We start from the raw sequence: 135,050 nt of genomic DNA, 5'->3' as shown, positions 1-135,050 counted from the left end.
GATTCCCAAACATATTTATAAATTGATGAGGATTTGAAATTGTTATATGTACAGGGATCAATCCATCGATTTACAATGAGGGGTAGTAGTTAATCTTTGAGTTATCAGGTCTTGGTCTACTGTTTTTCCCCAGGTTGTCCAACCTACACATAACCAATATGGGCAGAAGTTGAAGTCCCTATTTGGACAATCAGGGTCAGTGGTTCTTCTACAAGAGCATAGGTATTTATCATTAAACCCATATATTCACTCCCACTTAAGGTTACCACATCTATTCCACGGTTTTCCACTACCAGAGATTGCTTTGCATGCATCGAATAATAGAATGCCTAGGGATGTAGTAGTGCTTAATAGTGTCTTATTTATTAAAGTAATAAGACCCTAGCTAAATAATATATATAAATATATATATGCCAGAGTCCAGCCAAACAATAATCTTCAGAAACTTTAATCTAGCTGTACAAAATTTAGACAGAGCTCAGCTTTTTCTACTACGTCCAGCATCCGCATTCTAATTGAACAACATTTAAGCTCAACTAGTCCAGATACCGGAATTCAATCCAGACCTGAACTTTGAAAACCAGAACCCTATTATAAACATCCCATATTCTAAACTATTCTATACAGCCCCTATTCTAAACAGCCCCTAGTCTAAACAGGATCTAGCCGAACTGGATTTTACACCACATTTCTGATAGATCAAATTTTAGAAATTAGGATCTAATTGAACAGGATTTTTACACAATGTCCAGCTAGTCGTATGTTTCCAAACCAACCCCTAGTCTAACCCTATTCTAAATTATTCTATACAGCCCCTATTCTAATCTAACTAAATTAGATTTCATAGCAAATTCAATTAGTCATATGTTTCCAAAACCAGAACAGACCCTACAGCCAAAACGGTCTAGCTACAGAGCGTTTAGCTCTGCCCCTTCTTCTTTCCAGTGGGAAAGGCCAGAACAGAACAGATTTTACCCCTGGTGGGTGTATCTTTAGTTCCTGGACCCGGGATCGGAATTCATCGACGGGACACCCTGATACCCACTGCCCAAAAGCTGATGGTCTCCTGGACAAAGAAGGCCAGTGGCACCAAGACGAAAGGAGGTCCACACAGTATCTGTCCAGGGGTGTTGCCGTAGAGAGGTGGGTGAAATATCACCATCTCCGCGGTCTCTGTGATTATTTCCCGGCCAAAGCACCAGAAATGTAATAGCAGAACTCTGAAGCAGCCACGGACAGAGAGTCCGGACGCAGGTCAGTTCAGGAAGCAAGGATCTTTATTTTCACCGATCGGTTCTCAGCTGAACTCATGTCCAAAATGTCTGAGCACTGAGCACATGGAGTACAGTCATCTTATAGACTATATATCCCCCATCTGTACCCTTACACAAATCAGCAAACAGGATACACAGGATTACCTTATATGGACAGGCAGTATGGAACTTAGGAGAGAATAAAATGTGGTTTCAGTTCTTGCACATGCTCAGTACATTGATGACAGTTTCCTGACTATGTGTAACTAACAGATACCTGTGCTTGTATAAGCCCTGTGGAGATTTTAGGCCTATTCAATTTTGGGCCTAGCTGAGATCCCTTCACAATTTTAGTTATGGCTACCAGTGTTATGTTATGTTCTTTCAAGTCAGGTGAAACTCAAGTGGATTTTATTTTGTATTGTATTTGGCGCACTACAAGCAACATTATTATTATTATTATTATTATTATTTATAGCATTAACAGATTCCGCAGTGCTTTATGATTATCGAAGACCGGTATCTGAAAAGGTCAAACCTGAGTCGAAAAGTATACCAAGGCAATGAGCTTGAGGAGTTGTTGTAAAAGGTGTACTATTGATGTGCAGATAGATTGATGGAGGAGAGAGATTTGAGGGGGTAAAGAATCAGGAGTTCAGTTTTAGAAACAGGAAGACGTCAGGGTATAGATAGAAGAGAAGCAGTTTGTGATGCACTCCAGGAGCACACGAGAGAGGTCGTGGGTGGAGATATATATCTTAGGTTTACCATCATGTAGATGGTACTGAGAGCCAAAAGAGTTAATAAGATTACCAAGAGAGGCAATGTAAATCGAAAAAATAGTACTAAGAACAGAAATTTGGAGAACAGCAAGTGAGAAAGGCAATGGGGAGGTGATAGCACCAGAGAAGGTGACACTAAATAAGCATTCAGAAAGTTAGAATAAAAATCTCGCAAAAGGAACAGTTGTAGAAAATTAAGAGAGAGTAATGACTTTTAGATTTAGCAGCGATTAAGTCATTAATCACTTTGGTATGGGACAGTTCAGTAGTATAGATAGAGTAGAAGTCAGACTTGAAACGCTTAGAAGTAAGTAGTGATATGGGACAGTAGAATTAGACGGTAGAGATTGACATGTTTGCCTGTTTGGGGGACAAGGGGAAGATGCCACAGACTTAGAGATTGAATATATGTGTTAGGGTGGGACCAGACAAGGGAAAGGGATTGGATTACATAAAAGGGTATGGTGGAAAAGGTGGTGTGGAGAAAGGATAGAAGATGTTTACAGATTTTTTATTAGAGACAGAGTAAAGTAATTAAAAGCGGAAAAAATATTAGAATAGAAGCTGTGTATTGGGGGGGGGGGAGGGCGGGAGGATGAGGACAGAATGATGGGAAATTGCATTCCTAATTAGTTTAGAGGGACACTGTGATGGGAGCTCCCGTGCCATGGACTTTTGAAGAGGCTTTAACCCGTTAAGGACCAAACTTCTGGAATAAAAAGGAATCATGACATGTCACACATGTCATGTGTCCTTAAGGGGTTAAAGCCAGCCTCCTGCCCACAGACTGTGGTCCTGGGCTATTGTTACTGTGGAGAGGGGTATCAGTGCCCCTAGATACTTCATGTGCTTCGCAACTGGACTTGAGTTCCACTGGGGACTGCCTGGACTCATTTTACAATTCCAGGTGAAGATATCCTGAAACACTCTGAAACTGTTACTTGGCTTTGGACTGAGCTGAGGTCTGGTTCTGTAAGCAGGTATCGCTTGGTACCCTGACCTCCAAATTGAGCACTATTTGGAGGGAAGGTCCAGGAGGCAAAGAGGCATCGGAGAGTACCTGGGGCTTGAAAGAACTCCCCTCCACAGAGGTCTTGGAACACCTTTTTGGAGACCCGTAACAAGACTCCTTGTTGGGTTGGAGAATAGCCGCGACCCGATAAAACCTTAACATGCTTTAACTTGAGCACAGATTCTCTGATCAGGGCGATTGGTGACTAGCTTTCCAGTGATATATATTGTGTGGGGTTAAGGGCCAGGGAAAGGAGATTCTGGTGGTCATCTTGTGTGCTGTGCCTGTAGAACTTCCATTAATAAAACTGTTTTTGGATGGAGTAAGTTTTGCTGGCATGATTCCCCCAATATAAAAGAAAATAAAGATCACCAAACCCCAAAGCCGGCGTGTGGCTGACATGAATGACATCTGTTTTTTCTTTGCAAAGGCACAGAAGCCAACTATAAATAATGCCATTTGTTTACTGGTTCGGTTTGTCAGCTGAGGCCTCTTTGTCACTAAATACACATCAACAATATGGAGCTCCTAGAAAAGAGGGACATTAGGCTAGAAATAGAGGGACAGAAGTATTTGCGAGTCATGACAACAGTGTGTCCAGCGCGCAGATATCCATGGCATTACTGCAGTATTGTGGTGGAATCTCGGTAAAAATAAATTTAGTAGGCCGAGATTACCACGTGGCATGTGTACGTGCATATGCTGACGTATCGATCAGTTGGTTGCACGAGGCAAGATACGATCAGTAGTGTACGGAGCATGTGCAAGAATACAGGATATAGTATTCCCCCTCCTCCATTGTGCTGGACAAGCCATGCGGTCAAACAGGAAGTTAATTCTTATTTGTGTTGATTGGTTAAGAGAATGTGCGGGTGGAGCTTAATATGGGAGGAGTTAGATGCCTATATAAGGAGCCTGCACTATTGTCCGGGGCTCAGAACTTGTGGTATTTTGGTGACGCTAGTCCCTCTGAGTCCCGATCGGTGATCCAATAAAGAATCTCTTCCTTCCTGAAGAAACCTGTGTCCATCTCTCTGTGCTTGGCTTCCGTCAGTTTCTCCGGTATCATTTGGTGCATTGGCCGGGAAGCTCATCGTTCAACGGTAGCTGAGAGGCAGAGGCGTGAGACGGTCTATCTTTGCCCACGTTCTCTACGGCTGCACCCCTGAACTTCTGCGTGGACCTCCCTTCGTCTCGGCGCCACTGGGCCGTTGTCCAGGAGATCATCGGCCTCTACGTGAGAAGTGCTGGGGTGTCCCCGTCGATGAGTGTGAACTCAGGTTCAGGAACGAGGAGGTAAGACAACTGCTGTTTTAGACGGCAGGACCCACTAGGGGTATACCGATTGTGCGGTAGGCCCAAAGGGGTTTTTGAATCTGTGTATCTGCCCCCTCTGTCGGAGGGAAGGAGCGAAGGCGCACCGCTCGATCGAACGCTCTTTAGTCAGACCGTTTGATTTGGTTAGTCAGGCGGGGTCCTGGTGTAAATAGCCCTAGCCGGACACCGGTGTCTTGTCTAGACTAGCGTTCTAGGGTGTACATTTTGTTCGCTAGGTCGGAGAGACCGGGAGACTAAGCGGCGCCTGTGTAAATTCGGTTCGCTAGTTCTCATCCTATCTGGGCTAAGTGGGAAGGCGTGTAAATTTGGAACCCACTAGACTTTTGATAGTGCGACTAAGAGGCGCCTGTGTAAATTCGGTTCTCTAGCTCGCTATATATGTGGTGATTGGGCAGTGTGGCTAACCAAAACGGGTGTATATAGTTTTAGGTAGTCCATTCAAGGTACTGGCCAATAGTTTAGTTGGGAATTGTAAATGTGTTAACGATTGTTTTAGTAAAGTGTATATCTTGTTAGATAGCGCGAGCTCAGCCGTCTAGCGAGAGTGTTAATAGTGTGTTGCTGTATTATAGTGCACGGTACCATAACCCTGTATATTTACTGACACTGTATATAAGTACTAATCATTGTTGTCCATTGCATGTTTAACACCATAACCACTAATAATTGTATTGTGACCTTAACTTGTGCTTTGACCTATGCTAACCGTACTGTAACCGCTATTTGTAAAAGACGATGTTACTGGAGTGTGTTATAGACGGGTAATTCGTATATAGAGAATTATAGCGTGGGTGACTGTATAGTTACGCCAAAGGGCATAATATTGATTATCTAGTGACTGGTGTAACAGCTGTGTGTGTACGGGAATTCCCTGAGTGTTTATTGTTATTGTGTACGTTTCACTTGGTAACCGTACCACGTGGTGCTGTTGCCAGAGGAAACGGGTGTGACTGTTGAATAGTACGCGTGTATAGTATTCGTTGTCGACGACGTTCCATTGTTAAGTATGGGTGCGTCGCAGTCAACGATTCCGGATCCCTTAGGTTGTATGGTGAAGAATTTTAAAAAGGGATTCAAAACTTGTGATTTTGGGGTTAAGATGTCTCCTGTACGTTTGGTTACTTTGTGCACTAGGGAGTGGCCTACTTTGGTTGCGGCATGGCCGCCACGTGGCAGTTTGGATCCAACTCTGGTACAGCGCTTACACGTGGCTGTATCGGGTAGGCCTGAACTTTACGGCCAGTTTCCTTATATTGACTGTTGGAGACAGGCCGTAAATGACTCGCCAAAATGGCTCCAGACATGCCACGAGGAGCAGTGTCGCCTCATGGTAGCTAGGACTTGTTCGTCCACTAGGACTGGTGTTAGGCCCATTTTGGACACGCCCCCTGAGTCCGAGATCCCTTTGCCGCCCCCTTACTTTCCGTTAAGAAGAAGTGACGCAAACGCAGGAAGTCCTGCAGCCCTCCCCTCATTACCCCCATCCACTTCCGCTTCCTCCTCCAGTACAGGATCCACCCCCCCTGGTACTAAATCTCCCCTTCCGGAACCAGAACCCACCCCCATTAGAAACGAATATCCTGATTTGGCGCCACTTCAGACTTCCGGTCAAGCTTCATCTAGCTCGACTCGAAGTGTTTTATTTACAAACTTTTCCCAAAGCCAACCTCCCACATCCCCATACCCTATCTCTCCCCGACCGGAACCCATGACTGACGCCTCTCTACGTAGCCCCATCCAAACCCGACAGTTGACTGGTGCCCAACAATTAAAGCACTATCAGATGCCTCTTCGTCTGAATCCCGGGTCAGCTTATATCGATGCCGCAGGTCAAATGGCACACGCTGACCCAGTCTTCGTATATGTCCCATTTACCACAACCGATCTTTTAAACTGGAAGACCCATAATTCCTCGTATACTGAGAAACCACAAGCTATGACTGATCTGTTCACCTCAATAGTACAGACGCATAATCCGACATGGGCTGATTGCCAGCAGTTACTAATGACTTTATTTAACAATGAGGAAAGGACAAGAATAAATCAAGCAGCCATTAAAGCATTAGAAGATAGAGCCCGTGCTTTGAACCAAGCTAATCCAGCAGCATGGGCCGCAACACATTATCCCAACACTGATCCCGATTGGAACGTAAATGGTGCTGATATGGTTCAACTCAGAGCCTATAGAGACGCTATAATTGCTGGCATGAAAGCAGGAGGAAAGAAAGCCATTAACATGTCGAAGACAGTTGAGGTGATCCAGAAAAGCGATGAAGCGCCCAGTGTCTTTTATGACCGATTATTGGAGGCATACCGCTTGTATACCCCCTTTAATCCGGAAGACGCAGACAATTCCCGAATGGTTAACTCCGCCTTTGTCAGCCAAGCATATGGAGATATTAAGCGCAAGCTACAAAAGTTAGAAGGGTTTGCAGGTATGTCCATCACCCAACTAATGGAGGTAGCAAATAAGGTCTATATGAACAGGGATACAGAAAGTAAGAAAGAGGAAGAGCGCAAGATGCGTAAAAAGGCTGATATGCTAGCGGTAGCGATCGCAGGCGTAGATAAACGGGGCCCAGATAGAGGCAATAATAGATGGAGTAGGGAGCCTTTGAGTAGGGATCAATGCGCGTATTGCAAGGAAGAAGGGCATTGGAGGAACGAATGTCCGCAAAGAGAGCAGTACGAGAGAGACCAACCCAGGGCAGGCTACGGAAACTTTAGAGGCAGAGCGAGAGGTAGAGGAGGCCCCGGAGGGAGTAATGGTTATAGAGGGAGTAATGGGAACAGAGGAAGTGTTAGGGAAGACAGGTATATTCCAGCAGCGCAAAGGTCCCGCGATAGAGAAGGTAGGGACTTTGTAGGATTGGCTGACACGGTCATGGAGGACTATTGATACCGACCGGGCTCCATCCCCCTTGGTCGAGCGGAGCCTATGGTCGATGTATCAATAGGGGGAAAAAGGAGTGCGTTCATGATCGACACTGGTGCTGAACATTCAGTGGTGACTAATCTAGTTGCTCCTCCATCTGGAAGGACTATTACTGTGATAGGAGCAACTGGAAGAAGTGCTGAAAAACCGGTTCTTAAAAGTCGACTCTGTACATTGGGAGGCCACATAGTAAAACACCAATTCCTTTATATGCCTGAATGTCCAGTCCAATTGCTGGGACGTGATATGCTATCAAAATTACAAGCGCAGATTACGTTCCTACCAAATGGAACAACATCTTTAAAGTTTAATGGACCTTCAGGTATTATGACTTTATCCGTACCAAAGGAAGAAGAGTGGCGACTTTATACAGTGTTGACTAGCCAAAACCCTAGGAGTGATGAGACATTATTCAACATACCAGGAGTTTGGGCAGAGAACAACCCACCAGGACTGGCCCGCAATATTCCACCTATAAAAATTGAACTAAAACTTGGGGTTTATCCAGTAAGCCTAAGACAATACCACATCCCGCAGAAGGCTAAGAAGAACATTCAATCCTATCTGGATAAGTTCATACGGTATGGTATCCTAAAATTCTGTACTTCCCCCTGGAACACCCCATTGCTGCCTGTTCAAAAGCCCGGTACAGATGAGTATCGACCTGTGCAGGACTTGAGAGCAGTCAATGATGCGGTTGTTAGTATACATCCAGTTGTACCCAATCCATATAACCTGCTTGCTTTAATTCCGGGCGGGGCTACTTACTTCACAGTCTTAGACCTCAAAGATGCCTTCTTTTGCCTCCGAATTGCCACAGAAAGTCAATGTATTTTCGCTTTCCAATGGGAGAACGCTGTAACGGGCTCAAAACGCCAAATGACTTGGACAAGACTGCCCCAAGGGTTTAAAAATTCACCTACCCTATTTGGTTCAGCTCTAAGTCAAGATCTACTGGATTTCGAGTCTATCCCAGGAGAATGTGTATTGTTACAATATGTAGATGACTTGTTGATAGCAGCAGTTACAAAAGAAAAATGTCAGCAAGCAACGCACGATCTACTACATATTCTCTGGAAGGCAGGATACAAGGTGTCTAGAAAGAAGGCTCAGTTGTGTTTGCCAACTGTCAAGTATCTGGGATTCCATATCTCTGAAGGACAAAGGATTATGGGGCCAGAGAGAAAAGAAGCTGTCTGCCAAATACCAATACCCAAGAATAGAAGACAAGTGCGAGAATTCTTGGGGGCAGCAGGCTTCTGTAGGATATGGATTCCCAGCTATGCGATACTGGCAAAACCTCTGTACGCAGCCATCAAAGGTACAGAGCACGACCCCTTCTTATGGACTCAAGAACAGCAAACGGCATTTGAAGATGTGAAGAAGGCTTTGATGAGTGCCCCAGCATTAGGTCTACCTGATCACACACGACCATTCTACCTGTACGTACATGAGCAAAGAAGAATGGCTGTGGGAGTATTGACACAGTACTTGGGATCATGGCAAAGACCTGTTGCCTACATGTCTAAGCAACTGGATGCAGTGGCCAGCGGACTGCCACCTTGTCTAAGAGCCGTAGCTGCACCCGCCCTGCTAGTAGCTGAAGCCGATAAACTCACTCTGGGTCAAGAACTTTATGTACGAGTCCCACATGCAGTACAGACGTTGTTGGATTACAAAGGAAATCATTGGTTTAGTAACAGCCGTATGACCAAGTATCAAGCAATGTTGTGTGAAAACCCAAGAGTGCATTTAGAGACTGTAAACACCTTAAATCCAGCTACCCTTTTGCCGCAACCTACTGAAAGTCAACATGATTGTTTGGAAGTAATGGATGAAGTATTTTCAAGTAGACCAGATCTTCGTGATTTTCCCATCCAGAACCCCGATGTTCAATATTACACCGACGGCAGTAGTTATGTGAAAGAAGGGATCCGCTATGCAGGATATGCAGTAACAACAATAGACAAGGTGATAGAAGCTCGGCCACTGGCAAAAGGAACATCAGCACAAAAGGCAGAATTGATAGCACTAACACGAGCGTTACAATTGGCTGAAGGTTTAAGAGTAAATATCTATACGGACTCTAAGTATGCGTTTTTAACCACTCATGCCCACGGAGCTTTGTATAAAGAAAGAGGACTACTGAATTCAGAAGGCAAAGAAATCAAATACGCAGCCGAAATCCTACAACTATTGGAAGCAGTGTGGGAGCCGAAAGAAGTCGGTATTATACATTGTCGAGCGCATCTGAGAGGGGATGGTGATGTAACCAAAGGAAATCGGATGGCAGATAGTGCAGCTAAGCGTGCTGCTGAATCAGGAAGACAGGAGTATGTGGGGCATATAGCTGCTCTAATACCAACCCCACTGTCTCAATGGACTCCAGTTTATACAACTCAAGAAGAGGAGTGGTTAAAGACTGAACCGGGAAAGTATTTGGAGAACAAGTGGTATCAGCTAGAAGATGGAAGAATAGTTATACCAGCATCACTAGCAGTAGAAATTGTCCAGAACTATCATAACGGGACACATTCTGGGAGAGACAGTACAGAAGAATCTCTCAGGAAACATTTCTACATACCAAGATTGTCCAACTTGACTCAGGCCATTGTACGCAGATGTGTAACGTGTGCTAAGAATAATGCAAGACAAGGACCAGTAAAGCCACCAGGAGTCCAGTTTATGGGGGGACTCCCCATGTCCGATCTACAAATAGACTTTACAGTGATGCCTAAATCGGGTGGACATCGTTACCTGTTGGTAATTGTGTGCACCTATTCAGGCTGGGTAGAAGCATGTCCTACTCGTACAGAGAAAGCAGGAGAAGTTGTGAGATTCCTGCTACGAGAAATAATACCCCGATATGGACTACCCTGTTCTATAGGATCGGACAATGGTCCAGCTTTTGTTCATCAGTGCCTACAACAACTGACTCATATGCTTGGTATAAAGTGGAGGCTTCATACCGCATATAGACCCCAGAGTTCTGGTAAGGTAGAGAGAATGAATAGAACTATTAAGAACCAGTTGGCTAAAATGTGTCAGGAAACCCAACTTAAGTGGAACGTTCTCTTACCTATAGCTCTATTGCGAATCCGCAGTACCCCTACCAGAAGGATGGGCCTCTCTCCTTTTGAAATTATGTATGGGCGACCACCTCCCGTGCTTGGTAACTTAAGGGGGGATTTGAGTCAGTTGGGAGAAGGAATTACCCGGCAGCAGGTTGTAGAGTTGGGTAAGACTATGGAGGAGGTACAGAAATGGGTACAAGATAGATTACCTGTGAATATTTATCCCCCTGTTCATAGTTATCATCCAGGAGACCAAGTGTGGATTAAAGAGTGGAATAATGTACCGTTAGGGCCCAAGTGGAGAGGTCCTTATGTTGTTCTTTTGTCTACCCCTACAGCGATAAAAGTAGCCGAAGTGACTCCGTGGATACATCACTCCAGGGTTAAACCAGCAGCAGTCGATTCTTGGCAAGTTACAGCAGATCCAGAGAATCCCTGCAAGATCCGGTTGAAACGCACTACTCAGTCGGAGTAACGAGGAATTATTGTGGATTACAAATTTTATTGTTACAGGTGTGAGTGAGAAGGCCATAATAAAGCCTGTCCGCTTACCAACACATAGTGTATAAGCCAGGAAAGTCTCGAAGGGACACCTGTGAAGACGAGCAGAACTCCATTCCCTGCAGCCCTCACATCCTGGAAGCTGAGGAAGGTAGAGGTACCGACACTCCTAGCTGTGAGGTATGCATTAAGACTACGAGAACAGGTAACCATATTTCCCAAACCCTAATTTGGCATTCACAATACGAATGTAAAGGAGAGGTATCAAGATGTAGATACCTAAATATAGACTATAGTGTGTGCCATTTAGGAGTAGGAGAACCTAAGTGCTTCAGTCCAGAGTATCAACCTCGTACAATTTGGTTGACTCTCAGGAATGGAGATCCTCAGGGGACCCTAATTAATAAGACGGTGTTAGAATCCGTATATTCTTCGGGTGTTCTGCTATTTGATGCATGTAAGGCGATATCAAGTGGTAGAAAGCCGTGGAATGTATGTGGAGATCTTAGATGGGAGAGGACGTATGGATCTAACGATAAATATATTTGTCCCAGTAGTAAAAATAAATATGTGAGTTCTAGATGCCCAAATAAAGACTATAACTTTTGCCCATATTGGTCTTGTGTGGGGTGGGCGACTTGGGGACAGACAGTAGATAAAGACATGATAGTGACTAAGTTGCCGACTAGCCCTTATTGTAAGTCTATGGAATGCAACCCAGTCCATATACTTATTAATAACCCCGACAAGTTCTTAGATAAGTATGGAAATTTATTTGGGTTTCAGATATACGGGACGGGTTTAGATCCTGGGACATTATTGTTTATAGGAATAGAGACTGATACGGTATCCTCCCAGACTCATCAAGTATACCATTCCTTTTATGAAGAGATGAGCATAGATAATAAGATCCCCCATAACGCTAAAAACCTGTTCATAGATTTAGCCGAAAGTATTGCCGGTAGTCTTAATGTTACCAACTGCTATGTGTGTGGAGGTACTAACATGGGAGACCAATGGCCTTGGGAAGCAAAGGAGGTAATGTCCGGTTCTGAGGCAGTTGACCAACTAATATCTACACAAGCCGATTATCATTTGAGTGTTAGAGGTAAATCTGAGTGGAGATTAAAGACCTCCATCATAGGTTATGTTTGCATAGCAAGGAAAGGAATAATGTATAATACTTCTGTAGGAGAATTAACTTGTCTAGGGCAAAAAGCTTATGATGATGATACTAAAAATACAACTTGGTGGTCGGCTTAAAATGTCTCAGAACCATCTAACCCGTTTGCTAGATATGCCAGTTTAAAGGATGTGTGGTTTGATCTATCTATCACATCTACCTGGAGAGCCCCAGCAAATTTGTACTGGATCTGTGGTAAGAAAGCCTATTCGGAGCTGCCACAGGACTGGGAAGGGGCATGTGTGTTGGGTATGCTCAAACCATCCTTCTTCTTGTTACCGATTGAAACAGGTGAGACTTTAGGTGTTAAAGTGTATGATGTGAATCATAGGAAGAAAAGGGGACCCTTAGAGATAGGCACCTGGGAAGATAATGAATGGCCTCCCCAGCGTATCATAGATTATTATGGGCCAGCCACGTGGGCAGAAGATGGTACCTTTGGTTATAGAACCCCTATTTATATGCTCAACCGCATTATAAGATTACAGGCGGTGGTTGAGATTATCACTAATGAAACATCACAAGCGCTCAATCTCCTAGTGAAACATAATACCAGGATGAGGACAGCAGTATACCAGAATAGATTAGCCTTGGATTACCTTTTGGCAGTAGAGGGAGGTGTATGTGGGAAGTTTAACCTAAGCAATTGCTGTCTTCAAATAGATGACGAAGGGCAAGCAATAGCTGAGCTTACTAGCCATATGGTTAAACTAGCGCATGTGCCTACTCAGGTATGGAAAGGGTATAATCCAAGTAGTTGGTTTGGTAGCTGGTATGAGTGGTTTGGAGGGCTTAAGGCAGTGGTAGGTGGAGTCCTACTGATTTTACTGTTGTGTCTACTCCTACCGTGTCTTATACCCTTAGTAGTTAGGTCTGTGCAAAGCCTGATAGGAAGTATAGCAGAGAGGAAGGCTGCTGCCCAGATAATGGCGATATATAAGTATAAGGCTCTAGATCAAGGAGAACCAATGCAGGAAGATGAATGTTGAAGATTCACATCATAAGATAAGTCTGGTCTGGTTCAAGGTAACTTGCGGTGTAAGCAAAACTAAGGTTATGTGATGCCTCAAGTAATTGTAAAATATCAAGAGGCATCAAAGGGGGGAATGTGGTGGAATCTCGGTAAAAATAAATTTAGTAGGCCGAGATTACCACGTGGCATGTGTACGTGCATATGCTGACGTATCGATCAGTTGGTTGCACGAGGCAAGATACGATCAGTAGTGTACGGAGCATGTGCAAGAATACAGGATATAGTATTCCCCCTCCTCCATTGTGCTGGACAAGCCATGCGGTCAAACAGGAAGTTAATTCTTATTTGTGTTGATTGGTTAAGAGAATGTGCGGGTGGAGCTTAATATGGGAGGAGTTAGATGCCTATATAAGGAGCCTGCACTATTGTCCGGGGCTCAGAACTTGTGGTATTTTGGTGACGCTAGTCCCTCTGAGTCCCGATCGGTGATCCAATAAAGAATCTCTTCCTTCCTGAAGAAACCTGTGTCCATCTCTCTGTGCTTGGCTTCCGTCAGTTTCTCCGGTATCAGTATTAGTGAATTTGCCCTGCAGGTGTAAGATCCTAAAAACTTTGCCATATGGCAATTTGGTGTTTATTCATGAAAGTGTGAATTTTAAATTTCAGGTCAAAATATCCAAACTATTTTGCCAAAATATATGATTTTTTTTTTTTTTACTTTGAATCTTCTCCCAACACCCAGAAACTTTATACATGCAAACTTTATTCAAATAGTATTAAACATATGTAAACAGGGCACAGCATAGTGTAATACTGGCAAGTATGTACCATTTCATTTATTTGTTTATTCTTAAAAATGTTTTGTTAAAATAGGGCACTAATAAACTATTAGCATTCTCCTCCCAGTGAAATTAACGGTTTGCTTGCCACGTGTTCCCCAGGATACTTGGGCAACCATGTCGCAGGGTAAGTATCGTAAGAATAGTAAACGTGTTACACTACAACGGGCAAGCCGTTATTAAAAGCCCTCATCTCATTATTACATAGACTGGGCAGCGGTTTCTTTTTTGCCCATAACAAGCATGGCGTACACGGTCGCTGCCGTTATCCTATCAACGGGCACCACGCTCTCTGTGGTCCCCCACTCGTAATCCGTGCGTCATCACAGAAGCCTCGCCCACTTTAACGGCCAGGCATTGCGAATGCTGTGATTGGATGTGATGCGCTAGAGTAACGTGATTGACGTTGATGTGGCCAATAGAAGTGATGTGGCCAAGAGAAGTGATGAGTGGGCGGGAGTAGGATTAGTGAGCTCCTTGCGTCATGGAAGGCGGAAGTGCAGTGTTGTACAGGTGATGGGGGTATGGAGGGGTACTTTTTGTCAATACTGGGTTTAGTTAATGTGTATTGGTGGGGGTCCTCTGTCCTATTTAATCTATTATAGTGGCAGTATTTCTAGTCAAATACATGGGTAACAGGAGGTATTGGTTTTTGGGATAAGTTTAGCTATTAAAAAGTGACTTGTAGCTTTGGGGAACATCTGTAACAGCAGGAATTCATGGCAGCTGTTATGAAATTACTGGTCTGATGTTATATGTTCAGTAATGAGGCATCTTGTAACAGAATTCTTCTTAGAATGCTATATTTCCTGACTGATAACAGTAAAATGTAGCATATTGCAGTGTTATCAAGATAAATGTATTGGGAAATATATTACACTTCAGAAAATAACCATATGTATTTTTATTTTTTTTTGTCTGGTGAGTAATCCTGCGCTTTTTTTTTTTTTTCAGGTTTGGAGAAACACAGGAGAAAATGACAGTGCAACTGGTTCTTGGAGTTGGATGATTGAAACATCAATGGCTTTAACAGAGTTCCAATGGACCACTTTGGGGGTTCGTTTTGGTCTGCATATGGCACTGTTGGTGTTTTCTGGCTCACTCTTGGTTCTCCTACTTCCGATCGGTAGTCTGGAAGATCAGTATCGGGCTGCTTTAAAAGTGTTGCTGCAGTTTAATTTGTGGGGTGGTGATGGACGTGCCTACTCCTACACAGGACAGACCACAGGTCTTGCTGTAGCTTCAACGGCGTTTGATCTCCTGGTTTTGAAGCCGAAACCCACATCAGGTAATTTTATTAATGTTATTGATTTACAGTACTTGCATTTCTATAGCATAAAATACACCACAGCCTACATCAGAAAATCTTGCTTAAAACCCTTTTTATTCCATCGTAACTTTCTTAAATTATATTGAACTGTTTAAAGTGATCAGAAGCCAAAGGACACACCAACACTTAGCTGATGTTTTATTAGTTGCTGTAAAAATGGCTTGCCCTGTAATCAGAGGCGGCTCTAGACTTTATGAGGCCTTAGGCGAAATGCAAACATGAGGCCCCACTAACAAAAAAGTGTCACATATACACATTGATGCACTGTCTACCTGTGTATGTGCCTGAGAGCGTGTCTGACAGAGAGTATCCTTGTGTGTGTGAATGTATGTCTCTGTGAGCATGTTTGCGTTTTTGTCTGAGACCCTATGTGTATGGGGTAGCTGCTTGAAGTGTGTTGTGTGTGTGTGTGTGTGTGTGTGTGTGTGTGTATAGGGGGGGTGATGGTGAGAGGGAGAGATGGGTGATGGTGAGAGCGGGGTGATGGTGTGAGGGTAATGGTGAGAGGGAGAGGGGGTGCGATGGTGAGAGGGAGCAGGGGAGAGGGGGTGTGATGGTGAGAGGGGTTGCGATGGTGAGAGGGAGCGGGGGGTGATGGTCAGAGGGAGCGGGGGGTGATGGTCAGAGGGAGCGGGGGGGGGTGATGGTCAGAGGGAGCGGGGGGGTGATGGTCAGAGGGAGCGGGGGGGTGATGGTCAGAGGGAGCGGGGGGGTGATGGTCAGAGGGAGCGGGGGGGGGTGATGGTCAGAGGGAGCGGGGGGGGTGATGGTCAGAGGGAGCGGGGGGGGTGATGGTCAGAGGGAGCGGGGGGGGTGATGGTCAGAGGGAGCGGGGGGGGTGATGGTCAGAGGGAGCGGGGGGGGTGATGGTGAGGGGGGGGGGGGTGATGGTGAGGGGGGGGGTGATGGTGAGGGGGGGGGGGTGATGGTGAGGGGGGGGGGTGATGGTGAGGGGGGGGGGGGTGATGGGGGTGAGGGTGGTGGGGGGTGAGGGTGGTGGGGGATGATGGGGAGGGAGAGCCTACCTTTCCCTGGTGGTCCAGTGGGCTCCCTGGTGGTCCGGTGGCCACTGCTCCCGGTCTGCAGCTCCGCAGAGCTGCAGACCGCGTAGTCTCGCGAGATTTCAGAGCGTTGCCGTGGTAACCCGCAGCAACGCTCTGATTGGCCAATTCTCGCGAGTCACATGGTCTGCAGCTCTGCACACTGCGGAGCTGCAGACCAGTGTCTGCGATGGTGGCCGGGCAGCCAGGAGGGGCCTCACACCCGGCGGCATACCGGGCAAGCCGCCGGGCCCCCTCCTGGTTGGCACAATAATTTTGAACTGTATTTTAAATAATGTGGATCAGATTCCACAAGTGGTCTGAAGATTGTTAAGAGTATCACACTTGTTCCCTTTTCATGCAATTTAAATTTTACTGCTTTTGCAGTATGTGTCCTTGGTAATTGATTTGGTACTGTGAAAATCTTATCACAATCACTCTAGGCTTATAGCAGGAATAAAGATTAACCAACACGTCTGAATCATTTCTGCAAAAGTATTAATATCTTTTACTATTTTAGATGCCAGATTTGAAGCCAGAGCTGCCCTCAACCAGGCACTAGAAATGAAACGCCAAGGGAAGAAAGACAAAGCACATAAACTTCTCCTTCATGCTCTGAATATGGATCCAGATCATGTGGATGCTTTGAATGAACTTGGTATCCTTCTAGAAGAAGACAAAGACATTATCCAGGCAGACTATTTGTACTCCAAGGCTCTTGCAATCTCTCCTCACAATAAAAAGGCTTTGATAAACCGTGATCGGACACTGCCCCTAGTCGAAGAGATAGATCAGAGATATTTCAGTATCATTGACAGCAAGGTTAAAAAAGTGATGGCCATTCCTAAAGGTAATTCAGCTTTGCGTAGGGTCATGGAAGAGTCTTATTATCACCACATCTATCACACAGTAGCTATCGAAGGAAACACCCTGTCATTGTCTGAAATCCGTCACATCATTGAAACACGCTATGCAGTTCCAGGCAAAAGTCTCGAAGAGCAGAATGAGGTTATTGGAATGCACGCTGCCATGACATATGTGAATACAACTCTGGTGTCTAGGGTAGGATCAATATCTATTGATGATCTTCTCGAGATACACAGGAGAGTACTGGGTTATGTGGATCCTGTTGAAGCTGGACGATTTAGGACTAACCAAGTTTTTGTAGGTCATCATATCCCACCTCATCCTAGAGACGTTGAGAAGCACATGCAAGAGTTTGTACAATGGCTAAACTCTGATGATGCAATGGGCTTACACCCTGTAGAGTTTGCTGCTCTAGCACATTATAAACTGGTTTATATCCACCCATTTGTGGACGGTAATGGAAGGACTTCTCGCTTGCTCATGAGTGTTATTTTGATGCAGGCAGGGTACCCTCCTGTCACAATTAGGAAGGAGCAGAGGTCGGAATATTATCACGTTTTGGAACTAGCAAATGAAGGTGATGTCAGACCTTTCATCAGATTTATTGCCAAATGTACAGAGACCACCTTGGATCTTCTGTTGATAGCTACAGCAGAACATCCAGTGGGTCTTCCAGAGCCCAATCCCAACTTCTCTGGGTGCAAGCAAACTATTCCAGTGAAGACTTGAACGTAAGAACTTGTACACTAATGCCTTAAATGTTCACATCTCCAGGGATGTATTACTCAGAAAATTAATTTCTAACATCCCCTTAATTTATTTCCTTTATGTAGTGTGGGTTTTAAACAGTGCTTCACCTTACCTGATAGGCTGCGTATAAAGTAATGTGTCACTGCTGTCAGAGGCCTTTCTACAAGTTATGTATGGAACAAACATATACATGATTTTCCAAGCCTCATAACCATTTATGCACCTTACATAGTAAAAGGTCCCTGTTTCTGACTCCATTCATGATATTTATTATAACATGCACTTTAGATAAATCTCTGCACACATACACTCTGTGAGAAGATAGAGAGAGAATCAGTGCTTCCAACTATCCCGCCAAATTTTGTGTGGCTTGTGCATGCATAGTGCACAAATGCCTTCCTTGCAAGTTTATAGCACGAAAAATATGAATAATGCTACTCTGCAATTTAAAGGATCAATATAGGGTCAGGAACACAAACATGTATTCCTGACTCTATAGTGTTAAAACCACCATCTAGCCCCCCTGAACCTCTCATGCCTCCATAAATATAGCAAAATCTTACTGTATTCAAGCCTGAAGCTGTAACTCTGTGTGCTGTTTGACTCAGAAAAACAAGCAGTCTGCTGACCTCATCAGAAGTGGTAGCCTGATCCAATCACAGTGCTTCCCCATAGGATTGGCTCAGACTGACAAGGAGGCAGATCAGGGGCAGAGCCAGCATGATTCAAACACAGCCCTGGCCAATCAGCATCTCCTCGTAGAGATGAATTGAATCAATAAATCTCTATGAGGAAAGTTCAGTGTCTGCATGCAGTGCAGTGTCTGCACTGAATGTTTGGATGCATTTTAGACAGCCATGACCCAGAAAATCAGCCAGGACTTATTTAATTTTCACAGCACTCCAGTTGAAAATCTAGTGACCAGGACTGCGAGAGCACTTTCTGGTCTGCAGATCCAGGGCATATGCAGAAAAAAAGTACAATTAAGAGATCACCATCTTTTATATATGTAGTGGTTTGTGAGGGGGGGTCACATCCAGACTAGGGAACCAGGGATTAAACATTGTATTTTCCTCTCCTGCAAAGTATTGCTTTATTCTGCAGCTTATCAGCTCTTCATCAAACCCTATATTCCTGAACTAACTGTAAATGTTAAGTCAAAAGAAAAACAACTAAAGGTATTATATTTCAAACCCTTTCAGAGCCATTAAATATTTATTTTCTTGTTAACCATGATGTTTAGCTCCTTCAAGACCGGTATTGAAACAGATTTTGGCTAACCCTGGTTGTGATGGGATTAATTACTTTTTTTAAATTACTTTTTCCACTTCTTCAAGGCAAATATTAGAACTTCCTGTATAGTAATTGCCTATAATTTTCCCAGCAGCAGTTTTGATAGATTATTTTATTGGTTACAGTCATTGGCACTGTCCTGCATGGCCCTCTTTAGCTCTGTATAGCTAACTGTATTCTCCTAAAGGAGAACAGCAGATGCATGGTATTCAGCAAAGACCATGCTGTAGGACCGAAGTCTGGTGTCAAACCATATTAAAATTATTTAAATACTTTGGGACACTGTCAGGATACTTATGGCATCATGCCCAATACATACCAATTGCTTTGAGAGCTTGAACTGAAAACTGTAAAATCAAAACCACAGTCAATGTTATTTGATAAATGTGAAAAATTAACAAGAGAAATGCAAATTGTAGACCAAAGCAGTCAGATTGCCATAATAACCATTTTTTTGGAGCAGTTGGTTTGTCCTAAATTTAAAAATCACCTAGTTTGTTCTCCGTTTACTGAACTCTGGAAGTCTTTTATTACAAACAAGTATATTGATCAAGAAAGTTGTTTAGTTATTTTTTTGCCCTTTTTCAAGGGACAGTCTAAGTGTCAAACTATTTTCAAGCTATTTGAAAAAGAAATTCTGAGCCTTCGCTAATATTAAAGTGAAAGGGAACAATAACAACCCCATAAGAATAAAACTGTTATGGCCCCAGGTTTACCTATTTAGGGATGAATCCAGTGCTGGCTAGATCTGCCCTTCTACTTCCATTTTTGTCTGAGGTTGGAAGCCAATTCTAGCTCCCTATTCACAAAATCAGCTTGAGAAACATATGTGCTAATCTCCGGCAGTTTTGTGAATGGGAAGCTACTGATTTGCTGAGAGCATCAGCTAACACTAAGTCGAGCAGGGGCACTACTGTCTTGGACAGAAAATAAAGGATAGAGGCAGAGCTAACTGGAGCTGGATTCAACACTTTAGCTTAAACCATACATCTAAAGGCAAGCTAAGCTAGCGCTAGGGACCTTCTGGCACCACACCAACTTAATTTCATGAAATATGCATTAGCCTCCACTTCCCAAATCATTTAACCCCAATAAAAACATGCATGCATTTAATTATGCATATTGTTCATTGGGAGTATATCTTGGAAAAGTTGCCAATCTCTTGTCTGAAGACTTTCCAAGCCCTCCCCTTCTAACCCAGCCCCAGCTTTTCTGTGCCTGTCCAATTACAGACATGCCAAAGCAGCTCAATGAGAGGTGCTCTGAGAAATTGCTTGCCTCTTGAGTTTTAGCTCCACTGAGCCAAACAATCAGGATGTAACAGGACCGGTTGTTGGAATGACAGCCAAGCTGAAATCTGCATGTTATAGTAAAATGAAAAAGAGGACACAGAGCACTTCAGCAAGCTAAAATGCTCTAAAATTCTGGAGTGTCCATTTAAGAAACAGTTTTGGGATGCAAATGGTTTGCTACCTCATGTTTTCTAAAATCTCTCAAACTCTTTGGTATTAATCCAAGTAACAAAACAATCCCTGGGTACACATAGATCCAATTGCAGACTTTCATGAAAATTATCAATATACACATATGTAGTGGAGATACAGCTGTGGATCTACAGAAAAGAGTTAATATAGTATAACACAATTTAAAATATATGGATTGTGCTAAATGAAATGTATTTATAAGATGGAATATTCCACGAGAGGTGTTCCTAGGCACTAATGTAAATACTGCCTATTCTCTGAAAAGGCAGTGTTTACATTAAAAAGCCTGCAGGGACATGCTATAGCCATCAGACACCTTAAGATCCATTGATTAAATACGGTTCTTCTCAACACCAGTTTACATCACATTGATGATCTTATTTTTGCTCTACATTTTTAAAGGGGGACATTCCCTTCTCAAAAACTTTGCATTTGTCTATTGTTGCCTACATTTCCCATCATGTTGTATATACCATGATGTAGTTATGTTGTCAAGAGCACCCTGTCATCTCCCCATTGTAAGTCAAATCACTTAAGATTATGTTGCCTTCCTACCTGGGGTCTGCCAGGCTCTGCTCCCCCAGCCTCCACTACTTCCCACATAGAGAGAAAGCTCCTGCTGAGCAGCTTCCTTTAGCTTTCTCGAGCTAAGCCCAGCAGTACTGGGCTCAAGCCGGTAATGGCTGGAGTGGAGGAAGAGCAGGGCCTGGTCCCCAGATAAGAAGCCAAACTGTTCTAAAACCATACTGGTTATGGTGCGGAGTATTCCTTTAAAACCTCCTAAGTTGAAAGATTTTCTTTTCGACCATAAGACAAATTTAAATGAAACTCTAGACCATTTGTGCATGAGTGTGTATGATAGAGAATCATGCAAAGACAATCCAAGTTTGTAATTGTGTACCAAAATACATATATAGAAGTGCTGCCTTAAAGGCATTCTATAGTGCCAGAAAAACAAAGCTGTTTTCCTGGTACTATAGAGTCCTACAGTGCCGCCCGCCTCCCTCCTCATGATCAGTAAATCTTTATCAGAAAGCTATTGCAAGACAAAGATTGCCAGAGAGATCCAGCCTTCTTTTCCTCTTAATTTCCTGCATTAAAATAGACAGTAAATCCACCCTGTAATGCTGCTTTAAAATATGAAATGTCTTACAACCAAATTTACCTTTGCTGGCTGTTGCAAAATGTAATATTGTATATGGCAATGGTCTGTTGAAATGTAAGTTGAAAGCTGTTCAAAAAATGTTGCAGCCTCACTTCCAAGGAAGGACGGAGGAAGATTGTTCAACTAGCCTAGTTTTCCCAGTGAGTTTACTAATTACACATAAATATTTAAAAAATAAATAAATAAAAGTGATTTATTCACTTAATGTGTTGTGAATTGAAAATCAAATGTATGAAAGACAGAAAAGCATTTTCATATATCTAATATCCGTGGATATAAACTTCCACAGGGATTTCCTTGCTTTTCATGAAAAATGCATTGTGATCGTAATTTGTTACAGTATGCATTGTGCACTTTACTTGTGTCTGGCATATTTCAATAGTGTGGGAAATTAAATTATTATGGTATTGAAGAATTATGGATTTGCGTCTCTTTTCCAGTGCAAAAATACACCAACATTGTACATTTCAACATGACATTTATATAAAATGGTTTTAATTTGACTACGGGAGAAAACCATGCTAGAGGAGGTTTGCATTTTCAAATGGTTTAACACTGAATGAGGTATGGACAGCATATAATCTCCACCTTATGCCTCCAGTTGTGACATACTGTGGGTAGCTGGAGACCCTGGTTAAGCGTTAAACCACTGTGTAGTAATTGGACAGTAAGAAAGGAGTTCTGTAAGCCTGCGGTGTCAGGAGTCCCAGCAGTCTGTTTATGGATATTGCTAAAGTGGAAGTTTCCTTTCCGCATTAGCTATATTAAATTTATCCAGCTTTGGAAGAGTTTATAAGGTGTGTGAAAGTTGTCTGTCAAGAAAAGTTACCAATTAGCCTGATGGCCACCTCAACTGTAATCTAGTGCAACATGTATTCAGTAATACAGGTTAATTAGACTTCATTAGTTATAGGAAGATTTATTGCACTGTTATAATTACCATTTTAGTGGGGTCTTCTGAATATCACATGCAACATTTTGGTACCCACTTAACATCTTCAGATGAAGATGTTAAGAAACTTTGGCATAAGGACCGATTAGAGCATAGAAGGAGATAATCAAAAATAATGATTTTGCCTTCAGGGTTGATTTAAAAAAAAAAAGTTAAAGAAATAAAAGATTTTGTGCTATTGAAACATCAACTATGCAAAACTATTAAGGTTGTGTATAAAGAACAATTCTTCCAACATTCCAATGTTAGACATGGCTCCACTTTCAGAACTTTGGCACCATAACCACTACATCCCACTGGAGTGGTTATGGTGTCAGGGCATCCTGGCACCTTTTCAGGGTAAGAAGACAAACGATTTCAGAACAATTTGATAGCTTATCTGGATCCCACTGAGATCCTGTCACTGCCTCCACTGGTGTTGGACACAGCTAAGTTTTCAAACTGTTCTTAATTGGTTTGAATCCTTACTTTTGGAGGACACTAAAGCCACTACAGTGGGCTGTAGTAGTTATGGTGCCAAACTGCTAAAATTGGCTGACTGAATTAGCATGGAGTGTCGACAGAATTGTCCTTTATAGATAACTTCCATAGTTTTGCATAGAGGGGCTATGGTGAGCATACACTACTGCAGGGATAGGCAACCTTCGGCACTCCAGATGTTTTGAAATACAACCCCCATAATGCTCTTACACCAGTAATGCTGGCAATGCATCATGTGAGGTATAGTCCAAAACATCTGGAGTGCAAAAGGTTGCCTATGCATGAACCTGAGGGCTCCCCATAGACCTTAAGAAATTGTACAAGAAAGGCCAAAATCTATCAAATACATTTCAGTTTCATAGATGCTCAGAGAGCAGGGCTTGGGTCACTGTAGGCATCAAAACCAGTTTAGATTAATGATGCAGTTTTGATGTAGATCAGGGCTGCCCAACAGGTAGATCTCCAGATGTTGTAGAACTACAACTCCCATGATGCTTTGCATGCCGTTAGAATGACAAAGCATCATGGGAGTAGTAGTTCTACAACATCTGGGGATCGACCTGTTGGGCAGCCCTGGTGTAGATCATGCCCCTGAAGCCTCAATACTCAATTCACGCTGACAGACTATGCAGCCCAGATGCTGCATAAGTCACATGCTGGTAGTGTAACCTGTTATGACAGGTTTACCTTAATGGCAACGGCTAAGTGGATATGAATACATCATTTTTCAAAGAAGATAGATATAGAAATTAATTGGCCAGTCATTCATCTCTCCAGCGTGCCATCATGACAAGATATTTGTGTGTTAACCAATAATGCAACACCCACAGGTCCCACCAAGCTCTTTGGCACTGTTAAGTCCACTTCAAGGGACATTATATCTGCTTCATCTCATTAAACTGGTTATAGTCTCTGGAGTAAATCTGGTGTAGTCATTTCATTCAGCATTAAACAGTTTTTAATGTGTTAATGCTAAATGAAAGTTACCAACAGCCAATCCTCTCTGTGTTGGCTACTGAGGATGTACTAGCCTGAGTAGCTGTGATTGGCCGAGTGTCAGTTGACTGCTTTTAGCCCATCAGACTTTCCACTGCTGGTATCACTAAGAGGAAGTGTGTAATCTCTGCCTTAGCTACACCTCCAGTACGGGCTGGACTGTGGGTGGCCAGGAACCCTTATTTAATGTTAAATTGCTTGAAAATGGTTAAACTATAAATGTTGTTGGACAGTGCAAGGGGACTCCAGGCACTATATCCAATTCAAATAGATGAAATTGTGATTACAGTGTCCCTTTAAGAACACTTCCCCAAGCGAAACAATACTTTCCTATGATACAGACAAAGCTTCATTGCCAACACATGAGCATTGGAATGGAGTGACATCTGTCAATTACTATACTAACCCAATACTTGCTTGCTATATGAATATCAATGTATGCACTACAGTTGCTGTTAAAGCAAATATGACTGTCAGGTGAGGGGTATATTTTGCAGTAGATCTTTCTTAAAAATGTGTACATTTGCTAGCAATATATAGATGAAATTTGTACTATAATTATAGCTTAACTTATGTGTACAATGACAAATACATTTTAAACTAAAATATTTTCCTGACATTTTGCTAGGTGATTGTACAATGGGTTACATGTTACACACATGAAATGCTTACTACATGATAAACAACCTCATAGCACATTAGATAATTGCATTTTAATAAAACAAGTGGAAACAAAACATTTCTTTAACAAGATCTGGTATACAAAGAACCAAAAAGTTACAGAAAACATGTCAATAGCTAAACACAATGAACTTTCCACCCTTCAGTGATAGCAAGGCCAGCATTGCATCGTTCTGCAGTCCATTTTTAACATTGAAGGTTAAATAATATGTCCCAGGATTTAATAAACTTTATTTTTTCCTACAAAGCAACAGGAATTGTTTTTTCACTTGAAATCAATAGATAATATTTAAGTAAAAATAATACATCAACTCAAAATAATGTATTCTATAGTTCCCGTAATTTACTATTTTCAGTCAAATTATTTTAATATCACAGTATTTCACCATTTAAAAAAAAAAAAAAAAAAAATGCACCATAAATGCCTTAACTACCTGCAAGTGCAGTGGGCATACCTTGAAATTAAGGCTGATACCCTTTAAGGAGCGGTGTAGCATGTCTGCACGGCAATATCCTATTCTTTGCATTGTTGGAAGCTCTCTACCTGCATTAGAGGTACTTGCTGGAGGCAGTGTTACAGCTGCTACACACGCTCAGTTGATGGCATAGGTGAAATCTGTGCACAGTCACATTCTGTGAACGGAGACGTAAAAAAAATAGATTTAAAAAAAAAAAACTAAGTAAATCTGGTAAATGGTGCTGCGGTTGAAGAGCTAAACTACATATCCCATGAGCTCTTGCTGGACAGTGGTTAATGGGATAAGATTACTCCTAATACACCAAAAACACTCAAAGACTCCTGATTGGTATCTTTCTGGTCTGGGAGGTAATCTCTGCAGATGCTTGATATGGATTTGCAGCTCTCTTTATTTTTTTTGCATTTTTATTTAAACGCATTATCTTCACAATGCATACAAATGCATATCACATCTAGCATGGAGGCTGAAAGCGTTAATGCTTGTTTTGGATTTTAAAGTAATGTTACCTATTTTACCGTACTTGCGGTAGGTCCTGGAAGTGCAGAGTGGAGAACGCCTATAATAAACTGATTTTCATGTACACTACTATATTCAGTTGAAGTAAAATTGGATTAATGTACACGCCGGTGTCTAAAGTGTGAATATTCAGTGAACAAGGATACTGCACATTCAACAATATGGAAAGGCTTGGTTTGTAATGACCGTAAGGGATAGAGTTTATTTTATCCAGTTTATTTCCAACATATACCGTTGTTTGTGTATTTTACAAATCTTGTGACAGTAAGGTATCTGAGCTAAAATCTACTGAACGGTTTCTCCACTGTATCCTTTGCTACCAAGTGTGATCAAAACACCAGTAACTGCTTTATTCCATAAACAAAGTGTAAAAAGATGCCAAAAACAGACCATTAACAACTGCCCCTACATTACCTTGCCTGCCTCAATATGAGGGAAATGTGGAAGCTTACAGTCTGTGCTACTAAAACAAAAACAAAAACAAACAAAAAACAGGACAGTGAACTGGAAATTTTAAACCAAAATATATACTAGATCCCTAGGGGAAGATTCTGCATTCCTGGAGTTACAAGGAGCTGTGGCCATCCTCTCTGATGTATAAGGACACAAAGGGCATTGTTCTTTCACATTTTAACATAGTATGGAATCCCTCTTCCTGGTCACTTTTGCAACAGCATCCGTGCAAAATCTGCATTAGACATCTTTTTTGGTTCCCCTTCAGCTCCAGTGGAGGATGCCGACTGTGTTTGTGGGGTACCATTTTCTGTTTTTGTGGTGTTTGGTGCATTCTGACGATGCAGTGAGCGTGGTAGCAGTGCCACCTGGGTTCTTCCTTTACCTCTCCTTTAAAAGAAACAAATGTTGATGTGAAGGATATGGGTGCAACTTGGGTGACATGCCATTTAAGATGCCTAGATACTAGAATCTCACACATTTTTATGAGAGAGAGAGACACACACACACACACACACACACACTGGACAATAACGCCAAACAAGCCATAACATTTGCTTTTCCCACAGAAAGCTCACATTTGCAGTGCTGTTAAAGGACCACTATAGTCACCCAGACCACTTCAGCTCAATGAAGTGGTCTGGGTGCCAGGTCCCCCAGGTTATAACCCTGCAGCTGTAAACATAGCAGTTTCAGAGAAACTGCTATGTTTACATTGCAGGGTTAATCCAGCCTCTTTCCGACAGCCGCTAGAGACGCTTCCCCGACCCTCAGTGCGTAAAATCTCTTTGAGCATGCAGAATGTCCATAGGAAAGCGGCAGCTGACGTCGGAGGAGGAGGAGGAGGAGAAGAAGTCACCAGTGCCGAGGGTGCCTCCCGCTGGGTAAAGGTAAGTGGCTGAAGGGGTTTTAACCCCTTCAGCCCCTCGGGTGGGGGGCCCTAAGGATTATATAGTGCCAGGAAAACTAGTTTGTTTTCATGACACTATAGTGGTCCTTTAACACCTTTTGCCTCATAAAGTACACTTAATACAATAGGAAGCCAGTAACCAACCTTGTGCTGATGCGCTGCATTAACAACTAAAAGGCTGTCTTTGAGTGATTATCTGGCTTTGCATCTCTTCCTGAGTGGTGTTTAAAAATTGTTGTGTACAGCAGATATATATACTCCAAGGAATCCATGTATGAAATGGAATTTATGAGGCAAAAAGGTGGCTCATTGTTTAACTAATTTGCATATGCCCACCCAGAATCCCTTGCAGCAGTAACAGTACTGTAAATGTACTTTTCTTACAGAAATCTCACAGTTTCAATTTACATGCATAGAACAGTTTAAATGGACCTGAGCAAAAATGTCAATTAAGGTGGGTTGCCTTTGTCTACAAGTTTTTAATATTGCTTGTAATTCCACACATGCTTCTTGACATTTGTTTTACCCAGGTCTATAGGAACATGATATGAAGTAAATAGAACACATGAGAGTGACAATATATATCTTTAGCTATCTCTTTAACTAGGAAATTTGGCTGACATCTCCCAGGGTTTAAAGTTGCCAGCATGTTCCAATGGCAGATAGTACTATGGTGTTTATTCACTAAATACAGAATTGTAGTAATTTGAACATCAAATCACAGAAAATGTGAAAAACAATGCAGAATTTAGGTTGATATAGCGAAGCTGTGATTAAAAATGTGTTTTTTATGATTGAGTGCAATCCTCTTTTCTTTTTTTTATAAAATGTGTTGGAGAGTTTTTCTAAAATGAATATTGTCCAAATATGACAGTTTGGTTTGTGAATTCACTAGAATGTTGTGTTTAATGATTAAACTCATGTAATATTGTTGTTGTTTTTTTGACAAGGGTAACAGCAAATATCCCCTCTCTTAAACATATATAAAAAACTGGTAGAACCAACACACTGTGACAAACCATATTTAACAACTTACGCTCCATAGGCTTGACGTGGAACCATGGGTGTTCCTGGTCGTGTAGTTTCAGGAAATTCGGTTTGTTTCCTACGTGGGGGATTGCTAATTGCCACCTTGATTTCATGTTCCTTTATTTTCGTTCCATCCAACTTGAGCACTGCTTGAGATGCCTGTGCTTCATTTTCATACTCAACATATGCTAGTCCCTGTAGGAAAGGTGCAACAAACATCAGACATTCAATAAAAAAACAATTCACACGATTACACACTTACTGGGAAACATTGCAATTCCTCACCGTCAATTAAATGTTGCTTTTTATATGCAGTTTGTCAAGCATACTGCGCAACAGGACAATATAAGATAAACCACTTGCAAATGCTTTGGAGTGTGGCATACATTGCAAGGAATAGAAAAAAAACTAAATTAGAATGGCACAAAAGATTATTAAAATAGGTGTGACCATACAATCTAAACGCAACAATGCAAGTGCAGCAACCTACAAGGAGCTCTGATAACGTAGATCACCAGAACAAACAAAACACATAGGTGCGCAGACAATTGTAAAGTGAAATAAAGTGACAATGCAAACAAGATTCCCAAATATCCCAAAGATATAGAAATCTAAATGTGGGATTACAATATTAGTGAGAACACATTTGTGAAAAATACCACGCTTATTAGTAACACAGCAGGATACAATACTTGCACTCTATTGGATTGTTAAACGTAAAGGATAGAATGAAGCTGCTAGATAGAGTAGCTGGACAGTGAATGAAGGGGTTAACCCATAGAACTGTATGAAAAAACAAAGAACTGGACTGCCCAGTGACCTGGGAGAGATAAAATATAACTTTTAATTAATTCTCGATGTATTAGTAAAATTAATAAACTTTTAATGTGTAGATAAAATGAGAGCTGAAAAGATATCAGACTCTAGACGGACATAACATAAAGAGGAAGAAAAAACGTTGATAAACGTATATATGTCCCTACTAGAATAGTAAGTTTAACAGCCTGCAAGTGCAGACTAATACTAAGTGTTAATACTGAGAGATAATAGTTCGTCTCTATGTTAGTAGGGGTAAGGTGGAAATGATGTGTACAATGGTATATACACAGATAAATAGTCAGACATATACAGCCAGAGATATATATTATGTCTTAGTCCCAAACAATGGGAAATTTTTGGATATTTTGATAGATATCAGGTCTGGACCTGATAGATAGCACAGAGCAGGTAAATCATGCCACTACTCTGGATTGGCTGATGCTGACTTATAATGGTGTAGCTTAGGTCGGCTAAAGGTCCCTGCCTTTGCCAGACAACATGTGGTAATGTGGACAAGTGATGTATAAAGCATAGATATCCCCAAAATAGAAGTATAGGTGAGGAGAGCTGAACGAGGTGTCTGTCTGAGAGAATCAGATATTATAATACTGTATTTTCTGATTCCTGCTAAATTGGCTAGTCTGCAATACCTGAGGGTCTAGAGAGTCACTGGTGTATACTGCGTTAATTCACAGGGGTTTCAACAGATATACTCAATTTAAGAGTCAAGTAATAAGTTTGGCATCCCAGCAGGTCACTAGGGTTTTGGTCGGCCAGTGGACTTAGTTATTCTACACGGCTTGTCAGTGTATGATCATAGACAACCGCTGGGAAGATGCACAGCCTAGGTTAAATGATTCTTATGGGTAGACGTCGGTGGACCCTCTAGTGTGGATTGCAGAGATAACTGGAAATCACTTTAGACTGTTGGAGCTTTCAAAAGAAGAGCTCACTTTATCTGGCTTCTGGTCCAGTACGACTGCAAAGAGCAAAACTCATTTACTTAATAATCTAGTCTTGTTTAGTCAAAGTGTGAGCGGCTTGCTGACACCTGACCATAAGAGACCGCTAGTCGGGTTGCTAATACTGACTAGATAACGTATCGTCAATTAGTCGGAGTCCGAAGACCCCCTGGTAAATGCTGCAGAGATTTGCTAAGAGTCTGTTTAACCTGGTTCGTCAGATAACAATTCAAAGATAGCTAAAGATAACTTTCGATTGCCAGCATAGAACAAAAACTCATTTACTTAATAGGAAGGTCTTGTATGGTTAAAGTGTGAGCGGCTTAATGGCACCTGACTGTGAGAGACCACTAGTCGAGTTGCTGATACTGGCTGGATAACGTCTCGTCAATTCGTCGGAGTCCGAAGACCCCCTAGTAAATACTGCAGAGATTGCTAGGAGTCTGTATAGCCAGGTTCGTTAGATAACACTTTAAAGATAGCTTAAAGATAACTCTCGATTACCAAAAATTGCCTAAGATACCAAGGTTCACTCAAATTCAGCCCTAATGATCTAGTTCTAGATATAGAGTATAAACAGCTTGTCCAAGTTAGCTACACGGAGAGGAACAAAAGCCCCGACGCGCGTTTCGCCTGTGAGCGGCTTTTCAAGGGGTAAGTGAAAATCTCGTGTGTCCGATTTTAAATAGGGCGCCATGCGTCCTGATTGGTTGGTGGGAGGGGCTATGAAAATAGGTCTAGTTAACTCCTGCCCTGCTGGATAAGATGAAAATCAAAACAGTATATAGCATTCATGTTCTGGAATCAACTGAATGCTAGGGACTTGGTGAGAGTTTTGGTAGATTACTGTTTGATCGCTGCTTGCAGGGTATACAGGATTGCCGGGCTGTAAACTGGATCCTATGAAAAAGGAAAAACATAGTTGCAAAATTATAGTTTGCAACATAATAACATTTACAGAATGGTGCGTGCAGGAGTACAGTATTATAACTTGTCACGAGCCTGCTGAGTAGTGCTAGGCTGTTGCTGTGTTTGTGTACAAGGTAGAGTGGCACCCCCATTTTTTCGGTTTCCAGATTCATAGTTAATGCTTACCATGAGGATTATATTCCAACATGGTGCAAACTGGCTGAAATATGGTTCTACCAGAGATACAAATAATTGCCATGTTGTTCAATCATTGAGGGGTACTGTACAAAATATCGTGCCAGCGCCCAGTATGGTAGATAGGGGAGAGTATGAGGATCCCACCAAGGATTGCTAAAAAATTATAATAGTTGAAGTACAAAGAGAAATAGTGGGTGAAATACCCTGTGATTACACGGTCAAATATGGAGTTTAAAGGTAATGAGGGATAAACCATGTATAGAGAAGTGCCATCAGTGAATGGACTGACATTATTTGTGAATGAAGGGAGTATAGTTGTATTCTTCATTCAAGCCACAAGGAGTTAGTGTTTTGAATTTAAAGATCCATTGTGACTCCTTTTGTAATAAAAGTTGATTTAGATTCCCTTTTCTTGGGTGAGGAAGAAGCTTTTCTATTGCCTGAAATTTCAAGCAATCTGTATTGCCGTGGTGGAAATTCTGGATGTGTCTGGCAATTGGGGTAGGGGTGATATTGTTTTTGACGGAACCGATGTGTTGCAGGATTCTACGTCTAAACTGCTGGTAAGTTTTGCCGATGTACTGTAGCCCACAGTCACAAGTTATCAAATAAATGATATTAGTGGTGCTACAGTTAACAAGGGCATTGGTATATACTGTGATTTTAGAGCAGTTAGACTAACTGCTCTAAAATCACAGTATATACCAATGCCCTTGTTAACTGTAGCACCACTAATATCATTTATTTGATAACTTGTGACTGTGGGCTACAGTACATCGGCAAAACTTACCAGCAGTTTAGACGTAGAATCCTGCAACACATCGGTTCCGTCAAAAACAATATCACCCCTACCCCAATTGCCAGACACATCCAGAATTTCCACCACGGCAATACAGATTGCTTGAAATTTCAGGCAATAGAAAAGCTTCTTCCTCACCCAAGAAAAGGGAATCTAAATCAACTTTTATTACAAAAGGAGTCACAATGGATCTTTAAATTCAAAACACTAACTCCTTGTGGCTTGAATGAAGAATACAACTATACTCCCTTCATTCACAAATAATGTCAGTCCATTCACTGATGGCACTTCTCTATACATGGTTTATCCCTCATTACCTTTAAACTCCATATTTGACCGTGTAATCACAGGGTATTTCACCCACTATTTCTCTTTGTACTTCAACTATTATAATTTTTTAGCAATCCTTGGTGGGATCCTCATACTCTCCCCTATCTACCATACTGGGCGCTGGCACGATATTTTGTACAGTACCCCTCAATGATTGAACAACATGGCAATTATTTGTATCTCTGGTAGAACCATATTTCAGCCAGTTTGCACCATGTTGGAATATAATCCTCATGGTAAGCATTAACTATGAATCTGGAAACCGAAAAAATGGGGGTGCCACTCTACCTTGTACACAAACACAGCAACAGCCTAGCACTACTCAGCAGGCTCGTGACAAGTTATAATACTGTACTCCTGCACGCACCATTCTGTAAATGTTATTATGTTGCAAACTATAATTTTGCAACTATGTTTTTCCTTTTTCATAGGATCCAGTTTACAGCCCGGCAATCCTGTATACCCTGCAAGCAGCGATCAAACAGTAATCTACCAAAACTCTCACCAAGTCCCTAGCATTCAGTTGATTCCAGAACATGAATGCTATATACTGTTTTGATTTTCATCTTATCCAGCAGGGCAGGAGTTAACTAGACCTATTTTCATAGCCCCTCCCACCAACCAATCAGGACGCATGGCGCCCTATTTAAAATCGGACACACGAGATTTTCACTTACCCCTTGAAAAGCCGCTCACAGGCGAAACGCGCGTCGGGGCTTTTGTTCCTCTCCGTGTAGCTAACTTGGACAAGCTGTTTATACTCTATATCTAGAACTAGATCATTAGGGCTGAATTTGAGTGAACCTTGGTATCTTAGGCAATTTTTGGTAATCGAGAGTTATCTTTAAGCTATCTTTAAAGTGTTATCTAACGAACCTGGCTATACAGACTCCTAGCAATCTCTGCAGTATTTACTAGGGGGTCTTCGGACTCCGACGAATTGACGAGACGTTATCCAGCCAGTATCAGCAACTCGACTAGTGGTCTCTCACAGTCAGGTGCCATTAAGCCGCTCACACTTTAACCATACAAGACCTTCCTATTAAGTAAATGAGTTTTTGTTCTATGCTGGCAATCGAAAGTTATCTTTAGCTATCTTTGAATTGTTATCTGACGAACCAGGTTAAACAGACTCTTAGCAAATCTCTGCAGCATTTACCAGGGGGTCTTCGGACTCCGACTAATTGACGATACGTTATCTAGTCAGTATTAGCAACCCGACTAGCGGTCTCTTATGGTCAGGTGTCAGCAAGCCGCTCACACTTTGACTAAACAAGACTAGATTATTAAGTAAATGAGTTTTGCTCTTTGCAGTCGTACTGGACCAGAAGCCAGATAAAGTGAGCTCTTCTTTTGAAAGCTCCAACAGTCTAAAGTGATTTCCAGTTATCTCTGCAATCCACACTAGAGGGTCCACCGACGTCTACCCATAAGAATCATTTAACCTAGGCTGTGCATCTTCCCAGCGGTTGTCTATGATCATACACTGACAAGCCGTGTAGAATAACTAAGTCCACTGGCCGACCAAAACCCTAGTGACCTGCTGGGATGCCAAACTTATTACTTGACTCTTAAATTGAGTATATCTGTTGAAACCCCTGTGAATTAACGCAGTATACACCAGTGACTCTCTAGACCCTCAGGTATTGCAGACTAGCCAATTTAGCAGGAATCAGAAAATACAGTATTATAATATCTGATTCTCTCAGACAGACACCTCGTTCAGCTCTCCTCACCTATACTTCTATTTTGGGGATATCTATGCTTTATACATCACTTGTCCACATTACCACATGTTGTCTGGCAAAGGCAGGGACCTTTAGCCGACCTAAGCTACACCATTATAAGTCAGCATCAGCCAATCCAGAGTAGTGGCATGATTTACCTGCTCTGTGCTATCTATCAGGTCCAGACCTGATATCTATCAAAATATCCAAAAATTTCCCATTGTTTGGGACTAAGACATAATATATATCTCTGGCTGTATATGTCTGACTATTTATCTGTGTATATACCATTGTACACATCATTTCCACCTTACCCCTACTAACATAGAGACGAACTATTATCTCTCAGTATTAACACTTAGTATTAGTCTGCACTTGCAGGCTGTTAAACTTACTATTCTAGTAGGGACATATATACGTTTATCAACGTTTTTTCTTCCTCTTTATGTTATGTCCGTCTAGAGTCTGATATCTTTTCAGCTCTCATTTTATCTACACATTAAAAGTTTATTAATTTTACTAATACATCGAGAATTAATTAAAAGTTATATTTTATCTCTCCCAGGTCACTGGGCAGTCCAGTTCTTTGTTTTTTCTATTGGATTGTTATGTCACAGAAACCTAAAATATATAAGCACAAAAAAAGGATCTAGTGCAATACAGTCTGAATTCAATAAATACTGTGCAAATGTACAAGAAGTACACTCACAATTGTGGAGTGGTTATAGTACCACTCCAGACTATCGGGCACAGGGAGGATCAGACCCGTGTGTGCGTTGGATCCTAATGTGGGTTATGTGGATTCATCACCAGCCGGATGTTAAAGTTGAAAAAAACTTTACCAATTAAATCAATAAATAAAAAAATTAAACCAAAGTGAAAGCTCACTTTATCAGGAGCAGATCAAGAGTCCTGGATATTATGAGGTTTACAGTTCGAGCGTCCTCTCAGTATCACCCAACCAGTCTCAGTCTCTCCAATTGCAGACACTTCCGGGTTACGGTGAGATCCGATGCTACGCGTTACGCACCACCTCTCTCGGCTTTTTCAAGCATAAACAGAGTCTCCCACAGTGTTTTTTATATATTTCGAGAATGGCTAAGTGCCCATACTCTGATCCTCCCTGTGCCCGATAGTCTGGAGTGGTACTATAACCACTCCACAATTGTTAGTGTACTAGGTCCTAGATCCTTTTTTGTGCTTATATATTTTAGGTTTCTGTGACATAACAATCCAAGAGAGTACAAGTATTGTATCCTGCTGTGCTACTAATAAGTGTGGTATTTTTCACAAATGTGTTCTCACTAATATTGTTATCCCACATTTAGATTTCTATATCTTTGGGATATTTGGGAATCTTGTTTGCATTGTCACTTCATACATTGCAAGTAAGGCTGCTAGACACAATCATATTCCTTGCACAGCCAGTGTACATTGTTGGAGACGCCTCTTAACTGCATTGCTCAAATGCAGTTGAGAAAACAAAGAAAAAAATAAATGTTATTGCAGATAAGGTTGTATATATCCATGCAGTGACCTTCTGGCTGTTATCTATACATGGGCTGAACCTTTAATTTCTTTAAGTGTGGCAAAATATGCATATGTTCTCCAATTTGAACAAGACAAGAGCATGACGATAACTATGCCAAAAATAGTCTCTCAGTAAACAAATAAAAACACACACATGGAAAATCAGCTACAATGTAGATCTGTTACCTCTGGTCACTAAATATCTTGTGAATATACAATCTTAAAGCAGCTGTGTGAACCATAAGGGACAAATTTTATCTGAACCAAACAGTCTAATGGATTACAATCGGATCAGACAAACAGACGCAGGCGCCAGGAGATGAAAAGGATCCCCAGGAAGGAGATGGCAGCAGTCGCTAGGGACATCTTCAGGCAAGTAAAACAACCCACCGGCCATCACACATCAACCAGCTATGTCACCAAGAGGGGTCTCTGCAAAATGTGCAAAGACCCTAGAAGATGACAGTGCTGGTTTAATGAAATTTCATGTTGACTAAATTGGAAATTCCATTGCAATTAAAAGAAAAAGGAAGATAAAGTAGGAATACTTTTGTTTTATTAGCAATGCAGATGCTGACAAAAGGTATAGATTCCGCAGTCAGATATGGTCAAATGCAAAAGACATCACTAGTGACAGATGCTGGAAAACTGACATCTTTTCAATTATTGCACAAGTAAGTCTCAATGGATTGTCAATAAACCAATGACATGGGCTTCTGGAGGATCAAGTGCCAGTAACTGAATAAAGAAGAAGGCGGCACCCGTGAGGGAGAACTTCAGGTAAACAGATCTATCTTGAGCTTCACTGAACCACCTGCCACACAAAAAGAGGAGATGTCACATTTAGGAGTCTTTTAAAATATGCAAAGACCCACAAAAGTGACAGAGCCTCTTTGATTCACCTCTGCTGAGCACGAGACACCGACGACATGTAATGTGTGCAACAAACATTTTTTTTGTGTGAATGTATTTCTGAATCTCTACATGGAGATACGCTAGCAATACTTCATATTGTGAAAATGCACACTCACTTTTGGCTTTCCAGAGCGGTTGGTTACTACTCGTATCTCTTTTATAGTGCCGTGTTCTTTAAAAATCTCTTCTAGTTCCTCCTTTGTGCTGGAGTATGGTAATCCAGATATAAACAGTTTGTGTTTCTCCAGTGCAGTACTATATTTAAAAACCTGGGAAATCAAATTCACATTGACAAGTTTTTAAACACAAGCACAGTTCATGGTCTAGTTCATATTAATTACAAATAAAATTATTTAAAATCTGCTTAATTAAATTGCAACAATATAACCAATTGTAAAGGATTTATACACTAAACTCCAAATATTGTCAAGATGGACAGATTCTGGCGAGAATGGACCTTTTTAGATTTACTAAAGCCAAATCTGATCATTCTGACCAAATCTACCAGAGGCATTTTCATATCCCAATCATGTATATATATATAAAAAAAAAGATCATTACATTTACACACACTGTAAAGAAATTTAGGACTAAACGCATATGGTAGGATGCCCATTTAGTCATTGTAATTCACTCTTGGAAAATTAACAATATAATACAGACTATTTGTCTGATGGTTACTAGCAGGCAAAATGCTAAAATAAAATATAAAATAATAATAAAAAAATAATAATACCTTGACAGTATGAGGATTAACCAACATGTGGTAAATGAACCCACCACCGAATACTCTTTGGTGGGATGACAATGACATGGATAAATGACATGTGAATTTTAAAAAAAGGTCACAATAGAATTACTTTGAAACGGCTATTCGTTCTTTGCAATTTCCTGCTTAAAGGAGCACTATAGTGCCAGGAAAACAAACTCCCCCTCCCCACCCTTCATTTGGTCGTTTTTTTTTTCTTTTTTCTTCAGAGTCTGAGAATAGTTCCATTTTGACTATTTTGCAGTTCCCTTGCCATTTATACGTTATTTCCAATATAATGAATTCTCTCAAACAACTTACTGATCCACTTTAAGTTATTTGAAACCTACCTTGAAATCTGGGTTCTTGTTTTTGTCCACGCAAGGAGAAACAAACATGGGTCTTCCTCTGATTTGTTGCCTGTCCAATTTCAGTGCATCTAATGCACTCTTCTCTTCCACAAACTCCACATAGCAATATCCTCTGAAAGTCCCATTACTGCTGTAGACAACTCGGACCTGGGATATCTCTCCACAGTCAGAGAAAACTTTTCGCAGCTCCTTCTCTGGGTCGGACACGCTGAAGGGAAGGTTGCTTACAAAAACGGTCAAGTTTTCCTTGTTTGCATCATGAAGCACTCTGGGCTGCTCTTTCACAATGGAAGCTTTAGCTTTGGCAGGGGCCTGAGCCTTTTTTGGAGCACTCCTACCAAACAGACCTGTCTCCATTTCCATTTCTTCGGTTTCATTTTCTTCAGCCTTTTCATCTTCACCCTTGTGCTTCTTTTTCGGCTGCTCTGCTGTAATGTACATACCGGTTATTTTAGCACCTTAACTTTGCACTAGACACCGGGCATGAACACTCCCCTCTAGTAAGCAAATACGAGGAAATATCATAGCAATTAGAAACAATAAGGTAAAGAGTGAAGGGGAGAAAATGAGGGGAATTTCCAGGGACTGTAAAATTGACAAATTATAGGAAGTGATGGGGACATAGCAAAGGTGGCATGGATCAGAAGAGGAATCAAATTGGGAGGAGGTGACATGGATGAAAATAAGATGGGGAGAGGTGACAAAGATAAGGAGAGGAAGAGACAAGGATGAATACAGGAAGGGAGGAGTCTTTTCAGGAAATACTCACAGTTTCATACATGCATAAATACGCCATGGCATTCATACACACATATAGATGCATGGATACGTGAATAGATAATGAGCTGTAACTCCTGGATCCACATACATGTATACATACAATCTTGAATCCTCACAAAATTACCTTCATAGAGGCATTCACATTGAGGTTAGTTATATAAAAATAATAGGCTTTTGGGTTTTCACCTGTCCTCTTTCTATTTAGGGGCAAAAAAAGAATGATGGTGCTGCTTGGAATAGACCTGGTGCACTACCAGGAGTTAAAGGATGTGGCCACCATAGGCATAGGAAAAGGTTAACTGCAAAGTACACCTCCCTCTACACTAGTTAATGAGTGACCAATAGTGAATCAATGTAGTTACAGAAATGTCAGATGCTTGGAGAAATTGTAAGAGAAGTGTGTCTTAAAGAGTTAGGGGTGCAAGATATGATGATGGTGATGCACAGAAATCCACACCCGCAGAAGTGAGGGCCAGAGATCTATGTGGACAGATGGGAGGCAGTACAGGTCAGAGTCTATGTGGAGAGTAGTAATGTGAATAAATTTGAAGTAGGCTGAATGGATGGAAAGGGGTGCATAGTTTGAGCAATTATCACTTTGCCCAAATCAAAGATTAATCCCATCTGCTAACTGTAAGATCAGCTGTCTCTCACTACGGATAAAGGTTGTTTATAACCCTCCCAGCACTACAGGAAACATGGTTTGTGTAAAGATAGTCAAGACAGATTAGCTAAATAATCCATGTAAATTTCTGCAAATTGAGAAGATTAACAAACTCCTAAAAAACTTTTAGCTGTCCCATTATTACCCGAGGACATCCGCCCATTAGATAAAATAAACAAGGCTTTACTTTGTGGGAATCAGTGACAGTTATGATTGTTGTGATACGTACTTGCTTCTTCCCCCCATTCTTCATCTTCTTCATCCTCATCCTCTGCTTTGCGTTTATCTCCAGGTTTTGCCCTTTTCCCCTTTTTTGCAACTTTCTTTTCTGCACGGGACTTCTTTCTCTGCTCAGCCTTTTCTTCTTCTTGCCTGGCATGTACCGCTTGCTTCTCGGCAGCCTACAAGAGTTGTGAAACAAGAGTTGGAAGACATTTTTACAATGTTAAAGGCTGGATATAAGTTGTTGGTTAATCTTGTTTATGCCAGCGATTCTCAAAGGGACACTATAGTAATTAAAACAACTTTAGCTTAATGAAGCAGTTTTGGTGTATAAATCATGCATCAGAAGTTCCACTGCCATTTAGGAGTTAAATCACTTTTGTTTCTGTCCATGCAGTAACCTCCTCTGCATGTGACTGACCAGGCTTTAAATTAGATGTAACTTGCTTTTAAAGTTGTTTTTTTAATCTCCTGCTTATTAAATTGAACTTTAATTACATACAGGAGGCACCTGTAGGGTCTAGCAAGCTATTAACAGAGCAGGAGATAAAACAATTTCTAGGTTTAAACAGAAATTGCAATAAAGGAAGTCTAAACATTAGTTGACTCTTTATAGGAAGTGTTTAGAAAGGCTGTGCAAATTACATGCAGGCAGGTGTGCCTAGGGCTGAATAAACAAAGTGAGAATTGAGCAGCGTGACTGCAGGGACATGATCTATACATCAAAACTGCTTCATTGAGTTAAAGTTGTTTTGGTGACTATCGTGTCCCTTTAATCTAATTTCTATATTTCATACACCGAAATAGTTTTATTTACCTAATTCTTTAATGTGTATATAATAATTACTAAAATCAAAACACCTTCATTGGACCGTTCCCCATTTTGAAAGAGGGCTCTATTTCACCAGTTAAGGCCTTAATATTATAATAAACAACTTACTATGAGAATTTGCTAGAGGCCTGGGTGAATAAATGCGTTATTTCCAATAAAACGGGAACCACTAATATAGCATGGGTACCAATCCAGTTAAAGACAATTGTTTATTACATATAATAATCCTTCTGTGCAAACCAGAGGAACTGTCTGACTAAAGACATGTATATTTCTCAATAACCCTGTCATATGCTAGAGGTAGGGATAAGTTTCCCTTTTATTACCATTTTCATGTGACAGATGTCCTTTAAGAACCACTGGTTTAGACAAAATGGGGCTAAGAAGCTATATTTCTTGGTTGGCTGAGAAATTAGAAATAGTGAACATAGGGACACAATATATGTTGTATTAAAGTAAGAAATGAAAATCAGCACCTAAATTAATTTCATTACATTCTGTCAGTACAAAATAAGAAACTTTTCTTTAAATGGTTATAAATCTCTGTTTGGAAACAAAATATTTCTGTCAGATTAACATAAAATCTTTAAACGCTAATTAAGGCTTTCTTTCCTGCCACTATGTTAGCTTATAGAAATGCAGATATCAAACCTTTGCCCTCTGCTCATTAACCCGTGATAATCGGTTTTCAGTTTTCAGCACAGCTGTATCCCATTCTTCCAAAGAACCTAAGAGGAGGAGAAAAAACAAAACAAAACAAAACAAAAAAAAAACATTAGAAAGCCTTAAAGTAACCAAGACATATAATTAGGAGTGAGAGACTTTCTGGGTTTGAAATTTGGACAAAGTCATAGTGTCAAGGCCTTAATGAAAATATTTCAAATGAACTCCTCCCCCGCCGACATCAACCTAATGCTCGCAAAATCTGACGCTGGAGGTCCTCATGCAGAGCGTGAGGACGTCCAGCGTCAAATAACGAACCAAAGGTCCATTTTAATTCCGGAAGTCCCTCTAGGGCAGTGATGGCTAACCTTGACACCATAAATGGTTTCTGGACTACATTTACCATGATGCCACGCATACGCATTTGGTCTCCCCTGCTGCCTGATGTCGTCGGGGGTGGAGAATAGGCCGACCTGAGCCAGTGTCAAGGGACACTGACGTTGGTCTCAGATAAGTGATAGAAGGATTTTTTTTTTTTTTTTTTTTTTAAACTCCTTCTGCACCACAGGGTGAGGGAGGGGGAAGCTATAGTGCCAGGAAAATTAGTTTCTATTTCTGTATATAGTTTTCCTTTAATCACATTATCGTGTTGATAAAGAAAGTGTTCCTCCTCTGCAAATTTTACAAACAGAATTATTTCCCATAGTGGTTAATCAATGAAATAGTTGAAGGAATACTGTAGTCACCCAATTCTTATTCATCTCAGTGAAATGATCTGGGTGCAGTGCACCTGTAATTGTAATCCTGCAATGTGAAACAATGCAGTCTTTTAGAAACTGCAATGGTTACATTGCAGGATTTAATCCACTCTTGTGCCCTCTAGAGGTACATCCACTGCACCGACAGAGTAAAAATCAGTCACATGATGTAGAAGCACATAGGAAAGCACTGAATGCAATGCTTTCCTATGGGGAAGTTATAATGAGCGAGTGATGCTTGGTTTGGACAATAGCAATGCCTACTTCATGATGTAACAGGTGGCAGAAAGCAGACAAGCGTCGAGGGAGTCTCGGCACTGGAAAAAGGTAACTATATATATTTTTGTGTTATATAATTCTTTATTTTTGTTGTGCATATGATATCAACTGGTCGTACATTGCCACAACAGCATAATGAAGCATATGAGGAACAGATATAATGATACATTGACATGGCAGTCGTAGAAATGGGGCACACATTTGTTTTTGTTTCTTTAGAACATAAGAATTCAAGCTAGACATGTACGGAACTGTACTGTTATTGCAACTAACGTCAGGCTAGTGAAAAATAAGACATGTAGGGATAAGTAGCTAACATTTATTGAATTAGGTTGCTCTTATTGCATGATCACTGGATTTATAAATACACAAGGCTCAAAATTTGCACTCACCTACTAGCCACTGGCAAATTAAAATTCTTCCCTAACAAGTAAAAATTCACATGGCTTGCAGTGGCAATAACTATTAGGCCTGGCTAGCAGTATAGGACTTGCAATTTTTAGCCCTGATATACCTATAAATGTTATATGTCATTTTGTGTTGGCTTACACCTGTAACATACCTTCTAGTCTCTCAAAGGTCAGCAGAACATCACAAACATGCTCCGGATAATCTGTAGTGCATTGGACAGCTCTGTGCAAAGCCTTCCTACAGTGCTGGATATCACCATGAGCCCTGAAGAGAGTTGTTTTCATTGGTAAGGGGAAATTGCTCACCATAAAAAGACAGCATTTAGAACAGGTCTACAAAGTTCACAACACAGAATTATACAGTTGGTTTCCTGAAGTAATTAACATACAATGTTATGCTTAACCCCTTAAGGACCAAACTTCTGGAATAAAAGGGAATCATGACGTGTCACACATGTCATGTGTCCTTAAGGGGTTAAGGAAAGGGTAGCACCAGATTTAGCAATCCTACATGATATACAAAACAATTTTCTTACAAAACGTAACGCCTTTCAGTTACCTTTAGCTTACCAAGAAGAGGCTTGGCTTTTTGGTACATTATCCAGTATAGACCTGTTCTGGATATAGCGTCTTTTATATGAAAGTGAGGTGCCATATAATGCCAGGTAGGAAGGTTATATAATTAAAGAATACATACTATATATATATATATATATATATATATATATATATATATATATACCATAATATCAACCAAATATGACATTTAGGGGCCTTTTGCTTATAAACAGCAAGCATTATATTTTAGAGGTTACCGTTTTACTGTAAATAGATTTTTTTGTATGATAATGGTACAACTCAATTGATGTAGAAAGATTTTTTACATTTTTTATTTTTAAGATTTTTTCCATCTCCTGAATTTGTCATTTTGACTCCACTGGTGTTTACATTTACAATGCACATTAAGTCTAAATGTTGTCATGGTATCATAATGGTTTCTTACTAGGAAAATTTTAATTTTCAGCAATTCCAATATGGGCAATATTGAAGAAAATACACACGATGGGTTATTATGTGACACCAGTGAATCTTAGCTTTTCCAGTTCCATTATTTTGATGTCTAGTAAGCACAGAGGTGTACAGTAAAGTTATTTTTCAATTCTCGATTTAATTGTGGTATTACATATATGATGCAGTGTTAGGCAGGTATTTGTCATGAGAAAGGACCGGATGGGGTCCAAAATGTTGACATGGCTGTATTTTGTAAATGTGTGTGACGAGACCAACCTCGCCACATTGCATTGGAGAAGCCTGGTTGCCTCTGGACTATGGCCCCACGTTAAAAAGCTTAATTTTCAGGGGGGGGGCCTGACAGCCAACATGGCCGGACGTGTTTCCTGAGAGCTCCTGCATCAACGGGTGACTAACGGCGAACACTGCGAAACCTACCCATGATAGCGATACAAAAAGCCCCACAAAAGGAGCAGGACTGCACAAGGAGCATACTGATACCCGTCATGTCCCACGGCAAACAATGGGCGCACGGACCGGCCATGCGGCCTACAAACGAGCGGAGATTGAGGCCTGGGGGAGGCGGCCAACAACCGAGCGATGACTACAGCCCTGCTACCCCCCCCCCTCTGGACCGGCGGGGGATATCCCGGTCCTCGCTGGGGACGGTTACCCCCAAAAAGCGGTCTACTCAAGCAAATATGATTGCACCCCACAGAATCAATGGAAGCGCAATCAAAATGGCGGCAAGGGCGCGCCCGACGCCACGAGGCACCCTCATTCAGCCACCCAAGCACACCCAGGAGTTTTATGCCCGGCTATGCCACAGCCTATGGAAAAAGCTCCACAACAAGGGCCAGTCCCTCTACCTAGCCATGAAAGCAGCAGCGGCATGGATTTGGCCATCCACACGGCGGCGCCTGTGCAGCAACGCAACACGGGCCTCCGGGCCGACCTCCAGCCAGAAACGGAGCAGGGAGACAAAACGGTGGGAAACGAAGAAAAAGCCATCCTACCCTGTTACAGTCTCGCACGCAACACAGCGGGACCACCAAGTCCAATTACCGCTCCGCAGCGACCGAAACCGTTCACCGGCGAGAGGTACCCCCACAGACTGAGATCCGAGCGCTCCAGATTCAAGCCAGCGACAGACATCTGCGGAAAGCCTCCCCGAAACGAAGGGAGGACAGAGCCCTACAGCAGCAACTATCCCACCGTTGTCCTCAGGGCAACCGCCAAGCCCCCTTCGCAGACCGACCGGAACGGGTCACGCAGAGACTAAACGCAGGAATCGGCTGAGTTCTGATAAGGGGCCATCAAGCTGCATCTACCTGAGCATGGGACACAGAGATTAGCGGCTGCTAACTCTATATTACGAGACTCTTGTAAGCCAGCCGGATGAAGCACTTAAAATAGTTATTATACTCATATGTTTTATCCGTAGCCCATAGACTGCATGTTGAGTCTACATATGCTTAGACTAGTCCAGCTTTCAGCGAGTGCTACACTCTCATGTTCCTTGTTATTTTCACTTGTATTTTTTTCTTAAATTTTCCTTACGTTAATGTACTCTTATTAATATGTCGCTTAACAGTTAGGATCCACGAGCTATGTCTAATTTTTTTAGTCAATCAGATTTGACAGATATTCCTTTTTTCTTTTTAAAAATGTGCGCTTATCCAAATAGCCCCATGTACAATCAGCACATGTGCTTAGCCTACTTATGCTTTGGGAATGCTTAATAGATTGTGGTCTGCTAGGCGGACACAGTAAATGTTGACGGGACCCACCGGTGTAAAACGTACACAATTATAACTTTTACTTTAAAAATGGTAACCTAGCCTATGCCACGCTTACCTAACTTACTTATGCATAGCGACTAATTTAGGCCTACGCCACACAAACTGAATACTCACCGAGCTTCAGTTCACCTATCAGATGTGTATATTGTACCAGCATAATTTAGTCCACTTAAAGCTAAGTGAATGTTCCTACCATATATGTACTCTGACACTGCCAACCTGTCAAGCATCATTCATTTTATTTTATTTAAAACTACTATGCTACGAGCGGCTTACAACTTGTATCCTGGTATATGTCTCCTGTTAACAGCCCAAACTAAACAAGCATAACCCAATCTAATACAAGAGAAAACTGCTAAGAATTAAACGGTATTAATCACTCAAAGAGTTTAAATGTTCTATAACATTGTCAGACTTACTTTTATGTACCTCTAGCTTACTCAATTGACAATTTGCACGTCGTAACCGCTTTATTGTTTATATACTGCCTTAAAACGAATAAGCTTGTGTCTTTTAAAAAAAAATAAAATTGTGCACCGTTTCGATGCCATAACTATACGATAAATATGATATGTTTAGACTTACAAACGCTGTTGTGGCGTGGTAAGCGGTCTTGTATCTTTCATGCACGCAAAAATAAAGAATTCTCAAAAAAAAAAAAAAAAAGCTTAATTTTCCCCTGCAAAGACATGAAAGCCGGGTCCTTCGGTACTTGCCCTATTTGAATAGTGATACCCCAGATAGCTATGCCATGGAGCCCATTCGTATAATGAAAGACTATGTGAAAGACTTTGGCTCCATGGCAATTGAACTGTATGTATGAGATCTGAGCGCCATTCAGTAATAATGTACGCTCAGATTTAAGCAATCTGGGGATATATTGAATGTACCTGTTTTATGCAATGGCTGCAGTTATATATTTTTATGTATTTTATTGTCTTTTGCTGCCATGTGTTCAATGGAGTTTTGCCTCTGTGCTTCCCAATTATCTCCAGGATAGAATACTCTGTGGAACTGGTTTTGGGCAGAAAAGCCATGCTTCATTTGGTCACAAAGGACTACGATCTATCTTTTGAACCACTGGACCAATTCGTATGATTTTGACGTATGTTTGTATTTGGAGTATGCGGATTCTGAAAATGTTTTTTATGTGAATGTGATGCATACTTCTAAAGTTATGAATAATGTGGAAAAACTGTATTTCTCTGTCTGTGATAATTACATTACCCATTGTGTAAGGTAATTGTATCACAGGCAGAGGGGAGGATTTTGTGTGGGAGTGTCTGAGTGTATTGTACGTGTTTATTGGTTGTTTTCCAAAACCCTGTGGGTGGTACTAATGTGTATATAAGAACAATAAACCCACAGCTCTGTCTGTTCCTGCTTGACCCTCAAAACGGAGCCTTGTCTCGTTCTTGGGGGGGATTTATTGTATGCTGTTCCAGTTTGACTGCTAGGAGTGTAAACCTATTCGTGTGGTTTTTCCTATTCGGCTGTTTACAGCATTCAAATGCTTGAGAGCATTCAAATACTTCTCCGGTTCGGTGGATTGGTGTCTACAGTAGCTGTGCCTGTGTCTCTAAAGGGATCAACTAAACAGCTTTATGCCTGGAGGTGATCCGTTACAATATGGAACTGCTCTTTTGCACAAAGCCCGTAAATGTCCATATGCTGCCTATTTTGAAGCACCCTGGCACGAGACATTAATATATGATAAAAATGAGCGAAAGCCATCGTATCAGTATGACTGCATTTTGCATTTTAAACTAATGATGATATAGGGTAATGTGTTTCTCAGGACAAAGGAACCCCTTAGTAGTTTGACATTTTTTTTGCTTCTTACCGCTCCAGATTGTAGTACTCCAGCCACATATTGGCAAATTTTGAATTCCCTTTGGTCATTATACTGTCCCAAAGTTCTCGAGCTTTCTGTATATTGTTGCAATGGGAGGCCTGTTGGATCGAAACAGATCGGGAATTGGTTCAATATGGAAACAAAATACCAGAAAACAAGAGGTTATTAGAATCAGTAATAATTAAATACCACTGTGAACAGCCTGGACTAAATGTCTCCCAATGTAGAGCAAATGTTTCCAATGAATGCATCACATAACGACTCAGGCTATTGTAACAGATACCTCCATTACTTGGACTCATGGAGGGGCTTACATGCCAGCTTCTTCCCAACACTGGCAGAAAATATCCTCAAGTACCCAAAAAGAGTATTCCTACATCCCTAAGGCCTACCCGAGCACCCAAGATGGGGGCCACCTGGTTGCAGTATCACGCCGGGAGAGACCAAGGTAAAGCGTGGAAATTCAAACTGGATGCATACATTGGTTCGAAACTTTAAAAAAACGGTATGCGATTGGACACTGTACAAGGTATCCGGACACTCTTTTGACACTAAGTAGCTATGGGGATAAGCTATCTGGGGAAAATAGGAGTTGTGGGGTTCTGTGTGTCGAGGAAGGGGGTCTTAAGGCTCTGATTTCCTGGCACTACCTGTCTGGAGAGAGCCCAGCGGGTGGAAGAGTGCATTATCGCCAGGCCTAATTATCTTAACTCTTTCTAGCCCTCTTTCAAACCCTGCAGGTTCAACACACATTCAAGCTATACAAATATATGAGGTACGTGTGCAATAAAGTATACAGAATCTTACCCTTCATCAAGCATCAGCTGATGTTTGGGTGAGATGGTATAATCATTCTAAATATCCTGCGGGAAAAAAGGGGAGGTTGGAGGTACTTAGGCTGAGTACCAAGTTCCATTACAGCTATGGTTTTAAAAAGGCCAATACCTAAAGAAAACCAATACTGATTAAGCAGGATAATTCTCCTCCACAGGAAAACTGTACTCAACTCAGAAATATCCTCGTTAAATTTCTTAAGCAGGTTACCTACTAGCCTTACTTCTGACCCCAAAGTTGTCTGACCACAGTGCCGGATGTAGTGCAAATTATAGAGATTACAAAAGAATCTCCTTTGCAACAGCTTTATGAACTCAGCTCTAATGCACTCTAAAACATATTTGTTAAGGCAAATTAATTATCAAGAAATTATTGAATGTAAGTTTTTAATATGGTACAATCCACAATAACATCACAGACACCAATTAAAGGTTTTTGCAGATTGTGCCACATGAGAGATGAAATTGTCAAAGACTCCACATAGCGTGGCATATTACACACTTACCCATATACTGCACTGGGTAGATTGGAAGCTTTCCCGCTCCTCCTGACTGTTAAAGGGATACTACTGGTTCCAAAGCATCTTTAGCTTAATAAAGCAGTTTTGGTGTATAGATGATGCCCTTGCAGTTTCACTGCTTAATTATCTGCCATAAATGAAATGTTAACAATAGATCTCACATTACAGAAAGTGTAACGGAAGGATGCAGGGAGGTGTGACTAAGGCTGTATAAACAAAGTGATTTAACTCCTAAATGGCAGAGAACGGAGCTGTGACCCTGCAGGAGCATGATCTGTACACCAAAACAGCTTCATTTAGCTAAAGTTGTTTTGGTGCCTATCGTATACCATCCCTTTAAATAGGTAATGTCCTAGCATGCATACTTTCATTGTTATTATCTCCTTCTGGAAACAGTCTGGCGACAGAGAATAGGTAAATAACTTGTGCTTGAACAGTAAGTTGTGTTCTGCATGCAGCAAATAAGCAGATAATATCTCACCTCTATTCGGGCCCAGTTTTGTATTATGGTGCAGGTAGGATCTCCACTTTCACTAAACCCTGCATGAAAAAGCACAACAGGCAGTCATAATTGGGATACCAATACCAATGCAGTCCACCACTGGAACAAAGAAACTTTACCCTCCATTTCTTTAAAAGGGACACTATAGGCACCAAGACCACTTCAGCTCATTGAAGTGATGTGGGTGTAGCTCATTGTCAGTTTAACCCTACAATTGTAATTACAGATGCTCCTCACTTACTGACCGGGTACCGTTCTTACAACCCGGATGTAAAACAAATTGGTTGGAAAGTGAGGCGCATGCGCACCAGTGCAGGTCTATGTTCAGGGAAAATTCCCTGAACAAAGACCAGCTCTCTAACGTGGGGAATCGCTTGAATCCCAACACTAGAGAACTGGTCGTAAGTGTGAGCCGTCGCAAAACAGGTAGGTCGCAATGTGAGGACCACCTGTATTGCAGTTATTGATAAACTAAAATAATTACATTGCAGGGTTAACTCCACCTCTAGTGGTGGTCTACCAGACTGCCATTAGACGACTTTTGGCCACTGCTGGACATGCTCACAACACAATACATGAGGACATCCAGCGTCAGCTAAAACCCCATAGCAAAGCATTGCCGCTCATGCATATTAGGTCCCCAACGTCTACCGAAATCAGGGGAAGGGGAGTAGAGGTGGAGCCTAACCCAGCACCGAGGGATATCGGCGCTGGATTCAGGTAAGTGACAGAAGGGTTTTGAACTAGATGAAAACAAGTGTATGTAACAAGAAATGCTGTAGGAATTTGTTTCACAGATGGTGGAAAACAGGAGAGTAGCATTTTCCTATAATGGTGTATGAAAAAAGATGCTGCATAACCTATTAATTTTGGGGGGGTTGATCAAATCAGTTTACACCTCTCACATATTAAACCAATGGAAGGGTTACCAAGCTGTTATACAATGTCCTAGCATCTCAACACTTACGTTCTTCAACCTCCTGTTTCAGGTAATCAAGGGCACGCACAAATGCAGCCCTCAGCTCTTCAAGTTCCTTACTGGATTCTGGTAAAAAGAAAATGACAAATCTTTTATCAAGGTGCTATTTTAGGGTGACCATTTTATTTCAAAATAAAAACCCAGTTTCGACGTAAACAATAGCTTCTGAAATGAAACACGCAAGCACCTTAACCAATGCAGCATGTTGTAGTGGTTATGATGCGAGGAGTGCCCTGCACCCTTCCTAATGTAAGCATACTTGAGGTCCACCAGGTGCCCAGCACATCATCCATAAACAGCCAGAAGCTCCTGCACAGAATTACCATTAACTCTCATGACCTAATCATCTTTAGCTGATCACTTTCAACCAATGAGTTAAGCCCTGCAGCACTGAGCTGGCTCAAAACAGAGAACTTCCAGTTCTTAACGGAGGAAGCACCCGGCGGACCCCAGGTAATTTGTCAAAATCAAGATACACAATCACACAAAAATAAATTCAGCGCGGATGCAAAGTGATAATAGTCCAAAAGCAGTTTGAACACCAATATGGAGTCTCTCTTTTCCGATCAGAAAACTGGATACAAACAGGGGGGTAGGTGCAGCGCTTCAGTAATCCTTGACAAGGTATATGTGAAGAGAACCAGAGAAGAAATAATAGTGTAGTATTTAAAACTGTAGTGGTACCAAAAAGATGTGCACTCACACATCTCCAAGAAAGTGTGAGTGCACATCTTTTATTTTACTTGTCACCACTACAGTTTTAAATACTACACTATTATTTCTTCTCTGGTTCTCTTCACATATACCTTGTCAAGGATTACTGAAGCACTGCGCACCTACCCCACTGTTTTTATCCAATTTGTCAAAATCGTTCACATGGTTTTTACTTCTTACACCAGGGGTCCTCAAACTCCGGCCCCCCAGATGTTGCTGAACTACAACTCCCATGATTCTCTGGCTATCTATGTAATTCAAAGAATCATGGGAGTTGTAGTTCAGCAACATCTGGAGGGCCACAGTTTAAGAAACCCTGTCTTACACTGAGGAACTTGAAAGTAAAAAATTATTATTATTTTTTTTTTTTTTTTAAATATACACAGAACTGAAATAGCGTCTCCTTTAAAGGACCACTATAGGCACCCAGACCACTTCAGCTTAATGAAGTGGTCTGGGTGCCTGGTCCCTCTAGGATTAACCCTTTTTTCTATAAACATAGCAGTTTCAGAGAAACTGTTATGTTTATATTAGAGTTAATCCAGCCTCTGGTGGCTGTCTCATTGACAGCCGCTAGAGGGCTTGCGTGCTTCTCACTGTGAAAATCACAGTGAGAAGACGCCAGCGTCCATAGGAAAGCATTGTAAATGCTTTCCTATGAGACTGGCTGAATGCACGCGCGGCTCTTGCCGCGCATGCGCATTCAGTCGAAGAGGAGGCGGAGAGGAGGAGAGCTCCCCGCCCGGCGCTGGAGAAAGAGGTAAGTTTAACCCCTTCCTCTCCATCCAGCCCGGCGGGAGGGGGACCCTGATGGCACTATATTGCCAGGAAAACGAGTATGTTTTCCTGGCACTATAGTGATCCCTTAATGCTATTACACATATTTCATCACAATCTTTTTTCTGCCTTTTTAACTTGCTTTTTCTGTCATAAGTTCTTCCAGAAGCATTTATGTATGCATTTCAGTTAATTTAACCAGATGTTTCTAAAATAAGTAGAAATAATTTCTCTGATGGGCCTCTTACCTTTAGTAAAGTCAACTCGCCTCCGCAAGTAGTCCAAGTAGGCTTGCCAGATATCTACATAATCTGTAGCCTGGATAAATCCTGCATTCAATGCCTTCTCAAAATTTTCTGCAAGACACAACCATGGTGAAATCTATGAAAATACTTTTTGGGAATATTTTATCAGAATCTCTTTACTTAGAGAAGACTTTACAGGTTTTGGTCTGAAAAATAACTACATCCATTTTTTTTTTTTTATGGACAGATTTCTTCAACTTTCCTATTCCCTCACCATAGGTACACCCCTCTTAGTTTATACTTTCATAAAATAAAATAAAAGTCCTGCGAGTCTAACAGGATCTGGTAGCTAGATACTTTCTAAAACAAATCTATAACATTTTAAACAGTGAGTAAAGGCTGTTTTTAGGTGCGGAGAAATCAGTATGAGGCACCAGTGTCACTGCACATTTTCTTAGATTAATTAAATAGTATGTAATTGAATGTTAGACCGGGGATTGGCTGAGAACATACACAGTTCCTAGTTAAAGTGAGCATCACTGGAGGATGATGTGCACCCAGTGATTTAAACCAAATTACTAGCATTTCTAGAAAAATAATATGTACATTGACAATTTCATCTAGATTTCCACATTGTGAACCTGTAGCAATCATATATATATATATATATATATATATTTTTTTTTAAATAAAACATTTAAAAAAAATAAATAAAACACATTCAAATTGTGGTAGCCATTTTGTTACACATGTATAGTAGAAAAGTTATATAACTATATTAAAGTGATTTTTTTTTTTTGAATTCTTTATTTTTCTTGTGCAGGTATAGACAGTTAACATTTTCTTACAGTGCCACAACAGCATTGGAAAGTTGATTAGAGACAATTGGTTTGACATGGCATGCGATATGACAGCACATTTTTTATGATTTTAGGCTAAATCCAGAAAAGTTGTGTCACAAGATGCGATACAATTTTAAACTAGGAAAAATATCAGCATTAATAGTGAGTATGATTGGTACGTGAGGTACAGTCCCGTTTTCAATGCAACATAATTAAATGAAAAGTAAACTATTAAGCTTAGGTTAGAACGCAGAAGGTTGGGGCTGGTTAGGGGCTGTTCCCTGTGTGTAGTGTTACCTAAAGGGTCTGATGCTAGGTGTCCTCCGGACCCCTTCCTTGCGTTTAGTCAGAGTGTCAGGTCAGGTGTCCGTTCATGCAGGTCTGTGTGCTTGGGTAGATAATTGTGTCTCCGCGGTGAGCGGGCGGCTTAGGCAGGTAAGAGCTCTAGATTAAGCTTTCGTTTAAGTGAGTTCGCCTGCGCTATTATGGGTGCCTCTCTGCCTGTGTCAGCGCTGGTCGCCCTGTTAGTGCGGGTGAAGCATCCGTCAGATTAAATCTTTCTTTAAAAAAATAAATAAATAAAAAAGGGAAAAAGATAAACACCCTAAGTGAGCTTGCTCTCCATCTTGTCGGGTGCAGCGTGTGTCCTATGTGCGTTGCTGACTCAAGGCTCTTTAGCTATAAAGGTTCTGAGGTGAGGGGGCTCAACGGCTGGGCCTAAGGATGGTCATGATATTGTGAGGGCTATACTTGCTATTAGTCTTCTAGTGCCCAGTTTAAGATGTCGTAAGAGATCCGACCAAACAAGGAACATAAAATGCAAAACAGTACCGAACACAAAATGTGAAACAGTAACAGGAGGCAATCAGGAAAGCGTCCCAATCATGATCAGTCCCCATCAGGGAGCCTTACAGGGCTTCATGTGGTTGCTGTAGCATACGGTTCCGCTGTGGGTCTTCGTGGGGTGAACGGAGTGACCCTGCTTGGGTCCCAGTTGTGCGAGGGTCTGTTAGTGGGTTGCGGCTGCATTAGGTAGTCCTAGGTCCCTTAAGAGTGTGGCTGCATTTCTCGTGTCACTTGGAGCGTGCGGGGTGAGCGCCAGCGGTATCTAATGTTGCGCTGTTGGAGCAATAAGGTGAGGGGCCTAAGTGACCGCCGCCAGGCCATTGTGCTGCCCGATAGGTCACTGTAGAATTCTATGGCCACATTTTCGAAGCTGTAGTTTGGCTTACCCCTGAGTGCCTTTAGGACTGGCGTCTTATCTGCTCCATTCCGGAATTGAATGATCAGGTCACTCGTTGCAGTTGTCGGGGCTTTGGCCGGTTTAGGGATACGAAAAAGACCGTCCAGGGAAGTTGCTTTGGCCTGTTTTGGCGGCAGCAAGTCTCCCATCATTCTCCTGATTAAGTGCGGCAACTCTGTTTCGGGGACCGCGTCGGGTAAACCCCTGATTTTCAAGTTGTTCCTTCGGCGTAGGTCTTCTTGGGCCGCAAAGCGGCGTTCATGGGCCTGATTCTGCCGTTTGAGGTCCTGTACCGCCTGCTCCAGCGCCTGTATCCGCTGGGAGTCCTGGTGAGCAGTTATATCTATGTTCCCGATGCGGTCTGTCAGGCCCTGCAGACCCCCTCTTATCGTGGCAATGTCAGCTTGTAGGGTGGTCTGTAGTTCCGCAAGGAGCCCCTTCAGGACCGAGATTGTGACCGGGGATGTGTCCGGTTCTGTCTGTTTTGGTAGGGGTTTCACCAGTGTGTGCAAGAAAGTCTCGTCCTCCTCCTCTGAGGCCAGGTCGTCCGAGAGATCGGAACAGTCGCCTGATAACGCGGCCATCTTGGGCCCGCTCACGCCATGTGCCTGGCGCCATAATTCGCGATGTTCATCCCTAGGTTGGGACGGTCTGGTTTGGATCTTTTTGTCTTGCGTCCCATGGTGGTTAAATATACGGGTGCACTGTTTGGGGGCTCGGTATTGCCCGTGAAAAATGCTTTTTCCCCCCGCTTTGTATCCGGAGCTGCAGTGGCTTGCGACCGTTCGCTTTGGTAGCTAGGCTCCGCCCCCCCCCCCCACTTTCTTGATTTCTGGACACCTGTTTGCAGAAGCGCTGACTCAAAGTCACTCTGTGACATCCAAAAACTCACACACAAATGCCAATCAACTACAGGATGCTGATCATTTATGAACAGGAACCTTCAGAGAAGCTTCTCTACGTGGTGGAAATAAATTCCAGGTACACATTTTTCTGACCCATTTTAATTTTGCTAGTACAGTGTATAGATTTGAGCTATATTTAACAAAATACGAATGTGTCATCCCTACAATTAGAGAAGGAGAGGTTCTCATTAAGACATGTTTAGAACATAAAAACCCCCACAGAAAAGCCAAACAAACGGTTTTAGTGACACAGTTAGAGAACTAGTTTCTGCCATTTGTGATTATGGTTAAACAGTAAGTACAGGTGGAAGTGAGGATGGATCAATTGACGATTTACATCTTACCAGTCACTATATTATGATCCACACAGTGTCGCTCCATGGCCAGGATATAACTCTTCCACAGGCCCACTGTCCAGGGGCAATTTCTAGCAGCCCGATCATGTGCGGAAAGTACAAGATCTTTCACTTTCAGCTGTCTATCCTGGAGAATATATGTACTTAGTGACACAAGAATGTTTATCATTTGCTTTTAATTTGTATAAATTGTATTATGTAGAAATGTCATCATCATCATCATAGTATTATCTTCATAGAAATTCAATAAAAGGAAAAGGTTCTTCCAAATAAACCTCTCCGTTACATGTCATGCGCTGAACACACAGTGGGAGCAAAACAGATTTGTTTATGTACTTCTAAGAATCATCATGTTTATCCCTTCTTTCCCACACTTTCAATACTCTGGTGACATTGTTTTATCTAGATTACATACTTTTTAAATAAACACTTAAAAAAGTACTATGCTAAATTACATAGATATCAGTATTGAAACTGTAATTTACAGACAGATCTCAATCATCTACCCATTAAAAAAAAAATTCATAGCAGGATATTCTTCTATCTAACTTCGTACGGTCAGGCATCAGTCAACGTATTATGGTTGTAGGGTCATGTAATTTCACAAGGAAAAATCTCCCCCAAGGTCACCGGAACGGATTTGACAATATCTACCAAGGGTAAATTTGTGAAAAACATAACTCTCAAATCACAACAAGGAGACAGCAACATATGACAGAATTACCAAAAAAAGATTAATACTTTCTATTTAATAAAAGGGAATTATAGACAATAGACATGCTAAACAGCTAAATAACAGCCAGTCAATAAAGAGTGCTTGCTGAACTGATATAGCATGCATTTGCAGAGAACCCAATACTCACCAGATACTTTGTGTATCGTGCCCAGAGATCTGGCACCAAGCAGTTTTCAGCCAAGGCACGTTCAAAGATGAGCTGTATACGAGCTGGGTCTCCCTCTTTCAACTCAAAATCAATGTATGCTTGATACTCCACGAGTTTGGGGGTTTCTGCAGCCAGCTTATGATAAACACAAAATGATTTACTGACACATTAAGTGGAAACGTATTTCATATAGGGGTAGAAGTGAGCAATGAGGAAAAAAAAAAAAAAAAAATTAATGACAAAAATCAAGGTGGCACAAAATCTAGCAATCAAACGGCAGATTGTGAACAGCTGTCAAATTTACAGGGGACAAAAAAAACCTCCACAAAACATGGATTCAGCTATTTCGGCATAATACTTTAAATACATTTTGAATTCTTTACAAAAACACACTTTTGCTTAATTTCCTCCCTTCCAATACGAATAATGTATCCTTCTACAACCATGTCACTGACTGGAGAGCGTAGGAGACGTTGCCATTTATAGTGGTTGGCGGGGAGGAGACTGGGGAACTGCATTTTGTTATTCTGAGTTTATTTTTACATTTTCAGTGTTACATATCCTATCCTGCACGAGAAAAAGATGTCATCATGGAAATTTTCATCTAAATAGGCTATAGGAGGTTTAACAGCAGTTACGAATTCCGATTTTTCTTTAAGGAGGTTGCTCCTGTGAATGTCAACTTAAAGGGACACTATATGCATGTCCCTTTGGTTTAAACCTTGCAATGTAAAACAGAATGGCAATGTTTACATTGCATGGTTTAACCCTTTCCCGACATTAGGGCATGCTATGTTGTCCTACATAAGTAGCATGCCCCAATGATTGGGCCCTTCCTCCAGCTGAAATAATTACCCTCCACAGCAACCGTGGGAAACTGACAATCCCCAAACATATCATTAATAAAAACAAGCTAATTATATAAAAGAGACATTGCTGAACACAAATATGAGTGTTTTATTGCAGTATAAGCAAACAGCATTATGACACACAGTTAAAATGCCATGCAGAACTTGGAAAACAAAGTTTCTTAATTACTCACACGATTTCATGTTATTTATACTGAATTATGTTCCGTATATAAAGATTTGATATTAAATGAAAGCCCTATTTCTCCTGAACAAAATGATATACAATAAGTGTGGGTAAATATAATATGAAAGAGGTCATTTATGGTTGAACAAACATATAGCTCAAATTCTAGTTCTGGTTCAGAACTTCCTCCATCCTTAAGGGGTTAAATGCCTCTACTGGCTGTAACTGACACCCACTAGAGGCCCGCCTGTGGGAATAGTCAAAACTTGGAATAGTCAAAACTTGTAGAAGGGAAGGTAAATTATTGTAAATCTTTAAATCCCTTAACCCTTGCAGGGGGGGGGGGGGGGAGGGATAACTAGGACACTATAGCATTAGGAATACACATTAGCTACAGTGTTTTGTTTTTTTAAAGTTGTTACAAAAGGTATTGCACACAGTGACAACAGACTCATGGATCTATAGAAATCTTCTTACCAGAGCCTCTTCATAAGGTTTGTACTTTTCCACTTGTTTTAATGTTTTCTTGTAATTCTGAACGACAGTTTCTGGGATGGGTTCCTCTGACCACTCTTCATACTCTGCATAAGTAGAATCCATGTCTACAACATAAAAGTGTTACTGCTTCACAGAAAATGTTTAAAGGGACAACTGATTTACATGTTTATGGTGCTTTGAGTCCATGTACCCTGCATCGCTGCTAAACGGCTAACTTATCGTCTAGCAGAGATCCTCGGTCCCCAGCAGCCAGGCCTTCAATGAGAGTATGGTGGAGGCGGAGCTATGCTCCACTTCAAACCACACCAAGGGTTGCAGGTAGAGATAGGCTGAGAACGTCAGCTGAGAGTTCTCAGCCAATAACCGCCACAATCCCTGGTATGAATTGGTATGACATGAAATAGAAGCCTTGCTCCACCTCTGCCACATCATAATTGGAGGCCGGGCTCCAGGGGACCAAGCAACTCTGCTTAACGGTCAGCAAAGCACTTAAGCAATGATGCCCAGCACTAAAACCACTTTAACCGGTTACACTGATTAGGGTGCCTAAAGTTTATTATTCTCTAGACAAAATATAATAAACACAGTTAAAAATTACTTCTGTTGGTTTTGTTATAGTACAATAGATTCCTTGTAATTTATTATTCTTAAAGAAAATAAAAAGCCACATTTTAATGCAAACAAATGAAATCCTAAAATTTCTATTGAATTCCAAGCTTTAGTACCCAATGAATCAAGATATGATGTGCGTGCAATTAGGTAACCGTCATGCTTTCTTAGAGCACTAAATCCAGCAGGCACTTATGTTGTAACATGACATCCAGTTTAACAGGGTACTATGTAATATGGTTAAAGCCAATGTCAAAAAACACTTTTTATATTATATATAAAAAAATAAAAACATTACAAATTACACACAAGAAAACACTAAAATGCACTAAAGTGAAAATTGAAGGGAAGTCATAGTGGATTTCCAACTAAAAGCAAAAATAACCAAACGAAAAGCATAGCTGACTTGTCAGATATTTCCAGTTTAACCACTTTGGGCTTAAATGTGAAATTCACTTTCAAATTTCACTAGTTATTAACTATAGACAATTTACAAGTGACTAACCCTAACATTTTTAGCACTGCAATTTAGGTACACTTTGTATTAAACCAATTGTGCCTGTATTACTAGATTATGTAAGAAGGTTTTTCAGGGGCTGTTGCAGACTTACCTAGAAGAGGAACACCTAACTGACGTTTGAAAAGAGCATGAATCTTCCCGAGTTGGGCATTCAACATCTGCTGCTGTTCTGCTGAAGGGACGCTGCCAGGCGATGGCTAAACATGGTTAGATGAAGTTAGCACATTTAGTGACATGACAGGACTCCTGTTTTATTTTGTTATACACTACTTGTTTTCTGATGTTTTAAATTTCCATTGGAACTTAAAGAGTCTAGGCACACAGCTTACTTCGCAATGCAGACTTAAGTGGAACCAGCACTGCATCATGTTTCGGATGATAAAAACAGCCTTAAGTCCATTAAGGTCTGCAATGTCAGGTAACCTGTGTGCTCTTTGAATTACTAAAGTACTCCTGGAGACTGGCCATCCCCTGAGCACCAGTACACAATTATTACTATTATTCCCTATTTGATGTTTCGCGATGTGTGGAGTCCCTGTTTGATATTTTTAATTTCCTATGTTATCATAATACAGCTCCAAACTTGCAGGAGCCACAGTACAAAATTGCATTCAGAATCCAGCTTAACAGTGTTTTTAATGTATAAATGGTCGCAACATTTGAAAACCACTGACCCAGCGAATAACAAGAACACAAACTAAATGCTTAGTTGTAAATAAACAGAAAGTACATGTCTTAAAATATTCGATTACACACAATGCAAAAGAGATACACTAACAAGATTCTGTGATATAACAAGGTAAACAAGGCACAGATCACACAACGATAAAACAATCACTAGTTTGTATTAGCATAGTGGGTAAATATAAGAGATGACCAATGATTAGATAAGGTCTAAGTTAGGAGATTAAGAGAACCCTCATGTTGGATAAAAAAAAAAAAAAAAAAAGCTAAAACATGTGATCCTACCATGCTGCATTTACTACAGTGCTATCTACATAATTAAACATTCTAAAACATTCCTGACATGCAAGGTTCAAATAAATGTATAACTGTTCCCAAAACAGCAAATCCATAACTTATTGTATATTTAATTGCTTCGACAGCAGTTATAGACTCATTTACCTGCGTTCTCTTAGCTCAATGCTGCTATTCAAGGAGGGTCCGTGGGTGTTGCATTACCCACATCCTCCTCACCTCTCTGAAAAATACTGGTCCCACTCAGGTGCACCACCCCAAGCATAGCAATCCACCTTGATGACACAGACAGGTTGGCTTTACTGCCAGCATACCAGGATCAGAACAGAGTGTCTCCAGTCACTCCATTCCATTATTCCTCTTTAGTTTAATTTTAAGTTGGTACACATAATGTATGAACAACTGCAGCTAAACATCTAGTAAGAATAAGTCACCTGTAATGTTCCCAGTATTGCATTTTCAAATTCCCTGTAGGCGTCCCACACAGTTGATCCTTTGGTCATATGGAGCCCAACAGCAGTCAGTGCACTCTCAAACACAGAGCGGACTTTAGCAATGCCCCCTTCTTCACCCATTCCACCAATGGAATATTGGGCATATTCAAGCCAGATTTCTGGACCTTAAAGGAAAGTAGGTCAGATTAGATTAGGGCAAAATTAATATTTTCACTTACATTAAAAGGGTCATTAAAGGGACACTATAGGCACCAATAAAACTTTATCTTAAAGTGTTTTTTTTTGTGTATAGAACGAGTTAAATCACTTGTGAATTGCCCAGCCTTATAAAAAAACTTCCTGTAAAGAGTCATCTAATGTTTAAACTTCCTTTATTGCACATTCTAGAATTTCTTACCTCCTGCTCTGTCAATTGCCGTCTAGACCCAGGGTCAAACAAACCTTTGGACACAATTTTCACAAAGTTTTAAAATGTTTTTAGAATTAACATCACCTGCAGTACTGTTCATCAAATGGGTATATATGGCCTAGCAGCTACCAAGAAATGCCTATGATTAAGAAGCAGAACATCAAGTACTACATAGGGCAGTGCAGGTGAATCCCATAATAATGTGATATGACATATTGTGGTCATTGAGATGTTAAAGCGACACTCCAAGCACTACAACAACATCATTTTGTTGCTTGTTATTACAGTAATTGCAAAGATTTGCCGATATGACTCCACATGGAAAAACTTAAATAAAACACCTTGAAAACAAAAAATTTCAAATCAGTTTTTGTTAAAATTCTAAAGGGACTAAGCAAGTCCCTATAACAACTATATATTTGTTAATAGAGCTAAAAACTAGGTGAATGGCTTGGAGTAAAAATCATAAAAGGATGTATGTTATCAACATGTCTTTCTAAAAACCTTTGCTATGAAATCAATGTGAATATAGACTTACAGATATAGTCTTTAACAGCTCGCTGAAACAACTCATAAACCTTTTCACGATTGGAATCTTCTTCTGCAATCTTCATCTCGTCCTTCAGCCAGTCCAACCAGATCTCTAAAAACATTCATGCAATGTCCTTTTTTACAAAGGGGTATTCCAATTTCACTTGTTTTAACAGCAACGATCACATAGGTCAATATGTCCACTGAAACAGATTTCTGCTGATCAGCACTTTTTCTAATTCCTGTATTAGCCAATATGCAGCAGATGGGCTCAGCTTTAGGTGCTAAAGCCTGTTTATTTGTCAAACCACTAGAAAATACTTTGACAATGCCCACAAGCTCTTTGCACCAGAATTACAACGAACTTTAGAGTTTATAATGACCCTTTAAAGGAGAGCAACCCCTTTCCCTTCAAGGTGCAGAAAGTATTGAGTACTTCTTTTTATTTGCATGAGAGAGAGAGAGAGAGAGAGAGAGAGAGAGAGAGAGAGAGAGAGAGAGAGAGAGAGAGAGAGAGAGAGAGAGAGAGAGAGAGAGAGAGAGAGAGAGAGAGAGAGAGAGAGAGAGAGAGAGAGAGAGAGAGAGAGAGAGAGAGAGAGAGAGAGAGAGAGAGAGAGAGAGAGAGAGAGAGAGAGAGAATCTCAAAAAAGTGATTACACCCCTCACATTTTTGTAAATATTTTATTATATCCTTTCATGTGACAACACTGAAGAAATGACACTCTGCTACAATGTAAAGTAGTAAGTGTACAGCCTGTATAACAGTGTAAATTTGCTGCCCCCCCAAAATAACTCAACACACAGCTATAAATGTCTAAACCGTTGGCAACAAAAGTGAGTACATCCCTAAGTGATGTGACATTAACGAGTCACATGACACTAGGGAGGGAAAATGGCTAATTGGGCCCAATTTGGACATTTCCACTTAGAGGTGTACTCAGTTTTGTTGCGAACGGTTTAGACATTAATGGCTGTGTGTGGAGTTATTTGGGGGGGCAGCAAATTTACACTGTTATACAGGCTGTACACTTACTACTTTACATTGTAGCAGAGTGTCATTTCTTCAGTGTTGTCACATGAAAGGATATAATAAAATATTTACAAAAATGTGAGGGGTGTACTCACTGTTGTGAGATACTGTAAATCTACCAGGGTGTTGCATGCAGCTGTGAAATTCGGTGGCAGTTTTTTTTGTTTTATGTTCATAGTCTACTCACTCTGTAACTAATCAAGTTGCTCCAGATCTGCTGACCTCTTATTAAAACAAAACCCATTCACTAAAAATTGCAGGCCACTCACCTTCCTCATTCACTACCCTCTCCTAATTTTGAACGCTCTTTATTCTCCCTAGCTCTTCTTGGGAACAATGTACCTTTTGTTATGATAAACTAATTTCTTGAACTTTACTTCTTTCTCTTTCGGTCTAGATACCATAGGAGTTTAATGATTGACTGACTGGTCTATGGTACCGAACTTGTAGGCCATCTCCGAGGTCACCAGTTGCTCATAAAACATTAAGTTTTAACCCACACCTACTCCGGGGAACGAGGGCTCACACCACTTTTGAGACCTATTGCAACACGCATAGCCTCCAGACCAAACACTTGTCTATCTTTTATAAACTCTTTAGCACTACGAGCCACACCCCACTACCCACGTTCACATCAGCATGGGAAGATGAGCTAGGTGTCACAATCCCTCAGGAAACATGGCATAGGATATTCACACACCCATACCTCATCTTTTAGCACAGCAGTAAGGGAAAGCACATACAAAAGAATATCCAGATGGCATTACTCGCCAACTAAGATCCATACACTCTTCCCGACAGTACCTGATATATGTTGGAGATGCGGGCAACCTAAAGGTTCCACAGCTCACATCTGGTGGCTATGCCCACCTATTCAAACTTACTGGCAGAGAGTGAGAAGCTTAATAGCGTCCATCACTGGCCACCGGGTATCACACTCGCCCGAAACCTTTTTATTCCTCATGCACACTACCCACATGCCAAGTCACCAGCGCAAGCTCGTAAACCATATGCTGATAGCAGCTAACATGTTAATACCACTAAAATGGAAAAGCACTAAGGTCCCATCAGTACGCGAATGGATACAGAAGGTGGAATTCATACGGACCATGGAAGAACTAGATGCCTCATACTTAAATAAATATACCATATACACCCTAACATGGCAGCCATGGTTGACCTACCTAGGCCATTAGGGCTATTCAAATGCCGTCCTCATGCGCCCCCTCACCACCTACCTGACCCTTACCCCACCCCTTATTCCCTGTTATGCAACACCAATTGTACAACTATAAGAATTGAATCTATACCTTCCGACCAATTCTGTATTATGTCTGTTAACTGGATTCACTAGAATTCTATTTTGTTACATTATTTTGTTACAAATGTGAACATGGAAAAAACAAAGAAAAAATGCGCAGACCACGATGCCTGTATCTCTTGAATTGTTGTTTGATACGCTGATGTGGCGTCTGTCTTACATGTTTTGTAACATTGTATGCGCAATAAAATAAAAACTTAAAAAAAACATTAAGTTTTACTTACTTGGTGTGGATACCACAGTAAACTTACACCTTCTATGCACACCTGTCTAAGAAATAGGTATTATTTCCTTTTCTGTTTGCTTTTTTCATGAAATGGATTAATTTCATACATGACTTATGCATATCTAATTTGTGATGGTTCTTCTGACATACAACTCGCGAATTTCTAAACTGCATAGATTTTCTCTCATTAAAGGGACACTATAGGCACCCAGACCATTTCATCTCATTGAAGTGGTCTGGGTGCAGTATCCCTGTCCCCCTAACCCTGCAATATATAACACTGCAGTTTTAGAAAAACTGCTAAGTTTTCATTGCAGGTTTAAAAGACTGCCTCTAGTGGCTTTTTACCAGTCAGCTACTAGAGGCACTTCTTGCTGTTTCAAGGAGTTTAACTGCATAAAACGATGCTGGACATCCAAACGTTTTGCATGAGGACATCCAGCATCTTCAAATCCTCCGTAGTACAGTTGTTTCAATGCTCTCCTATAGGGTGGGCTTAATGCACGTGTGGGGCTCACCGCGCATGCGCATTAGCCTCCAGGATCACAGAGATGTCGCAGAAAGATATCAAATAGCCAATTATTTTAAGCTTGTAATAACTCGCCATTGTCCTCTGTTGGTTAAATCGAAAAATGCATTGTTGGCATATAAGCAATATGTAAATTAGGATATTGTAAAAACTGACATGTTGCATTGATATATTTCTATTTTCCAATAGTTTGGAAAGTTGTAATTATGTTATACATTTGAGACAGTATTTTGTTGCTTGTTCTTCACATTATGTATGTTGTTTATATTTTTATGGTTGTCAACACATATTTAGGGACTAGTCCCCAAAGGCTAGTCGAGTTAAAAGTATTGTATGTTTGTTACTTTGGGAACGGTGTGTCCTGTGTGAATTTGTTCAGGGATCCTAGTAACAGAGTATTCAGACCTGTTGGTTGGCTGCATGATCTCTCTAGCCCGGGACAAATAAAAAAGAAAGCTAGGCCTGAGAGCCGCTATTGCCTTTGCAATTGCCTTTATTCAAAGTGTAAGCAGGGGTGTTGATAACTGCAAGGGAAGGAGAGCTGCAGAGGAATAGGCAGAGAGGAATATTACCTGTCTGAAAGGAAAAAGCTCCAGAGAGACACCAGTCAAGCTTCGGCGACTGGGGCTAAAGAGTTACAGGGTCCCGGCAATTGGCTAGGATACAGATTGTGCGGAGGTACTCAGTCGTACAGGAGTTCCGCCACATAACTGTATGCATTTTACATGGGCAATATTGTTTTTTTTATATTGACTTGTTTTGAACTATTAAAGGTAGAGGACAAAGAAGAGAAAACGTATGCCAAATTTTGCATTGTTCTGGAAATATATTTCAGAGACGAAGATGTTTAATGGAGCACTCTAGGCTCCATAACATTTTCCTCAAAATTAAGTTGTTATAGTGCCAGGAGGTCCCTTGTCCTTTACGCATAGGGGATAAGCGATTCACAAACCATTTAAAATTGGTGATCAGGTTTCATTCTACGCTGTCCCCATCAACATTTGGTTTCTGAAATTCAGCTAGTGGAAGCATGGACTGCTGCAGAGTAGGGGCACTGCTAACTGGCTTAGAGCAGTCACTTGACGTTCTAAGCCAATTAGTTTAGCCCTAACTTTGGGGTAAGCCGTTTGTGAATGTTTAACTACTATGGATAAGCAAGCCCCAAGGACCTCCTGGCAACATAAGTTAATTTTGATTGTTATCGTGCCCTTTGCATTCCTTTAAGGAATTTTGTGCAATACCATATAGCCATATTAGAATGTGCAAAATTCTTTAAAATAACTTGCAAATTATAAAAACCCATCCACCGATTGATTGCTCTTGAACCAGTGTGAATTCAAGTCACAGCATAACCTCACACATATTTAGAATATGCAGTTCTGGGGAAGATGTTTCAAATATTTAGCAAAAATTGATTGCTGAAACCAAGATAGCTGCCAGACCAAGTAACCGATGATCTTTATTTTGCTATATTGCACCATAGTTATCCATCATCCTGCCATGTTTAATGCATTTTTGCACCAGTGGTTTTTATAAGCATTTGAAAAAAAAAAGTGTCAGAATAATAAAAATTATAATAATACTGAAAACAAAGGACCATAAACTATCCAGCATAGGCCACCTAATTACATGCTTAGCTATTACAGATAGCATAAAGCTACAAGCAATATTAAAAAGATAAAATCTTCATATACCTTCAGTTAAAGGGAATAGCTCACTCATCTTCTGCCTGGCACGTCTCAATCTTTCCAGTTCCCCTTCTTGTCTGAGAAGTTTGATGAGGTCCACATGACAGTTGTAGTCAAAAGCGTTTATAGATAGCTGAAAAGGGTAGAGCAAGTTTAACTCAATACATGAAGAACCACAAAAGGTGGCCATTAATAATCATAGATCTAACAAAAGTGAGAACGTGAATTTTTTGAAAAGTTATATCTTCGTATTACCACAAAAATGTATTACAGGTCCTAACAACCCCCAGGCAGTAAATCATCATGAAGCCTTTTATACACATTGGCTCTAAAATGATTATTAACTAAAGTGATAATTCAAAGTAAATGGTAGCTTGCCATATAAACAAATTTGCAATTTATTTGATCTAGCTGCATCTTAACCCTGTTGCGCATCTGTGTTGGTGGTGATTTTGGGAGAGTGGAATGGGTTTTTTGAAAAACTGTCCATGGTATCTACTGCTACCTTTCACACCAGTGTGGCATCCTACCAGTGACACCCTGCTCCCATGCAGCTTTTAAAGACTAGTCATGTAAACCTGATCTCCCCTGACCAAAGTGGAGGCCTGTGCCAAAGTTTCCGAAAGTCATCGTGTCTCGTCCTGCCATAAATTCTGAGTATTCTATGGGATGTGGGGGGCAGATTGTAATGATTTATATATCTGGCTCCTAGAACCTCATAAAATGTTTCAGGCACTGTTGTATTAATACTACATGTACTCACTGAAAAAAATACTATACTTGTAATTCACGAAAAAAAAAAAATGGCTTATAGGAATCCAGACAATTTAATCTCAATGACTTGATCTGGGTGCTATGTTCCTGCAGTTTTAACCCTGCAATTGAAAACATTGCCGTTCTGCAGGAAAGGCAATGTTTGTATATCAGAGTGTCAGAGTGAGGGCCACTAGAGGCATTTAAACCCTGAAATTTCAATCAGATGATATGTGTGTGTGTGTATATATATATATATATATATCCATATGTATAATCTTCATATCTATATAACAAAAACATTTTCTCTAAATAATGTTCTCCCTTCTATTTTTCATTTTCACACTAACTTCTCTCATTACTAAAATATCCCAATCCTTCTGCTCATCTGTCCCTGGCAACACCATCTTCATTACTTCCACTTTACTCCCTTCCCCTCTTAATTCATCCCATGCACTCTACATATACCTTTCCAGCCTATCTCCTCCAGCTCCTCCCAAATCCTCTATATACATACCTCTCCTACAAAATTTTCAAATCTTCCTCCCACCTTCACTTCCTTTCTATTCTTCTGCTCCTAGCAGCTGGTGATGTCTCTCTAAACCCGGTCCCATCTCAGCAAACCCACCACGTACTAACCCAAGGATCCACACTAATCTCCTACCCATCTCATGTTCATCTAGACCCTCCTTCAATACTGCCCTCTGGAATGCACGCTCTGTTTGCAATATTACAAAATCCACTGCTGTCCACGACCTCTTATGCCCTAGATTTACTAGTCCACTAGTTTACTTTGACCACTTTGCTGCCTGGCTACCCTACTTCCTCTCTTCTAATATTCCATCCCTAATTCTCGGGGACGTCAATATTTCCATAAACCCACCTTTGACCTCAGCAGCTTCTAAACTACCTTCAGTTACTTCCTCACTCGGGCTATCACAGTGGGCTAATTCTTCTACCCATGTAGATGGCAATACCCTCAACCTCATTTTCTCTTATGCATGTACAGTATCTTATATCTGCAACACCCCATTTCCTCTCTCTGATCACCACCTCTTATCATTTGCTCTCAAGTACCCACTCACCCACAAACCTCATCCTAACCCCCCTAAATTCAGGAGGAGCCTCCAGAAGCTGTCAGCTGATATTGATTCACACCTCCTATCCATCCCTTCCCTCTCCTGTCCCTCACTGGCCATCTCCACATATAACACTACCCTCACCTCTGCCTTAAACTCTGTAGCTTGCTCCAAACATGCACCTCTAGGAGGACATGCCCCCAACCGTTTGCTACCTGCAAAGATGCTCCTAGAGGAAGTCTCGCACCCATCCAGACTATCTCCATTATAGATTCATATTGTGTTCATACAGCACAGCCCTTGCCCTCGCCAAACAGTCATACTTTTCCTCTCTCATTAGTTCATGCTGCCGACATCCCAGGCATCTTTGACACCTTTAACTCTCCTCTTTGCGCAGCTCTTGCCACCCCCCAAACTAATCTTTGCATGCTACTTTACTGACAAGATTGAATAGCTAAGGAAATAATTCTCCCCACCTTGCCCTTCTCTTTCTCAACTACACGTTAATCATGCCTTTCCTACACTTTAGACTTTCTATGGCTCTGTCCTTGGTCCCCTTCAATTTTCTCTCTATACTGCCTCTCTTGGTAAACTTACCTAATTTGGATTTCACTACCATCCGAACGCTGATGACACCCAGATATATCTCTCCTCCCCAAATCTCTCCCCTGCAGTCCTGCAACGTGTCACTGCTTGCATTTCTTCCATCTTTGAATGGATGTCCTAGCGCTTTCTGAAACAATCTCTCTAAAAATGAGCTCATTGTCTTTCCTCCTAATAATACTGATACTCCTCTTTCACTCTTCCTTCAAGTTAGTGGTATCCACATGAATTCATCCTTGCAAGCGCGCTGTCTTGGCGTCATACTTGATTCTGGCCTCACCTTTGAGCCTCACATCCAGTATGTTGCCAAATCCTGTAGATTCCATCTTAAAAACAAAGCCCTCATCCACCCCTTTCTCACGCAAGATGCTACCAAGGAGCTGGTCCATGCTCTAGTAATTTCCTGCATGGATTATTGTAACCCTAATTGGTCTTCCCAAAAGCCATATTGCTTTGCTACAGTCTGTAATGAATGCTGCTGCCATACTGATTTTCCTCTATAGTCGGTCCTCTCACGCCTCACACCACTGTGAGTCCTTCAAGGATCACTATAGTGCCAGGAAAACACTCGTTTTCCTGGCACTATAGTGCCCTGAGGCTGCCCCTCAGGGCACTATAATGCATTTCCTATGGAGGCTGGCATCTTCACACAGTGATTTTCAATGAGACAGCCACTAGAGGCTGGATTAACCCATTTATAAACATAGCAGTTTCTCTGAAACTGCTATGTTTATAGAAAAAAGGGTTAACCCTAGCTGGACCAGGCACCCAGACCACTTCATTAAGCTGAAGTGGTCTGGGTGCCTATAGTGGTCCTTTAAGTTGGTTTCCTGTATCCTATAGGAGTCGATTTAAAGTGCTAACCTATACCTATAAAAGCACTGAACAATTCTAGCCCCTCTTATATCTCTGCACAGATCCATAGGTATGCCCCTTCACTGTCTCTTCACTCTGCCTGTGACCTTCTCCTGTCCGCTGCTCGCACCCGTACGGCCAACTCACGCTTGCAGGATTTCTCGCGGGCGGCTCCCTTCCTATGGAATAGCCTGCTTGCCGCCATCAGACTCTCCCCTAGTCTTCAATAGGAAAGCTTATGGCCTCCCAGAGTAACCTCTACCTCACATACCTGTCTCTTGCGCTCTCCTAAAGGGCAGCACTTTAATCTCTCCTCCAGCTCTGCTTCACTCCCACCTTATTTGATTGCTATTTATTGTCCTAATGTGTTTTATACCCCACCTCCTATAGACTGTAAGCTCGTTTGAGCAGGGTCCTCTTCAACCTATTGTTCCTGTAAGTTTTCTTGTAATTGTCCTATTTATATAGTTACATCCCCCCCCTCTCATAATATTGTAAAGCGCTACATAATCTGTTGGCGCTACATAAATGGCAATAATAATAATAAGAAGAGAGACCATCTGATTGGCGCAGCTCTATGTTTTGCTATGTATGTGCACTAGTCTCTAATGCCTACCTATGGGAAAGCACTGAATTGGCTGACATCAGGAAGATTGACAATCTTAGCCAAGGAATCGTGACAGCAGGATGGAGAATAGCACAGCTAGGGCTGAAAATTAAGTAAATCCCCTGACTTGGGGGGTTAAAACTATCCTATAGACTGTAAGCTCGTTTGAGCAGGGTCCTCTTCAACCCATTGTTCCTGTAAGTTTTCTTGTAATTGTCCTATTTATAGTTACATCCCCCATCTCATTATATAGTAAAGAGCTAAGGAATCTGTTGGCGCTATATAAATGGCAATAATAATAAATAGTGCTAGGAACATGTTTACATTCCTAATGCTATAGTGTCCCTTTAAAACAAGGCTCGACAAATCCCAGGTGTCAGGTCGCCATTTTACAGAGGAATGTATGATTAGAGGAATTGAAAGGTGATATTAACCGATTAGGCAGACCATATCCCCTTTATAGACAGACATTGATCTAGGATGGTTATACTGCTTTCAGCATTAGAGAACCAGGTTTCGGTCCACTCCCCCCTGCCCCAGGTATATAGACATTCCCACCTGCTCGGGTACCTGTCCACTTCCACCTGTCTATTCCCCGCCTGGCCTGCCCCGGGCACCCGGCTATACCCCCAGCCCCGGGCACCTGGATATTACCTCCTGTCCCAGTTTCCTGTCCATTCCCCCGCCTGCCCCGGGTACCTGGCTATACCCCCAGCCACCTGGATAATACCTCCTGTCCCAGTTTCCTGTGCCGGTAACCTGGCTATTACCCCCCCCTGCCCCGGGTAGCTGGCTATTACCCCCCCCTGCCCCGGGTAGCTGGCTATTACCCCCCCCTGCCCCGGGTAGCTGGCTATTACCCCCCCCTGCCCCGGGTAGCTGGCTATTACCCCCCCCCTGCCCCGGGTAGCTGGCTATTACCCCCCCCCTGCCCCGGGTAGCTGGCTATTACCCCCCCCTGCCCCGGGTAGCTGGCTATTACCCCCCCCCCCTGCCCCGGGTAGCTGGCTATTACCCCCCCCTGCCCCGGGTAGCTGGCTATTACCCCCCCTGCCCCGGGTAGCTGGCTATTACCCCCCCCTGCCCCGGGTAGCTGGCTATTACCCCCCCTGCCCCGGGTACCTGGCCATTACCCCCTCCCTGCCCCGGGTACCTGGCCATTACCCCCCCCCCTGCCCCGGGTACCTGGCCATTACCCCCCCCCTGCCCCGGGTACCTGGCCATTACCCCCCCCCCCTGCCCCGGGTACCTGGCCATTACCCCCCCCCCCTGCCCCGGGTACCTGGCCATTACCCCCCCCCCCTGCCCCGGGTACCTGGCCATTACCCCCCCCCTGCCCCGGGTACCTGGCCATTACCCCCCCCCTGCCCCGGGTACCTGGCCATTACCCCCCCCCTGCCCCGGGTACCTGGCCATTACCCCCCCCCTGCCCCGGGTACCTGGCCATTACCCCCCCCCTGCCCCGGGTACCTGGCCATTACCCCCCCCTGCCCCGGGTACCTGGCCATTACCCCCCCCTGCCCCGGGTACCTGGCCATTACCCCCCCTGCCCCGGGTACCTGGCCATTACCCCCGATGCCACGGGTACCTGGCCATTACCCCCGATGCCACGGGTACCTGGCCATTACCCCCCCTGCCACGGGTACCTGGCCATTACCCCCCCTGCCACGGGTACCTGGCCATTACCCCCCCTGCCACGGGTACCTGGCCATTACCCCCCCTGCCACGGGTACCTGGCCATTACCCCCCCTGCCACGGGTACCTGGCCATTACCCCCCCTGCCACGGGTACCTGGCCATTACCCCCCCTGCCACGGGTACCTGGCCATTACCCCCCCTGCCACGGGTACCTGGCCATTACCCCCCCTGCCACGGGTACCTGGCCATTACCCCCCCTGCCCCGGGTACCTGGCCATTACCCCCCCTGCCCCGGGTACCTGGCCATTACCCCCCCTGCCACGGGTACCTGGCCATTACCCCCCCTGCCACGGGTACCTGGCCATTACCCCCCCTGCCACGGGTACCTGGCCATTACCCCCCCTGCCCCGGGTACCTGGCCATTACCCCCCCTGCCACGGGTACCTGGCCATTACCCCCCCTGCCACGGGTACCTGGCCATTACCCCCCCTGCCCCGGGTACCTGGCTATTACCCCCCTGCCCCGGGTACCTGGCTATTACCCCCCTGCCCCGGGTACCTGGCTATTACCCCCCTGCCCCGGGTACCTGGCTATTACCCCCCTGCCCCGGGTACCTGGCTATTACCCCCCTGCCCCGGGTTCCTGGCTATTACCCCCCTGCCCCGGGTACCTGGCTATTACCCCCCTGCCCCGGGTACCTGGCTATTACCCCCCTGCCCCGGGTACCTGGCTATTACCCCCCTGCCCCGGGTACCTGGCCATTACCCCCCTGCCCCGGGTACCTGGCCATTACCCCCCTGCCCCGGGTACCTGGCCATTACCCCCCTGCCCCGGGTACCTGGCCATAACCCCCCTGCCCCGGGTACCTGGCCATAACCCCCCTGCCCCGGGTACCTGGCCATAACCCCCCTGCCCCGGGTACCTGGCCATAACCCCCCTGCCCCGGGTACCTGGCCATAACCCCCCTGCCCCGGGTACCTGGCCATAACCCCCCTGCCCCGGGTACCTGGCCATAACCCCCCTGCCCCGGGTACCTGGCCATAACCCCCCTGCCCCGGGTACCTGGCCATAACCCCCCTGCCCCGGGTACCTGGCCATAACCCCCCTGCCCCGGGTACCTGGCCATAACCCCCCTGCCCCGGGTACCTGGCCATTACCCCCCTGCCCCGGGTACCTGGCCATTACCCCCCTGCCCCGGGTACCTCGCCATTACCCCCCTGCCCCGGTACCTGGCCATTACCCCCCTGCCCCGGGTACCTGGCCATTACCCCCCTGCCCCGGGTACCTGGCCATTACCCCCCTGCCCCGGGTACCTGGCCATTACCCCCCCTGCCCCGGGTACCTGGCCATTACCCCCCTGCCCGGGTACCTGGCCATTACCCCCCTGCCCCGGGTACCTGGCTATAACCCCCCCTGCCCCGGGTACCTGGCTATAACCCCCCCTGCCCCGGGTACCTGGCCATAACCCCCCTGCCCCGGGTACCTGGCCATAACCCCCCTGCCCCGGGTACCTGGCCATAACCCCCCTGCCCCGGGTACCTGGCCATTACCCCCCCTGCCCCGGGTACCTGGCCATTACCCCCCTGCCCGGGTACCTGGCCATTACCCCCCTGCCCGGGTACCTGGCCATTACCCCCCTGCCCCGGGTACCTGGCTATAACCCCCCCTGCCCCGGGTACCTGGCTATAACCCCCCTGCCCCGGGTACCTGGCCATAACCCCCCTGCCCCGGGTACCTGGCCATAACCCCCCTGCCCCGGGTACCTGGCCATAACCCCCCTGCCCCGGTTACCTGGCCATTCCTACCTGCTCTTCCAGCCGCTGGATCTCCGCCTCGTTCTCCTTGTCATCTTCTTCGTCTGAGGAAGACTGAGCAGTCCCCTCTGAGGAACCATCCCCGGGCCCTTCTCCCTCAGACTCCATTTCCTCTTCCTCTTCGTCCCCAGGAGCCCTGGTCTCCCTCTCCACCTGCCCGTGCTCAGCAGCCGCCATCGTGTTCATGCTCAATACGAATTCACAACGTTGTTGGGCGGGAGGGCGGTCTGCGGCAATGCCGGACTCTGTGTACACCGCCTACTCTACAATGACCATCCCAGGGGAACTTGCATTCCCGCGGCTCGCAGTATAAAGCGCTCAGTTCGCTCATAGGATTTCTCCACTAAAAGGAATTAGCGCACAGTGCTGCTCATGTTCTGGCAGGCATATCCCAGGCACGCTGTCTCCAGGGTAACGGAGGACCTCTGGGTCCTTGAACACTCATTGCGAGTGCGCATGCGTAGTTTGTTGAGAGGAGGGCGCAAGAAACCCTATTCCGCCATTTTTGGTTAGGGCAGGTTGATAAGGCCAGTATTACCAGCAGCTAAGGCAAACTCCCTCACCTGCATGGTTATGTACTAAACTCTGAGTTGTAGAGTCGTCCAGAAATTGCAAAGTTAAGGCTGATTTAGACCAATTGGAAATATCGCTGACTTGAATATTAAAGGGACACTGCAGGCACCCAGACCACTTCAGCTCATTGAAGTGGTCTGGGTAAAACGCCCCTATTGTCCAAAGTGCTGCAATGTAAAAGATTGCAGTTCAAGAGAAACTGCATAGTCAGCCTCTAGTGGCTTCCTGGTTTGAAACGGACCTTTGGTCCAGTATCTGACACCGGACGTCCTCACGCTCTGCATTGGGTGGACCTGCCCACTTTTCAGGCAGGACTGCCCATTATGGTAGTCACCAGTGATGACCCCTGAAAGCCCAGCTATTCACGTGTCTCAATTCCATACATGCCAATGTTGGAAATCATGCGATAAGTGTTTGGTTCAAAATCCATCATTTTCCTATGCATATCCTATGTAGGATTCACATTTTTACAAAACACCAATGTAAACCAGATCTTGCCAGAGACAGGCAAACCCAGTAAATAAATTCGATAGCTATTTAGCAAATACATTTATTTAACTATGAAGTAATTGCCAATGGCTGGTAGTGCTAGTAAAAAAAAAAAAAAAACCTTAGCAGTGTGAGCTTCAACATGATACTCTTTGTACCAGGCAAACAAGAAAAACTCACAGGCACTCCAAATGTGAAGCCGCAGGCAGATTTATTGCAACAAAATGCACAGCAACGTCCGGGGATGGTTCCTCAGAGGGGACTGCTCAGTCTTCCTCAGAGTTTTTCTTGTTTGCCTTGTCGTGGTGGGATTGCTGGTCCTGCTCCGGAGCACCCGTGGCCGTTGGGAGTGAATGCGGCTCCTGCCATCAACCTTACTCTTTGTACCAGAACCACTACAGTTTTATGTAGGTGTTTACAAAATACTATCCCTGTAGTCTCGGTGTTGTAAATGCTGCATTTTCTAAAAAAAAAATGAATGTGTGTAAGGAATGCATTGTGTGAATCTGTGTTTGTATGTGTAAGGGCTGCAAGGTGAGTTTGTGTATGTATGGGATGCAGTGTGTGTGTCTGTAAGGCAGTGTTTCCCAACCCAGTCCTCAAGGCACACCTACCAGTCCAGGATTTAAGGATTACCCAGTTTTGTCTTTTAGAAAAAAAAGAAAACTGGGTCACCCCTAAATCCTGGACTGGTAGGTGTGCCTTGAGGACTGGGTTGGGAAACACTGCTGTAAGGGATGCACTGAGTGTGTGAAAGGGGTGCATTGTGTGTTGCTGTGTGTAAGGGATGCATTGCTTGTGTTTTTCTGTGTGCAAGGGGTGCATTGTGTGTGTGTGTGTGATGGATGTCAATCTCTCCCCCTACCCCCGTCAATTTCCTTCTTCTCCCCCCCTCTCCAATTTCCTTCTTCTCCCCCTCCCTCTCATTGCCTTCTCCCCCCCCCAATTTCCTTCTTCTCCCCCTCCCTCTCATTTCCTTCCTTCTCCCCCCCTCCAATTTCCTTCCTCTCCCCTCCAATTTCCTTCCTCTCCCCTCCAATTTCCTTCCTCTCCCCTCCAATTTCCTTCCTTTCCCCCCTCCAATTTCCTTCCTCCCTCCCCCCTCAAGTTTCCTTCCTCTCCCCCTCCCTCAAGTTTCCTTCCTCTCCCCCTCCCTCAAATTTCCTTCCTCTCCCCCTCCCTCAAATTTCCTTCCTCTCCCCCTCCCTCAAATTTCCTTCCTCTCCCCCTCCTTCAAATTTCCTTCCTTCCTCTCCCCCCTCCCTCTCCCCCCTCCCTCAAATGTCCTCCCTTCCTCTCCCCCCTCAAATTCCTACCTCTCCCTCCCCTCCCTCAAATTTCCTTCCTCTCCCCCCTTCAAATTTCCTCCCTTCCTCTCCCCCCACTCCCTCAAATTTCCTCCCTCCCTCTCCCCCCCACTCCCTCAAATTTCCTCCCGCCCTCTCCCCCCCACCCACTCAAATTTCCTCCCTCCCTCTCCCCCCACTCCCTCAAATTTCCTACCTCCCTCTCCCCCCCACTCCTTCAAATTTCCTCCCTCCCTCTCCCCCACCACTCAAATTTTCTCCCTCGCCCCCCCACCACTCAAATTTTCTCCCTCGCCCCCCCCACCCACTCAAATTTTCTCCCTCGCCCCCCACCCACTCAAATTTTCTCCCTCGCCCCCCCACCCACTCAAATTTTCTCCCTCGCCCCCCCACCCACTCAAATTTTCTCCCTCGCCCCCCCACCCACTCAAATTTCCTCCCTCGCCCCCCCACCCACTCAAATTTCCTCCCTCGCCCCCCCACCCACTCAAATTTTCTCCCTCACCCCCCACCCACTCAAATTTTCTCCCTCCCCCCTCCCCCCTCAAATTTTCTCCCTCCCCCCTAATTTTCTCCCTCCCCCCACCCACTCAAATTTTCTCCCTCGCCCCCCCACCCACACAAATTTTCTCCGTCCCTCTCCCCCACCCCCACTCACTTAAATGTCCTCCCTGTCCCTGTCCCTGACACCCGGCGGGCGCGCGAGGGAGCACTCTCCTCTGAGTGCTTCCTCTTCAGCTCCCTCGCGCGCCGCGTACTGATGCCGGAGCCGGAAGATGACGTCATCTTCCGGCTCCGGCATCAGTACGGTGCGCGAGGGAGCTGAAGAGGAAGCACTCAGAGGAGAGTGCTCCCTCGCGCGCCGCCAGGTGTCAGCAGGGCCAGCCTCTGGGGGGCCCTGAGGTGACCGGCTGCTGGGCCCCCCAGGAGAAGAGGCTGGCCCAGTGCCAGTGGGTACATACCGGGCCCCCTGCGACCCGGTATGTACCCACTGAATGTGGGGCCCGGACGACCTGAGCAGTCCGGGCCCCCCAGGACCGCATGCCCTGATGGCGGCCCTGCCGGCTCTGCTTGGGGCCCCGGGCCAGCTCGGGGCCCCAAGCAGTTGCTTGGCTTGCCTGTCGGGTAGCGACGGGCCTGTTTAGAGGTTCTCCTCTATGAGGAGATGCTGATTAGCCCCTTAAGGACACAACTTCAGAAAAAAAAGTGAATCGTGACGGAATATTTCCGTCATGTGTCCTTAAGGGGTTAGAGCATGTCACACACAGTGATAACTATTGATGTGTGAAGGCAGTGTCGGAATTACCACTGTCGCAGCTGCGACCGGGCCCCTGCAACCGTGGGCTGCCTAGAGGAGCACTGTCACAGGGTCCCACCTAGGGCACCCCTAAATTGCCGCTTGTACAGTGAGGCAGAGTAGGCACCTGCTCACCTGGATGGCAGGTGCCTTCTCTGCCGATATATACCGAGGGGAGGACAGGTGGCAGGAGGTATTTGGTGGTGAGGGAGCACTGATCTGACAGTTCCTCTCTCCTCCCTCGCGTGTCCTCTATGATGCTGGGAGACATAATATGACGTAAATCCGGGATACTAAACAGCGCGCAGGAGGAGAGAGGAACTGTCACTGCACATCCCCATGGAGAGGACCCAGACCATCATTTAAAAATGTATATAATCACACACCAACTGCTAAACGTCTTTAGGTTCACCACTGATATTTGTATTTCTATTTTTACCTGAATTTATATTTGACTTGTATTTCGATTTTGAAATCTTATTATTCCTTTGTTAATGTTATCAAGTACCTGCATTCTGTTGTTGATGATAACCGTTCACCAACTCACGATGTAAATTACAACATTTATTGCATTTTATTGTAAATTCTTTTTCTCAAAGTCAATGCATATAACTACTGTAACCTGTACTTTTCTGAAACAAAAAGAAAAATAAAAAACTTTGAAATTTAAAAAAAAAAAAAAGGTAGGGAGGCTGGATGGGCCTCAAAAAAGTTAAATTAATTTGTGAGATTGTGCAAGAATGTGTGTGTAAGTGTCTGTCAGTGTATCTGTCAGCATGTGTGTGTGTCTGTCAGTGTGTGTGTGTGTGTCAATATGTGACTGTAAGTGTGTGTCTGTCACACACGCGGGACTGTCAGCGTGTGTGTGTCTATCAGTTTGTGTGTGTGACTGTCAGCGTGTGTATGTGTGTGTCTGTCAGTAAGTGACTGTCAGTGTGTGTGTCTGTCACACACGTGGGTGGGTGTCTGTCAGTGTGTGTGTGGGTATCAGTTTGTGTGTGTGACTGTCAGCGTGTGTATGTGTGTGTCTGTCAGTATGTGACTGTCAGTATGTGTGTCTGTCACACACGTGGGTGGGAGAGACACGTGGAGGGGCTGGGGGTGGGTGAGAAGCATGGAGGGGTTGTGGGGTGGGAAAGACACATGGGAGGGCTGGGAGGTGGGAGAGACACATCAAGGAACTGGGAGCTGGGAGAGACACATGGGGGATTGGAGAGACACATTGAGGGGCTGGGGGTGATGAGACACGTGGCACTTCTAGACAGCACTTCCCTACTTTGTCTCAGTATCTCTCTTCATAAAGACTCTATCGTTATGAAATACTATTTTTTTTCAGGGGGAGGGGGGGAGAGTGATAGTGCCTCAAGTGGCCAATTATTATTATTATTATTACTGGTATTTATAAAGCGCCAACAAATTCCGCAGTGCTGAACACAATAAGAACAGACCGATACAACAGGTAGAGGGCCCTGCCCATGAGCTTACAATCTAAAGGTTGAAGGTAAAGGTAGCAGAGGAATTTGTATGTTATGGCAGAGAGAGTTAATGGTATAACTGCAGCAGCTGATAACATGTGAAGGTAATAGGGAGGTGATTGGTGTGGTTCCAAACAGCTTGAGGTGCATGCTATATAGTTAGAAGGAACCTGGGTGGGTAGAGGCCAGTAAAATTGCCAATGTGCTAAACTCTCTGGTTGCAGTCCACGGGGTGCACAGATCTACTGCCACTCTTGGCTATGCTTTCTGGGGACTTGGGCCAAACTCAGGACCCCATAGTCTAAAATCATGACAGTGTGAGGGTTGGAAGGTATTGTGGACTTATGAAAAAAAATATTAAAGATAAAAAAAAATCAGGTACGATAAAAGATATATTACAGAGAAGTGTTGGTAATGTTTTATAACGCCAGCCTTTGTTTTCCTATGACACCCCCTGCACCCTGAAGGAATACATGGGATTAAAGGACCACTATAGGCACCCAGACCACTTCAGCTTAATGAAGTGGTCTGGGTGCCAGGTCCAGCTAGGTTTAACCCTTTTTTTCTATAAACATAGCAGTTTCGGAGAAATTGCTATATTTACATTGGGTTAATCCAGCCTCTAGTGGCTGTCTCATTGACAGCCGCTAGAGGCGCTTCTGCGCTTCTCACTGTGATTTTCACAGTGAGAAGACGCCAGCATCCATAGGAAAGCATTGAGAATGCTTTCCTATGGACAGGCTGAATGCGCGCGTGGCGCATGCGCATTCAGCCGAGGAGGAGGAGAGTCCCCCGCCTGGCGCTGGAGAAAGAGGTAAGTTTAACCCCTTCCACCCACTAGAGCCCGGCGGGAGTGGGACCCTGAGGGTGGGGGCACCCTCAGGGCACTATAGTGCCAGGAAAACGAGTACCGTATGTTTTCCTGGCACTGGAGATTCCCTTTAACTAGTCAGTGCATTATGTAAGCTATGACTTTCACTTTCTTGAAGGCCAGAGGCAGCTGTCAGTCTCCGCAGCGCCATCTGCTGGTGTTTATGCAAACAGTATAACCACGTGACCGGAGCACGTCCAGGAACGTCATTTCACCGCTGCTGCGTAGTAAACGAAGTCGCATTGATGGCTAGTGTCGGCCGCCTGTTCTGCTCTGCCTGGACCAAGTGCAGGGTACCGGAGCTCAGCGTGCCCTGCGCGGGGTATCACAAGAAGGTAACGGGCACTGAGAGAGTCTGAGTGTGCAGTATGGTGGGAGCGGGGCTGTGTGTGAGTGCTGGACTCGGGCTGAGCAAAGTCAAACTACACGGGTCAGGCTGGCCAAAGGCAGAGCCAACTGGGTTTTAGAAGTAATACAACTCCCATGATGCTTTGTCGGCCTTGTTGCTGGTGGGGAATCATGGGAGTGGTAGTTCAAAACAACATAGGCTCTGCCTTTTGGCTGTTTGAGGACTAGGAGAACTGAGGTGAGGGCTAACTGCGCAGTGGCTACCCCATGGTGGCTCAGGCAGATGGCTGGTGCTATTCCTAAACCGTCTATCTAAAACAGGGGTATCATGAGAGTCAATGGGACTTCTACTGTTTGGTATATTTCAATACTTTCCCATCAGAACTGCTCGATATGCAAGTTCTCAGCTTTCATGGAGCATTGTGTGTGTGTGTGTATATATATTTATATTTATTATTTTTTTTTTTTTTTTTTAATTCTTTATTTTTGAGTGCATGGATAGGCAATATCGCTTACTCTGCCACAACAGTGTTTGTAAGCAAGGACATTTCGTATTGGTGTTACATTTGTGGCATTCTAACAGTGCACATTTTTATATATAAATGCATGAACAGAGCATATATTTATCTTGGTTAGGCATTGCAAGCATTGTATATTTTAAACTGTATATTCAGCGTTCAACAATTTCTGTGAAGACCATGTTTATAAACCTATATTAATGTTACATGGCCTCATTGTGTTTGGTGTAGCGGATAGATTGTGGTATGTGTGTGTGTATGTATGTGTGTATATATGTATATATGTGTATATATATATATATATATATATATATATATATATATATATATATTCAGCAACAATATTAAAACCGGTGTAGTGAATAACATTGCTTATATCATTACAAGAGGTGATCTATATTATTCAGCAAGTGACCATTCAGAAAAAATGGGCAAGCGCAAGGATCTGGGTAACTTTGACAAAAAGTGTTGCAAGGAAGGACAACAAGTGAACTGGCGTCGGGTTCACGGGCGCCCAGGTTCATTGATGCATGTGGAGTGTGAAGGCTAGCCCGTCTGGTCCTATCACACAGAAGAGCTACTGTAGCACAAATTGCTGAAAAATGTAATGCTGTTCATGATAGAAAGGTGTCAGGGCAGGCAATGTATTTAAGTTTTCTGCATATGCTGCTGTGTAGCCACAGATCAGTCAGAGTGCCCATGATGACCCCTGCCCACCACGAAAGCGCTTTTAATGAGGATGTGAGCATCAGAATTGGACCATGGAGCAATGGTAGAAGGTTGCCTGGTCTTATGAATCATGTTTTCTTTTAGATCAGGTAGATGGCTAGGTGCGTGTGCTCAAGTTACCTGGGGAAGAGATGGCAGCAGAATTCTTTATGTGAAGAAGGCAGGCCAGTGAAGGCAGTGTTATGCTCTGGGCATTGTTCTGCTGGTGAATCTTGGGTTCTGGCATTCATGTGGATGTTACTTTGATACATAGCAGCTATCTAGAGATTATTGTAGACCACATAATAGACCCCCTTATGGCAGTGGCCTCTTTCAGAGGCAATATGCACACTGCGAAAATTGCTCAAGAAAAAGAATTAAAGATGTTGCCTTGGCCTTCAAATTCTCCAGTTCCATATCCAATCGGACTCGCTACTTGGATTTGCTGCTAATATCTTTGGGCCAGATACTACAGAATATATTCAGTGGTCTTGTGGAGTCAATTCCTTGACGCATCCGAGCTGGTTTGGCAGCACAAGGGGGTCTAAATGAGATTAGGCAGGTGGTTTTAACCCCTTAAGGACACATGACATGTGTGACATGTCATGATTCCCTTTTATTCCAGAAGTTTGGTCCTTAAGGGGTTAAAGTTGTGGCTGATCAACAACAATGTATGTCATATATATATATATATATTTTTTTTTTTTACTTGTAGGTGCATATCTCCTACCTCATAAATAGGTCAAATGCTGCCCAACTCTGCATTACTGCTCTCATTAGGTGTGTGCTTAGCCGGTTTGGTTTTATTCTCTCCCTAAGTGATACATTTGTTAGTCTGTGTTAGAGGACAATTTCTCAAGGTCAGTGCTGGACAGTTGCTTCTGCTAATCATTGCATAAATGTCTTGCAGGTAGTGGATCACTATGAAAATCCAAGAAATGTTGGATCCCTTGACAAGAACTCTAAGAATGTAGGAACTGGTTTGGTTGGTGCTCCTGCATGTGGAGATGTTATGAAACTCCAAGTAAGTAGGTCATGTATACTTTTCTTTCATAACATGTTGACTCTTGCTTTTTCAGCCTTGATTAATTCCTGCAATATGGACTTGAAGAGTAGCAAAAACATTTACCCTATTGTAGATTTTTATTTTCTTTATAAGGACCAAGGTTTGTTTTGTACATTTTTCGATGTTCACAAATTGTATTTCCAGGTGTTTAAATTCCAGTGGTATGCTAATTGTCCACGGTCTCTTAAGCTGATAACGTCTTTAACAGTGAGTCTTGTACTGTTCTGTCTTGCAGATAGAAGTTGATGGGAGCGGGAAGATTGTGGAAGCAAGATTCAAGACCTTTGGATGTGGCTCTGCTATTGCATCCAGCTCATTAGTTACTGAATGGGTGAAAGGAAAAACGGTAACTTCATTTTAGGTTTATATATTCTGCAGTTGACTGGGCTATCTGATTTTTGCCAATTGCCATAATGAAGGTTGCAGCATGCAATAATGCTTAGGTAAACACTGTTTTCTGTAGCTTATTATATATAAAGTGAAATGCCACCTCCATACGTCTAAGGGAAGCTCTATGAAGGAGGTGATCCACATATCAATGTATGGTATCAATATTAACAAAGCAAAATAAAAGATATTTTCCTTTTAAAGTATCTTTAGATGCTGAAAACACCTAGGCAAACAGTAGCAGCAGCAGGAACACAGAGCCAAGAAAAGAGTCCACGAGTCAATAGTCTCTTATCTAGACTTATACTATATACCTGTGTCCACAGGGGGATTATGGGACATGTAGTTCAACTTAAAGCAACTGTTTGATTCATGCAACTTAATGAGTGGAACTGCTGAATAAGCTGATAGCAGCTATGTATTTCTAACAGCTTTGTCAGACCTTTTCAGTTTGAGAGCACAGTATCTTCCTGGCCCATCAGACATTGCTCTGTCATTGACACAGAGTGACCCAGGCAAGGGTTTTTATTTTTATTTTATTTTTTTGTTCAGGTGAATGCTTAGTAAGGTTGTCTAGTTGCTATGTTATTAAAACCATGTTTACTTAAAGGAACACTCTAGGCACCATAACAACTTGAACTCCATGAAGCAGTTTTAGTGTATAGATCATGCTACTGCATTCTGACATTTTGGTTCTGAACTATGCAATAAAAAGCAGATTGTCCCTGCTGACCAGTGTATAAGAGTATAGTTCTCTATTTATATGTGTCTATGTAGTGCATTGTTTTGAGACTGTAAGATTTCATATGGAAAATGTTCAAAATCTTCTGTGCTCTACAGGTTGATGAGGCAATGACAATCAAGAACACAGACATTGCCAAAGAACTGTGCCTTCCACCAGTGAAATTGCACTGCTCCAGTAAGTATTACTACAGATTAGCTGTTGCATTTGCTCGTTAGTCATATGATTTTTTTTCTTTTACATTTATTTAGATTTTAAATTAAGCCCCCTGAGGTGTTGCTGAAGGTAATTTCATGGGTTGGACACCTGACCTGAAAAGCTCTGGGTCTAATTTTGGCACTGATCCATGGAGGGTCTGAAGTTAATAAGTGTGGTTGGGGCCATGCAATTTCCCATGCTTTGATGCCCTTGTTTCTGTTTTTTTGTTCTGCTCAACAATGCCCTTGCAAGCACCTGTAGCTACTGTGTAACCATAGGATAGCAGTAAAAAAATAATAAATTTTCATTGTTGAATTAATCATTTGAGTAAAGACTGCTCATAAGTGTACATTCACATAATGAGCCCAACTGTGTTCGAAATAATGATATTACAGTGCCTAATGCAAACCCAGTAAAGACTAAGCCTTTTTTGAGATGTGACCGTTTTGTGAAAAGGCCTTTTTGACACTTTTGCCATGTCTACATTCTACCACAATAGAAAAATTTATTTTTAAAAGTTCAACCGTACATATTATTTATAAAATTTTTAAAGGAGATATGGCTTTCTTTTGATTCCTTATTTACATACATAACACAACCTTAAAGGAACACTATAGTCACCAAAACAACGTTGGCTTAATGAAGCAGTTTTGGTATAAAGATCATGCCTCTTAAGTTTCACTGCCATTTAGGAGTTTATCCCGTTTTGTTTCTGTTTATGCAGCCCTAGCCACACCTCAAGTGGCTGTGACTGACAGCCTACATGAAAACTAAATGGGTTCATTTTCAATCAGATGTAACTTACTCTAAAAATATTTTTATCTCCAGTTCTGTAAATTGAACTTTAATCACACACAGGAGGCTCCTGCAGGGTATGGCAAGCTATTAACTGAGCAGGAGATAAGACATTTTAAATTAAACATAATTTGCAATAAAGTGTAGACATTAGGTGACTCTTTACAGGAATTGTTCAGGAAGGTTGTGCAAGTCACATGCAGGGGGGCGTGACTATGACTGCATAAACAAAGTGATTTAACTCCTAAATGGCAGTGAATTGTGCAGTTTTGTATCAGTAACACTAACTGTTTTTTTTTTTTTTTTATTGAAATTTAAAAGTCAACTGAGCATATCCTGGGGGAAAAACATTATACACTTTATAGGTGATTTTTCAATGTCCTATTCAATTGTGTAAATTCCGATTTAAATATGAAAAACACCTGTTGTCTCAAGCACACTTCACACAACTAATCAAGGGCTTCATTAGTTGCTTGAGCTGGAACATTCGAAATACCTGAACTGGCTAGTGGTTTGAGTGTCAAAGTTAAAAAGAGATCATCACCTTCACAAACAAGTAACAGGATACAAAGAGAGTGAAGGCACTGAATGTTCCTAGAGACACCGTTGGAAGCATAGTTAGAAAGTTAAAAGTTGAAGAAACAATAGTTACACTACCTGGATGGGGCTGAAAAATTAAGCCATCAATGGCAGCAACCAAATTTCTGAGAAGGCAGGTTCTGAAAAACCCTCTAGTGACTGCAAGAGACCTGCAGCAAGACTTGTTGGCAGCAGGCCCTGAGGTTTCAGTGAGTACAATAAACCTTGCACTAAAGGCAAAAGGTTTCCATGCCAGAACCCCAAGACGTACACGGCTACTGTCCCAAAAGCACAAGAAAAGGTCAGCTCCATTATGATCAAAATTGTATAAATAAGCCACACAAGTTTTGGGATTCTGTTCTGTGAAGCAATGAAACAAACTAGAACTTTTCAGCCCAATGTTTCAGCAGTATGTCTGGAGGAAGAAAAATGAAGCATACACTGAAAAGAACAGTCTGCCTACAGTTAAACATGGCGGGGGCTCAGTGATGCTCTAGGGCTGCTTTGCATCCTATGGCACTGGAAACCTGCAGCTTGTGGAAGGCAAGATGGATTCATTGACGTATTAGGAAATCTTAGAAGAAAACCTCATTGGACCTTTCAACAAGACTATAATCCCTAACATCCACCAAGGCTTGGTTGCATGTCCTGAAAAATTCTACAGTAGCCATCAGTCACCTGACTAACCCCATAGAAAATCTCTGGTGGGATTTGAAGAAGGTGGTCGCAGCACGCAAACCTAAGAATATTGCTGAACAGGAGGCCATTGCTCATGACAATGGGCTAAGGTTTTTCAGGAATGCTGCCAGAAGCTGGTGTCTGGCTATGCATCTCATTTGCAGCCAGTCATAACCGAAAACAGGTGCTCTAAGAACTAAAGATGCCATGAAGGGGTTCAATAATTGAGACTGGAGAAGTCTTTATAAGTTGCATTTTCAGTTGAATTTGGGGAAACCACGTGAATCCTTCATTGTGATGAGCTATTTCAATAGCTTTTGTTTATTGCAAACAGCTGGAAGTCTAATTTTGACAATAAACCTATGTTTTCAATAAGGATTGAATAATTTTGATGACAACTGTATTCCTGGGTGTCTACTTTCTACACATATATATATATATATATATATATATATATATATTTGTGCAGCAGTTTTGGATTCTGTGACTATTATATTTTCATCATGTTAAAATTTGCAAAGGTTTAGCTTTAAAACGCTAATCTGTTCTGCGTGCTATCTGGCCTATAACCTCCAAAAAATAATTACACATTTAAACTTCTTTGGGATTTTCAAATTTGTAAATATTTTATTCATACTTAAATCTGCAGCAAACAAATTGAAAATAGGAAGATACTTGCTTACAAAGTATCTGCATTCTAAATCATCAAGCTTTGCAATGTATGCAAACCAGGTTTAATATGAATAAAGGGAGGACCAGGCTTATTTGAACAACTGCATATGCAAATTGCTATAGCTATTTAATAAAATAAGGGGTGGGGGGGGAGAGTTGCAGGACCAAGCTATATGAAGAGCACAGGTGGTTTTAGTGTTTTTATTTTAATGAAGGCATAATCACTTGCATATTATGTTGATTATAGATCCCATCTGCTATAAAAGTACTTGATGGAATTCCGCTCTTCTTTGCCTATGCTGATATTTAATTCTTGGTTTAGCCTTGATAAATATAAATAATATAACCTTTGTTTTGACATTTCTTTAACCATAAAATTCCATGTAATCATTTTATGTTCCTGTTTATAATTAAAAAATGACATTTATCATGGTTGCAATATATTTAAACCATGCTCTCTTTTTCCAGTGCTTGCTGAAGATGCTATCCGAGCTGCCCTTGCAGATTACAGATTGAAGCAGGACAAGGAGCAGTCTGCAGCCAGTGGTTAGCTGAACCAATCTGCCGCTATCTTCTCATCGCAACATCACTTTGCTGTGCCAGTTTCTTTGTACAAACGGCACGCCTGTTAAATAACAGCAGGCTTACGATACGCACAATAATACAGCAGCTTGTCAAAGTATGTGTGGATGAGTTTAATTTGTAGTGTTATGATTTCCTTATGCACATCTTGTACTTGCAATAAGGAAGTAGCTATGGCGTTTCCATGATTTTAGTAAGTTTGCTGCAAAACCTAGTACATAAGTTACAGTGGGTATAGGGTTGTCTAGACTACAACTTCATTTTGAACCCCTTACCGGTGTATTATATAAATCAAAAGCTTACCCTGACATTCAAATATTTAAGCTTTTCTGTGTAGGTGTCAACTATTGCCACAGCTGCTCTACACTACAACACACATAATGTTCAGGCACCTAAAAGTTATTGGCCATTATGGCAACTATATTCCACGGCTGCTGAAATTTCACATATTGTCTGTTCCTTCTTTTGTCGTTTAATGAACCCTTCAGATTTGCTATGAGAGGTGTTTTTGGATCTAGTGCACAGGCCCTTAAGACAAGTTGCTTTTCTATTTTCCCTGTAGTAAACACATCAGAAACTGCACTAATTTCACCAGAGCCACTGTCTAACAGAATTTGTTTAATATTAAAGCCGTTCTTAAACTATATTCTTGCAGATGGTCCTTTTTTTGAAAAAAAATGCATAGAGAAATTTATAGTAAGTTGAATAACCCAAGGGTTGTAGCTACTGTATCAGGTAGATCAAACACCCTGCTGTTCTCTTTGCTCAGATGAGTCCTTTTTAGACATTATGCTTATCATTGGGCTTGTAATTTACCCCCTTTAGTATTCAAGCTGTTGATCTTTCCTCCTTATTTACTTGGTTGTTAAAGTGGCTGTTACCTTCTGGGGTCTTTGCATATTTTGCAAAGATTGTAGCTGGTGATTGTGGTCCTTTTTGCATTGTAATGGACCTGAGGTTCAGGGGAAGGTGGTGTTTTGGTTTTTTTTTGGTTTGTTTTTTAAACTTGACTAAACCAATCTCTCGCAAGCGCCCCATCTTCTTCCACAAGGACCTCTTCAGCTCTTAGTGCTTCATCTGCCAAGAGTCAACATCAGTGCTGTATGCTCGTGCATGCACTAAAATACAACACTGATGGCTATGGAGGAAACTCTGAGACGGCGAGATCCTCCATAGAAAGAGCCCTTTTCCCCTCCGCCGTAACTAGTAAGGACTTGAATAAAGGTAGCGCTGCCTTTTTGTCAAGCGGAGGAAAAATTACATAAGACAAAGTAGCCCCTACTACATCTCATGACTCGGTTAGATTGTCAGTGAAATTCCAACCCAGTCTTTATGAGCTTTTCGTAAATGTTATCTTTATGAATTTTTTTTTTTTTTTTGAGCATACAGTCACAATGCTTTATATTTCATTGTAAGCAACTGTTTTTTGTTTTTGTTGTTTTTGTTTTTTCTTGGAACAGTTTCTAAGAATTTTTATCACTGAGACCCTCCTCAAAACCAATGCAACCTTTAGTGACTAGACCTTAAGGTACATGGATCATAACCCCGTTTTCATGCACTGGACTAGAAGATAGTGAGAGTTCTGTTATAACCTTTCTGGAGCAAAAGCTGTTCTCATAAGTATTGTTTATTTTTCCCTCAGACTGAATAAGACCCCAACTTTTGTGATCCAGATTTTTGTTTTCAAATTAATTTTTTTTTTTTTTTTTTTTTTTTACAAAAGGATAAGCAGGCTTATTGAAGCTTTATAATTTTATATGTAGTGCATAATTAATCCAAGGAAATTTGATCATCTGCATTTTTTTTTTTTTGCTTGTATATATTTCTTATAGTACAATTAAAAAAATAAAAAAAAAATATTCTACCTGTCTTGTTTTTAGTTGCCTCTATTTGCAAACTCACAGTTCTGATCATTTTGTTTTGTGTGTGTGTGCTACTGAAAAACAATGGAAGTCATATGGAAATGTGATCCAGTATCACCACATTATACATACATACATATTGCTGGTCTCTGAAGTTTCCAGAATTTAGGGTTAATGGAAGCATTTGTTTGATCTGTTTTATGGAGGTCTATGCAACAGGCTTACAGAGTCTTAGAACATTTATAATAAAGTTGTGTAAACTAGGCACACTTTAGTGTTAGGAATACAAACCTGTATTCCGAATGCCTATAGTGTTCTCCTTTTATATAAATTAAGCCCTCTCCCCCAATCTACCGTATATACTAGAGTATAAGCAGAGTTTTTCAGCACATTTTTTGTGCTGAAAAACCCCAACTCGGCTTATACTCGAGTCACTGTCTGTATTATGTCAATTTACATTGCCATAATACAGACAGGGGGCTGCAGAGCGTTTACTTACCTCTCCTGCAGCTCCTGTCAGCTCCCTTCTCCTCTGCGCCGGTCCTTTCAGCTCCCAGTGTAAGTCATAGTGCGGCTCTCGCGAGACTTACACTGGGAGCTGACAGAAGAGCTGCACGGACCGGCGCGGAGGAGAAAGGAGCTGCAGGAGAGGTAAGTACACTCTCAGCCAGCCCCCCGCACCCCTCCCGAACTACCAATGCCACTGGACCACCAGGGAAGGGAGAGCCCCCCTCCCTGCCATGTATCAAGTAGGGAGGGGGGACAAAAAAAAATAAAATATAAATAAAATATTAATATAATAATTAAATAACAATAAATATTAAAAAAATAATTAAAAAAATAAAATTGCCCACCCCCCACCAAGGCTCTGCAACACACGCGCGTTCACACACGCGTTTTCACACGCACGCACGCGCGCGCACACTGCACTCATGCGTGCGCACACTGCATTCATTATTATATACCCACACTGTAAAATTATATTAAATTAATTAAGAATTAATTTTATTAAGAAATTTACCAGTAGCTGCTGCATTTCCCACCCTAGTCTTATACTCGAGTCAATAAGTTTTCCCAGTTTTTTGGGGTAAAATTAGGGGCCTCGGCTTATACTCGAGTATATACGGTAAATAGAAACTGAATTAAGAGTTACTTTATTTTCTTCCTTGCAGCAACCAGAGTCCCGGCAGCTGGTCAATCCACCTACCTCACCGTTGCATCCTCTATTCTAAATGTTTAATCCAATGCTCCTCGTAGTGGAACATTTGGGTGGGGGGAGTATATGGGCCCCCAGCAAAGCACTCGTTCAACTTTGTTCTCCTAGCTAACCTCCATTTCATTGGACTGGGTTCTCACTGCGATAGCTTCACTAACAGAAAAATAAGAGTTTTACTCCACTATTTTATGAAAGCAGCTAAAGGCATATAAAAGGGCTGTAGCGCCCAAAAGAACTTTAGCTCTTTCGATACTTTATGCTAGCAAACGTATAGGTTGGAAGAAAACTTTTTTTTTTTTTTTTTTTTTTTATAGACTTTTCTCCCACCTGCCAATCATTTCCTTGGCAGACACTCAATGCCAAATTTAGTTTTATAAAAGAGATCAGAGAAGACCTCACAAAAAGTCCTTCTGCTCTCCACCCATAGCAATCCCCCAGCCAGCACTACTAGCACTGGCAAGGGGATATAGGAACGGAGTGACGTCACTCCGTTCGGATGCTGGCAATTAATACATTGGAGGCGTGGGGGGACATTGCATTCAGACCCCTGCTTTGAGGTGAAGTGCTCTGGGTACCTACAGTGTTGCTTTAATTTATTATTTAGAGTTCTTGATAGTTTATGGCTACAAACCGCTAGAGGGCAGTAGAGGATGTTGGAAAATACAACTTCTCAATCTCGCTAAGATTTCACTATTTTATATATATTTTCTTTTTGTTTATTTGCTATTGGTGTTGCTGAGGGTGTTAGGAGTAGGGCTTCCTCTTTTCGTTTGGAAGTCCCTCTGTGGGTATGTGGGAGGTATTTTGGAGCTTTAGATTTTTTAAGGGTTGCCCTCGAAGGCACGATATGGTACTAGCTGTTTAGGACCTATTAACCCATTCTTGGCTCTTTCCCTCCCTGCTCACTTTGATATTGGCTAACAGACAGATCCTTCCTTTTGCCTGTTTTTCTCCCTCTCAGCTCACAGCTACTGTCCTAATTCTAAACCTGTACCTTTTTTTTTTTTGTGAACCAGCATTTATTAGGACATTTTTGATTTATAATTTTCACATCCCTGATTTTTTTTATTTTTTTTTTAGAGAATTGATTAAAAGTGATGTCTTAATATTATTATTATTATTATTTCATATTAGGGTTGATCTTCCTCTCTTAGAGGGTAGACTTGAGAGGTCTCAATATTTTGTTACCTCCTAGTCTCACCTCAACTCTTTTTTTTTTTTTATATATTTTCATTCTTATGTATAGGGGTTACCCCCCCATTCTCGTGAGCAACCTGACACTTATTCCTTGCTTGAATTAATTTAAATTTGTTTCCTCTTTGGGTTTTAATATCGTTTTGTTTAAAGGACCACTGTAGGCTACCAGACCACTTCAGCTTAATGAAGTGGTCTGGGTGCCTGGTCCAGCTAGGATTAACCCTTTTTTCTGTAAACGTAGCAGTTTCAGAGAAACTGCTATGTTTATATTAGGGTTAATCCAACCTTTAGTGGCTGTCTCATTGACAGCCGCTAGAGGCGCTTTCGTGCTTCTCACTGTGAAAATCACAGTGAGAAGACGCCAGCGTCCATAGGAAAGCATTCAGCCGAGGAGGAGAAAGAGGTAAGTTTAACCCCTTCCTCTCCATCCAGCCCAGTGGGAGGGGGTGCCTGAGGGTGGGTGCACCCTCAGGGCACTCGAGTATGTTTTCATGGCACTATAGTGGTCCTTTAAGCTAAGGAGTTACTGAAGAGACATGAAATAACGTATATGTGATCAGAGTTTTATTAATTTTACTTTTTGTGCATTCTGCACGTTATAAGATGACGGATTTTCTAGGTAAAGTAGTCCATCCAGATGTCAGATCAGAAGACGTAGCTAATGTGGTTTTTTTTTTTTTTTATATAAAACTGGCACATGCCAATCTTTTTTTTTTTTTTTTTTTTTCATTGAAATGTGATGCAGTCATATGCTTCAAGAGTGTGCTCAAGTTAGGTCTCTGAGCCTAGGCTAGTAGGTGACTCAAATGTCCCAGGAGGCTCCCTCTCGGATCAAGTCCTCGAAGCAGGGAGGCTACTATGGCAAAACTATAAAGCACAATTAAGATGTGGGTCATCCTTATGTGTTGTGTGTTTGAGAGGGGCACATACATTTAAGAGGAAGTCCCAGCACCCCTGGCTCCTGGTCTGTTATCAGCCGACTTCCGTTACAGGTATCCTGCTGTTGGGCAGCTTAGTGAAGTATTTCCAGGCTCCGGTCTTGTGGGGCAGGACGGTCCCTCGAATGTGTAATGTCAGGAGAACCGGAGACCTTCGACAAAGTGCAGATGTATGTCTCACACGTGACTGGCTTTGGTTGTGGTGCTGCTGCTTATGCCGGGGTGATATTTGGGGCCTGGTCCGCCTTCTCCGTGGGATCCTTTTCCCTGTGGGGGCCCTGGGTGTTTTCTAATAACCCTTTAGGCATCCCCAGTGGGGATATGAAGGACATTAATCAAGCTTTTTTCATTATACAAAAGCTATTTCAAAATCAACTCAGAGGTTTCTGGGAACTAGCAAGTCTCAGACAATATCTGGACCAAAAGCTGGTTCCCAAAGGGTTAAGACCAGATATTGTATTGCCTGATAAAGTCAAGACTGAGGCACAAATTGCAGAGTGGAACACTACTTTTAGATTGTTCCACAAAAATTATGAGGTTCCTGATCAATTTGGAAAAAGATAATCTGGAAAAAAATTTATGGAGATTTAAACTTAGAGATCAAGAAAGTTAAAGAATTTGAGAGAGAAATCTAAGTTACAGAAAAATATAGATAATTTCCGCAGGAACATTAAACACAAAAAACATAAGTTTCAAAGGGACTTCCAAGAGGGAAATATCTTTAAAAACAAATGTAGAACTAGGAATGACAGATTACTCAGGAAGGGTACTTCCTCTTCAGAAGAGACAGTGTGGTCTAAACCAGACTCTAGACCATTAAAAATTCTTATAGACAGTCACAATATGTTCCGTCCACTCAGACCTTTTTAGACCAGGACTGGTCCCGGCCCCTGAGAGAGAGAGTCTCAGGGACAGAAAGAAATGGGGTTACAAAACCTCCAAGAACAATTACTAATGGGGACAATGTTTGTGACGAAAATAAAATCATCAATTTATCTACATTTGCATTACAACCCAAACATGTAACTCTCCTAAATAAAGGTTTATCTTATGTTCCTACTGCTACAACTAATATGGAAATGGGATTATCTACAGACGATAACGAACTATGCAAACTTCTTACTGATTTATACACTGAACAAGAAATTTCCAACTCCTTAACGGAATTTAGGCCCTTGAGTTGGTTTACTCCAAACCTAAAAGAATGTCCCTGCATTGATCTATTTGTACAAATGTGTACAAGTGAACTAGAACAACAAACCTACACACACGCTTTTACACCCAATATTACCTCCCAAGAAAGGAAGGCCTTCGTAGAACTACAAATACAAACTGATATTGTCATCAAGTCTTCTGATAAGGGAGGTAATATAGTGCTCTTAAACAAAGATCAGTATATAGAGATGTGCATGACACATCTTGCAGATTAAACCACTTACAAAATTCTTAGGGGAGATCCTACAACAACTTTTCTCAAGGACCTAAAAACAATCGTACATTTGGCTTTACAGGACAAAATCAGTACAGAGAATGAGTATAGATTTATTGTCATGCAGTCCAATATAACAGTCGCTACGTTTTACTGCCTTCCTAAAGTGCATAAGGATTTATACAAACCTCAAGGCAGACCCATCGTGTCCGGCAATCATAGCCTTACTGAGAGAGCTAGGAAATTTCTTGATAAGTTACTGCAACCCCTTGTACAACAGTTCCCACATAAGGGACACCAAGCAAACACTATTGGCTTTAGAAAATCTTACTGTGTCTCCTTATACTTCCTTAGCTAGCCTAGACATAGTGTCTCTCTACAACAAAATCCCCCATGAGAAAGGGTTACGAGTTGCATACTTTTTGGCCAATACTGCTTTGTTTAATTCACAGGAACAAGCTTTCATCCTTTCTCTCCTCAGGTATGTACTTACCCATAATAATTTTACCTTTAATGTGAAGTACTACTTACAACTAAGGGGTACGACTTGGGGTCTTCCTGTACACCCAGCTATGCCAACCTCTTTTTGGGGTGGTGGGAGGAGACTTTGGTATACACTACAATAACCAGCAGATTCACCGCATCTATATATAAATGGTTTAGATATATAGCTGATATGCTGATTTTTTGGGCTGGAGATTTTGCCGTCTTTGAAGAGATGGTTGAAACACTAAATAATAACACTATGAATTTAAAGCTTACTCATGTCATCCATGTGAGAGAACTAGTTTTCTTGGATCTCAAAATCCAGGTACCCTCTTCTGGAAACCCACGGCAACTAACAGCCTATTACATTGGCATAGCTTCCACCCTTACCATCTGAAAGCGAACATCCCCTATGGCCAATATTTAAGAGCTATAAGAAATTGCTCTAATCCTGAGGATTTTGAGAAGGAAGCCAAAGAACTTCGAAAGAGATTTAAAAGCTTGGGGTATCGCAATAAAATACTTAAAAAAGCCTATCAGAGAACTCAATCAGTGGATAGAACAGAGAGTTTACATAGACCAACTAGGAGTACCACAACAACCTCAGGCAAAACTAGATTCATAGGTACTTACGATACACATTGGGATCTAGCACAACAGGTCTTTAAGAAAAAATAGCCTGTATTGCAGTATGACTCTGCCTTACAGAACACCATTACCAACAAACCTTTTATGACTTTTAGAAGAGCTAACAATTTGGCAGATCTCCTACCACATAGCCATTTAGAACCTGCACCACCAACATCTACATAGCTGCAACCCACAAAGGGAATATACAAGTGAGGACACTGTAAGACTTGTGATTTTATTTTACCTACGAAAACGGTTTACCAGTACACAAACAAAGATCAGTATATAGAGAGGTGCATGACACATCTTGCAGATGAAACCACTTACAAAATTCTTAGGGGAGATCCTACAACAACCTTTCTCAAGGACTTAAAAACAATCGTACATTTGGCTTTACAGGACAAAATCAGTACAGAGAATGAGTATAGATTTATTGTCATGCAGTCCAATATAACAGTCGCTACGTTTTACTGCCTTCCTAAAGTGCATAAGGATTTATACAAACCTCAAGGCAGACCCATCGTGTCCGGCAATCATAGCCTCTAGGTTAATCACTGTCAATGCCTTTATTAATTGCAGCTCTGTTAAAGTGAACTACTTGATCACATGTGTCTGCGGGTTACAATACATTGGGAAGACGTACCAGCAATTACGTCGCAGAATACTCCAACATATAAACTCTATAAAAAATCCCAATATCGATAACCTAGTGGCTAGACACATAAGACTTAACCATGCAGCCACACCAAGTGTTTTGAGTTTTCAAGCAATTCAGAAAATGTCCCTCAACTACCGAAGAGGTGATATAACATAGCTCTTTTAAAAGCCGAGTCACATTGGATCTACTCCTTCAGGACCCTATATCCTAAAGGCCTGAATGAAGAATTCAATTGTACTCCTTTCATCCACACTTGAGTTCCATCATAACTAAGTTCTCGGTAGACATGTGCAATTCCTTTCGGTCCTAGTGTGAATTCGGACGAATTTCGGACATTCGGGTACGTCCGAATAGATGAATTGCCGAATTGAAAAATTGCCGAATGGTTGAAGTCCCGAAATTCCCGAATTTCCGAAGTGTAGTAGTGCTGAATTGCTGAAGTGCCGAAGTTCCGAGGTGACAAAGTGCCGAAGTTCCGAAGCACAGTATTGCCTAAGTACTAATATACTTACCCAGTGAAAGAAGAAGAATGTTACATTGTATACAATATTAAATAAAAAGTATACAAACATAGCCAGGATTCAGCTGTAAGCATTTTCAACACTTACAACAATCAAGTAACATACATTCAAATAAAATGTAACTTACTTAGCCAGTCAGTGTAATGACAGGAATGAATAAGTAGATAACTCCCTAATTCCCACGGTATTAGGGAGCTATCTACTAAAAGGCTGAAAGACCTAAATTGGTCTTTCAGACAAATTTACTAATACTAAGTAAAGATTACTTAGTATTAGTAAATTATGCCCCTACTCGCTATACCGCGAGTAGGGGCATGTCTATTAAAAAAAAAAAGGTCCCCCCTCTAAATACTAATAAGGGGGGGGGGGGGGGCTAATGTTAATTAATCCACCAATCAGAGAGTTATCAGTTAAATAACACAGCGTGGGAAAATTCCAAAGAACTTTCCCACGCTGTGTAAAATGACACAGAGCACTCTGATTGGTGGATTTTAAGCCAACCAATCAGAGTGCTGTGACAGGTAAATGTAGAGACTTACCTGTCAGTCTCTTCATTTACCTGTCAGAGCACTCTGATTGGATGGTTTAAACCCACCAATCAGAGTGCTCTGAGCCTAATTGCAGGACAGGGCAAGGCTTTATAAGCCTTCCCCTGCGCTGCAGAGCTCAGTCGGTGCGGAGCCCTCGCCTCGTCGCGGGTGGGGGCTCGGGAGGGAGGACCCTATTTTTTAAAAAAAATGTAACAGTGAGCAGCGACAGGCTGCTGACTGTTTAATAGACATGCCCCTACTCACGGTATAGCGAGTAGGGGCAAAATTTACTAATACTAAGTAATTTTTACTTAGTATTAGTAAATTTGGCTGAAAGACCAATTTAGGTCTTTCAGCCTTTTGGTAGATAACTCCCTACTTCAGTGGGAATTAAGGGGGTTATCTACTAAGCGGCTGCAAGAGAAGTGCCGAAGTCCCGAAATTCCAAAATGCCGAAATTCCAAAGTGCCGAAGTTGCCGAATTTCAGAAGTGTCAAAGTTCCGACGTGCTGAAGTGCCAAAGTTCCGCAGTGTTAAAGTCCCGAATTGCTGAAGTCCCGAATTGCAGAAGTCCCGAATTTCGGAATGCCGAACCGAACCGAAAATTTTCCCCATGCTCATGCCTAGTTCTCGATATACATTGACCTAGAGTGGATATGAGATATCCAGTTCGGCTCTTTACACATTGTACATTCATGTACTCTTAAGATTATGGGTCATTTTGGAATTTATTTCCAGACTATGGAGATAGTTACGTAGCTAATGTTTTGGATTGTGTTACTAATAGTCACTTCTGTGATATTTAAACATCCAGTATTCTCAGTATCTTTTTCCCTGGAAGAGCCAGCACTTAGCGAAACGCGCATCGGGAACTAGTCAGCGGAGGTTTTGGCATTTAGATTAGGGATATTGCTTTAGTACCTTTATAAGAAGAGACAAGCCACCTCGCTAAGATTTATCACTATTTTATTTATATATATTTTCTTTTTGTTTGTTATTTGCTATTGGTGTTGCTGAGGGTGTTGGGAGTAGGGCTTCCTCTTTTCGTTTGGAAGTCCCTCTGTGGGTATGTGGGAGGTATTTTGGAGCTTTAGATTTTTTAAGGGGTGCCCTAGAAGGCACGATAGGGTAGTAGCTGTTTAGACCCTAGTAACCCGTTCTTGGCTCTTTCCCTCCCTGCTCACTCCGATATTGGCTAACAGACAGACAGATCCTTCCTTTTGCCTGTTTTTCCCCCTCTCAGCCCACAGCTACTGTCCTAATTCTAAACCCGTATATTTTTTGTGAACCAGCATTTATTAGGACATTTTGATTATAACAGTTTTTCACATCGCTGATTTTGTTTTTTTAAGAAAATTTATTAAAAGTGATGTTTTAATATTATTATTTCACATTAGGGTTGCTCTTCCTCTCTTAGAGGGTAGACTTGAGAGGTCTCATTCAATATTTCCTTACCTCCTAGTCTCACCTCAACTCTTTATATATTTTTGTTCTGAAGTGTGTACCTACCTACAGTGTTGCTTTAATTTAATATTTAGAGTTCTTGATGGTTTATGGTTACAAACCGCTAGAGGGCAGTAGAGGATGTTGGAAAATACAACTTCTCTATCTGTAAAACTGACCAAGAAGCACATTTGGTTGCCAGATGAATGATGATGCGTTTGCTGTTTTGAATCCCGTTGCTGATTTGTTTTATTTTTAAGGCGCCAAGATATTTTACAGTGATGTTGTAAACCTAATTTTCATGGTTTTCACACAATATATATATATATATATACCTTAGAAGAAGAAAAAAAAAACTTGCAACAATTTGTTTTCCTGCAAAATTAAATGTTTATTTAAAAAGCCAAGAAAAAATATATATTTATTTTTCTCATGTATTTTGCAGAATTATATTTAGCACATAAAGCCTCGCTCACCATCATTTCTAATCAAGGAATGAAAGCTTCAAGGAAAGCTTCAAATGAGGGATGTAAGACCCATACGGTTAGACGCCCCAGGTCTGTGACAACCATCGGCCCTGTCTGCAAGCAACATGATCACTTGTATTTTTGAAGTGGTTTTGGTGCTTATAGTCTATATGTGCAGTGTTTCACTTAGAAACGCTGCACATACAGGAATATAGCACATTTGTTGCTAGAGGTGTGACTCCAAACCTGGCAGAGTTATCAGTCCGCCCAGAACAAGAATTATGTGCATATTGGCTGCCTTTTGTCAGAACACACAGCATGTTAGTGAAAGATGACTAATAGTAGCATAGCATAAGTCCTTCCCTCAGTCTGTCCTCAGGGACGTCACCTTGCAGCAGTGAAGGGGAGTGAGATCACTGGAGAAAGATCAGGCTGCAGTGAGAACTTGGCCTTGTCACGCGATGTCCGATAAGTCACTCCTTACTACTGTCTTGTTTACAAAATGCATATATTTTTATTGCATTTCAATAATACAGATAAAGAGATATGCATTCATTAGTTTTCCACAATTTTGTTATTTACTGCCTAAAATCCTAAAAAAAATTTGCTGCAGAACTTGCTTGTAGTTCATCAGTCTCCTTTTTGACCAACCTAAACTTACATGTTTGTGGTAGGTAGGTGTGCAATCAAGTGTGTTTGATATTATCTATATAACCTCATAAACCTTCCATAACAAATTCCATAAAATCTTGTGTCCTTCCCCTCCCCCCCCCCCCCCCCCCCCCCACATAGCATTAAGGAATGGTTCCTATAGATGTTGGAGATGCAGGGAGGGGATTGGAGCTATGATTCATATCTGGTGGACTTTTTCAGCCAGCTGTCCTTTTGCTCAATCAAGCTTCCACCTCTGTATTCAAATTTAAGAAATCTTCTGAAACATGGCTAGCGTGCCAACTCCTGCCCTCTGGAAACCAACAGTTGTCCCTTCTCGAAGCCATCTCTTCTTTTCTTTGATCCTTCTTTATCTTCTGGATATCCCTAAAGAAACTGGTACATTTCAGCTACCTTCTTCGTTTCCTGGGAAGTGATGTCTCCCTCTACAAAGTTCCACACCAATGTTGCTCCCCGGACAACTCTTAACATAAACAAAAATCTTAACATAATGTACGTATTAATAATACATACTGAGTTCCTTCTCCTGTGTTGCTAGCTTATCAATTCAGTCTGGAATTTGTTTATAATAATTTTGTACTATTTGTACTTTCACTTATGTACAATGCTCTATTGACAAATCATCATCATACTGTTTCTTCTATGCTAGTTATTATTATTATATTTATATAGCACCAACAAATTCCGCACAGGAACAGAGGGGATGAGGGCCCTGCTCATGCTAGATGGAGTGGGGTAGACATGTGCAATTTGTTTCGGTCCAAATTTAAATTTGGACGAATTTAGGCAATTCGGACATTCAGATGCTTCCAAATGTCCGAACTGCCAATTTTGGAAGTACCGAACTGAAGTACCGAATTTCAGAAAAGTGGCAAAACAGGAGAGGGAGGGAAAATTAAGGGAATGATAACAGGAATCTAGCCCTAACCCTTACCCCAACCTTCCTCTAATCCTACCCCTAAGCCTAACCCTAGTAGGGGTAGGGTTAGGGGTAGAAGTACAGTAGGGAGTTAGGATTAGGGAATTGCCGAAGTCTCAAATTCCTGAAGTACCGAATTACGTAAGTGCCAAACCAAACCAATTTTTTTGCCCATGTACATCCCTAGAGTGGGGTATAGTGACACAAAGGGTAAGGGAAGTGTAGGGAAGCAGATTGGTAGAATAGTATTCACTGATTTAGTGTGGGTTTTTTTTTGTTTTGTTTTTTTAATGACCGTTATTATTTACTATTCTATAAATAATCAGAAAAATAAGTATTTAAAAATATATATATTTTTTAATTAAGGGATGGTACCAGGCTCAATTAAGACAGGAATGGTGACAGGGGCCATACCTGTTGTATGTCATTACATATAAAAAAAAAAGAGTCCCTAAAAGAATCCCATTTGTCTGGACTACAGCTGTTGGAGAAAGGTAAAATGCCACTTTCCTCAATTTTGGTTGATTTACTGCATAACCTGATAGTAAAATAACTTAAATGTATTTAATTATTGTCTCAGGCTAAACATAATGTGGATGTTTTTATGTATTGTGGATTTTGGTAATGAACAGGCATAAAAAACATTGCTCTGTATAAAGGAACCACTGACCATGCTTTGAGGAGGCAAAGGTCTGTACACAAGTACGGCCTCAACGGACAGCCATCTCTCCAAGAGATATGCCATGTAAATGGGCATTGCAAATCTGCTGACCATAGACTAAAAGGAGAAAACACATGCAGCTCTCTGGGAGTGCTGCCTGATTTTCTTCTCTTAGTTAAGGCTTTGAGGAGGTTCAGGAATAAGTAAAGTAAGTGTATTTCCAGATCAATTTAGTTACACTAGGTTTTCCTCTTAGCTTCTCCAACTCCTTGTATTAGATCTCAACATGTATAAGCAAATCAAAATAATTAAATGATATGTTTTTGAATGTATTCCTCATTGAAAGGATTCTAAAAGTAGTCCAAGTTTTAATGCATTGTATAAATAGTAATATATATATATAAAGTGCATGAAAAGATTGTGCTCACAAAAAAATATTGTGTATTGCAATCAACCCCAGCAAGAAAAACAATTCAATGCAACAAAGTGCTTGTGCCCAGAATAAAACTATAGTTCCTCGTGCAGGAAACCATTTTTTCTGGGCACAAGCACTTTGTTGCATTGAATTTTTGTGAGCACAATCTTTAAAGACGCAGCGCACTTTATATTTGTTTTTTTAGAATTTAGTGTTGGAGAGCTAATACATTAATAAGGTGAACAATTAATTTATTGTTGTTTTATTGTTTTTATTGTATAAATAGTACATAGGAATGTGCGCAAACAACCAATATAAATTTGTAAAACATAAAAAATACTTTCTTTATTTGTGCAAATTCTCATACGTTACACAATCAGCCTTCAACTTTATCCCAGGAAGTAAGGAGCCTCTCATTCCTGTCTACGGTGGGTCTCAATGGTTAGTTATACTTCATCTAACCCTACAAAGTGGTGGAGGCAGAGACTGTTTTGTAGAAAAAGGAAGATGTATAATGATGCATGAAAACAATTTGAAGCTTTCTGCCTCATTATGCTAAACATGAAGAACTAGTTTTTTTTTTTTAAATAAATTGCCACACAAGTATGTCATGGTAACAGGGGTGTTCTCAAACAAATGTAAACATTGCTAATCCAGGCATGGACCACATGCTCACTGTGGCCAGTGCCATCTTAACAGCATTATAGGCCTGGCCCGGGCAAAGCAGTGCCTATACTTCACCCGCAAGGTGCGTGCTGTTTTGGAGCATTGCCATGACAATGCACAGCAATGCTCCGATCAGCAGGCTTTCAGAAAGAACTATCTGACTCCCAGGTCCCTCCTCCCTCACTGTCACTAATGAAGGGCCTTGATCTTCTCACCGATCCCAGAGGCCCCAAAGCAAGTGAGTAGGGCAGCTCTCCGTGGGACGGCAGGGGAGACCAAAGAATCTCCCCTGATTGCCCAAGCACATGGGCAACGCTGTGGGGCCTCTATGCTTGTGGGGCCTACGGGCAAGTGCCCAGCGTGCCCATGCGGAAAGAAGGCACTGACTTTTGCTAGTGAGCAGGCCTGGACAGGCCATCGGGCAAACCAGCAAATGCATTAAAATGTTGGTGTTTGAATGCAAGTGTTTTGTTGTTGTTGTGTTTGTAATGTTGGCATTTGGATGCAGGTCTGTTTTTGTGTACAGTGTTGGCATATCAATGCAGGGGTATGTTTTTGTATAACATTTGTGATTGCATACAAATGTGTATTCACAAATACATATGCACTGTCATACACACATACAGTGGCACATTGCCATACACAGAAATACACGTACACTGTCACACAAATACACTATCAGAGATCTACACACAGATTGATACACATACACAGTTGCAATGACACATACTGACATACATGCACAGATTCACACACAGATCCGCAAACACTGACACATACGCAGATATGCATACATTAACACACACAAAAACACTGCCCAAGGGGGCAATGTAAACACTGCCATTTCTATGAATGATTATACTTACTATAGAGTCCCTTTAAGCTGGCTGCTGCTGCCCTGCTTGCACTTTTCATCCTTGATGGGGCCCCCCTGGCAAATGGAACTCCAGGGCCCGGTCTATGCGAGCCTGGTAGTTCTCATTAGTCTGATATGAAGCAGGCCTAGGTTCTACCTATAATAGCACATGTGAGCAAGTATTAAAAGTGAATTTTAAATTTAAGGCCAAAATATATGAATTGGAAAAGCTCCTTAAGTTAGCTATGCATCTAGTTTGGCTATTTTGATCAAAGATTTGAAATTTATCTGGAATTCTCACTTTAGTGAATAACCCTGTTATATTTCTTTGTATATTATGGTAAATATTGCTGTGTATGCTTGCCTTCACTAGTGGCAGTAGAACATGGGTATATATAGATTTTTAAATATGTGTGTTAAATAAGTAAAGGCGGGCATGTCCTAGGCTCCGAGCATGATGGCTGCCTGATTCTTCAGCTCCACACCACCAAGCTGCAAAAAGCGTATTTCAGCCCTAATACTGACCACTCATTGGGGAGGAACAAGAGAGCAGACCCCCCCGCAGACCCCGAAGAACCGATTGCCAGGGTCACAAACTGGCCCAATGGATGACTTTATTGGCACTCCAGCCAGCTCCTTGCACAAGGCCCTCGCATCCAATATCGCGCCGATATTCCCGGCCTCCACTTGCTCCAGTTGAGAGCCCGTGACGCTAGCAAGTCTCCTCTACCCTGCAAGCTGCAATGAAATCTGAGGTATCCGGCCTGAAAACAGACCTCGCAGCATGCATGAAGCACGCATAGCCACTCTGGAGTAGCGCGCGGAGGCGGTGGAAACGCAGGCCAGGGCCTCAGACACAGTCATCCAAAGGCAAGGGGGTAAGACAGGCTCTCCTAAAAGGGCAGGTACTAGACATGTGCAATTCGTTTCGGTCCGAATATGAATTCGGACGAATTTCGGGCAATTCGGACATTCGGGTACTTCGGGTGTCCGAATTGCCGAAGTACCGAATTGCAGAAGTGCCGAATTGCCGAGGTCCCGAAGTTCCGAAATTACCGAATTTCCGAAGTGCTGAAGTGCTGAAGTTCCAAAGTATCAAAGTGCCAAAGTGCCGAAGTTCCGAAGCACAGTATTGCCTAAGTACTAATATACTTACCCAGTGAAATAAGAAGAATGTTACATTGTATACAATTTTAAATAAAAAGTATACAAACATAGCCAGGATTCAGCTGTAAGTATTTGTAACACTTACAACAATCAAGTAACATATATTCATATAAAATGTAAGTTACTCTGAAGTGAGTTGTTAGACAAACCAGGAAACATGTACCTGGGGTCAAGGGAGTATATGAGTCAACAAAGCCTTGATTGCAGGCTCCTAGGGCCTGTCCGACACTTACTGTGGCCTTAGCATGACTCCCTGAGTTGATCCCTGACCCATACATCCCGCCTTGTCCATTGAGTCAAAATTGAGTTTCCCCCAATACGACGAGGCTAATATACTTAGCTAGGACTCCAGCTTTCACGATGTAAAGGAGATTCCTAAGCACTCACTTCTTCACCTCTGCACATGTACTACCCCCTTTTGTTTATACCGTAAAAATTGTTACAGCTTCATTGTATGGTACTATGTATTGTGTGTTTTACTCTCGATATAACCTAAATAAAAACACTGAATGTCAAAAAAAAAAAAAAAAAATGTAAGTTACTTGGCCAGTCAATGTAATGACAGGAATGAATAAGTAGATAACTCCCTAATTCCCACGGTATTAGGGAGCTATCTCCTAAAAGGCTGAAAGACCTAAATTGGTCTTTCAGCCAAATTTACTAATACTAAGTAAAGATTACTTAGTATTAGTAAATTATGCCCCTACTCGCTATACCGCGAGTGGCTGTGGCTGCTCACTGTTAAAAAAAAAAAAAAAAAGGTCCCCCTTTCCGAGCCCCCACCCGCACTTTTGAACTAAAGGGGGGACCAATTGCCCCCCCTCCCGCCCCCACCTCTGAGCGGCAGGTGGGGGCCGTAATTATAATAAGGGGGGGACCTAATGTCCTCCCCCCTGGCCCCCACCCCTGAGCGGTGGGTGGGGGCCCTAAATTATAATAAGGGGGACGCCTAATGTCCTCCCCCCTGGCCCCCACCCCTGAGCGATGGGTGGGGGCCCTAAATACTAATAAGGGGGGGGACCTAATGTCCTCCACCCTGGCCCCCACCCCTGAGCAGCAGGTGGGGGCCCTAAATACCAACAGGGGGGCCTATTGTCCTCCCCCTGGCACCCACCCCTGAGCGGTGGGTGGGGGCCCTAAAAAAATGTCCGTCCATCCCCACAGGTGACTAGGGGTCCCAAAACCCCTAGTCACCCCCTTCCCCCCCCCCCAAAAAAAAAGATCCCCCTACCTACCCCCCTCACCCTAAAAATAATGAGGGGGGGACCTTTAACTAAGAACCTGTAATAAATAAATAAATAAATAACTTACCATTCGATGTTTTCTTTCTTCTAAAATCTTCTTTTTTCAGCCCCCAAAAAGGCCAAATAAAAAACCATAATAACGAACGCAATAAAAAAAAAAAAAAATCAAGCGCAAAAAAAAATAATCCTTCTTCACCCATGGAGGGCTCCGCGCAGACTGAGCTCTGCAGGGCGGGGGAAGGCTTATAAAGCCTTGCCCCGCCCTGCAATTAGGCTCAGAGCACTCTGATTGGTGGGTTTAAGCCATCCAATCAGAATGCTCTGACAGGTAAATGAAGAGACTGACAGGTACGTCTCTACATTTACCTGTCACAGCACTCTGATTGGTTGGTTTGAAATCCACCAATCAGAGTGCTCTGTGTCATTTTACACAGCGTGGGAAAGTTCTTTGGAATTTTCCCACGCTGTGTAATTTGACTCATAACTCTCTGATTTGTTACTTAATCCACACACAATTGATCCACACGACCTGTATCAAACCAACTTTATACCACTCCTGACTAAGATAAGGACCTCTGCACCTGGAACTACCAACATATCTTGTGGATAGGGCAAATAACCCTCATAAAAATGAACATCCTACCCAGACTTCTCTATCTCTTTCAAACACTGCCGATGTCCCTGCCCACGGCACTCTTCTCAACCCTGAGATCCGCTATCGTAAAGTATGTGTGGAATGGTAGTCGTCCGTGACAATAGGGGGGGGGGGTCTCGCTCTCCCAGACATACAGAAATACCACCACGCTTCCACACTACAGTGCATTCTGGAGTGGCATTCCTGGCCACGACACAAACAATGGATCAAACTGGACGAGGCTACTAGAAAGACACACCTGTATGAAGATGTGTGGTCAGCTTGGCTGCACATGCCGGATGGCCTGGAGCGGACATCCCCTGCAGCCCACACCTTAAAAATATGGACCAGCATATGTAAGGCAACACACTTATCCCCAAACCCGAGCCCAATGACACCACTGACCAACAACCGCTCCATAGGCGGCGAACTGACATCTAAAGTCTGGTGCTTTCTCGGCAACCAGGAATTCATCACCATACACGTTCTGGATGATAAGGGGCTAAAACCACTATCAGCACTGATTAACAATCAAACCCCTTCACAACTACACATGTTCCAATACACGCAACTACAGTACTTCTACAACTCGCTCAAAGACAAACCATCCCTCCACAGAGCCCCCACACAATTCTAAACCTTATGCCTGAACAAAATGAAACTCTATAAGGCAATTTCATTCCTCTACCAATATTCCCTTTTGGGGGACCATCGGGAAAGACACACCTTCAAAAGACAGTGGGAGCATATCACAGGAATCACGTTTACTCAGACCCAATGGGAAAAGATACTCATACTACACCACAAATCTTCAGTAAGTTCCTGCTACCAAGAAGTCAACCATAAGCTCCTGTCGCAATGGTATAAGACCCCAGCGCTCCTACACAAGATCTTCCCAACTATCCCAGCAACATGTTGGAGGTGCCACGGGGGAGAAGGAACCATCCGACACATATAGTGGGAATGCCTAGGCCTTACACCATTCTGGGATGCAATCAACTCCAAAATCGCAGGAATCGTAGGCAACACATCACCTTTGATGATAGAACAACTCCTGTTACACTCTACGCCAGAACTGATCTTAAAATACAAAAAATCCATTCTGATCGACACATGATCGACGCAGCAAAGGCCCTAGTGCCCGCAATGTGGAAACAGTCGCAAACCCCGAAACTTGAGCAATAGTACGAACGGATGGAGGAAATTTACTCAGCAGAGGCTATCAGGGCATTGGTGATGGGACAAAGTGAAAAACATGTTGAGTTGTGGAGATGGATAGAGTACATTGCAAAAAGGAACTTGGGATCGGGGTGGGGGGGGGGGAGGGGGGGTCAGCCTGGGAAAGGGTAGGGGGGAGGAGGTCCCCAGCACTTGGACTTACTAGCTCTCCTCACCAGAATTACTCTTCCATGATGTCAGGGACCAGGAACCAGACAGAGACAGAACTAGATGCAAAAACACCTTTATTAATAAATAACAAATAAATAACCAAAAGCAAAGTCCAGGAATCAAGCAGGGGTCAGTCACCAGAGCGGGTAGTCACTAGTCAGACAAGCCAGGATCAGGAGCACGGAGAGCAGCGGAGTCAGGAACAAGGCCGGAGTCAGGAACCAGGAACAAACAGGAAACACAGGAACAAGGAGACTTCTGGGGAACAGGAAACCATGCAAGGGCAAGGAGGTTCTGGGATTTGCTGCTTAAATAGGCTGAACTGATTAGCAGCGGGGTTGATTACTACTCTCAGGTGAGTAACCGTGGCAACATGCTGAAGGAGCTGATAGTAATTACAGCTGAAAACACAGTCACTGAAACAGAAAGGGTTGCTGTTTAAAACAGCAAAGAAACCCTGACAGTACCTCCCCCTCAACGACTCCCCCCAGCTCTGCTGGTGGGTCCGGGCTTCATGGGGAAGCGGGCGTGATAGGAAACCAACGGTTTCAAGAGGGAAACATGGAACACATTTGAGATGCGCATGTTAGCAGGAAGGTCAAGTGCGTAAGCTACAGGGTTAACCCTTCGAAGTATACGAAATGGCCCAACGTATCGGGGTGCCAGTTTTTGTGAGGGAATACGGAGCCGTAGGTTGCGAGAAGACAGCCAGACCCTCTCTCCGACCTGATAGGTAGGTGCAGGAAGGCGTCTGCGGTCGGCCTGGAGTTTGTAGTTCTGCATTGCGCGTTGCAAAGAGTTCTGAACCTGCACCCAAGTGGAACGGAGTTCCCTGAGATGTTCCTCCAATGCCGGTATCCCCTGTGGCAAGAACGTATCAGGCAACATGGACGGTTGAAACCCATAGTTCGCCAAGAACGGGGATAACCGGGAAGAGGCATTAATCGCACTATTGTGGGCAAACTCCGCCCAGGGTAGCAGATCAGACCAGTTGTTCTGGTGGTCAGAAATGTAGCAACGCAGAAACTGTTCCAGTGTTTGGTTAGCTCGTTCCGCTGCACCATTGGATTGCGGGTGGTAGGCCGAGGAGAAGGAAAGCTGAATTCCCATTTGTGTACAAAAGGCTCTCCAAAATCTGGACACGAACTGGCTACCCCTATCTGAGATTATCACTTTGGGTAACCCATGCAAACGAAAGACCTCCCAAGCAAAAATTGTTGCAAGTTCCTGGGAAGTTGGTAGTTTTTTCAAGGGAATGCAATGCAACATCTTTGAGAATCGGTCAACAACCATAAGAACGACTGTATTGCCATGGGAGACCGGAAGATCTACGATAAAATCCATGGACAAGTGGGTCCAGGGTCGTTCACCAGGTATGGTTTGCAGGAGACCCACTGGAGGGTGACGTGGGGTTTTATTTTGAGCGCACACAGGACAGGCAGCTACAAAAGCGGTGACATCCGAACGGAGACTAGGCCACCAAAATTGCCGGGAGATGGTCCAGATTAACTGTTTTTTGACTGGATGTCCAGCTGCTTTGGGGTTGTGGTATGTACTTAATAGTTTAGTACGGAGATTAATAGGTACAAAACAACGGCCATTAGGTTTCTCTGGAGGAGCATTAATTTGTGCAGCCAGAATCTCCTCGCCTAGGGGTGAGGTGAGGTTAGTATGGATGGTGGCCAGTATATGGTCCGGAGGAATCACAGGAGTAGGGGTTATCTCCTCTCTAGATGGAGGAGAGAACTGTCGAGACAAGGCATCAGCCCGAATGTTTTTAGTACCGGGCAAGTAAGAAACCACATAATTGAATCTTGATAGGAAGAAAGCCCATTTAGCTTGCCGGGGGAAAAGCCGCTTATCTTCAGAAAGATATGTAAGATTCTTGTGGTCTGTGAGGATGAGGATTGGCACTGAAGTACCCTCAAGTACTTTGAGAGCTAAAATTATGGCTAGAAGTTCTCTATCACCAATCTGGTAATTGCATTCCGCCGGGTTCAATTTCTTCGAGAAATACCCGCACGGATGCCTGGAGCTAGTTGGGTTAGGACGTTGAGACATGAGGGCGCCTACTCCTGTCTCAGACGCATCGACTTCAAGAATGAATGGTAAGGTAGGGTTACGGTGTGCCAGTATAGGAGCAGCAGCAAAGGCGACTTTGAGAGACTCAAAGGCAGTAATGGCTTCCTGTGACCAATGCAGTGGATCAGCATCTCTCCTGGTCATATCCGTGAGAGGTTTAACCAAGGAAGAAAAGTTGCGTATAAACTTCCGATAATAATTGGCGAAGCCCAGAAAACGTTGTATAGAGCGAAGACCCGTAGGTCGAGGCCATTTTAGTACAGCCAATGTTTCTCTGGATCCATAGAGGATCCAGCATCTGAGATAACATAGCCCAAGAATGTGACCTGTTTACAGTTAAACTCACATTTCTCCAATTTACAGAACAGATTATTTTCTCTAAGTCTCTGTAGAACACGAGAAACGTCTGCGTGATGGTTCTCGAGAGATGTGGAATGGATAAGAATATCATCAAGATAAACTACCACAAATTGCTGCAGCATATCTCGCAGGACGTCATTTATAAATTCCTGGAAAACCGCCGGAGCATTGCAAAGACCAAAGGGCATTACTAGGTATTCGTAATGCCCGCTCCTGGTGTTAAATGCGGTTTTCCATTTGTGGTCCTTTTTTATCCAGACGAGATTATATGCCCCTCTCAGATCAAGTTTAGTGAAGACCGTTGCTCCCTTGAGGCGGTCAAATAGCTCAGTGATCAACGGAATGGGGTAGGCATTCTTAATAGTAATGCGATTGAGACCCCTATAGTCGATACAGGGTCTCAACTTGCCATCTTTCTTTTTCACAAAGAAAAAGCCGGCCCCGGCAGGGGAAGATGACTTCCGAATGAATCCCTTAGACAATGCATCGGTAACATACTCCTCCATGGCTCAATTCTCTGCTACAGATAGCGGGTAAATCCGGCCACGGGGAGGAATGGCACCAGGTTGGAGTTTGATACCACAGTCATACGGACGGTGTGGCGTCAGAACGCTGGCTTGACCTTTGTCAAATACATCTTGGAATTCTTGGTACTCAGCGGGTAAGGAAGAGGCAGAACATGTGCCCAAAACTTTGACCGGTTTCTGGAGACAGGAAAATGTGCATTGCTGGGACCAAGATAATTTCTCAGCTTTGCGCCATCAATTGTTGGATTATGCTTCTGTAACCAAGGGTATCCCAAAACAACCTGGTAATATGGAGAGGAAATGACCTGGAATTGGATCGTCTCATGATGTAGAGCCCCTACAGCCAGAGATATGGGCACGGTTTCCTGGGTCACGTGGGTTGGCAGTATTGGTCTGCCATCGATGGCTTCGAAAGCTAGTGGATAGTTGCGAGGCTGTAAGGGTATAGAGTGCTTCGATGCAAATGCACAATCTATAAACAAGCCTGCGGCCCTATAATCAAGCAATGCCCGGGTTTCAATGGATGAATCAGGCCAGGAGAGGATAATAGGCACCAAGGGTTTGTCCTCATATATCTCTGGGTCTGCAGAAAGACCACCCAAGATCTGCCCCTGACAGTATCTTGGGTGCGGGCCCTTTGCCGGACGAATCGGGCAAAACTTTAACATGTGACGTGGTGTCCGCAGTATAGGCACAGGCCCTCCCTCCTCCTAAAGGCTCTCTCCTCGACCGAGAGGCGTGAGAAGCCTAACCGCCTTGGCTCCACACCGACAGAGGACTCAGGACCAGGAGGCATGGGAGGTGAGGGAGGTTTGGGTGGGCAAGAAAAGCTTGGTGCCAAATATACAGGGGGCCTCCGCAGGCACTCCCTGGATGAGGGTGACAAATGATATCAGTTCATCGAGATCTTTAGGTACCGTATATACTCGAGTATAAGCCGAGGCCCCTAATTTTACTCCAAAAAACTGGGAAAACGTATTGACTCGAGTATAAGACTAGGGTGGGAAATGCAGCAACTACTGGTAAATTTCTAAATAAAATTAGATCCTAAAAGAATTATCTTAATTGAATATTTATTTACAGTGTGTGTATATAATGAATGCAGTGTGTGTGTATGAATGCAGTGTGTGTATATAATGAATGCAGTGTGTGTGTATGAGTGCAGTGTGTGTGTATAAATGCATTGTGTGTATGAGTGCAGTGTGTGTATGAGTGTGCAGTGTGTGTATGAGTGCGCAGTGTGTGTATGAGTGCGCAGTGTGTGCATGAGTGCAGTGTGTGTGCATGAGTGCAGTGTGTGTGTGTATGAGTGCAGTGTGTGTGTATGAGTGTTGTGTGTGTGTATGAGTGCAGTGTGTGTGTCTAAATGCAGTGTGTGTATGAATGCAGTGTGTGTGTATGAGTGCACTGTGTATGAGTGCAGTGTGTGTGTATGAGTGCAGTGTGTATTAGTGCAGTGTGTGTGTATGAGTGCAGTGTGTGTCTATGAGTGCAGTGTGTGTGTATGAGTGCAGTGAGTGTGTGTATGAGTGCAGTGTGTGTGTATGAGTGCAGTGTGTGTGTATAAGGGCAGTGAGTGTGTGTATGAGTGCAGTGTATGTGTATGAGTGCAGTGAGTGTGTGTATGAGTGCAGTGTGTGTTTGTGTTGTAGAGCCTTGGTGGGGGGTGGGCATTTTTATTATTTTTTTTAAATATTATTTTAAATTTTTTTTGTTATATTACTATTATTTTTTTATTATTATTATTTTTATTTTATTCTATTATTATTTTTTCGTCCCCCCTCCCTGCTTGATACATGGCAGGCAGGGGGGCTCTCCTTCCCTGATGGTCCAGTGGCATTGGCAGTTCAGTGGGGGGGAGGGGGGGCTGGAGTAAGAGTTTACTTACCTCTCCTGTAGCTCCTGTCAGCTCCCTTCTTCTCCGCGTCGGTCCGTGCAGCTCCTCTGTCAGCTCCACTGTAAGTCTCGCGAGAGCCGCACTATGACCCCGCGGCTCTCGCAAGACTTACACTGGGAGCTGACAGAGGTGCTGAACGGACTGGCGCGGAGGAGAAGGGAGCTGACAGGAGCTGCAGGAGAGGTAAGCGCTCGCTGCCAGCCCCCAGTCTGTATTATGGCAATGTAAATTGCCATAATACAGACACTGACTCGAGTATAAGCCAAAAAATGTGCTGAAAAACTCGGCTTATACTCGAGTATATACGGTAATTCTCTGGCTGCAATCTCATTTTTAATCACATCAGAGAGCCCCTGTGCAAAGGCAGCCACGAGAGTCTCGTTGTTCCAGCCACCCTCTGCTGCCATGGTACGGAATTCACTGGCATACTTGACAATAGTTTTTGTGCCCTGAGCATTAGACGTGAGTAGTTCGGCAGTAGGGGTGGAGCGAGCTGGAATATCAATAACCCTTTTAAAGGACGCAACAAATTCAGGGTAATTGTAAATGATAGGCCTCTCTACCTCCCAGAGAGGTTTTGCCCAAGCTAGGGCTTTTTCAGACAGCAAAGAAATCATGAAGTGGACTTTGTCGCTCTCTGTAGGAAATGCCTGGGGCAGCATTTCAAGGTATCCTTTAACCTGACTTATAAATTATTTGCACTGAGCTGGGTTGCCCCCAAAATACTGAGGGAGCGGGACAGACCCAGTCATTCCTCTAGCCGCAACAGGTTTGGAGGCTACAACCGGTGCTAAAAAAGGAAGTGAGACAGAGGCGGCCGCAATCGCAGGCTGGCCGGGTGCTGGATCCAGATGGGCATACTGGTCCAAATGGTGGTTCTGCTGGTCCCACCGGGTAAATAGGTTAGGTATAGGTGTATTGCCTGTACCATCTGTATTCATGGCCCTTGCGTAATGTCAGGGACCAGGAACCAGACAGAGACAGAACTAGATGCAAAAACACCTTTATTAATAAATAACAAATAAATAACCAAAAGCAAAGTCCAGGAATCAAGCAGGGGTCAGTCACCAGAGCCGGTAGTCAGACAAGCCAGGATCAGGAGCACGGAGAGCAGCGGAGTCAGGAACAAGGCCGGAGTCAGGAACCAGGAACAAACAGGAAACACAGGAACAAGGAGACTTCTGGGGAACAGGAAACCACGCAAGGGCAAGGAGGTTCTGGGATTTGCTGCTTAAATAGGCTGCACTGATTAGCAGCGGGGTTGATTACTACTCTCATGTGAGTAACCGTGGCAACATGCGGAAGGAGCTGATAGTAATTACAGCTGAAAACACAGTCACTGAAACAGTGTCAGGATCGGGACAGGGATCCAACACGCAGAGTACAAACAGGTGGTAGGTACGTATACCGGACCTTAGAATGGCCGGACTTAACGTAAGGAGTAAGTAGAGAATGGTCTAGGAACAAGCCGAGGTGGAGGGAACGAGAGGACAGGTAAGCGAGAGACAAGCCGAGTCAAAGGGTAACAGAGATAAACAGGGTAGTACAAACAAGCCGGGTCAGAACCAAAGAGACAACTAGAATACAAGAGCACTGAGTGACTAGACAGGCTAGAACCACGACAGGGCAATGAGCAGATGCCGAAAGCCTTACTTTATACCTTGATTCTAGAGGGTAATCACGCCCCCGACGAGTCCTGATTAGTGCTCGGGACTTGACTGACAGGTCGAACCGGGTTGGCGTCATGACGTCGACTACTGAGCAACGCGTCATATAAGGAAGTGGATCCCTCGCGGTCGGCTTGTAAATGGCCGAGAGAACCGCGAGGAACGGAAGAAACAACCCCTCTGGGAGGATAAACGTCTAAGTCTCTCACCTCCTCTGAGGTAGAGACTACAGGTACCCTGACAGTACCCCCCCTCTCAGAAACGCCCACCGGGCGGAAGGAACCGGGACGAGATGGAAAACGGGAGTGAAAAGCCCTGCGGAGGCGAGAAGCATGTACATCCTCCTGAGGTACCCAAGTCCTCTCCTCAGGACCATATCCCTTCCAGTCAATAAGATATTGTAACTTCCCCCGGGAGATTCGAGAATCGATGATGGAGTTGATTTCATACTCCTCCTGACCCTCAACCTGAACAGAGCGAGGAGAGGATATAGTGGAGGAAAATCTGTTACAGACTAGCGGTTTCAGTAAAGAAACATGAAAAGAGTTAGGAATGCGTAAGGCAGCTGGAAGAGCTAGGCGATACGCAACTGGGTTAATTCGAGTCAGAACCCTGTAAGGGCCAATGTAACGAGGAGCGAATTTCATAGAAGGAACCTTCAAACGAATGTTTCTAGTACTCAACCATACCCTATCACCTGGAACAAAAACCGGAGCCGCCCTTCTGTGCTTATCAGCGTGTTTCTTGAACAACATGGAATTATGTAGGAGAATTTGTCGAGTCTGATCCCACAACTTCCTCAAATTGGCAACATGAACATCAACCGACGGTACCCCTTGGGAAGGAGAAACCGAGGGAAGAATGGAAGGATGAAAGCCATAATTCATGAAGAAGGGACTGGAACGAGTAGAATCACAAACGAGATTATTGTGTGCAAACTCCGCCCAAGGAATCAAACCGACCCAATCGTCCTGGTGTTCAGAAACAAAACAACGCAAATATTGTTCAATCTTTTGATTGGTACGTTCAGCAGCTCCGTTAGACTGAGGGTGATAGGCAGAAGAAAAATTCAATTTGATGCCTAGTTGAGAACAGAAGGATCTCCAAAAACGTGAAACAAATTGGGAACCTCTATCGGAAACAATTTCGGAAGGTATCCCATGTAAGCGAAAAATCTCTCTCGCGAATATCTCCGCTAATTCAGGAGAAGTCGGGAGTTTAGTTAAGGGCACGAAATGAGCCATCTTAGTAAACCTATCAACCACCGTGAGGATCACAGTCTGTTTTTTAGAAACAGGCAAATCTACAATGAAGTCCATAGCCAAACAGGACCATGGTCTCTCTGGAATGTTCAAGGGATGTAACAACCCACATGGAAGCGTATGAGGTTGCTTAGTCTTCATACAGACCTCACATGCTCCGATGAAATCCCTAATATCCTTCCGTAAAGAAGGCCACCAGAAATCTTTAGAGATCAAGGAACATGTCTTGCGAATACCCGGATGCCCAGCCGCCTTACTGTTGTGAAAACACTGTAAGAGTTCCAGTTGGAGTTCAGGAGGAACGAAATGCCTTGCCCCAGGAGTCTGTCTAGGCGCCAGATGCTGCAACTTCATGATCTGACCAAGCAACGGAGAGTGAATCTTAAGACTCTTGTTGGCGATAATATTGCACCTGGGTACTATAGAAGACAAAACCGGCTCAGATATCGCAGAAGGTTCATATTGTCGAGACAAAGCATCGGCTTTAGAATTCTTAGAACCAGGTCTATAAGTGAGCACGGAATTGAAATGCGTGAGGAATAAAGACCAACGAGCTTGCCTGGAGGACAAGCGCTTGGCCTCCCCAATATAGGACAGGTTCTTGTGGTCTGTCAAAATAGTAACAGGATGTAAGGTGCCCTCCAATAAATGTCTCCACTCCTTTAAAGCCATGATAACTGCTAGTAGTTCCCTGTCACCAATGTCATATCTGCTCTCAGGGCCTGATAGTTTCTTGGAAAAAAAACCACATGGATGTAAGGGCTTATCCACACCTAACCTTTGGGACAGGATAGCACCTATACCTGTCTCTGAGGCGTCTACCTCGAGTAGGAAAGGCAGAGTCGTATCAGGGTGAACTAAAATTGGTGCAGAAGCAAACAGTTCCTTGAGTGTTTTGAAGGCAAGAAGGGCTTCAGTAGACCAGTTCTTAGTGTCAGCCCCCTGTCTGGTCATATTGGTAATAGGAGCTATAATTGAAGAGTAACCCTTAATGAAGCGCCTATAATAGTTGGAGAATCCAATAAACCTCTGAATGGCCTTGAGGCCCCTGGGTAAAGGCCAATCCAAAATGGACTGGAGCTTATCCGGGTCCATCTTAAACCCTTCCCCCGAAATCACATAACCAAGAAAGTTTATCTGGGATTGGTCAAAGCTGCATTTCTCCAATTTGCAGTACAGGCCATGTTGAAGAAGCTTGCGCAATACCCTTCTGACTTGTCTGTGGTGAGTCTCAATCTCTCTAGAGTGTATAAGTATATCATCCAGATATACAATAACGCAGTCATGTTGAAATTCCCTAAGAACTTCATTGATCAGGTCCTGAAATACTGCCGGTGCATTACAGAGGCCAAAAGGCATTACTGTGTATTCATAGTGCCCATAACGGGTATTGAACGCCGTCATCCACTCGTGTCCCTGCTGAATTCTCACCAAGTTATACGCCCCTCTGAGATCTAACTTGGTGAAAATCTTGGAGCCTTTTAGACGATCAAAGAGCTCGGTAATCAAAGGAATTGGGTAGGCATTTCTAATGGTTATTTTGTTCAAACCTCGATAATCAATGCAAGGTCTTAGTGTACCATCCTTCTTTTTAACAAAAAAAAACCCAGCCCCGGCAGGAGAGGAGGATCTCCTAATGAATCCTTTTTCAAGGTTCTCACGAATATACTCTTCTAAGACTAAGTTCTCTTTAGTGGACAAAGGATATACATTACCCCTGGGGGGCATAGTACCAGGTAGTAGATTAATCTTACAATCAAAAGACCTGTGTGGAGGTAAAGTATCAGCATTCTTTTTGTCAAATACTGCCTTTAAATCCAGGTACAGGGGCGGTATTTGTACCTCTGTAGAGTAGGTAGAATTAATCGGTGTGTTAACTGCGCAAAGCGGTGACACTGTCCGTAAGCACCTGTCCCGACAACCCTGACCCCATGAGATTATCTCCCCTAATTCCCAATCAATAATAGGGTTATGTTTTTTTAACCAAGGGTACCCCAGGACTATGGGAACAGAAGGAGAAGAAATAAGCAATAAAGATATGTCTTCCTCGTGTAAGATACCAACAGTTAATTTAACGGGTATGGTTTCACGGAAAATAACAGGCTCAACTAAAGGTCTACCATCTATGGCCTCAACGGCCAAGGGTGTCTCCCTTAACTGGGATGGGATAGCGTGTTTGGTAACAAAAACTTGGTCGATAAAGCTCTCAGCAGCTCCGGAATCTATCAATGCCATAGTTTCTAGTACTCCCTTCTCCCAAGTTAAAGAAACGGGTAGCAGAAGCCTGTGATCTTTATAATTAAGATTAGAGGACAAAATAGAAACACCCAAGGCCTGTCCTCTAGAGAAACTTAGGTGCGAGCGTTTCCCGAGCGATTAGGACAATTTAGGCGTAAATGACCTCTGACTCCACAGTACATACACAACCCCTCCCTTCTCCTGTACTGTCTCTCCTCTTCTGAGAGGCGAGTATTGCCTATCTGCATAGGTTCTGGAAAAAGTGAGGTTGTGGATTCAGAACTTTGAAATGAAGGAGCTAGTTTAAAGGAAGGTCTACGGTTTCTCTCTCGAGTGTTCTGCCTCTCTCTTAAACGTTCGTCAATGCGAGAAATAGAAGAAATTAAATCCTCCAAATTTTCAGGAAGCTCTCTAGTAGCAACCTCGTCAAGGATTATGTCTGATAACCCGTTTAAAAATACATCTATATAAGCCTGTTCATTCCACTTAACCTCTGCCGCCAAGGACCTGAACTCTAGTGCATAATCCACAAGTGTTCGGTTTTCTTGTCTAAGGCGCAACAGTAATCTAGCTGCATTGACCTTTCTACCTGGAGGGTCAAAAGTTCTTCTGAAAGCAGCTACAAAGGCATTATAATTATATACTAACGGATTATCATTTTCCCACAATGGATTGGCCCATCTCAAAGCTTTCTCAACAAGTAATGTGATAATAAATCCAACCTTCGCCCTATCTGTAGGATAGGAGCGGGGTTGTAATTCGAAATGGATACCTATTTGGTTTAAGAAACCACGACACTTCTCTGGAGAACCACCATAACGTACAGGTGGAGTGATACGGGAAGAAGCACCTACAGTGGCTACCTCTAGACCTGAACTCACAGGAGAGATAGAAGTATTACGCATCTCCTCTGGTTGATTACCAGAACGAGATAGTAACGCCTGTAGTGCTAGAGCCATCTGGTCCATTCTGTGATCCATGGCGTCGAACCTAGAGTCAGAAGGACCAACCTGAGTGTTTGTACCTGCAGGATCCATTGGCCCTGTCGTAATGTCAGGATCGGGACAGGGATCCAACACGCAGAGTACAAACAGGTGGTAGGTACGTATACCGGACCTTAGAATGGCCGGACTTAACGTAAGGAGTAAGTAGAGAATGGTCTAGGAACAAGCCGAGGTCGAGGGAACGAGAGGACAGGTAAGCGAGAGACAAGCCGAGTCAAAGGGTAACAGAGATAAACAGGGTAGTACAAACAAGCCGGGTCAGAACCAAAGAGACAACTAGAATACAAGAGCACTGAGTGACTAGACAGGCTAGAACCACGACAGGGCAATGAGCAGATGCCGAAAGCCTTACTTTATACCTTGATTCTAGAGGGTAATCACGCCCCCGACGAGTCCTGATTAGTGCTCGGGACTTGACTGACAGGTCGACCCGGGTTGGCGTCATGACGTCGACTACTGAGCGTCGCGTCATATAAGGAAGTGGATCCCTCGCGGTCGGCTTGTAAATGGCCGAGAGAACCGCGAGGAACGGAAGAAACAACCCCTCTGGGAGGATAAACGTCTAAGTCTCTCAACTCCTCTGAGGTAGAGACTACAGGTACCCTGACAAACAGAAAGGGTTGCTGTTTAAAACAGCAAAGAAACCCTGACACATGAGCGCGCCAACGCACTAGACTGCACCCTCTCACATACTGCAGATACACGGTGGACGCCCAACCCCTTGGCAGAGACCACAATATGACCTTGGAGCGCAGACAGACGCGTCGACACTGTAGCCAAAGGACCCTTCTCAACAATAGAATTAGTCACACGCTCTTGGGCCGACAGTTGACCCGACAGTACACACATACGCTATGACTTATGCTTATTTGACTAACCTTTGCATCACAACCTGGAAACCCGGTCCGGTCTTTCCACCATTAGTCCGAGGGACTGATAGACCGACATGGGGTGGGGAGGTCGGTCGAACTACAGGCCTACAGACTTGGGATGCACGGAGAGGTTGACCCCCTGCCGATATGGAGGGGAGGCGGGGGAAGGGGAGGTGGGGATTCGGGTGGTGAGATCCTACTGTGTCCTACAGTTCATCTACAGAAGACAGCAGTAAGGGCATTCCCCTCACATAGAAAACCAACGAACCACTACGGGACGGAATCTGCACTCCTATTTCCCCAATACAGACCCCTAGCGACCACTTGGGGACTGACTTATCAAACACACTAAAGACGCTAAGCACACAAAGGAACTGGCGAGGTTGGCCTGAGGGAGGGGGGAGAAAGGGAGAAAGCGACAGACTACGACGCACACCACACAGGTGCCCGGATAACTGCTAATGGAAGTTGTCAACCAACTAATATTAAGTACCCCCAAGCCCACAGACTGTTAGTACCCTGAATTTTCACGGCCTCAACAGACCGGACATGGGGCATATATAACACTCACACATAGTACCTAAGGCTATGGACTGATCTAGGGCGTATTTGGGGCCTCCTGCTAAATTAATTACATAATATCAGACATGAGGCCTTCAAATACCCAAACTAAATCATAGCTACAGGGTCTGCATGTCTATGTTCTCTGCAATTCACATCAACGCAACTATATCAACCCCTTAGTAATGACACACAACCCTATCATATAACAACATAATGAAACAAGTAATTTACAAAAAAAAAAGATATGAAAACATGGAAATTGAGACGCGCTAGGTGGCAGGAAAATATATCAATCTGGTGAAGGCTGCTTTTAGTTCTGTTATCAATGTATGCATGCCCAGGTTCAATAGTCACCGTGATAATAACACATCAACCAGATGTATGTAATACAGATGGAAGTTCCTAATTGCCGATCACACACATGCCCACATGTCATCGTACTATTGCATATATGCCATGTGACCTGCGAAAACACCACAATCCTCCTAGCTGCAAATTGTTGAGACCTGCGCGTCTCGGATTTATGCCTAGACTGAAGTTGTTTGTCTTGTCAGATTGATGTTATACATATCGGATGGGACCTGTGTGTCCACACCGCAGTTTTTCATATACAGTAACAAATGATAATTGTTAAAAAAAAATAATTTTTCAATAAAAAGAGATTTAAAAAAATAATAATAATAAAGTAAAGGGGGTTAAAGGTTAGAGCAATGAACTGCTGTTTGTATAGGATTGCAGTGCATTCCATAAATACATTTTATTGCTTCCCAGGGAAAAAAAGGAACTTGGATTTCAAAGTCTCTCGTCACCACTTGAACATCTTGGCCCCATCAGCTGTTTATTTTGGCTTGTACTCTAGGCTGAAGGAATCATTTGTCAGAGTTTTAAAAAACATGATCAAGAAAATGGGGCAAAACAGGGATATGTGCTCTGCCACCCATTTGGCAATCTTGAATTAACTGTTTACCTCCCAAAGGAGATTCCAAAATAAATCCCTTGACCAAATGGGAAGGGAACATGGCCAGGAAGCCATAATATAGTAAATAGTTATTGTATGATTTAAAATTATAAAGCATGCAGGGATTATACATGACATACATGTTTGTCAAAATTTGGATGATGATAGTGTTACTAGTCCCGCTTTTCAAGCACATTGGAGTAAAAAAATCGGTAAGTTAGTATATCTGTCCCTTACAGCATGGCCTTACTGTCCTTACATTTTTTGCAGGATTATGTTTAAATGCCTGAGTCAAGGTTCCACTCTGCAAGCTGTCTGGTACAGTTAGCCAGCGCATCAACTAGACTCACAGACAACCCAGCTGTTGCATTAAGGCTTCTCAAAGGTCGTTATGGTTGCAGCTTCCTGACCAGCTGAGCCTTAGCTCTCCATGGTGACTGCATCTTTGCTCACCAGCTTTTGATGAGTTCTTGATCTTAAGGACACCACAGCAAGCATGACTTGACATGGCATTGCTCCCTAAGAGTGGCTTAGCACTCCACAAGTCCTTAATTCCCATAATACCCAGTGCCCATAATACCCAGTGCACAAACCTCCAACATGCTTCTCTTCAAGCTTGGGGACCCTATAGTACTACCAATGCGTGTCCCGAGAATGACTCCAATTGTAAATCAAAAGGACCACTCCACAATGAAAGGTTTGTAAAACAATATGCTTTTCTTATAAAGGGCAGCATTTGCAAGTCCTCCCCTACACTGAGAGACCAACTAAAATCAGAGGCTAATGGAAGGCAAATCTCCCTGCCAGTGGAGGGTTTCCATAATTTGATTATTAAAGCGCATATTTCCACTTCAGAAAGTGGTCCTTGTGGAGTGGTCCTTTAAAGGCTTGATTAGATTGTCTAACAAGATTCTTCCTTTCATAATCTTTCCTGGTAATCCTTACATTGGGAAAAAATATGGGAAAGATTTGTTCCATATTCTTAAAGGAAAACTTTATTATTAGGAATACAAAGATGTATTCCTAACACTATAGCGTCCAAATGCCTCGTGGCTCCCGTCCCACCATCCATGAAAGGGTTAAAAAAAAAATTCTTTCACTTACCTGTTTCCTGCACCAATGTCACTTGCCGCTTGTTTGTGCTCCTCCTCTGACGACGTCAGCTGATTTGGGAACCAAAGTGTGAGGACATTCAGCATCGTTTCACGGAGTCAAAAAGTTTTACATTGCAGGGCTAAGGGAACATGGACACTGTACCCAAACCACTTCATTGAGATGAAGGGGTCTGGGTGCCTATAGTGTCCTTTTATGAATTTGTGCATTGCTTTGTTTTGTTAAAAAATGTGACTCCCGGCACTGCTTTACTTTTAAGTATTAAAGCACTCTCAGCCTATCACTGGCCGCCCATCATGAATAAAGGTATAACAAGTTACGTAAGTTAATTGGCGATGGACTGCCAGTGATAGAGAGTGCCAGCTAACACGCAAATTAGTGTGGTGGCTTATATTTTAATAGTAAAAGTAGCTCAATGATTTATTCTTTAATTGTAATAAAAAATAAAAAACACAGATAACATTCAGCAAGACACCTTCACAAAGGCAGTGCTCTTGCAGTATACAGTTTATTGTGTGCTTTTGCCTGGAGCTGTTATACTTGTTTCAACCACTGGGGTCAGTAATTAAGAACACAGATCCCTTATACTGCACAACCCCACGTTATCTGCATCCAAGATTTTATTATTTATACACATGTAGTGTGAGTGAAAAAAAAAGAGTGAAAGAATGAGATACACATACCTCAAATTAAAGATGGTTTAAGGTCACTTTATTCGTTTATAAGGCACTTTGTTTAGATAAACATTAAAAAAAACTGTCTTTTGATACATTGAATAAACTTAAGAAATACAATATATATATTTATATAAAACCCCTTCAGTTCCTGAATGAAGGACATTCATGAATATGTCTAAAGCATGGGAAAAGAAAGCACCAACATCCAATAATAAATTGGTCCTTTATTTTTGTTAGCCCTTTTTATTTTTGTTAGCCCTTTCCCTGCCCAATGTGTCAGAATGCGACATTAAAGTACGGTAACCACTTTTAACAACATTGGATTTAAAGAAGTATATGCTAGCTATGATGCAAAACCTGAACTAGAACTATGTAATATTTTCTATACGAGCAAAATTGTCCCAAGACATTTTTTACTAACTACATCCATTTAATTCAGATTTGATGAAAATATATATATATATAATACAAATGCACTTTTCATGGCTAATTTTAAAAACAAACTGCTGTGTTGATGCCCTATTTTAGATATTATTATAAGATTCTTTTGTTTGCTCTTCTCCTTTCAAATCCTTACTCTGTATAGTGTGGTCATGACCATTTCATTATTTACCAAAAATTATAATTCTGGATAACAGTTAAAATGCAAGCTATGTGGTTTATTCACTTAACAGTGTTTGGTTTAATTGTTTTTTATTATATATTTTTGCTAGTTGTTTTTTTTACTTGCCACAAATACTGTTTGGTGAATAGGCCAATATGTTTATTTTCTAATTGATGACCACATGTAGAAGAAAATCCTTAAAGAGTTGGCAAATATTGTATAGCAATATCTCTATATTATATGACATGTCTGATATGTCATTGGTCAATAAGCGGTACATTTGCACAAGTTTTTTGTTTGTTTTTTTATTACATTTATTGTTTTTACAAATGTAGCGGCCTGGGGTTAAAATAATACCAAAGTATAACACTGAGCAGAATGTACTGCTAACAAAATAGCATATCTATACAATTTTTGTAAAAACATTTTTTTTATCTATATACCAGTCTATTGAGTTAGAATATTTTATACTGGAACATACCTATTGTAAAACATGTAAAAGCTACTTAAAATAATTAACATAATACATTTTAATAGTTATTCATATTAATCATCTAGATTAATTATTTACTCTTGTGTTCTTACCATATTAACTACTACTTATAGATAGAAATATAGATGCTATAGATATAAATAATCAGAACACCTCCAACATTGCAAACGTTTCTAGGGCAGACAGTACTCCATTCTTTGCTTGTTCAATTCTTGCATGTAAAGATGATTTGAAACTGTATTTGAGTTTCTTTAAGCAACTGAATGTAAATCAAGTGTTTAATCAATTTCAGTAAGAGGAATCACTCAATTAAAGCAGCGCAGATATTTTACTCTATCATTAAATATGCAATTGCAAATCAAACTGCATTATCTTGGCTACACTGGTACCTGTTCTATAAAATATTCTGAAAGATGTATTTTCTTTAGTACCCACGAGTATTTAGTGCCCCAAAAAAACACCCCAAAAAACCTACTTATCTGCCAGCTATACCTATTACTTCTCATAATACTTAGTCAAATGTATAATACATACACAATGAATTTGCTACATTTAAATTTTTATACATGTTTATATAAGTGTACCTTATTTGGATTAATGAGTGTCACAGAAATGAATACATACAAAATAAATCTTTTAAATTCAAAATCTGGCCTATTAAACTCTCAATTCTGCAAGAGGTCTTGCAGTGGACCATACAGACAAAATTGCCACAGCAGTCTGTACACAATCAGTTATGTTTTCACTTTTGTTCCAGTATAATTTAAGTAGAAACAAATATTTGGCAGCCAGGTTCTTCAGTGGTTGAATTGGTGCTTTTTATCATCACAGGCCGTTTTCTTTCAAGTAAAATATGTAAAACAGTACCTCTTGCTGGCATTGTAAGTTTATTGTCTACGTGGCAAAAATAAAGGCTAATGCATAGCTCCACAACTGTTCTATGTGTTTTGAAGAGCAGTAGTTCTCACTTTCAAGTTTATGCTTTAGAATATTAAACACCACCTTCATCTGATATTTGCTGTGACTCTTGTTCTTCAGAGGAGTTGTTATAGGATGGGTTGCCATCACAGGACATGGGCTTTGTCTCTTCTGCACTTTGACCAACCTCTTCCTGGACCTGTGGCTTGTCTGCTTCTAAAGAAGATTCCTGGGAATCATTTGCTGGCTTGCTTTCCTCTACCTGCTCAGCAGGTACTTCCTCCACTTTCTCAGTTGGAATTTCTTCTTGAGCATGACCAGTGGTGGTTTCTTCCGCAGCTCTCTGATCAGTATCAGGAGTTGCTTCCTGAGCCACTACAGGCTCATCCTGCGTTTTCTGGTCATCTTTAATACTAGTACCTTTTGTTGGTGATTTGAGGTTCTGGGCAGCATTTAGGATGTCGGCCTGGAGTTGTTTGGTTGAATCCACTACTTCTTCTATCTGAGCATCTTGAGCTTTTTCAGGGATCTCACTAAAGGACTTGACTCCACCAGACTTGTCATCATGGTTGACATATTCCTTCTGAGAGAAGGATGAAGGGTAGTAGGCAGAGGCCTTATGCCTGTGGCTCATAATTACTGCAGCACAGACTATGAATATCAGCAGGATAGCCAAAGATCCCACTACAATGACAAGCAACATATATTCTTTTAGAAACTTTGTTATGCTGCTAAGGATGTTCAAATGTGTAGACGTTCCATTGGAACTGTTTTCCGAGCTTTCTGTTGTAAAACCAACAATCTCATAGCTTTCAGTGGGAGAGGACATAGTGGCACTTTCACCATCCCCACTTCCAACTTGCAATTCTGTTTCAGACGAAGTGTATCTGGCAGTGCACGGGGAATATGTGAAGACTAGGAAAACACACAGACTCACTAGAAATCCCATACTTATTCCAACAGGTGGGTTCTGTTAATACAGAGAGGAGAACAGTGAATCATTACCACATTTAAAATAAAACGTGCTTTCTATAGAAACAGAATACTTAACACCAAATTCTAACTAGTGAATCGTAGTGAATTACAAGTCAAACTGCCAAATTGAGACTAAAATAAATGATTTGGAAAAGTGCAGCTATTCTAGCCTGGATTTTGAAGTCTGGGTTTACATTTATCACAACTGGTTCAGTGAAGACACTGTTATGTTACACATTACTTGGACAATAGTTTTTTGAAGCAGAGTGTTAATTTTAAAGTTTTTAAGTCACAATTGGCCCAGACAGAAACATTTTCAATCTCCGCTCTGTTTCCAATTTGGCATTTTAATGATTATTTATATGATATAGTTAGGTCTCACATTTTTTTGCGATTCCTGTTTAGTTACAGTTTGACAGATTAATTAGTGATATAGCCTTTCTGGCCTCTAGCTAGCTAGTGCTCACTGAATAAAAAGGCAAACTAATAACCATCCCTCAATAATGTATAGTCACCATGCCAATGTCAAACTATGCCTTTTGATGCTGCTTCAGTAGCAAATATTGGTGGAGCTATCTTGATAAATCATAACAAAACTGCATTTCATTATTTTAATATATCTTATCATGTTAAAAGAATAACTCTCTGTTCTTCAGGATCAAGGGTGAAATGGAATGGTATTTCTTATAATGTTGCATCTGCTATCATGGGGTGTACCCCTTCATACAACATAATTCTAAGACGTCATTTAAAGTTATACTGTATAAATTCTTTCATTTACACAATATAACATAATATATCTAAGCTTTGCACAGGCATGAAATAGTACCGGAAGGAGCTAATATAGTAGCACATGTTGTCTGCTATTTATTATATCTATACATAAAGAAGAAGGGTACTCTGGGAGCTTAAAATGCATATCTGCAATGACTTGTGAGAATTTTTCTGATTTTCCGAAAGAAGACACACAATGTGAGGGCCCCTGCTATAAATACTACTTACAACTGCCACCCCTCTACCCTGTCAGTTCCCATAACAGTAGTGTCAATTGGCGTTCTTTTCGCTCTAACTTATTACTTGATACAAAGTTTCACAAATGTGAATATACTTAAAGGAACAGGGGCATGGCTGAACAGCTTTTTTTATATAGTGTTATATTTTGTATTATTCAACATCTGCCCTCTAAGTTGATTTACATCGAGGCTTGCCTGATTATTTTGTGCATATTTATGAGATGACTACATGGACTGTTTAAACCATTTTCCCTGTTAAGCAATGGATACACTCTGAATGTTTATCCAATGTACATACCATTAACTCGTGTCTGTGTAAGCTGACCTTTTCCTATGATGTGTATCACCTACTTGGCTTTTGTCATAGTACGTATTTTCTCTTTTAAAAATCCATACAAATGTATAAAATACAATAAAAAAAGACACACACACAAGATAATTATTTCATGTTATTTACCGACGTATAATTCTGATACAATAGGACCTTTATCAATACTTCGATAAAGATCTTATTGGATCGAAACATTGTCAAACAATCTTAACATGAGTGCAAAAGCCTACTGGAGAAACATTTTGTATCAATAATCTGATGTCGTCTTTGTCTAAAAATGACTATATTGGACATTGGTCTTTTTACACCCAAATGAAAACATTGTCATCTGCTTATTCAGTAAAATGAAACCAGAATGTGAATATTTAGGTTAAAGCAGCTAAGTTGGAAACATTATCCATCCTTTCTGTACTTACAACTAGACTATTTTAGAGTAAGTGTTAGCTTTCAAATTTAATGCCACTACAATTCGGAGTTTAGTTTTGGAGTGACATCCACTCCACTTTAAATGTATTTTCTTTCAATTCCGGCATAGCTAGCGGATTCCAATATCTGCGTGGATCTCCCAAAAATATTCTAACAGGAAGTTTGGTGTCTTGGCAAAGTCTGTAACTCTTACCCCCTCCCCCTTACACCCAATGAGTGCCAGATGGGTGTGCTCTGCACTCAGACACAGTACGTTTCTCATCATCCTGGCACTTGAAGATTTAAAAAACCTTAACAAGCTTCTCCAGTGCCTGCCTACCACATCTGGGCTCTGTCTGCCTCTTTGTTACAGAGGCCAGTCCCCAGAGATGTCTGATCCCAGGCCCGCAGGTTAGAAAGGAGAACATTTTCACATCTGGAGGAAGCAGTTGGATGGGAGGCTAAAGTAGCCAGTCTAGGATTTTAAAAATCTGCTGTTTTTGTTTTTCTCAAATACAACTTTAATGAAACGACGTCAAACATCACAAAAAGGCAAATTATCTTAATAAACATAAACGCATACCTAATATATGTATCACATGGTATGCATGTACAAACAATTTATATAGATTGATGGAGTGATGTCCTCTTTGTTATAACACACTGTACTATACAGAACAAATTTGTTTTGTAACAAACAAAAAATGCACATATGTAAAGGGTAAAAAAAAATAGACGAAAAGTGTTTTTGTAAATAAAAAAAACCCCAAAACATATTTAACAGTATCTTTACAAGCAAACAAAACTCTACAATTCTAACAAAACTAACAAAATAACCTGGAAAAAGTAGCAGTCCAGACATATGAAGTCTGAAAAGTAATAGGAGTATGGAGTATTGGTTTAGCTGCTCCAGAACAGAGTTGGTTAATAAACAGATATTTTCTAGGGCTGAAGTCCAAAGCATCAAGAAACCTCTGTACACTTGTATGAAATGCTTTAAAGTTTGTTCTTCAAACATTTTTTTGCCTCCAGGAAACACTCCAGCTGTTTCTAATGGCACATATTACAAGCAATAACCATCAGCCTAATGCACACTACTAACCTATAGCCTAATTTCACATGAATTGCTCTTGCATTGTATTCAGTTAGAGGTGGGGGCATTGAGAACTTACTGTATGACCAAGTCTTGCAATTTCCTGCAGCCTCCGTTGGTATAGATATCCAGTCTCTCAACCTTGCCTAGTGAAGACTGTTCTCATTAAGGCAGAAAGAATACAGGGGGCAGGCTCAGCTCTTAAAATAAAATCCCTCCTGCCTTTTCTGTACATCCTTCAGGATCCAAAGGCGTGGACAATTAACCCTTTTACTTTCAGTAAATTCAACCCTAGTACCAATTATTTCTCCATTTTTTTTTTTATAATGCAAGCTCTTTGTATCAGGGTCTTTTTTAGAGTGCAAGCTCTTTGTGTCTACTTTTATTATTATTATTATTTTATTGTTTATATAGCGCCAGCAAAATCCGTAGTGTTGTACATGGTCTTTCTCAAAACTGTGCAGTATACAGCCTTGTGCTTCAGTTGGAGTACAATTCCCATAATTCTCGGCCATCCAATGCCTGTGAAATCTTGTCAGACAACAACTTGAGGGACAAAGTTGAACATTTCTGGTTCTGCATATATTTTGTCTAGGACAGCTGCATTAATACTATTGGATGAAATAAATTCATAGTAATTAAAAAAAATATATATATAGTTTACATTGTTGTATGTACATTCTACAAATTGACTTCTAAATTCTTACAAATTCTGTTCTCTTATTACAGTCCTCTGACAGAAGGAGGGTATAGTGAAGGAGCACAGAACAGTACAAGAAAACACAATTTAGTTATTTAACTCTTTCTTGACACAGTGACCTGAATTACACTGCAGTCTATAAAGACCCCTTTTTTTGGCAGACCCCTTTTCCAGTGACTATACCTAATTGTTTCTGCATTTATAGGAATCAATGAAGTAGGACTTAAAGGGGCACTATTGTCACCAGAACAACTACAGCTTAATGTAGTTGTTCTGGTGAGTATAATTGCTCCCTTCATGCATATTAATGTAAACACTGCCTTTTCAAAGAAAAGGCAGTGTTTACATTGCCCCTAGGGACACCTCCAAGTGGTCACTCCTTAGATGGCCACTGGAGGTGCTTCCTGGCTCAGGGCTGCACAGTTAGCAACCCTACCGTTCAGCACCCCCACTCTGCATGGAGACGCTGAATTTTTCTCATAGAGATGCATTGATTCAATGCAACTCTATGAGGAGGTCTTGATTGACCAAAACGGCATTTGACCCGCCCCCGTTCTGATTTTAGCCAATCCAATGCTTTCCCTATGGAAGCAGTTAATTGGCTAAAAATCTGCCATTTTGATGATGTCACAAAGGGGGCGGAGCCAGCGCCGGCGGTCAATCAAGAAATAAGGGGAGGTTTTTTCTATAGAGAGTTAGGGGGGCAAGCAACCTAAATGGTGGGTTTAGCACTATAGGGTCAGGAATACATGTATGTGTTCCTGACCCTATAGTGATCCTTTAAGGGCTCCACATTTTGTAGCCATACTTGGCCATATAAATAAATTTGTTGTATTTACACACATACGCAGTCAGACATAAATTACTGATAGTAACATAATTTTAGCCACATATGATATGTTTAAAGGAATAGCTGGCTCCTAGAGAACTTTGGCAAATGTTTGGTTTTGGACTTATGGGTTGAGAGTAATTATTTGTAGCTGAGTCCCACAGTATTGTACAATGTGAAAAACATATCCAAATGAGATTTTAAAGAAAAACGGTGTAAAATGCGATGAAAAGCTAATAAAACTATTTGAGGGAATGGTATAGCAAGAATTAAGCAAATTCCAATCAGTGCCATAACAAGCTGAGGTTGAAATTCACCTTACACCAATGTAACAAAAGGAGTGCCTGGGGCTGCGGAGCTCCAGGAAGGGAGGTTAGGTAAGGATCTTAGATAGACCTCTAGAAACCAGCTGGAGAAAAAGAAGAAACCAGAGAGTTTCTGTAGCGGAGTAGTAGTATTATCCACGGTATCTCCGCTGGTAGACAGGATGAAGCAGGTACAAAACAGGCAAAATGCAGGTAGCGTAGTTACAATCCCTTCCTCCCAAGAACTAGACGACACATAGCTTGGAGGTCAACTGAGGTTTTTAATTACAGGCACAGTAGTTATGCGGTTACAAATGTAAGGGGTTTCCCAAGTCACAATACAGGGTTTGTCCAGTAGGGGACTACATGGGGGACTGGGTTTTACACACAGCATACCCATCATACATTGCTGTACCAAGGAGATAATTATCCCAGAATGCATTGCTAATGGGATTATCCCTTGGTACAGAGAAACACAGTTTTCATATTAAAATCCATAACCAACATTATATTTGTGCTAGACAGCTAGTTAACCATTTATTACATAGCTGGGACCTGGGCGCACAGTTAAGTGAACTTGCGCTCAGATCCCAGCACAAATAACCGAACGCCGTTCAGTTTCCCTTATCAGGACCACTTCGTTAAACCGATTGCCTGAATGGAGGGAATGGAAGTCCCGAAAACTGTAAACTCCCGAACGGCTCGGAAGTCCAGCGGGGCTTATGTTGCCGAGTAGCCAATTTTAGTTCCAGGTACCGACGACAAAACCCCGCTGGCTTTCCGCGAACAAAGATGGCCACCGCCTCGTGTTCGGTACACGAATGGTGGCCACCAGCAACAGACCGCAATTAACACGGATACAATGTTGCAAAGTACCTATTTGGAGACACACGACCTGCTATGGATGGTCTCCCATTCGGTACTTTGCTTATTCCACGAACAGTGCGGTGATTTACTGTTCGTGCATAACCAGGTTTAACATTAGCGGTATTCGTGTGCTGTAACACACGAATGCCGCATACATTGCAAAATAAAGAGAATAGCAGTAGAACTAGACAGCTTGCTTAAATATACGGTTTTAAGTCTTATAAGTGGCTAGATTTGCCACAGTTTCCAAACAACAAAATAAAGTTAAATGGCCACTAATGTCCATTAAAAAGCGAAAATGAGATATAAAACTAGGAATAGCAATGGCAAGCCTGAAGAGTATGCCATCAGGATAAATGGTGTAGTCTTAAAGGGAAACGAAAAAAAAATCATGTTTAGGGTTGATAGTGAGGGGCCTCAACCTAGAAAACCACCAACTGGGCTTTGTTTTGGCCGTCTGGGCAGAGAAGGATTAAAATACCACATTGAGCTACGCAAGTTACCAGTTTGAGCCCTAGCCTTCATTCATGGCCCCAGGGTCCCTAACTAATCATGGGCCCTAGGCACTCTTCCAAGGCCACTTTTTAGCTGTTGTTCCTCTGGGGTTTTAGATTTTAAAGTGCTTTCTTTACATTTTTGTATTATTATTATTATTTATTTTTTGTTTGTTTGTTTGGTATCGAAATAGGAAAAATCTTGATCGAATTGTGGTCCTTGTGTTAAGGAATAAAGGACAATAATCTTTCTTCTCCAACCTATGTTTCAAGAAGATCAAGAATCCATGTTATAGTTTATAGCAATATAGAGTATAACTGTAATGATTAATGTTGTATCACCGTTAAAAGTAAACAATTCCCAAAATACAGCAAATATTTATTTCTGGTACTGATTGAGGGCAGAGAGCAATTCCTCGTCTTGAGACTCAACTGAACAAATTAGGTTCCACAGCTGACATCCTGCGATCCATAATAATTTCCTCCCACCACATTCATGTCTTCTTTGACAGCGACTCTAAATGTTGAAATTTAGTTTTCCACGGAAAAAAAATCTGTAGCTGGATCTAGAGGAAGTACAGGAGAATTGCATACACAGCTTTTGGATATACCAAAACCCATGTCATACAGTATATGCTTACCCCAGGCACAAATTCAACCTCTCTGCTTGTTAAAGCAATAAACATGTGTTTTAAAGTGTTCTTGTGGTTTACAATCCTCCCCCTTTTAAACGGTATACTGACAGCTGTGCCCAGTGCGTCTTTCAGAAAGCTAGTAAGCACTGGTAAGCACTGGTGCTGTGTTAACTTTCTCTGTATATTTTCTTCAACTCTACAGAGTTGGCTTATATATATATATCATGTTTCCCATGCATGAGGTCGTTGGCGCCCTTCTTCCGGCAGAGACTAAGTCTTGTTTTGTGAGCAACCGATTCATTATATTTATAATATATTTTAATTTGATATTTTAATTGTGGCTGCTGGCTCAACTCCACAGTGCCCTGGCATAGCTACATATTCAGGGATAATCAAGCCCTCTGGATAGACATTTGGAGGAAGGACTATTCCGCAGTGAGAGGGATAAATGTCGGGAGAATGCTTTTTTATTATGTTTTTTTCAGGCCATCAATAAAGAAAATGCATGTTTTCTTTATGTTAATACCGGGTGGGCCAAAATTCAGAGTAGGATTTGAAAGGTATAACTTACTTGTTAGTAGTTTATTTTTTTGTTGTTGCAGGTACATATTATAGCTGAATCTTGGGAGATTCATTGTGGGTGATTTCTGGGTAATTTCCAGAGAAAATAAAGACTTTATTCATCATCTTATCCTGTCTGACGAGGCTCATTTTCATTGAAACGGCTTTGTCAATATCCAAAAATGTTGTTTCTGGGGTACAGAAGATCCATGGATAATTCATCCATGCCACTTGCACCCTACCAAATGCACTGTCTGAACTTGCATAACGTGATCTGGCAGAAATTGCAAGCTATTAACAATGTTATTAACAATGCAAATGACAGAGCCCGACTTTGCATGATGGCAAATGGAGCTCATTTAAAATATGTCATCTTCTGTACCTAGTCAAACAAATCTCCATGTTTTAAACAAAAAGAACACGTTATTAACACCTCAAACCCTACTCTGAATTTTGGCTCAAGCTGTACATGTAATTTGCATGTTACAAATACAATTTACAGAGCAAGCTGTAGCTGAATTTACTAATATATCTTAATATGAACCCACAAATTGTGGAAGATTATCAAGTCTTCAATTAATGAATGCGAGTGTTTGTCCTGATACATCCCTGGTTCTTTTAAAATGAACAATATGCAACAATCACTTTAGGCATAATTAGCACTACTTTTCTCTATCATTAAAATATGTCCCAAGAGGCTTTGGGAGTAAAGAACCTCTCCTGATGTGTATCAGTAGGATAACTCTTCAGTCTTTATTATTCTAAAAGGGAAATGTTCATGTATCCATCACAAGTCCGATAGCAAGCTGACCATCAGATAAAGGCAATTCTTGGGAAATGTCAAAGGAAATGAAGTTGATGGAGTAATTTTGGTTCCCATCCTCCCAAGAGGAAAATAAGTGTTCGAATCTCTCAAATCAACTGATTCCTTTTGCTCAAAAACAAACCTTGCGTAGAAGGCACTTACCCAGTGAAATCTATATATATTATGTAGGCACTCAGACACCCAATGTGCCTCTTAAAATTGCACAAAAGTCTTCTAGCTTAATATTGTTTGTAAAGTGCCAACAAATTCCTCTGTGCTGTACAATAGGTGGACTAACAGACATCTATTCGTAACAAGATGAGTTGGACGCACACAGGAAATTGAGGGCACTGCTCAAATGAGCCTACATTCTAGAGGGAGTGTGGTAAAGCAACACAAGAAGAAAGGGTAGGATGTATTTCAAGTATGGGAAAAGTGGATTTCTAGAGATGTTTCTAACATTTGTGATGATACAGTAGCAGGAGAGGAAGCAAGGTGGGTTGACTGGGTGCAGAGAGGGGAAGCTGGACAGTTTAATTGAAAAGCCTTCTTGAAGAAGTGAGTTTTCAATAATTTTTTTGAAGGATCGGAGACTGGGTGATAGTCTAACAGAGCAGGGAAGGGAGTTCCATATGAACAGTGCAGCCCCAGAGAAGTCTTGTAGGCGAGCATCAGAGGTGAGAGTACGATCAGTGGATAGATGTAGGTCTTCGGTAGAGCGTAGGGGCCAAGATGGGACATACTTGTTTATTAGTGAGGATAGGCAGGTAGGAGCAGTGATTTGTAAATATGTATTAGCAAGTACCAGCTCCTCTGGCTAGAGTTCACTCTTGCGAGAGTTTGCACTGTCGGAGCATTACCATGGTAACAATTGGATGTTACACACATCACTAACTGTACAGTTTGCCAAATCACATTTTAATCTTTATAGCCCATCAGAGGTCAGTTCAATTTCATGCTGGCTCCAAATTTTTCTAAACTGAAAAACTAAAATTAGATTTGTTGTTTTTAATTTTTTTAGTTAGAATTTAACCCACTTATGAGAAGTATCTTAAAGTTACATTTTTGTTGTTCACATATTTAGAAGGGCATGGTTACATTAAGATTTTATTTCATATACAAACAAAATAAATGTATATACACTGCTTGATATGCAGTTAAGATCCAGCGCACGCCTTCATTCACTAAACAGCAATTTCAAAGCTCACAGAAAGGAATAGTTTTAAAAAAACAAACAAAAAAAAAACACTTAACCTAGACAAAAATAATGGGGGTTTAGTTGCCGGATGTGATCATACATTGCATGAGCCTGCCACAATACTAATGTACCCTGTTTTTGGCAGGTCCTATCCTGCTCTTATGAGATTAACCCACTTACCTGGGAAATGCTTCCTCCTGGGACTCTCTGCAGTGCAAGGTTAAAAAGGACCCTCAAAAGATTTAATTTTTTCATATTAAGTCCTACGAGTGCCCACTTTTCTTTGAATATGTTTCAAGATATACTTTATTTGTGTAGCGTCTAAGAAAAGTCCCCCTCCCACCCCCCCCCCTTATTAATTAAGACCTACAAGTGCCTACTTTTCTTTGAATATATTTTAAGTTATATGTTGGTTTCAGCATGGTGCAGTGGTGCACCAAGGCATTAAAAACTTATTACTCTGCTACAAGCGATGGGATATCAGTGAGTTCCCTCATATCTACATTTGAGATATATATATATATATATATATATATATATATATAACAAAAATAGTAATGCACTCCACCTTCCTTGATGTACTTGCCCGGTGCTTATCAGCAAACAGATACAGCCAAAAGTACAAGATAGCACTACAGGGACTTCCAAGTTGAATGAATAAAACTTAGCTTTTATTAGCTCAAAATAAAAATCAACGTTTCAGTCTGTATCACAGACTTTCATCAGGATGATGAAAGTCTGTGATACAGACTGAAACGTTGATTTTTATTTTGAGCTAATAAAAGCTAAGTTTTATTCATTCAACTTGGAAGTCCCTGGAGTGCTATCTTGTACTTTTTTTATTTTTTTTTTAATTCTTTATTTTTGTAGTGCATATTGAAATAACAACGCGTATGTGGTGCCCCAAAGGCAATCCAAGTACGCTTCAACGACAATTATCACAATGGGGTACATGGTAACTGTTGCACAAGTTTATAATAACTGCGGTCAGTTCTAGTGCGAGTAACTAGTGTGTAAGTCAACTACGTGAAACAAAAGAAAAGTTAAAATAAGGTTATGCAGAGAGGTTGTATCATGAGTGACATGAACTTACTTAGCGAAACTTACTGTGTATATGAAAGTTGTGGCTTGTTAATCATGTATGCTTAGGTTTGTTGGGCATATATAAAATGTTGTCTGTAAAGGTGATCTAGGCAGACGGCCCTTAGTTTTAAAGATTCACACAGTGTAAGTGATAGCTTAGTGAGCCTAGCGCTGGTGTTCTCATGTGGTCTTATAAAGCATATTTGAATGCAGGGGCGGACTGACAGGTCGGGCAGATAGGTCATGGACCGAGGGCCCGAGGCAGTCAGGGGCCCGGCAGCACAGCCATGCTCTGGCTGAGGAGATCAGAGATCTCCACAGCCAGAAAACATGATTTCTCTGTTATTCCAGTGATATG

General features: G+C 42.2%; 4 protein-coding genes across 5 annotated transcripts; 2 read left to right on the top strand and 2 right to left on the bottom strand.

The window, feature by feature from the left end:
• Nucleotides 1-14,381: 14,381 nt before the first annotated feature.
• FICD (FIC domain protein adenylyltransferase) lies at nt 14,382-19,297 on the top strand. Of its 2 annotated transcripts, none has more exons than XM_063454697.1 (3): nt 14,382-14,403; nt 14,845-15,178; nt 16,781-19,297. In XM_063454697.1, the coding sequence occupies exons 2-3, from the start codon at nt 14,896-14,898 to the stop codon at nt 17,854-17,856; spliced, it is 1,359 nt and encodes a 452-aa protein (XP_063310767.1). In that variant the 5' UTR covers nt 14,382-14,403; nt 14,845-14,895; the 3' UTR covers nt 17,857-19,297. The 2 variants fall into 2 exon arrangements, with proteins under 2 accessions (XP_063310767.1, XP_063310766.1); XM_063454696.1 differs by having other exon boundaries at nt 14,383-14,412.
• Nucleotides 19,298-24,945: 5,648 nt separating this feature from the next.
• On the bottom strand, nt 24,946-73,099 carry SART3 (spliceosome associated factor 3, U4/U6 recycling protein). The gene is made up of 19 exons (XM_063454692.1): nt 72,869-73,099; nt 65,536-65,662; nt 60,743-60,847; nt 59,775-59,959; nt 58,454-58,559; nt 57,213-57,337; nt 55,680-55,835; nt 54,805-54,943; nt 51,474-51,581; nt 49,723-49,800; nt 48,735-48,793; nt 46,888-46,997; nt 42,384-42,496; nt 40,773-40,849; nt 39,297-39,468; nt 37,603-38,051; nt 36,621-36,773; nt 28,323-28,510; nt 24,946-26,766 (listed from the first exon to the last, which is right to left on the bottom strand). Exons 1-19 carry the CDS (start codon nt 73,061-73,063, stop codon nt 26,583-26,585), a joined length of 2,829 nt encoding a protein of 942 aa, XP_063310762.1. The 5' UTR covers nt 73,064-73,099; the 3' UTR covers nt 24,946-26,582.
• Nucleotides 73,100-79,103: 6,004 nt separating this feature from the next.
• ISCU (iron-sulfur cluster assembly enzyme) lies at nt 79,104-87,872 on the top strand. Its single transcript, XM_063454691.1, has 5 exons — nt 79,104-79,224; nt 81,374-81,487; nt 81,765-81,875; nt 82,757-82,835; nt 86,049-87,872. The coding sequence occupies exons 1-5, from the start codon at nt 79,135-79,137 to the stop codon at nt 86,129-86,131; spliced, it is 477 nt and encodes a 158-aa protein (XP_063310761.1). The 5' UTR covers nt 79,104-79,134; the 3' UTR covers nt 86,132-87,872.
• Nucleotides 87,873-122,937: 35,065 nt separating this feature from the next.
• On the bottom strand, nt 122,938-127,380 carry TMEM119 (transmembrane protein 119). Its single transcript, XM_063457088.1, has 2 exons — nt 127,295-127,380; nt 122,938-124,368 (listed from the first exon to the last, which is right to left on the bottom strand). The coding sequence occupies exon 2, from the start codon at nt 124,345-124,347 to the stop codon at nt 123,472-123,474; it is 876 nt and encodes a 291-aa protein (XP_063313158.1). The 5' UTR covers nt 124,348-124,368; nt 127,295-127,380; the 3' UTR covers nt 122,938-123,471.
• Nucleotides 127,381-135,050: the final 7,670 nt, after the last annotated feature.

Source organism: Pelobates fuscus, chromosome 5 (genome assembly GCF_036172605.1).
Source record: "Pelobates fuscus isolate aPelFus1 chromosome 5, aPelFus1.pri, whole genome shotgun sequence".
Lineage (NCBI taxonomy): Eukaryota > Metazoa > Chordata > Amphibia > Anura > Pelobatidae > Pelobates > Pelobates fuscus.
This window is presented reverse-complemented; position numbering and strand designations above follow the sequence as displayed.

Excerpts from the sequence above, each read along its gene's own strand:
- ISCU (XM_063454691.1), top strand. The coding sequence starts at position 79,135 with ATGGCTAGTGTCGGCCGCCTGTTCTGCTCTGCCTGGACCAAGTGCAGG. Across the intron at positions 81,876-82,756 it reads AATGGGTGAAAGGAAAAACG|GTTGATGAGGCAATGACAAT; the intron begins GTAACTTCATTT and ends TGTGCTCTACAG. Across the intron at positions 82,836-86,048 it reads AGTGAAATTGCACTGCTCCA|TGCTTGCTGAAGATGCTATC; the intron begins GTAAGTATTACT and ends CTCTTTTTCCAG.
- TMEM119 (XM_063457088.1), bottom strand. The coding sequence starts at position 124,347 with ATGGGATTTCTAGTGAGTCTGTGTGTTTTCCTAGTCTTCACATATTCC.
- SART3 (XM_063454692.1), bottom strand. The coding sequence starts at position 73,063 with ATGAACACGATGGCGGCTGCTGAGCACGGGCAGGTGGAGAGGGAGACC. Across the intron at positions 46,998-48,734 it reads AAAACTGGGCCCGAATAGAG|GCCTCCCATTGCAACAATAT; the intron begins GTGAGATATTAT and ends TCGATCCAACAG. Across the intron at positions 40,850-42,383 it reads GACCTTTGAGAGACTAGAAG|GTTCTTTGGAAGAATGGGAT; the intron begins GTATGTTACAGG and ends TCCTCCTCTTAG.
- FICD (XM_063454696.1), top strand. Across the intron at positions 15,179-16,780 it reads GAAGCCGAAACCCACATCAG|ATGCCAGATTTGAAGCCAGA; the intron begins GTAATTTTATTA and ends TTACTATTTTAG.